At 44.0% G+C, this 105859-nt stretch overlaps 1 protein-coding gene across 4 annotated transcripts; it reads right to left on the reverse strand.

Annotated features, from left to right (window-relative positions):
* Positions 1-2295: 2295 nt before the first annotated feature.
* On the reverse strand, positions 2296-104130 carry ASPSCR1 (ASPSCR1 tether for SLC2A4, UBX domain containing). Of its 4 annotated transcripts, none has more exons than XM_053294474.1 (16): positions 103626-104130; positions 101905-101960; positions 95998-96112; positions 85098-85198; positions 63381-63438; positions 62330-62403; positions 60339-60762; positions 48952-49091; positions 46035-46116; positions 45156-45222; positions 42851-42913; positions 42202-42254; positions 6166-6217; positions 4622-4691; positions 3840-4030; positions 2296-2468 (listed from the first exon to the last, which is right to left on the reverse strand). In XM_053294474.1, the coding sequence occupies exons 1-16, from the start codon at positions 103725-103727 to the stop codon at positions 2455-2457; spliced, it is 1662 nt and encodes a 553-aa protein (XP_053150449.1). In that variant the 5' UTR covers positions 103728-104130; the 3' UTR covers positions 2296-2454. The 4 variants fall into 4 exon arrangements, with proteins under 4 accessions (XP_053150449.1, XP_053150450.1, XP_053150452.1 ...); XM_053294475.1 differs by lacking the exon at positions 103626-104130 and adding an exon at positions 103275-103490; XM_053294477.1 differs by lacking the exon at positions 103626-104130 and adding an exon at positions 102898-103167.
* Positions 104131-105859: the final 1729 nt, after the last annotated feature.

A 105859-nucleotide genomic window follows, 5' to 3' on the forward strand; every position in this document is an offset into this window, starting at 1 on the left:
TCGTGGTGGGTGACATCATCACAAACACCACCACTGGGGCATCCCTATGTGTCCATTCAGCTGTAGCAAATTTGGCTCAAATCGGTTAGACTGTCCACAAGTTAGTGCACGTGCCTCCAAAGTTTACACGTCTACCATCTTGAATTGAGGTGGATGACATCGTCACAATCTTCGCTGTTGAGGTGTCCCTACAGCTGCAGCAAATTTGGTTCAAATCGGTTAAGTGGTTCACAAGTTAGCCCGCTTGTGCCTCAAAAGTTGGTCTGCCATCTTGAATCAGCATGGATGACATCATCACAAGCTATGCCATTGAAGTGTCTGTGTGTGTCACTCACTGGAACTGTACCCAGATTGGTTCAAATAGGTGAGGCAGTCCACAAATCAGCCACTTGCGCCTTAGATGTTCACATGGCCGCCATCTTGAATTGGAGTGAATGACATCATCACACACCATGCCATTTGGGGATCTCTATGTGTACCTATATCTGTAGCAAATTTGGTTCAAATCGGTTAAGCGGTTCACAAGTTAGCCCACTTGCACCTCAAAAGTTTACGTGTCTGCCATCTTGGACCGGGGTGGATGACATAATCACAAACTACACCATTGAGGTGCCCCTATGTGTCCCTACAACTGTACCCAATTTGGTTCATATTGGTCCAGGCATTGCAAAGTTGATGGTGGGGACACACATGGACACACACAGAATGCCGGGTGATCTCATAAGCCTACTAGAAAGTAGGCTAAAAATCATAGATACCCAAATTGAAAATTCAGTGTGGATCTAGTATACAACTTATTGAAAAGATGAGAACTGGAACTTAAGAAACCAGAATATTAACTTAACAAGCCAAGGAAAGTTAGAGTATATCACTTGACCCAGTCAACCTTTTTGAGGATATCCAGCTCAACTGCCTGCCTCCTGAATCAGCTAGAGTTGTCTAATGAAGGGCTGGAGGTATGGAAGGAAGAGGATTTCATTCCAGTTATAGTGGATGCAGACTATAAAAGCAGGTCAGCAAAAATGCAAGCAGAAATATGGCATGTTGATCAGCATACCAAGTGGTCAAACACTGACAAACGTATGGATTCAGAGGATGCCACTGAGACCTATCATGGAGTATGTTAGACAGACTGGCTTTCTGAGGACAGCTCTAGCTGAAGGTCCAAATGGAGGCTCTGAGGAAGGAGATGGGGGAAGAAGAAAAAAACCAACCACCTAGCTTTTCCTACAGTGTTTGGAGGAATATGGTAGATGTTTTAGTTTTATAACCAAAAACGCCATGAAACAAAATGAGCAGTCTGAAGAACTTCAACCTTACTAAATGTTGTTCTGACCTACATGATCTCTCCATTGAGATCTTTCAGCAACTAATAAAAGCAGCAGAAGGTATCTTGCAGCGAGTGATAGTGGTCTATAAAATAATGCATGGTGTGGAGAAAGTGGATAGAGAGAAATTCTTCTCCCTCTCACATAACACTAGAACCAGGGGTCACTCCATGAAATTGATTGCTGGGAAAACTAGGGACAACAAATGGATGTACTTTTCGACACAAAGCATAATCCACTTGTGGAATTCTCTGCCACGAGACGTGATGACAGCCAACAACCTGGATGGCTTTAAGAGGGCTTTGGATAACTTCATGGAGGAGAGGTCTATCGTCGGCTATTAGTTGGACTAAAGGCCACCTCCCGCCTCAAAGGCAGGATGCCTCTGAGTACCAGTTGCAGAGGAGTAACAGCAGGAGAGAGGGCATGCCCTCAACTCCTGCCTGTGGCTTCCAGCGGCATCTGGTAGGCCACTGTGCGAAACAGGATGCTGGACTAGATGGGCCTTGGGCCTGATCCAGCAGGGCTGTTCTTATTACTGGAAAATAAGAGCATTCAGGGCCTGACAGGCATAAGTCAATGGACTACTGAAAGCAAACCTCTAGCACGGGGGATGGTGACAAGTCATACAGCATAGAAGTGAAGATCTGACTACGAAGTATATTTCACAGAGTCAAGTGTGACCAGGGCCTCAACCCAGAGATCATCCCAATGGGTCTTTAAGAACCTCTTCTTTCTGATCAGGGGCATGATACTGAAGCTCCCAGAATCAATACAACAAAAGAAGCAAGTGATTTTCACACCATTTCTGTAATTGCTTCCTTCATATTATCTGAAACTACAAGAAGTCTGGGACTTCTCTCTGTTCTACATACTGCCCAAATACAGTGAGGCATAATGCAACCAGAGCATAATGTTATTAAAAAAGGCTTCTCTTACTCATTCCCAACACAGACCTGGAACAGAAAATTGTGCATTGCAATTTTATTCAAAAAAAAAAAAAATCAAATTTGTAGAGCGCTCTCTCTCTTTGTGTCTGTTCTTAGATGCAGCTCACAGGAAGAAAATGGTGCAATGGAACCTGCTGCCTCTCAGCCAGGCAAAGCTCTGAAGGCAGGCATCGCCTTCATCTTTTCCCACCTGAAATGCAAACATACGGTGAAAATGACAGTCTCTACAACAATCTCTGCTATGCTGGGGCTTCTTACACTAACTTTCATGAGCCTCCTCAATTCTCCATCAATATGTACTCTCAAACCAAAATATACAGTATATTAAAATACTGCAGGTTACTGCTGAGCAACACTCTAAACCAGCATTTCCCAGCCTGGGTTCCTCCAGATGTTCCTGAACTACAGCTCCCGGTATCCCCAGCCACAATAAATTGTAGCTGGGGATGCTGGGAGTTGCAGTTCAGCAACTACTGAAAAAACCCAGGTTGGAAAGCACTGCAAAACAAACCCACATTCCAAAGGGGGACAACATATGTACTATTTCAGAGATGGGCAAGATAAATGGGTTAAGGGTATGGAACAAGGGAAAGCAAAAAGCCTCCAGCCAATCTGCTCTAGTGAAATTCCTTCCCAGCCCTATATAACTATCCTATATAATAAAACCCTAAGGTACCTGCGTCCGTGTCTCTTGCGGGTGTTCTGCGCATGCGTGACGCGCGCGCCGCTCCGCTGGTGAGGAGGCCGCTCGGATCCCTGGTGGCAGGGCTTAAGAGCCCTCCGCCGCCGCTACAGCCCCCAAGAGCAGCCGCTCGGATTGGGCCGCGTCTGTGGCGCCACCCGGAGCAGCCACTCTGGTGGTGGGGAGGCCGCTCGCTGCCCTGGATCCCCGGCGGCAGGGCTTAAGAGCCCTCTGCCGCCACTACAGCCCCCAGGAGCGGCCGCTCGATTATGCCGCGTTCGCGGCGCCACTGAGGGAGGCCGCACCCATGGCCTCTAAGCAGGGGGCCGCCCTTGATTCTCGGCGGGGAGGCTTAAGAGCCCTCCGCTGCCACTACAGCCCCCAGCGCAGCCGCTCCTATTAGGCCTGGCCACATGCTCCTGACCGGCCTAGGAGCTGCTACGGACGTCCTCTCTCCAGTGAGTCAGAAAGAGGACTGAGCCGGCGCAGGTGCGTAGCCGGCTCCCCTGTTCACAACTCTTCTAGTGCCCGTTAATGTAACGGGCTTAATGACTAGTATTCAAATACTGTGTCAAAGCAAAACCCATTCATAGTCTCCAAAGAATTCTCTCTCTTAATTTTTGGTACAACATCCAATTTCCAGTTTCTCTGAGAAAGGGATGAAAAAGTCAACCCACAAAACCTTTAGGAAAAATGTCTTCCTTTATTTATCCCAATGGAGCACATACTGGACAATCATTCCTTACACCTTTCATGTCCTTGCAAAACTGTACTTTGCTCAGAAGCCCACGTGCATAGCACCAGACTGCTATATAGGACCCCTCTTTCCTAGGAAAGGCCCATAAGAGAAGTGTCTTCCAGCAACATTCAAGATTATACCTGGTAGCTTCAGCCACTTTGGCACTTTTCCAGACAGGGTCCTCCTTGCTGGTGACGGTCGTACTTCAGGGGCTGCCGCTGATTCGGACTGCCCCAGGACTACACTCTCAGCCTCATTTGGCTCAGGTGGGGAATCAAGGACAGGTTCAGAACTTGGCTGAGCAGTATAAGTTACTGAGCTGGAGAAAGACCTGAGAGAAAAGAGAAACTATAGTAGATGGTCTTGCTGGTCTCCATATGATATGCTAGGTCCTTCAGAGCTATACCCCATGTTATAAATATGGGGTATAACATATTTATACCCCAACCAGAACTTATGTCTCTGGGCAGTTTACAATAAAACAGCACAAATTAAAATGTTAAAACATTAAAACAATTTAAAATTTAAAACAATATTAAAACTTGAAAGTCTAATTAAAGCCTAGGTGAACTAAGTGGTCTGGTGGGCCACTGTGTGAAACAGAATGCTGGACTAGATGGGCCTTGAGCCTGATCCAGCAGGGCTGTTCTTATATTCTTATATTCTTAAATGTGTCTTAACTGCTCTATTTGCAGATTTTGAGCTTTATTTAAAAAGATCTAGGGTTTTATGTCAACAAAACACCTTCCAATCCCTTCTGGCTTTGCTAAAATGAGGTTCTCTCCATTCAGATGGGATTTACAAAGGTGTGAGTAAGAGGACATGTACAAGCAAGCTTTGTCAAGGGCTGGCAGACTTTGCTGGATGAGACTACAATCTCCCCCATACCTTCAAAACAGCATGACTCACAAAGTCCACTTACCTGGCTACTAAAAGTTCAGCTTTAGAAAGGGACACTGCAGATTCCAGCAGGTCCAGCCTCAGATAGTGATCTATAACACAAAAAGTTCATGTTAGCTAAACAGAGTTACAACCTTTCTCTTGCAGTATCTACACTACAGAGCTTTAAAGCAATAAACACCCATAATGCACCTCTGTTCTTTTTTACGAGACTAATGATCTCTCAAGCCAGACTAATCTCTCCCAGTCCTCTTCTCCAAACCTGTGAAACACTCATCTAAACTTCTGATACTGCAGATTTTACAACACCCATGTGTCTGCCTCAGAAACTATTTTGTGGACTGGTCAAGTGAGGATGATAACATTAACAAAAACAGAACTGCTAGACAAGCAAAGACGGTGTCTCATTCTGTGGTGTACATGTATTAAGTTACCTTTATCATTTATCTCTTGAGTATATCATGCTATTGGCTGTTTCCTAATAATGTATACCATTAAGATAAACTTCTAAATGTTATCTTCAATCTGCAGCATTGATTTCTCCTGCAGACAAATCCTCTTAAAGCCCACACAATTATGTAGGGCAGTCCTGCTGTATTTAAAAAAAGATAACTGTTACAGAATGTATCACACAAAACTCTTGTCCTCAGCTTGAAGGTAAACCACACCTGGAGAACACAGTGAAGTGTTTACATTGAAATTAATAATGTCTGGTATATAATTTTCAGTATCAAAGATTAAGACAGATGCAAAATAGATATGGTACCAACCTTTATGACCCAATATTCATTTCATCTTAATGTCTACCTCATAAGAGCATATAATTCAAAAGTTTGCATATTCTTACACCAACAGCTGGGTCAGTTAAAGATACCACTTGACCTACTTTGTGTATCCTTGATATTTTCATAGATATTAACGAATGTAAATCTAAACATTACAGGGCCAAAAGTACTCAGTCTAATCACAGTCTTTGTATACTGGAACAAGACTGAGCAAGGCAATGCACATGAGAAATGTCTCTTTACCTAAAAACAGATCTTGCCCTCAATTTTCCTTTCTGTGACCCAGTCATTTAGCTGCAGACAATAGCCAACTAAAGTAAGATTCCTATTCATTTCACCTTAAACCAGGGAGGACATTCCCCTTACAACCATTTTCACACTGGCCAGTCTTTGGGCACATGTCAAGTAGATGGACCACCAAACATAGGAAGCCACCTTACACCGAGCCAGACCTTTAGTACATCTAGCTCACTACTGTCTAAACTGGCTGGCAGTGCTCTCCAAAGTTCCAGATAGGAGTCTTTCCCCAGCCCTACCTGGAAATGCCAGGGACAGAACATGGAACCCTCTGTATGCACAGCAGATGCTCTACCTCTGAGCTACACTCCCATCCCCAAACCAGACTAAACCTATCCAAAAAATCCCAATCAACAGTTCCCTTGTTTCCTATAGTACTCCTAAAAAATGCTAACCTGGGGCTGTGCCAGCTCAAAGGACACAGTTCATCTGGATACACATGCAACAGTGGTGGAGTGAATGAAAACAAGGAAAGGCTACTCACCATTGTGCTTTTCAGATCCAAAGTGTACAACAGCAGCAGGGAAGAGGTTAGCCTACAGTAAGAGAGGAATCCCAGGATTAGAAGGGCCACAAAAAGAGCTGGACTGCCTTTCCACTAGCCAGCCTTGGAAACTACAGGTGGCAGTCTCTTCCTACCTTAGGCTTAGGATGGAAACATCACTATAACTCGTCAACGCTTTGCTTCTCAAGAATATCAAGCTTCCATGGTGGCAAGAAAGCCCCTTTAATTCTCAAAAATGGAACCACAATTTGACATTATATATAACTCAGGGCCTTATTCCTCCACAGATTTCTCTGCTGCACATCCTGCAGCTGGATTTAAAATCATTGAACCGAAAAGCAATTGTGGAGACTGGGCAGGTTTGTGTTGCTCTCTGCCATTGTGGTAAAACAACCGAGGAGCCCAGGTAATACCCAGAGACAGCAGATTTTTCCTGAGACCTTCAGCTTCAAATAAATTGCCTTCCCAATATGGTCTTCCTGACCCATAGCTGTTTTCTGATGTGACATTTTGTACTTTGGTATCTGAAGCAAAGTACAAAATGCACACACATGGCGGCATCAGTTGTGAAGAATGCATATACATATAATTCATGCTTTCATCCAAAATACATGTGAGCTGGGCCCTGATCCTTTAGCATCTGCATGTATTTAAAAAGAAATCGAAAATGATAATGTGTGTGCCTTGCTTTTTAATATCTTTTTATTAGAATAAAATTTCACAATATAATTAGAAACATAAAAGCAGACAGACGTACAGAAAATTCAAAGGTCTTATCACAAGCATTCAGGCAGACACTATTCTACTTTGCATTTATATGTCTATATCTATACCAAACAATCTTTCTATAACTTTAGTTCTTCCTGTTTACATTTCTTTGGGGATTTATTCTGTTCCAGTATTGAATGTAGGGATGCCAACATTCTAGCAAATAAGACCTTTTTTTGTTTTTATTCCATCCCAAATCTTTCTACAGTATGTCACTGTATACAGGAAATGTATACATTCTATGCCACATTTTTCTTCTCCAGTGCTCAGTCATTAGGAAAGCTTACTGTTTCCAGTTTTATGCTATCAAGCGTCATGCTGTGACCAACATATTACCTACCAATTTGAGATTTCTTCCTCCAACAATCTTCAACTTGCCCAAAAGAACCACCAATGGATCCACTGGGAGTTCATAGCTTGTTATATCTTTCATATATACTGTCAAGTCTTTCTAAAAATTACTTGCTATTTTACAGAACAAGATATACATTGGAATTGGTTTGACTATTATTGCATCACCAACAATAATCACAATAAAATAATTTTTTATTGTAATAAAGATACAATAAGCCAAAAAATATTACTATCCAATACTCTGTCGATACTCTACTTTTACTCTGTAAGAAGTAGCATGTAAGAGTCCAATGATATAATGCCTTTAAAAAGTTTCTTTTACCACAGTGTCAAAAAAAGTTACTCTCCTGCCAAGCAAACAAGATTCCATTGTTGCAGAATTCAGAGCACGTTAGTCATAACTAAGTCACTGGAATTAATGGGAGTGGAAGAGACCTTAAAAGCCCCAATTTCCATCTCAGAGCAGCAAACTGCTACAGCATTCTTGAAAAAAATGGCCATCTAGCCTCTCTTCGAAAACCTCTAGTGAAGGAGAGTTTTACGACTGTACAAAGCAGACTGTTTCACTGTTGAGCAGCTCTTACAGTTAGGCCAGAATCTACTTTCTTGTAATTTCAACCCAGTGTTTTTAGTCCTCCCCTCAAGGACTAAAAGAAAAAGTCTGCGCCATCTTCTATGTGACAGCCTTTCAGATATTTCAAGACGGCTATCATATCTTCCCTTAGTCATCTCTTCTCCAGGATAAACATTCTGACCTTCTTTAGATTCCAGACCTCACACCATCTTTGTTGCCCTCTTCTGAACCTGTTCCAGTCTTTAAGTGTCCTTCTTAAAATGCAGTGCCCAGAACTGAACACTGTATTCCATCGTGTGACCTTCAGAACTGATGCCATATATCTATATTTGGAACCCAGTATTGGTACCCAAGTATGAAGATGTCATGCAAGCAGTAGCCCTTGTGTTAGCCCAGCAACATGTGCAAAACAGGCATTGGTGGATTAGTGTGATTGGGGAGGTACATTACAAATGATCCATGCTAGAGATAATTAGGAAGGGGATTGAAAATAAAAATGCTAATATTATAATGCCCTTATACAAAACTATGGTGTGGCCACCTTTGGAATACTTTGTACAGTTTTGGTCACCTTATCTTAAAAAGGACATTGTAGAAAAGGTGCAGAAGGCGGCAAACAAGATGATCAAGGGCCTGGAGCACCATCCTTGTGAGAAAAGGCTACAGCATCTGGGCCTTTTTTGTTTGGAAAAGAGGTGATTACGGGGAGCTATGCATGGAGTAGAGAGAGTGGACAGAGAGAATTTTTTTCTCCCTCTCTCACAGCTCTAGAACCAGGGGTCATCCCATGAAACTCATTGCCAGGAAATCTAGGATCGACAAAAGGAAGTACTTTTTCATACAGCCCATAATTAATCTATGGAACTCTCCACCACAGGATGTAGTGATGGCCACTAGCTTAGATGGCTTTTAAAAGGGGCTTAGACAAATTCATGGAGGACAGGTCTATCAATTGTGACTAGTCTGGTGGCTGCAGGCCACCTACAGCCTCAGAGGAGCCTTTAAATACCAGTTGCAGGAGAGCAACAATAAGAGAGAGGACATGCCCTCACCTCGTGCCTCTGGGCTCCTCAGAGGCATCTTGTGGGCCACTGTGGGATGCTGGACTGGATAGACCTTGGGCCTGATCCAGCAGGGCTGTCCTTATGTTCTAACCAAGGGCTGCACAACTCAAATGCCCTGGTGGGCCAGAACCATCCACAACTTGGTGTGCAGAGGCTGAGGCAAATTTTTAGCACATTGTTACATTAAAATTAAAAATATCATTAGTTACTTGTGGATCTATTCCCCCTGTCAATGGATGCATAGTTTTAGCATAGTAGCCAGAGAATAGGTCTGTCCCTGCTCAATCAGTGAGGCTCCTGGAGTGCAAGCCAGCCCCAAACAAAACCAAGTCCTCTCCTCTCCCTAAATTGTTGTTGCTTTCAGGCTGCAATGCTAGGCATGCTTACATGGGAGTAAGCCTCACTGGGCACACCATGGAGCATATTTCTGAGAAAGCATGCGCAGGATGGTGCTATAAGGCAGTATCCAGCTCCTGTGTTGCTACAGGAAACCTGGGGCCCAGTAGAATAGTCACTGTGGGCCACATCTGGCCCCCGGGCCTTATGTTGTGGAGGCCTGTACCTGTGTCAGCATCTGCCCTGTTGCCAGGGCCAACTGTACTTGTCACTTCTCCCATGAGAATATTAAAACACAGATGCAATTTCTTACGATGTAAAAAAGGTCATCTTCCTTCTGGACAGGCTATATAGACAGTGAAGAACCTACTTATCTGAAAGGTAGTGTTTTGCTAATATAATGAACAAAAATTAAATTTTCAGGGTGGCACTACACATTTACCAGCAAACACAAGAGTCACAACCCAACATTTCTGCAGATGTGCAAAACAGTGGCAACTTTTGCAGGAGAGAAGCAGTTGGTGCATGTGTGTGTGTGTGCTTAATCCTTTCCCTTTGGCCACTTTTCCTCTAACTCCTTTGCTCACTTTTGGGGTCACAAAGAACAGTGTCTTGGTGGAATTACTCAAAAAACCAACTAGAGGAGAAGTGACCCTTTACTTAACTCCTGCCTGGTGTCCAGGGTTTTGTTCAAAGTTTAAGTGTTGATGAACTGTTTGTGAAGAGTGACCGCTATGTAATCAAATTCAATGTATAAGCAACTCTAAAAAAATAAAAAGTCTAGTGAAAAGGTTGCTGAAAAATAGAGTCAGAGAGCTCAAATTTCTGTAAAACAACCAGAGGTTGTTGACAGAAGCTCACACAGAACATACACCACGGATTAAGAATGGTAATAAGAAGCCCAAGAGAGTCCAGTGTGACTAACACACACAGTCAAGGAAAGACAGAGAGGTTTCCTTTTAAAAGTCTTGCCCAAATGATGAGGAGCAAATGCTCCTGCAAAATGAACATAAATTGATAAGGCAAGCAAAAAAGCATTCGAGTATTAAATTTCCAAAACTTCTAAGAATTTTTTAACACATGTTCCTTTGAAAACAACAGAATTAGGAAACCAGCCAGGGAGGCACTTGGACTATTAGGCAACAAAGAAGTAAAAGGATTGCTAAAAGAAAACAGACCAATTGCAGAAAAGCTGATTGGATTATGTGTGGCAGTCTTCACAGCTGAAAATATTGGACAGATACCCACACCTGAACTATGTTTTGGGGGGAGGGTGCTGAAAAAGGTAGTAACACAGAGACGATGAGATTAAATTCTAGGGCTATTTAGCCAGTTAAAACAAACACATCACTGGGTTTGTATTATATACATCCAAGAGTTCTTAAATACAAGTGTGAAATTGTGGATCCAAGTTGTCACTAAAATCAGCCTCCTTACTAGAGGACTGAGAAGTAACCAATACCAACTTTTAAAAAGGGATCTGGGGGGAGCCAGGAAATCGCAGGCAAGTTAGCCTAACATGTTCCAGGTAAATAGGTGGAAAGTATTATTAAAGCGGAACAGTAAGTCTTGCTCAGGAAGAGCAAGGCTTTTTCAAACAAGCTGAAGCTGATACTTCACCTGCCACCTACTTAGCACCTTTATAAGCTGGCTTTTTAAAAAAGAGTGGCTGAGTTTTTGCTTTATTTCCATTTTAATTTCATCTTTAAAACAAAAACACTCCACTACTAGGCGGATCCGGGCATTCCAGAAAAAGTTAAGAGAACACCTTGTTCAATGAATTATTCACATGTATAGAAACTTTAACTAACTTTGTGAAAAAGTGATAAGGGCTGCTTATATTTAAAAAGTTTATTTGCGTTGTATTCTAAGGTTTCATTTCTCCAAACCCTTATTATGCAACCCATTGTTTTACAATCACAAGTTTTGCCAAATAAGTAAGTACATACAAACAAAATAAAGTCTCAAATCTATAGATGCTTAAAGCACCTTTTTGTTGCTCTAACACTTTAAGAATATCTAACCATTGTTAAATGCTTTAGGAATATTTTAAATAATTTAAGTATTATTAAGTTACTTTACCATTATTTTACAATATTTGCCTGGGTCAAATGTTCTTTAAAAAACAACAGTCAAATCCCCAACCCTAGTCATGAGATAAGGGGACAGGTCCTCTTATGGATGAGGAACTTGTTAAGCAAAATGGAAGCAGAGAGCAGGAGTAGATGGACAATTCCTGCAATGGAAAGAAGCCAGCAGTGGGCTCCTTAAGGTTCTGTATCAAGCCTGATGCTATTTAATTTCATTTAATCGCAAATTGGACAGTGAGATTGCCAATTCTGTAGATGACAGTAAGTTATTCAGAACAGTGAAAACCTAAGCCGACTGCAAAGAGCCCTAAAAGGATATCTATAAACTAGGTGAATAGACAACAAATGGCAAAAGAGTTTGAATGTGAGCAAATTTTTGCACATGGGAACAAAAATCCCCAAATTCACAGGTTTGAGAATTTCATGTTTGTCACTAAACACAAGTAGGGTTCTTGAAAGGAGCACCTCCGCCTTCTGGTCTAAAGCCTAACTACTAAAGCTGAAGAGGAATGAATGTCCTTTATCCACCAGCAGCACAAGCCTTGTTTCTTTCCTTCTGATGAGTCAGGATCCTTCCAGAATCAGGAGCCTGAGAATAAATCAGTGCAAGAGTAAACACTGTATTTACTGTGAAAAAGAAGTCTCCCTGATCGATTATCAATAAATAGATGTGAAATGGGCATCTGACATGATGGCCCTGCCAAGCACAGAGATGGAGGAGGGGAGGTCAGAATGTACACAACATTCTGCCAGCATCCAGCTCCCAGGAAAAAGAGAGCCCCCTCCCCCTCAACACGAAGATTCACCTCCTTTCTAGTGATCAGGTCTTTCACAGTGCCAACCTGACATCCTAGCAGTAGGAAACAATATTTATTAGGCCCTTTAAACATTTCCTTTCTCAAGAAGCAAGACCCAAGGTTGCCAGCTCCACCAGAAGCCAGTCACAAAGGCGGCTCTCCGTAAACTTTTTAATTAAAAAGTACCAGACACAGTTAAGAAACCCCAGAGAAAACTCTTACAAAAGCTTTGATGTCACCGCTGCCTTCATCTGAAGGGGATCTTACTATTTAGGAAACGGATAACAAAAAGGACCCCCCCTTCCCCAAAAACCTCTTCACATACACACTATCCTTTTCACGCCAGCCACAAAGTTGGAAAATGAGGTTTTTGTAGCGTGTTAGTGTTGGAATTTTTTAATAACCTCCCCTCTCTTCTTTCCTCTCCTGCCCAATTATCGTGATGAATAATTAACATTCTGAAGGAGATAACTAAGCACAGCATCTCAGAGCTCAAAGCCCTTTAGTTCAAAGCCCTGCCCTTTTCTCTTCATTTTTCCCGGTTGCCGCCACTAAAACTTCCTTGTCAATCAAGCTCTGGGCACACACATCAAAGCTTCATGTGGGAATGGCCCCAAGGGGTCAGACAAAATTCATGGCAGGGCCTGTGAGTGAGGCACAAAGAAAGAGGGAGAGACAGAGAGGAGAGGAACACAGTCCAAGAATGAGACAGACAGATACATGCGGCACAGAGAGACACAACCTCTGTGATACACATACACACACACACACACACACAGCATGCTCCAATAAGAGTTGCTACCCTATTTTTACTCACAAGTTGACAAATAAGTCCAGCTTTAGATTTCGAGCTCCTCCTCCCCAACCAATTCCCACCACTGGCAAGACATCAGTCCAAAGCTCTTTTAATTGGAAGAGACTTAGAGGAATGAGACAGAAGCTCGTGAGCACACAAAATGCAGCCGCCTCCTCGTGGCTCATTTTCTGCCCCCTCCCCTGTCCCAGCTCTTGCCCGCCTTTTTTCCTTCCTAGGGTCTGGCCAGAAAATATCCCCCCCCCCTCACATGGAGCTCATCCACAGCTCACTCCTTTTCTTTCAAGCTAGGTATAAACCATGTTAATTTGTGGTTCACTTGTCTAGTTTACTTTGTATCTTTTGTCTATATTTCACTGAAACCCCAAAGATGCAACATGTTTCATGTACATTTTCCATATCAAGGAAAAGAGTTCTTTTCCTCAATATGGATGTTAAATCCTCTAAACCAACATGTACAGTTCATCAAATGAAGATTCATTCATACACTTCAGATTCGTTCATGCACTCAAGATTATTTTTGGCCCTCTCTGGGTAGCTTCCCGCATTCTGCGTTTAACCCATGTCTGGCTTAGGAATGTACAGAGGAAAAACCACCTTTTCACCTCTGCTCTCCTTCCCCAGTTCCCACTGAACTCTGTGCATACCCCTGCTACATGCAACATTGTTTGGTCAGCATCATCATGCAATTTTCTTTCTTATTCCATGGAGCAGAATATTCAGTGAAAACTGACATATGTGAGGCCATTTCTGATTTCTTCACTGGCAGCAACTATTTCCAAGTTGTGACTCACTTGCTGCTAATTCTTTGCTATGGATTCCTTTGGCATTTGAACATTTGGCCCTTCTTTCTCTTTTCTAGGATAATGCATTAGGATCAGGAGTCCTCCAGATCTTCTGGAGATCACATTCTCATCTAGGTTATATTTTCAATTAATGGACTAAAAGCCTCTGGAGCTCATAAAAGATCTAAAAAAACACTGAAACCAAAGCCCAAGTTAGCGGACAAGCAGCCCCACAGCCCATCCAAAGTTAGCTTTCAGAAATAACAGATGGTATATAGTACAGGGACCGGTGTTATTTGACACTTGAGCCATGTCCAGTCCAGTAGTGTGCACCCCAATCCCATTTGTGAAAAGCACATGCCATTCTACAAACAAAGCTGAACCTAACTGGCTTCATTTAAATGTATGTATATGATCTATAAGTCAAAGGGGCTATTGGAGCCCTTCCATAGCAAGCATGCCTATACAGAAAGAGGAGGTGTGAACTGCTTACCAAATTAGGCAGGTAAGGGATGCAGAAGAAATGGAACATCAAATGGATGTTTGAAAGGATTAAATGGATTGCCTTGGTCATAAATGGAGAATGTGACAGATCTGAGCTATCACATCATCTGAGCTTTGGGCCAACATTCTAATCCAAGACCTGGAGGCATCAGCACAAAAGAACTCAAAAGAACAAAATAACTTAAGAATTGCCTTACTGGACCAAACTGAGGGTCCACTGAGTCCAGCTTTCTGTTTCCAACAGCAGCCAGCCAGATGTCCCTGAATGCTCACAGAGCAAGGAATTAGCCAGCATGTTAAAACGCTGATATGGATCTTTCTGAGAATTATGGGGTTTAGGTGACTAGATAGTGCATTTAACCAGCCCAACATGCATGTACAGTTAAGAATTTCAATACAGGTTTTCCTATGTACACGTGTGTCCTTCACAGGGGCAGCCCAAGGTATTGCAGCACCTGCAGTGAGGTGCCCAACACAACCTTATCCCACAGTACTGGTGGAGACCAGTCCCATTTCAGAACAAACCCCTGCAAACTTTGAAAATGTTGTGGGGGGGGGAAAGCAGGGAAGACGGCCAGCAAGGAGCGTGAGGAGAGGTGCTCTCTTGCAGAGCTTGCAAGGGATGGATTGGTCTGGAAGAGCTGCTCCAATGGCAGCAGTGAAGGCCATTTTACTCCTGGTCCCAATAATCCACCACCTGAGGTGGCCACCTCATCAAAGGACTGTATCTGACATTTAAGATTAAGAGCTGTCAGCACCAGTTGTTGAGATTTGAAGATGCATGTCCTGAAAACTCAGGTGATGACATTTCAAAGCACTGTACATCATGCATGGACCATCATGTATGGGTCAACTTTATGCCTTTGTGAGCAGAGAAGCCCCATGCTGCATCAATCCCCTACTCTGTGCCTGTATATGACCTGAGATGTCATCCTAAGAGAGGAAGCAAATACACACTGGGATTCCCTGACACAGCCCCATACTACAGCTACAGTACAGGGGAATCCTTGAAGCATCACTACTGTCCAGAAAGCAAGGCCCCGTCCCTGACTCACTGGGTAGAAGGTAGCAATGCCATGAGACAAAACTAGATGGTCTATCCTACAATTGCAAGGAGAATATCTGCCCATGGTTCCGAGAAATGATCATGTAGCCTGCCTCCAGTTCAAAGCCAGGAAAGAAAACAGATACTTGTGTGCCAGATACCAACAGTTTGGGAAGCACTACTTTGAGAGAGAGAGAGGGAGGGAGTGAGTGAGTGGGTGGGGTGCTACTGTTTGCTTTCTTGGTTTTCAAGCTTTGCTTATGAACAGCAGTCATATGTTGGTGCTGGCAAATACGTAAGCCGCAGAATCTCAGACAATGGAGGCGAGAAATGAGTCTTGTTACTTTATAGCAAGTATCAGGGTTTTAAGAGTTTTCTGAAGTCTGACAATGAAACTTGCAGATTAAAAACAAGAGAAGCCAATCAAACCAAATGCTGCTTATTCTGAAAATAAGAAAACTATTTTGAGAAGGCAAATGGGAAGTGCCCCACAGCTCAGAAAAACAGGTTGCTTACCTGTAACATGATCTGGAGGTGATTCGTTGTCAGTCATGAGAAATGAGTTACTGTGCCTGTGCAGGGACCTTCCGAATGGATTAATTAGCCCCTCTCTGGTGCTCCTCCCTGCTGTGCACGTGTTCAGTGCCTTCCTTTACTCAGCAGTCAGACACCATTTTGATTCAGTTTCTCGCATAGCATGTACAGATGATCCTTGAAGTGTCCAATCATCTGTCCATACAGGTAAGTCATCTGCCAGTGATGCATACAATGCTGCAGCGGGGAGGTATGGGTGGGTCTCATGACTGACAACGGATCACTTCCAGATCATAAGTTAAAAGGTAAGCAACCTATTTATCTGGAAGTGATCCATTATCATCATGAAAAATGGGTGACTAACCAGCTTTCCCCCCACATGGCGGAGGGTGCAGCATTCCACCTGCTACTCTAGAACTCTCTTGAGTACCTCTGCAGCAATCGGCCCATCCCTTACCCTAAAGAGTGAACCAGAAGTGAACCCTGTCCTGTCTGTCAGGCAGTGATCTCTGGGGATCAGCCACTCAGCACACGGTGACCGGGACCTAGAGGGCCCGGTGGCAGGAAGTGAAGGGGGTCTTTGTTCTCAGAAGCAGCCAGGCAGGATATGAGAGAGGTTTGGCAGAAGGCTTAGTGGGGAGCAATGGAGTTTGCTACCTCATGGTCAAAGCTAGTCTGAAGAATTATCTCAGGGAAGGACATCTGCAGATCCTGGAGGCACAGGATTGCAGGAAGCTTGAATACTCTGCCATGGATTTGGTGGGTTCAGGAAAGAAGCCAGGGTTTTGGCTTCAGGGAAAGGTTTAGTCAGGGAACTGTGTGTTAAGCAGCCTGCATGAGATTTATTTGATTTTGTGCATTGCAAGTCCTTACAACTTTTCTATTGTGTTTTATTTTGTAACATAACCTTCTAAGAAAGTCTACCCTGAGCCCTTTTATCCAACTAGGGCTCTGAAGAAGTGTCTGTACTCTGTAAAGGTCCCTTGCAACTGGGGGTGCTTTCTGAATTATCTTTGCAACTGGGTAACCATGATTTTAAAGTGTGCCAGTCCAACTATCAACTGGAGTGCTTTTTGAAATATTCTTGCAAGTACTGAGTGTTTCCGTTACCTGTAACTAAAAGCTGAGAGAGCCTCAGACTGAAGCAGTCTGTAGTAATATGAATAAAGTTTTTCCACTTTTATTCTTTGTAGTTCACCTGTCTCTGAGTGGATTTTTAACTCAGGTTTTTACTCTAATGCAAACACATCTCAATTGCTCAGCAGCTCACACTACTAAGTTTGCTCTTCATGTATAGACTGCATGTGGAAGGTTTTCTGGCATATAGGAGGGTATAGGTTATTGATGCCATGCAGAAACTTTTTGCATCGAGGATGAGAGAAGGTGGTCCTGCCTTGCCAGCCTCCATGCTTAGCTGAAATAGCAGCAAGGTACACCCATAAGGATATATTCGCCAGACCCGATATTTTCAGACTGGTAAGGTACAGTAGAACCTGATCAGCTGAAGCTCTGAATGGGTCAAATCCACGATCCTTAGCCTAGATGGTAAAATGCTTCATTTACAAGCATAACTTCTCCACGAAGAAGGCCTACGGCAGTTTAGCAGGATTCTCTTTAATAACTGACCTTCCATACCATCAGCCTCAGCAGCCACAGAACCGGATGCATTATTCTACCTCCGTTTCTTGTTAGCAAATATGAGTTGAGAGGTAGATGGCAATAATTGTTCCCCATCAATTATTGTAGCGACACAAGCCACGGTTGGCGTGGTCACTAAAATAGCTTTCGCACCATCTTGTAACAGCTTGTCTACAACTCCGTTGGCCAGGGGTAGTGGAGGGAACATATATAGTAGACCCTTGTTCCAGTTGTACTGAAAAGCATCTCCCAGAGACACTCGCCCTATGCCCACTCTGGAACAGAGTTGCAGAAAATATCCTGTTCTCTGTTGCAAACATATCCACTCCATTGAGTAGATACATGTTCGACATCAGCCATTGATACCTACGCACTCTGTATCGGAGTTAGCATCAATGTCGGCAGACATATTAGAGGGCCAGTGGAGAGTAGAGAAGTCTTTGATGTTGAAGGGTTTGGTAACAAAGAATCCATTGATGTCGACGAATCTCAACATTGAAGTGATGTAGGTGAGGGAGTCCTCAATCTCGATGGGCATGGAGTCTCTGATTTATGTTCCTTCAGAGGTAGAGAGTCAGTTTCAGAAGAGACTCAATGCCATTTATGTTTCTTATGTCCGGCATCGGAGCTTCTCAGCTTTTTGAAGATGATCTCTCCCGAGTTACTCATCAGGGTTTTAGAATGTGCACGCATAGACCCTGACTCCAACATCAAAACCATCGATTTTGACTTTGGTGCCGAACCCAATGATGTCTATCTCAACTCCGGTCTCGGTGGATGCAGCATGTCACCATACAAAGCCACTCTGAGGCGCAATTATCGCTTTTTCAAAGTTTGTTTTGAAAACCATTTGCAAATCCTAAAAGCGGCAGGGATATGCTGTTCATCCAAACACAACAGGCACAGGTCATGTTCATCAGTAGAAGGCAATTTCACTCTACACTGAGAGCAACATTTGAAAGTAGTCTTTTTTCTCTCCATTCCCTCCATTCTAATAGCAAAGACAGAGAATTCCGAAGAAGCAAGTCTCATGTCCAGAAACCAAAGAATAGTAAACTCACAGTCCACAGTCAAAAAACACAGTCAAATCCGATCAAATAAAGCTTTATTTTCTAATCACTGAGGAGCAACAACCCAAAGGTCTCGACGACGCATTAGTGGTTGAAAAGAAACTGAATCAAAATGGCGTCCGACTGCCAAGTAAAGGAAGGCACTGAGCATGTGCACAGCAAGGAGGGGCGCCAGAGAGGAGCTAATTAATCTATCCGGAAGGTCCCTGCGCAGGTGGAGTAACTCATTTATCATGAGGACAACTGATCACTTCCAGATCAATTTCCTTATTTGTTTGGATTCTGAGCCTCCTCTGCTCCTGAAAGCTGTGAGGGGGTAAAAATATTTAAAGACAAGCAATCAAAAAAAGTCTTCTGAATATGGACTTCTCCACAGCAATGCACCACCACTGTATGAATCTCATCTCTTTCCAGAGCAAAATTTACAAAATAAAAATCAGGCTATCCCTCCACCTCAAGACCATCTCCACAAATATTAGGCAGGATTAATATTAATAATACTCAGCATCTATGCAGTGTTGTTTTAAGTGGTCCAGGACAGGATGCTATTGGTACTGGACTAATGGCTAGCATAAGGGAAGCATGAAGCTTTCAATTACCTGGAAAGGCTAACTGGGATGACCGTTCCTGAGAACAAGCAAAGTTGGTGACACCAATGAGGAGGGCGTTATCTGTGACGGCACATTCTATACAGAATTCCTTCGCTGGGAAGGCCTGACAGACCCATCGTTAACATTTTTGGAAGGCTGGTAAAAACATTTCTCTGCCAGTAGAGCTTTGGGACTGTGCAGCTGTTGTAGAAAATATGTTTTCTTGACGATTTCTTAAATTATTTATTTATTTGTTTGTTTGATATTTCTAAACCGCCCAAAACTTGCGGTATTTAGTCAGGATGTCAGCCAGTGTAACTTGAAGAACTTATGCTCCTTGCAATATTGGACCAAAGATTACAATGGGATGGAGGATAGCTTTAATCTAATTTTTCTGGTAATAGGCTCAGATGGATGCTCTAATCAGGGCCAGGGCCTAGACAGAGGTATATGCTGCACCAGCTGTTGGTAGTGTGTAATTTTCTGACATGGCTTACATCACACAAGGAAAAGCTGGTGCAGACTCAACCTATGGCACCTGAAGAGAGAGACCTGGAGAGCTGGTCTTGTGGTAGCAAGAATGACTTGTCCCCTTTGCGAAGCAGGGTCTACCCTGATTGCATATGAATGAGGGACTTGATATGTGAGCACTGTAAGATATCCCCCTTAGGGGATGGAGCTGCTCTGGGAAGAGCATCGGCCTGCTTGCATGAAGAAGGTTCATATTTCATAGGTTGAAATGAAAAGACACTGAAAAATAAGACTATGAGAGGCAAAGGATAAGCCCATGCCATGCTAGATAGGCCTTGCATGCAATCCAGTAAGCACCAAGGTCAGAGCGATGTTCTTCAGCAAGACAGACAGTGGCAATTAACTGAAGCAATGTACTTCTATCTAGAGTAGTGTTGCATGTTTCAACATAGACATGCTTCTGCAACAAAAGGCTGCTGCAAAAGCATGCAACTCATGCACTGCCAATTAGCCTACCATGTTTATTCAGAGGCCTTGGGATCAGGCAGAGAGAGGCTGCTGTCTTTTTGTTTTTTTCGAGGTGGGGGGGGGAGCTTGCAGCTGCCAAAAGGGGAAGCATTCTTTCCATTACATGAGCTGAAATGATTAGAGTGCCATAGGTCTGTTAGTTTGATGTTTAAAGATTAATAAGAAAACAAGTGCTTCAAAGAGAATGCACACATGAATGCAGAAATCTAAGCTACCAGCATGAAATACTGCACAGCACACGCACACACCACTTTGCCAAACACTGAAACCAGCACTTGGAACATTCAGTCAGGCAGCCAGCAGATCAAAAGCTTCTCTGACAAGAGGCAGAGAGCCATGGTCAAAAGGGACATCACCTAAATGGACCCTGTTCAAACAAGGAGGGAGCCTGATGCAGCTGGAAAAGAGGGACTCTGAGGGTGCCTTTCTCAAATAGGATCTGAAAGCAGAGCTTTGTATAAAGTGGTCACTAGACAAACTCTACTTAAGATATTCTAAAACCAAGTGCAGATAAGCTTTGACTACTGTGGGCTGACAGTATTGGTACTGAAAGTGATTGGTGTGGATTTCCTGTACCACTTTGACTGGGCATGTGAGGGGTCTGACTCCTCAACTTCTGCTCGAAGATGCAGTCAGTCATCAACCTCAAACCAGATACACCATAGAACAAAACTTTATGATTCATGGCATTTGAAAAGAAAAGTGCCCAAATTATCTGTGCTGAAAATCTCAGAGAGACAAGAAACAGGCTAAAACCTTACAGACTGGAAATGTACAGCAAGCAGAATGACCACAGTACTTGCTATTCCTCTCTTTATTAGTTAGCACATGTGTTCGTTCTCTCTCTCTCTCTCTCTCTCTCTCTCTCACACCCACACCCACCCACCCACACCCCTTTTCAGTAGGGCTGGCAATGGAAGCATATAAATGCCGATTCAAAGTGCAAAGAATATTTTTGCTCCCAAAAAACTCAATTACCAAGTGCAATCCTATATTGCAAGTCCAGCAGCAAACCTCATCCTGTACAGCCCTTGAGAGTCAGCATCAGCTTCACTAACAGCAAAGATGCTGGATACCATGCTTCAAATAGCACCAACAAAGGACATGAAAGCAGAACCGAGCACTAAGAAAAGATGCTGAGCACCAGACTTTTTCTCTTTCCTTGCTGAAAAGGCCAGAGGTAACTTTTTCCAACAGTCAGTGAAATTTTAAGATCCAATTAGGAAAAAAATAAATATTTAGATGGAAGCATGTGGGGCCTCTTCAGTTCCTTTGAAGATGGGACAACAGCTGTCTGCCGCCTTTCCCAGACTCTGGGATGCTTACCTCTGCTCACTGCTTCCCAGCACAAACTTCAGAGTTCTTGAACTGGGCTTCCCTAAGCCCCAAGCTTGAGTCATGCCAGTGTGGGTTACTGGGATGGAATGCAGGGGGAGGGAGAATAGGAAAGGGGTGGGGGGAACATCTCTGAAAAGTCCAGCTAACTTAGAAAAAGCACAATCACAGCTGGAACTCTAGGACCCCTTGGTCACGTACCGCAGCAGAGAAGCCTGCAGTTGATCAGTTCTGCCCTCGAGAATACTTTAAAACAATTCATGGGACATGGGGATAATGCAGCCAGCACAAACAGCAATAACAAAATATCAAAGCAATGCCTTGAAGTCTTTATGGATTCCAAAAACTCCATGTTGCTGCCAGTCTGCAGACTCGCCCTCCTGTAAATACACACACATTGGAGAACGTTTCCTTCAGATGCAGCCCTTTCGTACTTAAGCAGACAAGTTGACAACATTTGTTCTCCCAGCTTTGATCCCACAGTTGAAAGTCTCTCCCCTTTCCCTGTGGCTATCAGGTTTAACAATGGTAGCTCTAGACGCCTTTTCACCCTTGTAAGGGAAAGAAGCATCAGTAGTAGTCCTGTAATTCCCACACTTGTTCACAGAGGCACTTATATTATCTCAGCCCATCACAGTAAGCAGAGCCCACCGGGGAAAACACAACACCCTAAAATGCAATCAATTCCTGACAAAAGACAATCAAGGAGAATCTCATCCTTATACAATAATAGTCACTTATACAAGGGGACCATGTCCTGAAAGTGATACCACCTGCTCTACCCGCCACACACACACGGACCATATGGCCTTCTAGACTCCCCAGATTGATTTAGAGGCTATGCTTCTCACAGATAAAGAAACATACCATCAAGCAGGTACAAAGTGATAAAAGGTGTCATAATAGGTGATGTAAAATTCATCAGCACATCTCTTCAACCATAAGCATGATTTGGGTGGATAACCAACCTTTCAAAATACAAGGAAACCTTATGTGCACATCATTCATAGCAGATTGTCTGACTGATAACCATGCTAACTGAACGAAGAGGCACCTTTTTAAAAGGCAAGCCTCTTCTATTCAGGAAGGAGATAGCAACTGTCCCTATTCAACTCAGCAAACCACCTCTCCCACTGATTGTTGCTGGTGTTTCCCTTGTGTTTCTTTTTATACTACTGTATCTTCTTTCTTCTTTTGCCACTTAAAAAAAAAATTTTCCCGCTCTTCCTCCAAGGAACTCAGAGTGGTATAAATGTTTATGTTTATCCTCACAACAACCCTGTGAGGTAGGTTGGGCTGAGAGATACATGACTGGCCCAGAGACACCCAGTGAGTTTCATGACTGAATGGGAATTTGAACTCAGGTCTCCTCAGTCCTATCCCACTCTAACCACTACACCACACTGGCTCTCATGTAAAGTACTTCAAAGAGTTTTTTAGTTGAAAAGTAGATTATTGTTGTTGTTTCAGCAATAATTTTGTTCTTTTAAGGAAAAAACAAAACAGACTATCCACAATCCAATCAGCAAGGTCTTATAGCAACAATTCCAAACAATATTCAGGCTCAAACTCTGACAGAAGGAGGAAGATCCACAAGTGTTATGATTATTACTGACAATACCCCTCCATCTAGTCTTCCTGTTTGAACTTGGCATATGGATGATAGAGGTAATGGATCAAAGAAAAAGTAGTGACTGAGATATGTCGTGCTCAAGGAATGAAAGGCTTTATTGGTTAAAACCAGGCTCTGAATTGCATCCCAAAAATAATAAACCAGTACTATACTATACCACTGATGTCAAGTACCCATGGTGACTCGCAGCTTCAAGAGGTGAACTGGCCTGTCCAAGCAGTCATCAAGGGCAGCCCTATGTAGATTATTTTACACTAACCTAATCTCAAGATTACAGCGGTACAGATGAGCCCTGATAAAAAATTTATCAGGGTTTCTGAGCCCTGATAAAATAGAAAAAGAGCACCTCTCACAAGACAGAGATGGTGAAAGGTGCATCTGGCTGCTGTTGCAGTAGCTCCACGAGCACTTCAAAATTGTGAGTCCAACGTATCAAGGGTGGCTGAAACACTACCTATAATGGGTGGTGGCATTATAAGATGGTTAACACCACCTTAGAATCCTCCTCATCTAATCCTCATCCAGTCCTAGCAACCATCATTACCTCTGTCCATTCAGAGTCAATCTTAGTCATCTTTCAACAGGCAGACACTGGGGAAGCATGCTGACACTGCAAGGAATGTATCAGATGAAGAGAAGCAGCAGAGCTAGATGTCATCAAAACAACAAAGACCCTGAACTTCAAACCTCTATAGTTATACTTGGCAGCAGGTTGCCGGTTCGAATCCCCGCTGGTATGTTTCCCAGACTATGGGAAACACCTATATTGGGCAGCAGCAATATAGGAAGTGCTGAAAGGCATAATCTCATACCCTGTTTCCCCGAAAGTAAGACCTACCCCGAAAGTAAGACCTAGCAGTAATTTCTGATGTACCGCTAATATGCCCTAGTGCATTTTTTGGGGCTAAAATTAATATAAGACACTGTCTTATTTTCGGGGAAACACGGTACTGCGTGGGAGATGGCAATGGTAAACCCCTCCTGTATTCTACCAAGGACAACCACAAGGCTATGTGGGCGACAGAAGTTGACATTGACTCGACGGGACAATTTACCTTTACCCCCACCCCGTACAGACTTTAAAAAGAGGGTTGCTTGGGAAGAGGCAAAATGCAATCCTGTGGGACTCTATGGGCAGGCAGGGCAGCATCACCTTCCTATCAGAAGCAGCAGAACAATTTAGAGCAGTGTTGTGAATCTCCACAATTCTGCAGTCTGTGAAATGGATGTAAAGCAAGGCAGAGATAAATCAGGTTCACCAGGCCATTCAACACCCTAAAAGCTCTGCTAGACAAAACTTTGCACATGTGATGGCACTGGCAGTTAAGAAGACTGTCTTTGCTTTAGCCACTGTCATGACATAGTCATCAGAAGTGCTGTCTGCGTCAGTGAGAATGGATCAGATGCTGCACTCTGATAGCTCCTTTCCCACTTCATTGTATAGAAAACCCAAATCATGTGAAGCTGCAGGAAAGGAGGCCTAAAAGCCAAGTGCCAATGGCTGAAATTACCGGCTGTTTCACAGCTCACATGATTTTTACAGGGAAGTTATCAAGATTAGTGAGAAAATCTCCTAGAGTGTTCTGGAGCTATTTGGCTCCATCAACATCTGGGCCAGCTGACCACTCTAAAGGAAGCATGGAAGATAGTGATGATAGTGGTCATAACCAAAATACTTAATCCCAGGACTGTACAAAAACAGTAAATATGCATGGGGACAGTTACTATTTGGGATGGGACTTCATGGTCCCCATGGGACTGAATCCGTAGCTCTGAATGGCCCACCTTATTTGTGTATGTTGAATGCAAACACAGTGTTAAATATGCCTGAAAGTTATCTACATAGATGAGACCAAATAGCCTTTAAAATCACAAGTGAAATTCATTTCCTGATGTGTATGGAGTAAAGTTGCCAGTCACCTGGCTGTGAGTACTTTTCTCATTAGGCCACTCCCTTGCTGATCTTTATGTGCGACTCTATGGATTTAAGGAAATGTACAAAATATTTTCAAAAGCTGGGTGTGGAAATGAAGATTAATCACCTTTTAAAACAAAAACAAAAAGCAGCATACATAATGGTCTGAATCAAGATCAAGGCATTCTGAGTCAGTACAATTGCCTTCAGTATTTCAGTAAATGTTAAATGTTTTGTAAAATGCAAATGTGTTCGGGCAAGTGTAACCCAAAACGTAAAAACACACTTTTGTAAGATTGTTACTCCCCCACACCCCTGGTAGGACTCCAGTGAGGTTGAACAAGCAGCCTACATTTAACAAGTATATGGAAATATGTGAAGAAAAGCCTTCCTTACCTGCTCATTTTCTTGGCAGAAGAGCCCTGCCAGGAAAAGGTGCATTTCTAGCCCTTTAATAAAGTGAAAACATGCCTTCTTGAAAAACAGCAGCAAATTATTCAGTCACTTGCTCTGTGTGTGTGTGTGTGTGTGTGCGTGCACATGCACATGCACACACTTTCCTCAGTTTGCTTGATGAAGAACTCTGTGAAACTCTAATGCAAGTATAATCTTATACCTACTTAAGTTGATCAAATGAAAGATTCTATCTACTTCAAACACCTTAACCAAAATAAAAATCTTACACATATTCAATCCACTATTGTGAACACATATGCTTCCTTTTGCTAGACCTAATGGTCTAATTCCTGTAATGGATCCACATAGCAACCTGCCAATAGATTTCCGGACAAAATACAAAGTGCTAGTTATAACTTACAAAGCCCTAAATGGCTTAGGCCCTGAGTACCTAAGAGAGAGTCTTCTTCGTTATGAGCCCCACTGCCCATCGAGGTCATCTGAGGAGGTCCGTCTCCAGTTACCGCCAACTCGTTTGGTGGCTACACAGAGACGGGCCTTTTCGGTTGCTGCCCCAAGATTGTGGAATGTGCTCCCTGCTGAGATACGATCCTCCCCATCTCTGGCAATTTTCAAAAAACACCTGAAAACCCTTCTTTTCACCCAAGCTTTCTCAGCTTCCTAAATTGTGGGGGTTTTAATTTCTGGTCTATTTTAAAATTCAAAACCCGATTTCGGGGTTTTTAATCACTGTAATTGTTTAATTGTTGTTTTAAAATGTTTTTAAAATGTTAATTTTTATATTGTTTTTTAATTTGTTTTAGCTCTTTACTGTTTTAGTGGTGTGTTTTAATTGTAAACCGCCCTGAGCCATTTTGGAAGGTCTACAAATCAAATAAACAAACAAACAAACTAGGGATCCTACTGATGGAGACACTAGTGGCTGATCTTTGAGGAGATCAGCAGGACAGGCAAAGTAGAAAAGAGGAGAGAGTGCGGCTACTTACAAGTATAACAGTGAGGCATTAAGGAACCAGTACTATACTTACAAGTATAACAGTGAGGCATTAAGGAACCTAGTACAGGTTCCTTAATGCCTCACTGTTATACTTGTAAGTAGCCGCACTCTCTCCTCTTTTCTACTTTGCCTGTCCTGCTGATCTCCTCAAAGATCAGAGGGTTTAAGACAGTATGAGAGTAGAGATGAAGCAAAAAACCAAGGTTGCTCACTTGTAACAGTTGATCCTTGAGTGATCTGGGGTATTCACACACAACTGGGATGTGTGCCTGCGCAGTACACCATTCAGGACAATTCTAAAGTTCCGCACAACGCTCTAGCTCCACCAACCGCACAAGCGTGTCTGTTGGAAAAGGAGGTTGGAGCGTCGCTATCCTTGGTTCCTGGATGACCGCTGACTCTTCAGTAATCATCATGAGAGGAACTGGATAAGTTAAGTGAGAAAGCACCTTAAGTGGCGCAGCCGGGAAATGCTTGACTAACAAGCAGAAGGTTGCCGGTTCGAATCCCCACTGGTATGTTTCCCAGACTATGGGAAACACCTATATTGGGCAGCAGCGATATAGGAAGATGCTGAAAGGCATCATCTCATACTGTACAGGAGGAGGCAATGTTAAACCCCTCCTACCAAAGAAAACCACAGGGCTCTATGGGCGCCAGGAATCAAAATCAACTTGATGGCACACTTTACTTTAAAAGTAATGAACCAACAAGTAATCCAAACATTCATCTTCCAAAGAAGTGGGGAGGACAGGTGAGATGTATGAACACTACAGATCACTCAAGGATCATCTGTAACAAGTAAGCAACCTCTTTATCCTTGATGTGATCTCGTATTCACACAGCTGGGCAATTAGCAAACTCACCCTTGGAGATGAGTCTCTTTGGACTTACCTGGCGAGTAAACTATTTTAGAATTTGTTTCAGAGCACCCCTGCCAAAATTAGCATCATGGGAAGACTTTAAATGTTTACCCCGTTTGAGTAGGTGGGCAACTCAGGATATCTATGCCTTGTGCCAGTGCAACACTAGCCTTTGATAGTAATGCCAGAATGTTGCATGGTGGCAACTCTGAAGTTACTGCCAATGACTGAGTGGTAGTAAGAGCTCCCAGGGTCAAAATCTCAGATGTCCTCCAAGGAAGATGGGGGTGGGTACAATACTCAGCCTCGGCAGTGAAATACTAGATACTGTTGATGTCTAAGATGACTTAGCAGTGGTAGACATGGTTGATGTTGAGGATGCAGGGTGATGTTTGGAATGGGTCTTCGTCAATATTGGGTCTTTTGATGCAGAAGCAAACTTCTTACACTTAGAGTCACTCGCAGTTGAGTCAGTGCGATGTCGCTTCTTGTCCTGAGATGACTTCCCTTGTGTAGCTTCTTTTGAGGTCAACAGGATAGCCTTTGAGGGCATATTGTGCTCCTTTGATGTCAAATGCTTTTGCATCAATGGTATAGTGACATCGAGGCTAGGTGTTTTGTCCTTTGGAGGTGACGCTAGTGTAGTGCCCAACCCCCTCAGAGGCTTCTTAGCCAGAGTCCTTTTCGGCTTCAACTGTGATGGTCAAAGCGGAAGCTGGAGTCTACATTGAAGAGCTGGGGTACAACACTAAACTATACTAAGCATCTTTTAAGCGTAACTCTATTCTTTATCATTTGTTTAGAGAATTTTTACAGATTTTACAAAGATTGGTTTTGTGCTCTTCCCCCAAACAAAGGAGGCACAAGTATCTGAGGAGGGGAGAAAAGACTAACACTTCCCACACCTCTTAAAAGTTTTCTTTTCACTCATGAAATAGAAGCGAAAATTAAAGATAGTGACACTCCAACTGCCTTTTCCAATTGACACACTTGTGCGGTGGGCAGAGCTAGAGCATCTCATTAGATTTAGAATCATCCCAGATGGTCAACTGCACAGGCACATATCCCAGTTGTGTGAATACAATGGGATCATGCTTAAAGGCTTGGAAGAAATATAGCAGAGAGGGAGAGGGACCTATAAAGGCAGAAAGACATGGCAAGCAGCAAGAAATACAATCGACTATCATCCCACTACTCTGCCCAAGAGAGGTTCAGAGGTAGAGTGTTTATGGTGTCAGTGTTGGGCACTCAATTGGTAAAAAAAAAAGAAATGGTCAACTGACCAGTCAAATATCTATATTTATAAAAGCCTTAGGTGGTATGTGGCAAGCCACACCCACACAGTGCTTAGCAACCAATCAGCAGTGACACTGGAGGCCCAGAGAAAAAGAAATTAAGAAGAGAGGATGAAATATAATATGGGAAGTGAGAGACAGAGAGCAACAAGAAGGGAGGGACAAAGAGTAAGAAAGAAGAACAGCATTGGTGGTGGTGGGTGGTCCTCAGGTGTGGCTGGAGAACCGGAGGAGCCTGATGGGGCAGCTGAGGAGGAAGATGAGGAGGAACAGGAGGGCAGTGGAGGAGGGACACTAAGATGAGGAGGAGGAGCAGGAGGGCAGCAGAGGAGGGAGGCCAGAGGGGGCAGCAGCGCAGGGAAGGAAAGTAGTGCTGTTGCTGCTGCCATTGCACTGAAGAATGGGGAGGTCTCTGGGGTGAGTGGGCTGTGGCAGGGGTTTGAGGAGAGTAGTGTGTGTGGGTAGGGCTAACGAGGCCAGCAGGCTTCTCTGGCGGTGAAGTCCTTGTGCCGTGTGAGCAGCCAAGGCTATGGCAGTGTGGAAGGGCCTGGCCAACCACTGCTGCTGCTGCCCCTGCTTGAGGCTACCGAGCCCATTGGCTGAGGGAGGCAGGCAGGCGAGCAACAGCCCAGGCCTGTCAGTGGCCTGAGAGGAGTGAGCGGCTATGGCAGCGGCAGGAGCAGTGAGGAAGGGCCCAGTCACCTGTCACGCCTGCTCAGGGCTACCAAGCCCATTGGTGGAGAGAGGCAGGCACGCATGCAAGGGATGGGATTGGCCCAGGCCTGTCAGCAGCCTGAGGGAAGCGAGGGACCATGGCAGTGAGGAAGGGCCCAGTCAACCACTGCTGCTTCTGCTCCTGCTCGGAGCTACTGAGCCCATTGGCGGAGTGAGGCAAGTAGGTGAGAGATGGGATGGGCCCGGGCCTATCAACAGCCTGAAGGGAACAAGTGGCCATGGCAGTGGCAACAGCAAAGAAGGGCCTGGTCAGCCACTACTGTTCCTTCTCAGAGCTACTGAGCCAGTTGGCAGAGGAAGGCAGGCAGGCAAGAGACGCAACGCACCCAGGCCCATCAGTGGCCTGAGGGGAGCAAGTGGCCATGGCAGTGGCAGCAAGGAAGGGCCCAGTCAGCAGCCACTGCTGCTGTGGGGGGTGGGGTGGGGGAGGAAGGAGCATGAAATGAGGCTCAGGTGAAGGGGGGGAGGTCTCTGGGGTTATGGGGCTGCAGCTTGGCCAATCGGCGCCAGCAACTCCACAGCCACAACCAGGAGGGGTGAGGAGGATGGAAACAATGGGATGGAGGAGGAGCCCAGCTCAGGTGAGGGTGCTGGGGGAAGCAATGACAACAGCAGGAATAAGTGGAAGAGAAGCAATGTCATAGAGGCACTGAGGGTGTGCGAGTGAGGAGAGACTGCGTGAGAAGCAGTGATAGCAAAGGGGATGTGGCTGTGGCGCGGGGGCAAAGGGAACAAACAAGTACTAGCGTACAGATGCTCTGTGTGGGTTCAGCTAGATGTTAAATAATTGTCAGATGTTCTGAAAGCATTTGCTTCATTACATCAGGGATACTTAAAATATCAACAGGTTTGATACTTATGCCAATTACAAAAACAAATTTGTTAACAATTCTTGTGAAACAATGAAGGTAACTTTTAAACATGAGGCAAGGTTTCCAAAAGTGTGAAAGATTAATTGAAAGTTTTTCTCTTTGATTTTTATCCATGAATACCAGAATCAGCCTAGTTAAAATAACAGCAAGTATTAAACAACAAAAGAAGGCCTTCAGTTGTCCTCAGGAGGCTGCGGGCCAGTTCTGCAAGCATCATGGCTTTATGGAATATCTGACCATGGTCAAACAGCAAACTGTCAAGGTCGCTCAGCTGACAAGCATGATAACCTCAAATGATAGCCAAGTGCACGTGAACCAGCCCTTTTGGAATGAAGTGTAGAGGCAGAACTGCTCTTCTATTTGCCCTCCAGGACAGTTAATTCAATCCCTTTTAGAAGTTCCATTTTCTCCCTTCTGCCCTTATCAAACCTCTCTCTTTTCTAGCAGGTGAGCTCAGAGACAGTGAGAACAACTGGAAATCTCTTGGGATCTCAACATAAAGGGCTGCACAACAAAAGCTGGAAGAAAACTTTGGGAATCAAGGTGGACAAAAGATCAAGGGGAGACACTACAAAACAGCAAGGGGAAGAAAAAAACATTGCTTGTCAGAGTAGCAGATTCATGGCAATTCCATCTCAGGAGACAGACAAAAGGAAAAGAGAAAGTATAAATGCAATGTGTGCACAAAAATTTTGAGTTGTAAATCAGAGGCTATAGTTGTGTATTTATAAAAATCCAGAAGAGAACCCATATAAATTGTCTGGAATGTGGGAACAGCTTCAGTCAGAGTGACCTCCTTGGTTCACACCAAAGAATCAACACAAGAGAGAATCCATTTAGCTGCTCACACTATGGGAAGCACTTCTGCAATTTAACCAGCCCTATTAAACATTAAAGAATTCACGCAGGGGAGAAAGCGTATGTATGCTTGGAAGTATGGAAAGGGCTTTAGTCAGAAAGCCTTATTTCATATCAGCAATCTACACAGGAGGAAAAGCCACATAAATGAAACAAGTATGGAAACAGCTTCCACTGGTGTTTGTACTGTACGTTAGTTCCCATCAAAATATCCACACAAGGAAGAGAACTTATGAATACGTAGGTTGTAGCAGAAGCTTTTTCTGACCAATCAAGCCTTATTCACTAGCAGAGAATATACATGGAAGAGAAACCCTATAAATGCTCCAAATGTGGCCAATGCTTCAGAACATGCATGGCACATCAGAAAATGTACACACTGAGCAACATTATCAATGCTTTTGAATGTGGGAGAAAAGCTTCAGTTGGGGGTAACATGAGATTTCAGATAATCCTAGTAATTTGTCTGGTTGTCTGTGATGAGCAGAGTTTACCTCCTGGTGACAAGCTGAGTTTCAACTCCCACAAGGATTAGAGCCTCCTGTGCAGCTGTCATCACTACAGAAAGGGTGCCATTATAAATGCTTGAGTTATTTTCAGCCTTCAGCAGAGATGCAAACTGGTAGATGTACAGTATATGCTGCTTTCATTTGCTAACTAGCTATAGGTCTGTCAAGTTTAAGGGGAAGGAAATGTAAAGTTCCAGTTTTCTCCAGCCTAACTTAGTACCACCTCCATACATCATCTTAGCATATCTATTCCCCAAGCAGTGAAACCATCCCGACCCTCCCCTTTGTAGCACAGCAGGAAATCTAGGCTATGGCACTATACACTTCTGGATGACATTTCAAGGAACCATCACCAAGCTTACCAAAGAAGGATATCCAACCAACTTCTGTGGGATCTAGTGGCCCCACCAGACACTGGAATCCATTCCAAATCTTCCCTGGTTTTAGTAGGTTTCCCCCCTCTACAACCATGAGGGCCTGAAATGAAAGCTGCACTTTTCAGGCTGTGTCTCCAATTTCTGCATTCCACAGCAGAAACTAGTGACATTCAAGTTTCCAGAGTCCCTGATGACACAAGCCCACATGTCTGGTCTGGATGTCCACACTATAAAACAGCTGAGACAAACCCCTTGCTCTCCAGAGTATGCCATGGTTCCATGCCTTAGCCTCTTTGAGCCCTCATCATGGAACTGCAGAATTCCAAATGCACAGAAGTCTGATTATTTAAGTTCCAGCTCCAGACATTATCTGAAGATCACATAACTTTGCCTATAAAAACACCTGTTCCAAGAGACCTGCCTTATCACCTGTCTACCCCAGGTGTTTCCATAGATCCAATTAGCTTTTTTTTAAAAAAAATCTCATGTCTCTTGAAAGAGTATAACCTTTTAAAACATATTAAAAGTTACACTCTCTACAATAAAGACGGCTTCATTAACGATTAAATGCATTCCATTCAACAAGGTGTTTCTCTGCACCTACCTCCTCTCTCCATGCATACGAAAAACAAAAAAAGCAAAAGAAATCTGTTCCAATTCCCATGTCACATTTAGTCCTAAAAGCCAAATTCACACAATACACACTCACTCTCAGGTCCATGATTTTACTGCTCAACAAATAATGTTCAAGAAGGCAAACACCAGGGTTCCCCACCTCAGCACTGCCCCACACTGGTGCCGAGACAGGTCCAATAACAAAAACAGAACTCCTCCTCCCAGGAGTGCAGGGGCTTAGTCTACACAGCCCGCTTAATACCAACAACCTATAAGAAGGGCATCCAACAATAACAGAATTGCCTGGAACATGAAAGCCGGAGCAGCTTCCGCACCCACTTCTCTCAAGGAAAGAAAGCCCCCTTCAGCCTCTGCCAAGCTCTCAGTTCTCTGGTGGCAGGGAAAGGCTATCTAAGCAGGAGCCATTACAGCATTGACCCAAGGCAAAAATCCCTAGATGAATGAAGGTTTATACTGGTGACGGGGAACAAAACGTCATCCAAAACCAGCCAATCTAAACTGGGGAAAGGAAGCAGCAGCTTAGGAAGTTATGGCAATGTGATCTCAGGCAAAGAAAGTGAAGTCTTTGAAGGGGAATAAGGAAGGAATCGCTCATTCCTGTTTGATGCTCCTTCTAAATAGCACAGAGGTTTATTCCCGTCCTTACAGAAGATGCCAGTCAGGATCTGCACCAGATTTTCCCCCTGGAAACAGTCTCGGTGGTGCTTACTCTTCTTTTTAAGAAGAGTTGTAAATTTGGGTGCATTCCCAGTACTCTAGTAAAATGCCAGATGGTGCTGGTATTTGCAGTATAAGTGTTGTCCTCAGCACCCAAAATGTATCCATAGACAAGTTTGTCAGCTTGTCACAAGCTAGGTTCCTACTCCTGAGTAGCAATACTGGCAGGCAGCTAGTTCAAATGGAAGGCTGTGGCATTCATGAGATTTGCTCACAGATATCCTTACTTGCAGGTACCTCCATGAATGGATCTCCACACTTGATTGATTGATTATTTATTTATTTATAGATTTATATACCACCTTTAATTAAAATAATCTCAAGGTGGTTTACAATAAATTTAACACACTATACAAAACTATTAAACAGTTAAAACAATACAAATATTAAATTGGAATACACTATAAGAAAAAATACAAATTTATTTGAAACGTTAGCACACAATAAAACCATGAAACATGATATGGCATACTGGGTCACTGTGGACAATTCATCTGTACATGACCCACAACCTCACAGTACAAGAACACTGAAGGGATAAGCGCAGGACAGCCACAACATGCATACAAAAGGGGGCAGGGATGCCACCAAAAATCTTTCTCCTCAGTCTCTTGGAGGTCCGGGACTGGTCTCTGGGCAGGCACAAATCCCATCTGTGTGCTGCACAGAGACCACAAAAAAGAAACATGATATAGCACACTGGGGCACTGTGGGCAATTCACCTATACTTGAACCACAATCTCACAGTACAAGAGATTGCTGGAACAAAGAGGGATATATTGATTATCTTTATGCTGGAAAGAATTGAGAGTTGGCATGGATACCGACTAAAGGCTGTGTGGTCACTGGCCTCTAATAGTATTTTGGTTCCGCAAAACTAATGTAGCCATGCATGGCCCAGCCATGCAATGCCCAGTAGCGTCATTGCGCCAATGCACCGCTGAAACACTCCCACTGTACTCCTATTTGGGGGTGAGGTGGTTCTCTATCCAGGGCCCATTTATGCAGGCCTCCACTCCAATCCTTCCAACACCTGACCCATACCAATTCCCCATAAACCACCTTCTGTAATTTTACACACTGGGAGAACAACTGACAAAACTGTGAATGGACAAAACCCGAGTGCCAAAAATGGCAGAATGTTTCCCGCAACTACCAGTGGTGCTTTTCATTTTATCAGAACACTGGAGAAAACATATCCAAATTCATGGCCCTCCTTAAAAAGCAGCAGGGTTCAAGTTCTAGTGGATGGGAAGAAGAAAACATACACATTCAAATTCATAGAACCTCAAAAACAAATAATTCTGAACATGTAAGAGTGGCCATCAACACCTCAGTTCAAACTGCCCAGTCTATGAACTATCTGCTGTACTCTCACCCTCTCCCAGCTTCTTCCATCAGTCACATTCAAAGCAGAAATTTCCAAAGGAAAGTTTAAGCGAAGTGCGGACAGAATCCTTCCTACTGTTCTGGAGAGGAAGATTTTAAACTTTAAAAAAAACCAACCTCAAACACAAAACTTCTTCAAAACATCCTGGTCAACTCCCTCCCTAACCACCAACTTGTTTTGCCAACTTAAAGGAATGAACAGGGAAGGGGCTGATTTGAAATGAGGTTTGAATATTGAGACCTGCCAGACCGAGCACGTGCACTGAAAAGATGCTCACAATCTTTTGCCAACCCTTGACTCATGTCTCTCTGGGAGGCAGTCAAAGCTCTGGCAGAAAAAAATAAAGGTGGCTGCCTAACCAGCTGTGGGGACAGGAGTGAAAATGGCCAATTTGATTCCAGGAGCTGCTGAAGCGATTCACAGAATTATACTGGAAAAGATGCAAGTGGCCACCATTGGAGGTTGTTGATGCAAAGCATTCTGCAGTGGGTGAATGAAAACATTCAACAGAGGCGCTTCTGTAGCACAAAACAGCTGGACACAAAACAGAAGACCAAGTGGTGAAGCTGTGCAACTATCCAAGAGAACACTAAAACTAAGAGTGCACATTCATGTTGTAGTGGTGGTCCTCTTTCAACTGATATATGCTACTACAGACTTATCAGAACTACCACCTTAGGAAGTATCTTTACCATGTTAGGATGGAATGAAAATTTCACATTAACTTCGTGAGTTGGGTTTTCCAGCACTAGTTCCAAATATCCCAGGGGCACTTGTAGTAAAGCAGACAATGCAAAAGGTTATAGGATGCGTATAACTACTTCTGTTCAAAGAGGACCAAAGTGGATGTTTAGAGCATACATTTGGTTCAGCACATTAGTAGGTTATACTAATTAGGGATGTGCTGAAATGCTATTCAGAAGCCGAATCGTGGCACAATCCCTTTAAAATTGAGAGCTTACCCAGCCCCTTTAATGTGGAGGAGAGCAGGTCCATCCCTGCTCCTCGTCCGCCCACTGCCATTGCCATACTGGTGGCACTTCCCCCAATTACCCAGGCATGCTGGAGGCGCTCTCACCCAGCTGTCCACACGTGGCACCAGCGTATACATGGCTGCCGCGCATGCCATGTCTGCTAAGTACATCCCTAACACTAATCTACACAGTTATGGCCCCCAAACTGCCCCAAAAATGGAAGAAGGGAGGAATAAACTGAGAAACACAGGAGGCAAAACCAGTATAAATGGAGAGGAGTTGTACTAGTTAGAAAATAAACATAATTTATAACTAAAGCAAATATAATCACATGTAGGTAATCACATGTAGGTAATCTCATGACTTCTCTGGGAGGTAAAAAATGGAAATACAAATGCACCCTAATTGAATTTGTGATTCCTTGGGTTTGAAACGGGCTCCAGATTTTAATTCAGCATTCAGACAGCAAGACTTTGAATGCTCATCAGAGAAAGATTACTGTGAACATGACCATGTTTGACAGGAGTACCACTGGAGATATTGTGTTGACCATATTAGGACCTCTGGAAAGAATTCATCACAATAATGAGAGTCTAGACTTCTTTGTTAACCTTTTGCATACTCTCCTCAATAACCTAGGCCAAATTGCTTGGAAAGCAAGTGACAATACCAAAATAATCTGTTACCTAGAATATCTTAAACGCTCGTGGTATCACTCATCTTTTCTGCCTAGCAAAAAAGCTACTTCACATATAATTTAATTTATTACATTTTATATCCAGCTTTTCCTCCAAGGAGCCTAGAGCGGTGTACTACATACTTAAGTTTCTCCTCACAACAAACCTGTGAAGTAGATTAGGCTGAAAGAGAAGTGACTAGCTCAGAGTCACCCAGCAAGTATCATGGCTGAATGGGGATTTGAACTCTGGTCTCCCACTGCCATTGCCTAGTCCGGCACTCTAACCCACTACACCATGCTGGCTAATAACAAAGCTGCTCATATTTGAATACTGAATTCATCAAATTAAATGTCAAAGCAAGCATGGGGTTTGTAACCCAGTGTCAGAGATTAACTAAATTGGGTACTGACTCAAGGCCAACCACCCCAGGACTCATAGGGAAGGAGCCAGGAGGCTGCCACTGCTTTCTCCCACCCACCTCCCCATCTGTAAGGGTAACATCCCTGAGGACACAATGCCATTGTCTCCTCCAACCCTCCCTCTTGGCAAAAAAAACTCCTCCTCAGAATCCCCTCCAATGACTCCAGGACCTCTGAGAGGAAGGCCATTCTACAAGGGGGGGGGAGTAGGAGGAGCCATCTCTGAGAGACTGTGTGTGGCATCTCTTCCCCCAGCATCCCTCACTCACTCTTGGTGAGTGAGGGATAGCAGCAGCTCCTCCTTCTCCCTCTGTTCAAGGACAAGGAGGAGAGAGCGCTACTGCCAGCTCATCCCACCCACTCATTTGCCAATGAGACCCCTTCCCCTTCCAGGTAATTTGTTGGGAGACAGGTCGGAGTGGGGAGGCACCACTGCAGGGTTTTGACCCTGGGTCCTTCACAACTTGGCACTGCCCTCTACTCCATTTCTCCACATTATACAGGATGCCCCAAACAGAAACATATAAAAGGGGAAGGCTCCGACTGTGCCTTGGTTTAATCAATGGGAGAGAAGATGCAATACTAACTTACAGGCTATTGGTAAGCATATTCAGAAAACGTACAGAAAGAAAGTAGGGGAAGTGAAGAAATGGCTAAACAGTTATCAGATATTTGATGACGGAGATGAGAAAGTCTCTGTAAAAAAAGGCTGAGTGCAAAGACAGAGAGACATGTCAAAGTATGCAGAGGTGGACAACTTCTTGGGGACCACCATATTCTCCGGACGGTAGTCCCAGCGCAAACTTGGCCACACAGGTTTACTGTTCTAAGGGTAGTCAGGCCCTATAAGAGAGTCGGCACTACTGGCACCACCTAACAGGAAGGGCTTCACCCTTACAGAACATATGCACTCAGGGATGTTCAAAGTAGCAGACTCAAGGAACACCCAACAAAAATAGTATCATTACAAGGTAGGGCCTCTCGGCCTCTCACACTTCTTGAAAACAAGTTTAAAGTGTTCCTAACTTTCCTCACAAGTGTAAGTGTGGGCAAAGGTTTCACCACATGTCGGTTAACACTTGGAAGGGCCACTGAAAATTGATGTGCAGGCCTGGATGCATTGTGGGTCAGCACCTGGTTACCCTTAGCCTACATAGGGCCAAGCAGTACAGACAAGCTCTCATTTTCAGATATGGATTTTAACCAGTAGTTTAGTCAGAATCCTAACTCATCCCACCCCACCCCCCGGATTTCTCAGGGCTTCAAGAAACCTCTTTCCCCATTTTCCCATCATGACAAGTGCGTATGGGAATCTGAGAGCATGTTGGGTGGCAGCTGTGGGCAAGATGGCACAAAACTAGGGAAGCTGGGAGGAGCTGCTTTCCCAACGAGTGGGAAAGTCGCACAGTTCAAAGGCACAAGGGACCTTTCCACTGGCACTTCTGCTATTAATTAAAATATCTTCAGTGGCTTTGAAGGGGGGGGGAAGAGACACTGAACTCACTGCTCCCCACCAAGATGACACTGTGACTCAGAAACAAAGGCACAGAGCCGTCTGTTCCAGCGCTAAAGGGCTGCAAGAACATCTAAGCAGAGGCTAGTCTCAGGTGTTAAATATTTTTATTCTGCAACCTCCATTTATTGTGCAGCAAACATGTATTTGCTTCTCATTTGCTGTGCACAGTTCTCATGTCCTCCTCCCAACTCCTGCCCAGGTCACATGTATTGCAGAAACATGGCATTTCCCAAGAACTAAAAGTACAACGGCCAGGATCCAGGGAGCCTTTTAGGCTCACACAAAGGGCTTCCACTAGCCCAGTGAAACTGACTTTTCCCCTTCAACCACCCAACCTTCTCTCACACCATACATACATACAAACGTTCCTCGGTTTCAAGAGCAGTTTGCCATGCAGCACTGGGTAGGGTGGAGTGGGGTGTCTGAGGAAAAATGTTCCCCTGCACTCAAAGAACGTAATGGTTCTCTGACCAGTATATTGTGTTTTAGGAATTGGGACTCTTCCCTCAGATAATGCATTAATTGCTTTTGGGATTGCTTGCTATGTGGAATTGACTTCCACAAGTGTTATGGATATCTACTAGATATTTTAAAGAGATGATGTGAGCAAAAACAACTCCTTCACCTGCATCCCATTTTGCTACCTTTTATTCATTTTTAAGAGATTCTTTGGAGGTGACACACATCCCTGGTCTACAGCTTGAATTCAAGAACACATCTTTTTTTAAAATGGAACAGAAACTTAAGTAGAAGTGAGTGTATAGAAACTGAACTCAAGAAGCCAACACAAACAACTTACCACTACCTCTCCTAACCCTATAACAATGCTTTGCCATTTTATGAACATTTCATTGACACTTTAAAAAGTCTCTAAAGGCTAAATGCTCCCCACTCCTGTGCTGGAGCACACAACTAGCCAGATTGTTCTGTTAAAAGCAAGCAGCAGCCCCAACAGTAAGGCAATCTTCCTCCCTGCTCCCACCCTCATTTGTTACATGTCAACAGAGTACAGTGCTACTGGCACTGGAAAGAGATTTGCAAAAGTATTATAAAAGCAGTCAGGAAGACTCTGACAGAAAGGCCCTCATGACAGCAGAAAGTTCAGCTAACCACAGTATCATGCCTGAGCAGTGGAACCACCAGCCACGAACAATAAAAACACACCCATACTGTGAAGAGCAGAGACCCAACATGTTCCCCTGGGTAGGAGAAAGGAGGCCAACATAAGCATTGTGGCAACAAACAGAACTCGATTAGTAAACCATACAGAGACAGAAATGTTTTCAAGGGGGTAACCTAAGCTTCTTGGCAAGAGGGCTTCATTGAGATACACGTATCAGGAAGGGGAGAGGTCTCAAGCCTGAATGCAGGTGGCATGGTATTGGCTCTTTACACATTCAGCTCTGACAGCAACTGCACTTGTGTCTCATCCGCATGGCCTGGCCAGGAAGTTATGGAATTTGGAAAGCTCCATTATAAACAACTTCAGAAGAGTTCTAATCCTTTCCTAATTCAATATGCCGCCTGAGAGGCTCTGACATACACTACGCAAACGGATTCCTGTTACCCTCTGTATGACCCCACAACCTCTAAGTGACCCTTGGTATATCATACCCTACGAATGACAGCTCTAGTCCTGCCTTGCTGTTCTTTGGGCAAGAAAGCCAACACACTTTTTATTGGCTAAGCCCTTTCAGCTCAACCTAATATTTTGCAAAATGAAACACAGAGCACTACAGTTACTTGAGGCAAAAACCTTTTAGTGCCAGGAGTTCTGCCTCACAGTGAGTCTTCCTAAAAATCAAGAGCAAGGGTTTTCTAGTCTCCTGAAACAGCAATATAGGCCGTTCCCTCGGCAAGTTGTACTCTTGTCTAACACCTGGGGGCAAGCAGATCAAAAGAAACAAATGCAGGGAGAGACAGAGCTGCATGGACCCATAACAGAGAGGAACCTTCGAGAAGTTGCAGAATGTCTCCTCAAAAGGGGGAATGAAGGAAGTTCACTTCAGTGATCCTCAGCCTTAAAAACCAACACAAGCTTCTTGGATTGCAAAAAAAAGGAAGGGAGGGATTGATGCCAGGAGCCAAAACTCCAACTCCCAAAGATGCTTGGGCTCCAGGAGTTATTGAGCCACTCACATCTCTCTTAATAACAACCCACACCTTCCAAAAGGGAATGTTGGGGGACGGGGGGACGGGACCTTATCACCATTTTCAGTCAAAATGGCAGCCCAGTTCAGTCAACATACAAAATGCTCTGATTGAATCCTGGTTTTGCACAATGTTCGCTGCCCTCAGGTGCACATGCTCCCTCACTTTCCACACACAAAGGGAGAAACAATTCTATTACTAATTCTAGCTTAAAACATGACATGATCTATTGTGATATCTAACCTGAGCAATCCTGGGATACAATCCAAGCTTCAGATCATAGCTTATTTGTGAACTCTGGCCAGAATAAGCCAAAATCACACGGTCTGCGTTATTCTAAGCCAGGATTGGAAGTGGAATCTTTCCTTCCATAATGTGTGAAGGAGAGGAAAGCGTGTGCACGTGCAAGGTTAGGGGATGTTGCACAAAACCAGGCTGGCATCTTGGCTCTGCATAACTGAACCAGGCCAATGGTTGGAAAAGCATCCAGGAATTCAGTTCACACATGCTGTACTTCAAGTTACACAACAATATGGAGCGTGACCATCATGCTGCAACCACAATATTCAAGTTCGAAGGTGGGTGGGGGTGTTTGAGTTTAAGGGAGGTGGAGGGTGCACTTAACCCTCCCTCCGCTTTCCCCGCACCGGCGCTCCATTTGCAGAGGGACCATTGGGACGGCAGTTTAACTCCATGCTGCCCCATTGCCTCCTCGGTCCCTACGTCACCAGAAGTACCCGACGTGCCTGTGTGTGCGCCCAACAGGTGCAACGAGCACGCGCAGGCACGTCAGATACTTCTGGTGATATAGGGACTGAGTTACACTGCCGCCCCAGTGGTCCCTTTGCAAACGGAGCACCAGTGGGGGGAAAGCAGAGGGAAGGTTAAGTGCACTCTCCCCTGCCCTTAAACTCAAGCCCCACCTGCCTTCGAACCAGCAATCAACTGGTTCTGTGCACATCCCTAGCAGTTTCTCCATGCTCCTTCCATAGGAGCACTAAAACATACTGTGAGCCCATATAGGCCCTGCATCTTTCCTTTTCTCTTGAATGACTTGCTTCTTGGCTAAACACAGCTATCCTATGCACACTTGCCTAGAAGCAAACCCCAGTGTATACAGCAGAACTCATTTCATTCATTCATTCATTCCAGAGTGAATATGAATATACTGTTGGGCAACGTATCCTTGCTTTGTCCTGGTTGTGTTACAGAGGGCTTGAACAGTTGGATAGCCTCATGAAAAACTTCAAGAAACCCTATTTTGCAGCATAAAACTAGCTGAAACTAACTTCTCCTACTTGGTACTGAAAACAGTACCAAGCCCAAACCAAGTATGCATGCTAGATCTGGTCATCTCTTTCAGTAAGTGACTGTTAAATGTTTGTCAGCTCAAACAATTGCTTTATTATGACCAGTGTCCCACTTCCTGTCATGCTGGTGTTATGATCTCCCTTTCCAGCCCAAATTTCTATCCCTTGCAAACACTTTCTTCACAGGAGCATAGTGTTTCACAGCATAGAGCTGCCTGTCAAGGACCTTGTCTTGGCTTTGCCAAAGAGGGGCTTTGCCAGAATTACCTGTGCTCAACAATGGGAAGCCCTCACAATACCTTGGGAAGGGAAACTGCTTAAGCTCTGAAACTCCTGGTGTTACCTTCCCTTGGTTTAACAGAAGCCTACAGCAGCCCTTTAAACACATTCACCCACTCACACAGAGAGTGTTTTTGATAGATAAACCACCAGGAGGGAAAAATATAAACATTACCTGAAAGAGGGTCAAATTGTCATCATTCAAGACATATCGGGGAGGTGCAATAACTAAAGTAAAACACAAAATTCTCATTAGGAAGAGAGAACAAGAAAAATATAATACTGGTTTAGGACAAGACTGGAGTTGGGGGGAGAAGAGAGAAACATGCACACACTACTCCAAGCCTGGTCAGTAGGGATGTGCACGGAACCGGTGACAGCCAGTTTGCCGGCAGCAGGGGGATAGCTTTAAGGCACGGGGAGGGTGCTCCCCTGCCCCATGCACCACATGTGCACAGGCCACTTCCGGTAATACACTGGCCTGGGTAGCAAGGAGGTAGACAGCTGCCCCGCACCAGCCATTTTAATGATAGAAGGGGAGGGGGGAGCACCCACCCTGCACCTTAAAGCTATCCCCCCACACCTTTGAACCGGCTCAAATGCTGGTCTTTTGAACCGGTTTGGCAGTCTGGGAATGGATCACCGAACTGGTTTGTACACATCCCTACTAACCAGGGAATGTGGACTTGCTGGCTATGATGATTTAAGATTTGGGGTTAGTAAATCATACCTGCAATCTAGGTGGTGACAAAAAAAATGGGTAACATGATATCACTCTTCATGGATGTCAGCTGTAAAGTTACAACATATACATCTGAACTTACACAGATAAAATGGTATCTCTGGATCTGCCAACTGGCTTTTCACAAAGGTTCTCAGAGCACCAACTGTAAAATAAAGCAAGAAAATGGTGCTTACAAAACACAAGATATATTTTGAACTCCATCCTTTCTGGGGTCCTAGCCACATAACCTTTATAAACAATACCACTGTAGCCACTGTCCCAAAAGATCCATGGGCAGAAAAGAGCAAGAAGTGATGCCCCGATTGGCTGGCACCTTTTTAGATTCCCAAAAAAGCTGCCCACGGTCACATTACAGCATCAGCCTCTGCTCCCAACACCATTATGCCTGCATACTCTGTCTCTAAAGACAGAAGTCTACTTCCTCCATTCAGTAGAAGACTGACACAGAGACTTTAGCCTACTTTTGTGAAATTTTTTTATCCTCCTAACCAAAGCCACCACCTGATTTCTCAAAGACATACAGGAGCCTCACTGTATGCTCAAGTCCTTCTGCTCAGGGACAGATGAAGAAGTCGCTTCACATGGCATCCATCATCTATCAACTGAATGCCTCAAACATCCCTCAGCAAACAGCTCACAAGAATGTGTTTCTCTGAAGGGAGAAGCTGAGGAGGCTTGCAATTTACTGTTAGAGGCTCTTACAAACAGCTTTTCCTGGTACTGAAATATAGTTAAGCAAAGTACATGGCAGTTTCTATATGGAAGTAACAGTCAAACCAGATTAACAAAAAGCAGAGTGTCAGCAACACAACAGTGGCAATTCTAATCCTACCTTTTTTCTCTTTCTTTCTACACTTTAAGTCAAGCTATGTAACACATAGTTTGGCCCCACATGCTTTTAAAAATGGAAATAGCAGTTGTGGAGGGAGGAGGATAAGGACTGAGACAATAGCATTAAGGAGGGGGGCTTTGGCCCCCAAGATCCCGACCACCTCATCTCCCCAGCTACAACCCTATTTGCCCCAGGCTGGAAACTCTCATTGGCACAAATGTGGGCTTCTCCCCCTAGGCAAATAGCAGCTGTGGGGCATATGTGGGCAAAGTGTTAAAGCACCACTCCTCCCTTGCCATCAGGCCAAACTACACATTTAATAAAAGATGTGATTTGGTCCTTAAATATGCAGCTTCTTCCTTTAAAAGACACAGGCTGCAACTCTGCAAACAAATGAAAATTCCACTGCAGATAAACAAAGACGATGGACTCCTATACCAATTATTTTGCTAAGTTTACAATCAAGTATGTGTGCAGTATCACTTCAGGTTCTCCACCACTGCATGTTTCACTTACTCCAACCCAGCACCCTGGAAATATGAACACCTCACATCAAAAACAACAACAACAAAAAACACAGATGCTCTTGAATCCTATCCTAGACAAGCCTGGAAGAAGAAGCAGATATGTACATAGGAACATAGGAAACTGCCATATACTGAGTCAGACCATTGGTCTATCTAGCTCAGTATTGTCTTCACAGACTGGCAGCGGCTTCTCCAAGGTTGCAGGCAGGAATCTCTCTCAGCCCTATCTTGGAGAAGCCAGGGAGGGAACTTGAAACCTTCTGCTCTTCCCAGAGCGGCTTCATCCCCTGAGGATGAAGTGCTCACACATCTTGCATTGCTCACACATCAAGTCTCCCATTCATATGCAACCAGGGCAGACCCTGCTTAGCTATGGGGACAAGTCATGCTTGCTACCACAAGACCAGCTCTTCTCCTCTTATCATCCTAGAGCTCTGAATCACAACTCTCAGAGCTGAGGAGGAGTAGGCATTCATTGGAAGAAGTAGACATTTAGTTTCCTAGAAGGGGAAAGCCAAGAGCTGATCGCACAGTTGGGTGTATGCCCTGTCATGAAGCAGGAAGTTCTAGCCTTTTGCTATTTAGAGGTGCAGGAAGCCTGGTTTTGCTTTTGGCCCCTGGACATTGAAGAAGAGTGGCTTATTCAAATTCTCTCCAGTGCTTCCAACTCTTTTTTTGGGCTTTGGTTGGAACTACACTGGACCAACACCCTGTTGTTCAATGGCCTCATCTAGGCATGACTAATGCCGCGGTAAACAGCCTGGAAAAGAAGCCACCAAGCAGTTGTCAGAAGCACATCCTGTTTAGAGAAGAATCTCAGCCCTCCTCCATACAGCTCACTGTGCACAAGCTGCAGTGGATCCTTTTAAAGCATCACCCAAACAAAACAACTAGAAACACTTAAGTGCAACTGCCTGCATTAAAAACACAGATACCATGCCCGAGAGCAAGGAGTTATTGCTCTGTTTCACTGTACTCACTAAGACGAGACAGCAGCTGAGAAACAGAGGCAGAAATGTTCTTACCTGTTTCACTGGGCTGGAAGAAGCCCTGTAGAATATGACGGTCTGGGAAGTAAACTCTCAGTACCACCTAGTCGAAAGACAAAGAGCAAGAGCCTACTCAGGTTAACCTAAACCATGACCGGACTCCCCTTTGTCTCTGGGCAAGGCCAATTTGTTCTCAAGAAGCCACACCTTGCCATGAATGGGCAATTACACATTCCTAAAGCTGCATATGTGACTTTAAAGAGTATGACTGAAAGGATCATCTTAGACACCCATTCAGGAGGACATGGGTCTCTGGCCAGGACCAGTCAGAAACAACAATGGACAGCTGAGGCAGCAGACTGACTGAGCTATGAGTCAGGAAGTCCTTGGTTCAAACCTTACCTCTGCCACAGACTCACCAGGTGGCCACGCTCCCATCTGCAGTATGGGGATACGGACATTTTCCAGAAATTATAACAAGATAATGTATGTGAAGTGCTTTCAACACTCTGCAAGGGCTACTGCATATACATGTGAAGTATCTGTGTTGGATTTCACCTCTGTAGCAAGAGGGCTGCTGCGTCTCATAGCACAGGGGAGAAAGGACAACGAACAAGGGAAGCAGAAGAGGCAAGATCCGAGTCACACACCGAGCCTCAAGCATCCTACTATGGTGATATGCAGCACTGACCAGTCAGTCCCATCTGACATTCATCATCTATCCCAACTAATTCATCTGAGAGGCTAAATGACACATATAGTGAAGAAGAAAAATTAAATGGCAGAGCAGTAGCAGAAGCCGAAAGACTTTGCTTTGGGTATTAACTATAAGTATTAATCACCTATGCATCCCCCTTCAACATATCTACCTCTTCAGTGCTTACATACAAATGAATAAAGAGAAAAAAGTGTTACCTTTGAATAACGCTCCAACTTCTCCTTCATTTGAGCTTCTCGCTGTGCCTGTGTCATCAAGGGGGCTTCTTCCAAACGCTTCCTAGGAAGAGAGGAAGTTTAGCAAGCAGTGCAATCAGAGACCCACACAATCCGCTGCTGCCACTCCACACAATCCAGTAATTATGCCACCACCTTAAGTTCTGTATCATTTTTGGCATGCCCTCTTCCCTACCATGCATTCCTAGCTAGCAGTATACACTCAGGTACCTCTGCACACTCCTAAAAAACTGCACACTCCTAAAAAATGCGACTGCAAAAGCAGACACAATTCAAAAAGATCTTAGAAACTCTCTGATCAGAGTTGTCCACTATCAAATTTCAAACCTATCTTTGGCTATATCCAATTGTGCTTGCAAATTTCTGGTTTGCGTTAACGCACAATGCATCTTCACAACAAAATTTACTTCTGTAATTGTCCATTGTACAATTTGTTCTTGGTTGAGAGCAAAAGTACACTGATAACAGCTTTGTATGCATTCTTGCCACATTTCCCCCTTGTGGTGTAGAAAAGAAGTTGTAGACAAGCATATCTTTTTGAAACCATGTAGTATGCAGAGCTACATTCTGGGATCTTCTTGCATGGGTGCCCAGCGGCCTGTACCACTTGCTTTGTTCACAAAGGGCAGGGTAATTTTCAACATAAGTGTAAAGGGATCCAAACTTACTGGTCCTTAAAAAACTGTAAACAGAAAGCTTCCTTCAGCTTACCTATGGTGCAACAAATGCCATACCACAATACCAAAGCAATGATTGGAAGTTTAAAAAGGGAAGGTTTGATTCATTTGACATTAAACTCAAGAGTGCTGATTCACCAAGTTGATGAGAGGTAAAGGATTTATTGTAACCAGAAAACTTACAAAAAACAAACCACCCTGCAAATACAAACACAGAGACATTCTTATACTGACATCTGTTTAGCAAGCTCAAAGTTTAATTTCATCTCCTTCAATAATACAGCATTCTTCACTAGAATAACTCAATTGCCTATCATCAACAATTCAATACATTCAATATTTTACTGTTTTTAACTTGGTGTTGCAACATTTCTTTAAAATTCTCATCATTTATCCTGACATTTATCACAGTTCCAACAACCTTCTCTTATGTTAGCATTATTGGTCTATTTTATCATTTTCACAATGTTGCATGCCTTTAAACACCAATTTGTTGGGAGGTACAGTATTGTGGTAATTTCCAGTATATGGCCATCTGATCATTGCAACGGTCAGTAAGGTTATAACTACTTCCTCTTCTTTGTTCCTTCAAGAAGGATGCCAGAGCATTCAATGGCAGCCTATAATTTATAAAGTTTTCCAAAGCTTTAGTATCAATTATACATTAACAGGGGGCTGAAGGGGGGTTTCTCTGGTGCAAACACGTCTCCTCAGGCATTCAGCAGCTATCAGTTTTCTCACCACGTGCAGGCATACACGTGGAAGGTTTTCGTACTTATCTAATAGCAGAATAAAGAGAGTTTTCCCTGGGATTCCACCCCATGACCAGGGAGGGTCAAGCTCTGTTGAAAAGCGGGGGTGGGGGTGGGGAGTGGCAGCCATTTTTGAACCTACCAAAAATAAAGAAGAGTTTTAGCAGAAGCCTAGTCATGCAGCTCAGCAGGGATGATTCAGCATTTCTTTCCCTCACGTGAGCTTGCTCTGAGATAAAGGCTTTATTTCACTACAGAGATGTTGGCTACAGAAAACAAAAATCTGAGCTCCAAGAGCTGTAGCTGGCATAGGGTCATCCCTTCTCTTTGTTGCATTGTCCCCGATCTGCGGTTGTCTTAACTCTCAACATTTCCTCCTATCTTCCCTTTGTATAAACCCATGTCAGAGGCATAGTTTCTCACCTGCAGATGAAGATTCCAGTTTTCAGCTGGATAATATCACTACTCAGTGCAAAAATGAGGGGATATAGAATCTGACTTAAAAGCAGAGGGGATTTGTTTTTTGGCTCAGCACCTGACCAGACTTGCACTGCGATCAAAGGGAACCAAATGGGATTGCCAATATATAAACAAAGAAACTATGAGCTTTGTTGTCCATTCATCTATCTTAATGTTTTCTTTCCAGTGTTTATAACAGAGGCATCTAAGCAGATGACAGACAGTGCCAAAAGAATTTCCAAGGAACTTGTGACCTAGATGCGCTAGCTGAAGTTCTTGGAAACCAATAGGACATATGGACCTAAAAGCCAAGTAGGAAAATACCACCTTAAAGAATAAACATTCAGAAGGAATTTCTCCTCCTACTGTATTTGTGAGCCCTTTGGCAACAAAAATGTGTTTGTTTAAAAAAACAGTTGTAACCTGCTCTGAGCACATACAATAGTGCAGCTACACATTTAATTTTTTTAAAGGCATTTTTTTCCACACAAGAGACATGTTTTCCATGCCTGCATTTGGAGCACAAAGCCTCTACAGTTTATATTTCAATAAACATGTCCCTTCCACTTCTTTGTCCACATTAAGGATGAAACCCCTATGCACACTTACTTGGGAGTTCAAATCCCACTGAACTCAGAGAACCTTATTTCTGAGTAAGGTATGCTTCAGATCGTGCTGCACCCATATCACATATTGAACTATATTCCCCAGCTCTTAGGGAAAGGTAGTGACATTCTAGCCTGGGCAGGTAAACCTACTTGCTTAGGTGGAGAACAATAAAAAGAGACACAAAATTTCTAAAAACATGGACATTATGCACACCTGGGAGGCAAAAGGTCCTCAATATAGGGAGTTCAAAAGATTTCTTCAGAAACCAGGGCAACAGACCAAATCTGCATTATCCTTTATAGCAGCAAGGTTGTGAAAGGTCCTACAGGTGGAGTGACTTAACCACAAATAATACAACCCACCCACCCCAAACCCCCTTACCTTTCATTCTGGAGCTGGGCCAAACGTTTCCTCACATCATCTACTGTGACCTCAAAGAACTCATCAGGAAGATCATGGGAGCCAGAGACCAGAGGTTCTTTCAAATCCGGATGGCACACAACTGGCTCTCGCTCTAAATGCTGCAGAGGGAACACAAAATTGCATGAAGATGATTGAATCCAAACAGACATGGAACCAGAACAGGACAGAGAACCAGGCATTTGCACCTGCAAATTAGTGTCTTCTTCTTGTGTCCAGAGAATCCTGAACAAAAAGATCTGTTCATTCAACTATGCAGACTATAATTGACTTGTAACTTTATCATTCCCCATGAGTCCTGCTGCCCTGATCCACATGTGCTCTTATAAGAATATAAATGAAATTGTATTGCCTCAGAATTCAGGTTTACATGTACTATGTCAAAATCTCCTTGGGTGGAGATTGCTACCATATCAGAGATTAGACTTCCAGCCTAGGTTTCTCACTGATGTGGTAGCTTTGCATTTGCAGGGAGAGTCGGAGGGTGGGGACACGTTTAATTTCAATTTTTATTAATCAGTTTTACACATCCTTTTAAATAAAAGAAAAATACACTAACAAGGCAGTTTCACAAACATCAAGTAGCAATAATGCAGCAAGATGTAAACATCAAAAAGAATATCTAGAGAGGGAACACTTTTGAACAAGCTATCCAGCTATGCACGTATCTGAGAGGATACAAAACATCCCTTGCTGCATTTTGAGTCAGTTCTGTAACTAGACACCCCTCTGCACTTTACAGCCTGAAATCTGCAGGCCACCTCCCCACTGCCCACAACAAAGGTGTTGCCCCTAAACTTGGAACCATTTGGAAGTGCTACGAAAAGTCTCAATGCAATTCAAAGAAAACTTGGAAATTATCACACAGAAGTGACAAGCTGCAACAACAGGGTGTATCAGTCATGTCCTGCACTGTCAAGTTAGGGCAGGTAGAGAAAGGAGACTTTGTGGCAGAGCAGCATCCAGGCCATGCACTTAGTTATGTTCAAAGCAACCATCCATTTAATAGGATCTGGTTGCTGACAGAAGGTGGTCTTATACATGAACTTAAAGTCCTTTTGTCAGCAACTAGGCCTTGTTAGTTCTGACAGGCTAGAGAAGCTGCTGTACAGAAAAGTGTTCACTGACACACTGTGAATCCAGAGCTAAAAAGTGAAGGCACCACTTGGTCTGAATGCTTAATAGGCTCCTTTGAAGACCAGCGTCCTTGACCATCAATGATCTGCCTGGCCCCAGACTCCATAAACTTGGATATAAAAGTTCCTATTTATATCTCCCATAACCCCCACACCCTGATGTCTCCAGCACGTCCCTGTCTGTGCCCTCTTTCCCACCCACTCATCCCTGACCATCTACTGTCCTGTCCTATCTTATTCTCACTTCTCCCTAGAATCACCACCCCCCTCCCACCCTGAACAAGCCCTCTGGGAATAGAAGGAGTCTCTCTCAATTGTCAGTAGAGACAACACAAATTACAAGGCAAGATTTCCTCTATTTGTGGGCACCAGAGGGTAATTTGGGAAGTTAAAAGAGTGAGGTTGTGTGGGTGGGACCCTCAGCTACTTTTAGAAAGTCAAAGAGAGTTGGGTCTAACTAGAGGGTGAAGGAGCCTGATTGTAGCTTTCCTTGGGCAGAAAGCACAAGGAGTACCCGCGAGCTGCCAATCTGTTCTCTTGCAAAGACTACTGTCGCCTGACTTTGGCTGTTTAGAGACTGGCAGAAGCAGCACGGGATGGGCGACTGTCTTGTACGGACAGGCTAGAAGTCTAGAACTCCTACTCCTACCCCGCTAGAAGAGAGCTACCAATCTCACAAAAATCAGGGCACTTTGCCATCTTCCTACTAAGTTACACAGTAGATAAGGGTATTGATAGATTATTTTCAGTTTTCATATGGAAGCTGCTGCCAATACAAGAAACCAGTATTTCAGGACAACTGTCCTACAATGTGATGTGAAGGGGCCACCTGTCACCTCACCTACTAACTGCTATCCCATTTCCTCTCCTCCAATTTGCACGTCAATAAGCTCCAGCTGAAATTGCTGTGCGTGCACACTGACCTTTGGTCCTGGGGTCAAGAGTCCAGAACAGCTACCTGTTTTATCAGAGGCTGGAGAAACAGACAAGTCCTATGCCCATATCTTGACAATCCCCAATTTCAAACCAAGGAGATAATCCAAAACTGAAAGCCATCAATTAATGCCCTGCTAACAGTTGCTTATTTTTTCTAAGAGCTGCAAACTAAAACACCTGAAACCAGATTGGATAAAATATCATCATCATCATTTTTTAAATTAAAAATCAGCATTTTACAAAAATGTAAATAAAATACAAAATTTACAATTTTCATCTAAAAAAACCACTATATCATCTAAATAAAATAAAAATTTTAAAATATATATATCTCATAACAAACATGCTACACCAATGAATTAATGACTCTCTCACACACATACACCCACAGAGTTACCTACCAATTTATACATTCGTTTCAGTTTTCTCTCATGAAAATGGCTCTAATTTGCCCAGCAGTGTCCAGCAACTAGCAGCTCTTGCTTTGGACGTTTCTGGACTTTCAGTTTCTGTTTCTAAGCCTATTTTTCATGTGCAAAGCCACAGGCTGGATGTTTTGTGTTCATGGTTGGGCCACACCAGAGGATTTAAGACAGAAACACAATTTAAGAAAGGAGGTGGAACAGAAGAACAGTGGAGGAAGAAGGGATGGCATTGTTCAGTATACAGCTCCCTGTACTGCCCCAGATTTTGACACTGAAATACTGTCATAGCTTCTGGGTCTAAGAAACACTATCTGGGAATATTCTAAAAAAATGCCTTCCTTAGGTAAAAAGGAACACTGACTTACCATGAAAGGTTATTTTTCCCTGTGTCTGGAGCTCATCAAATAGAATTGTGTACTGAGCATGCTCAAGACTGGACTGGGTCACATGTGGCTAATTTCCTGCCACTGGAGGCGCCCTACCCCAGTTCCTGGACTGTTGTGAAGTGTGTGGTATGTTGTAGGAAAAAACTGAGAAATCTGAAGTCAGGAGGAAACTAACAGAAAGGGTTAGGGAAGAAACAGCCTAGATATAAGAAAGAGCAGGATGAACGAACAACCTAATAGACACTGAAAATCCTGAGAGCTGCTTCACCCATGAAAACATGCAATACCTTCCCACTAACTAGAGAAATGGATGCCAGGTTGGATTCTGCCCAGTTGAGGTTAGACTCCATCAGGAACTTGGACTGAGTGCTGCCCTGCCTGTTTATGTGGGCTCTGGCAGTGATGTTGCCTGTCCGGAGTAAGACATGTCTGCCCCAAAGGACATGATAAAACTGGAAAAGGGCAAGTCGGGTGGCTGGAAGTTCCAACCAGTTTATGTTTTTCTTTGCTTTGACCGGGAACCACCAAGCCTGAGCTAGGTGCCCTAAGCAGTGGGCTCCCCAACCCTGGAAGCTGGCATCTGTGATGACCACGATCTTGGAAGGCTTGGAGAGGGGAAGGTCCTTGAGAAGAGCCGGGGAGAGCCACCTCCAGAAGGACTGCCGGACCGTGATAGGGAGGGGGATGTGCTTGTGAACGGATGCTATTATCAGGTCCCGGTATGGGAGGAGCAATCACTGAAGGGGACAAGAGTGCCACCTGGACCACAGTGTACACTCCATGCACGCTATCATGGAGCCCAGCGCCTCAGACAGGAGCATGAGATCCGCTGAGTGACGGTGAAGGTGTGGACTTAATTGAGCTGACATCTTGTCCCTCCTTTCTTGAGGAAGGGAGATGGAGTCCCATGCTGTGTTGAAGAAGGCTCCTAGGTGTTGAAGGGGTTGAGGTGACACTTCTCTTGGTTCACTACAAATCCATGGTACCTGAGGTCCTGCAGGGAGTGCTGGACATCCTCCTGAGCCTGATAGAGTGATGGTGCCCTGATGAGCAAGTCTACTGATAGGTGAATGTGCACCCCCTTCAGGCGCAAGTTAAGGATGTGCAAGGAACCACGGCCGGGCGATCTGGAAGTGGCAGGCTTGGCACTTTAAGGGGCGGGAGGAGGATGCACTTATCCCTCCCACAGCATTTCCCCCGCCAGCGTCGTTTATTTCCAAAAACCTTTGGGGCAGCAGCATACCTCCCTGCCACCCCGTTGCCCTCATCGGCTGGAAGTACCAGGCGCGCATGCGCCGATGAGGGTAACAGGGCAGCAGGGAGGTACGCTGCCACCCCGAAGGTTTTTGGAAATAAACAATGCCAGCGGGGGAAATGCGGCGGGAGGGATAAGTGCACGCTCTCCCCACCCTTAAAGTGCCAAGCTCGGGACCTTCGAACCGGCTCCAGCTTTTGAACTGGTTTGGAGGCCTCTAAAATGGCCTCTGAACTGGTTTGTGCACATCCCTAGAGCAAGTGAGCTATGACTACCACCATGACTTTCATAAAAACCCGGGGGGCTAAGAAAAGACTGAATGGTAGGGCCCGGTATTGGAAGTGTGTGGTGTTGTAGGCAAAGCAGAGAAAACATCTGTGTTCCTGTCAGATGGGCACATGGAGGTAGTCTTCCAAGAGGTCCACCGATGCCAGGTAGTCATTTGGCTGGATGGTCTCCTTGATGGTGTGGAGAGATTCCACCCTGAACTTTTTCTTTTGGATGAAGCAATTCAGGTGTTTTAGATCTAGCACTATCCTCCAGGTGCCATCCTTCTTCGGAATGAGGAATAGGAGTGAGTATATGCCTAGACATTATTGCACAGATGGAACCTGTTTGATCACTTGGATTTGAAGAAGATGATGAATGGCTTGGGCTATGCAAAGACGTTTGACCAGATTGTTGGAACGAGGCAAGATGAGAAAGTGGTGAGGGGTACGGATGTGAGATCGAGAGAATAACCATTGGAGATGGTGTCAAGAACCCACTTGTCCTGTGAGGTAGACATCCAGGTTGTAACCAACTCAAGCAGTCTGCTGCCCACTGGTACTGAGTCACTGTTTCCGCATGTTGGAGAAATCAGGAGCGAAGGGTCTGGATCCAATTCCTCTGGTATTGCCACAATATTGCTGACACGACTGGGGTCTGCCAAAACCTCTAGACTTAGGGGGTCGCTGGTCCCTAAAGTGTGATGAGGGAGCTCCTTGGAATTGCCAGTTGGTACAAAAGGAGTGTGTAGGGGTATGAAAAGCATACCCTACGGTTTGAAGGCATGGCTTTTTTCTTGTCCCTCGTTTCAACTAGAATAGGATCAAGAGAGGAACCGAATAGGTCAGTGCCTGAAAAAAGGAGAAGAGGTTAAGGAAAGTTTTGATTTTGTGTCCATATTCTAGCTCTTTAGTCAGAGAGACCTGCAAACAGCCACTCCTGCCACCATGGCTTTGGATACCTGCTGGATGTAATCCAGGCTGGAATCCACCATGAGGTCCGCTGCCTTGGCCATCTTATTAATACCTTTGCGGATTTTGGTGTTTTCAGGGGGGACTAGGGCAGCAAGTTCCTTGGCTAGAGGACTGACATGTGAGAGAAGATGGAGGTCATGGTGGCAGCCCTAATGACAGTGGCTGAGGCTTTGTGTGCCTTTTTAAAAAGTAGGTTGCACTTCCTGTCCTCCTGAATTGTTAACTGCTCTTGTCCTTCAGTGTTGACAATGGAGCCAGATATCATTTGTAACACAAGGGGTGTCTTACTTGGGTCACTGCTAGCATATTCATAACATCTTAAGAATGTAATGTTTCCTAGGCAGGTTACCAATTGGCTTGGAATATGCTAGGCATTGCCATTCAGCACACATAACCTTACAGAAAAGAGAGGGGAAGGGAACAGTAGCAGAAGTGGAAGAGACGGAAGGAAAGACATTTTGGTCCAGGGCAGGAGTAGAGTCAGACTCAGAGGGGGTGACATCATTAATGGCCCTCTTAGCTTTGGAAAGGACATCAAAGTTGGCTGAGGAAAAGAGTCTGGAAGAGATAGGAATGTGAGGTGAAAGCTCTTCCTCAGATAACTCCCCTTCCTCCTTGTTGGAATCCACCGGATCAATAGGGTTTCCCGAACCTGACTGAGTGGAATATGAATCACACTCTGGCAGAATGGGAGGGGGGAATGGGAAGAGTGCGGGGAGGGGGGGAAGGAGGTAAGAGTGGAGACACAACAGGGTTAGCAGCGGGGAGTGGAACGGCTGGAGGCAGTGCCAGGGCAGCAGGTGGAGGTGCAGCTGGAGAAGGCTGTGGTAGAATTGACAAGGCAGGTGTGGGACGAGGTGCAGGTGGGTGCAAGGAAAGGTTAGGCAGGGAGTGAGGGAACCTAGGACGTTTAGGCCATGGTGAATCCTCTGTCAAGGAGGAATGGCGTGCCTGCCTCTTGTGCCTGGAGGCCAGGATCCTAGGAGGAAAACGACCCTGTTCAGATAAGGGGATCGCCTGCCTGCGCAGGCCGGAGTCGGGAGATGAGGAGGAGAGACACCCTCCACCACGTCTGGCCACCGGTCTAGGAGACCTTGGTGGTAAAAGTGGGGCCTGGGCCCGGTTCTGGGGCAAGGGGTGGCTGGGCTGGGGCCAGGACTGGAGCTGCTGGTAGAATGGTTTCTTTTGGCACCAGGCATTCACGCCTAAAAAATTATTTGAACCAGGCCACAAACTCAGGATTAAATGGCGGAGGTGGGGCGATGAGGGGCTGTTCTGCAGGACTTACTGGGATCGGCAGCACCGGTGGTCCTGATGGTTGTGGCTCCAATTGAGGTCCAGTTGGCTGGGCAGGATTGTAAGGTGCAGGGCGTGCTGGAGTCAGGATGATGAGAACTGGAGTTTCGGTCGACAGTGTGGAGGGAATGTGCGGATGAGCCACTTCTCCCTCAAACGCTGGCCCCACTGGTGGGGATAGCAAGGATGCCAAGGGATCGCCCTAAGGGCGTTGGTCGTCTGCTGTTTTCAATGTTTTAAGCTTTGGTGCAACGTCGCAAGTCTCTGAGTGCTTGCAAACATCTTTGATGAGGAGTCGCTGACTTAATCGGACCGAACTCTCCCCTTTTGAGGCTGGGGATGATATGCATTTATTTTATGGCTGCGCTGAGTCTCCGCAATGTTTAGACTTGTGGGAAGCCTTCTTAAAGGGTTTAATTAAGTGCCTCGGCTGGGATTTGATCTAAAATGGCGGGCATGGCAGCAGTCTGTGTGGAAGATGCCAACCTGGCCCGCTCAGAGAAAGCTGTCAGGTCCTGTTGTACAGGGTTAGGTTCTCGCACCTGTTGGGAGCCCTCTGAAAGGGAGCCCCTAAGGAGCTCTTCGGCATGTGCCAGCTCCATCAGAGGAGCAAGAGAAAACACAGAAGCGAAAAGAATTTAGATAAGCCAATTAGGTCAAATTAGAAAGGAAAAGAGATATTTGGAATTAAAGATTTTGTATCGAAAATAGAGTAGCTCCCTTTTCCCACCCTCGCACAATCTAGAGAGAGAGAGAGAGGTGAAGGGAGGAAAAACAAGTCAGAAATCGAAAATTAGCCAGAATAGTCTAAAAATGGAAGAGCTCTTTCACAGGCCTGCAAGCTTGAGCAAGACAGGACTGGAACTGGGGCTATGGTGCCTCCAGTGGCAGGAAATTAGCCTAACATGATCCAGCCCTGTCTCAAGCATACTTAGTACACAACCCTATCTGATGAGCTCCAGCACAGGGGAAAATGTGTCAATTGTAAACAGTGCAACAAGGAGATGCTGCTGCAGGAGATGGCATGAAATAAGGAGATGCTTGACACCAGTTATAAAGGTATCCACTACATAAAAAACCAGCTATTATATACCATTTCCTAAATTAGTAAAGATCACGTTATAGTATCTAAAAAAGTACACAAAGTATACCCTTTTGGATGTTGTAATTTAACAAGTTTTAGTGATCAAATCTGCACAACAATTTAAGAAATATATGAAGTATCAGTTGGAAACTTGATTTACAATCAATTATTTAAACTGAGGTTTTCTCTTGGTGTTTTAAATCAATTATCTAAACTGCATTGGTTTAAATCAATCCACCTGGTCTGGAACTATTGCATCCATAGCTGGATCCCAAATAGAGAAGCAAACAGAGCTCAAAACATATAGGAATGTACAGTTTAAAGGCTTAAGTCAATGCTCATTATGGAGAACACAATCAGAAAGTAAAGTAACATTCCACCAGCAATTCCTGTGACCACAGTTCATATTTATTCTTTTGAATATGCAGTTGGTTTGGGCTTTTATACGCTACATCTCCACCTAAATTACAAGAGCTCTAAACCTAGACACTGGGTTCTTCATCACCCCAAAGTTACTCTCCGGTGGCCCAAACTATAGACTTCCTGAGACAGATAAATTCTAGGACCTTAAGATGTTTACCATCCAATTGTGCAACTGGTTTGGAATGAAATACTTAGAGCTGTCAGCATTCAGCTTGTCTCTCAACATCACTGACTGCTGAATAACTGAAGCAAATCCCAGAAGGGCTATGTCTAGAAACAAGTAATTGACTTGAGGACAGAAACAATGCAACACATTCCTTTCCTCCGCCTGTTAAACTCAGGACACTGGCAACTTCCAGTGTGGCTAGGGATGGCAGCCAAACACTGAGACAAAGGAAACTGGACCCCTTGCATACCAAGCCTTTCCAGTATGACCCCCCAATACGTCATTATTTACTAAGAGCTCTCAGAGTTCTGGACGTGGAGCTGCAACTGATGGGTTGGTGGAGCAGCACCTTACGTTATCGCAGCTCCTACCAACATTCAGTCATAACAGCCAAAGGAAAGCCCTTCTGGATCAAACCAAAGGCCTATCTATTCCAGCACCCTGTTTCCCATAGTGATGTGCCAGAGGCTTCTGGGAAGCCCACAAGCACGTCATACAGGTGACAGTCCTCTTGCCGTTGCTCCTCAGCACTGGTATTCAGCGGCATCATGCTTTTGAACCTGGAATAACCATCATTATGACTCACAGCCACTGACAGACCCATCTTCCATGATCTGTCTAATCTGTTCTTGAATCCATCTAAGCGAGTGGATATTTACTATATCTTGTTGGAGTGAATTCCACACACTGTTTATGCACTGTGTAAATAAGTACTTCCTTTTGTCTGTCCTGAATCTTTTACCGACCCATTTCATCTCTAGAAGGGCCCTATGATCCAATAATCATTAGTAAAGGATGATGAGAACCAACGACAATGCATACACATGAAGTTTGCATGACGGAGTACTTATGTGGCCATTTTGAATCATACAGTTCTTCCATTCTGAGAACCACTGCGAAAGCACTTAAGGGAAAGATAAATGTGCAACTAAAAGTCCCCTCCCTTCAGTTTTGATGCCCAAAATGAATCTTGGAGATCTTTCATCAGCAGGATTATTATAGGCCATCTGCGAGCCCAGTGCTGTGGGTCTGCAACTCCAAGATACCTATTAGGCTCCTAAGTATCACTGTGATTCACAGTCAAGGATGGCAGTGCATGCTGCAACTTTAAAGCAAGATGCTGGGCAGAACCAGTTCCTCTCTCCCACTGCAGAATTCTCCGATCTCTATGAGAATTTGGAGTACAGCTACCTTCTAATAATTAATGTTTTGACATCAAAGTCAAAGCATGGCTGGTCTGTAAACCATCTCCAGCACAGAAGTGGAGGGACGCCGGCACAGATTTTATCCAGCCTCTTCCATCAAATCCAAAAAACCACACACAGGCACAACATTAATGGGAAGATTCTTTTGCTAAAATGGACCTTTGATGTTTAAAAATAATTTGTTTTGTTTGGGGTTTTTTCCTCTTCCCCCTCTGGACTGAAAAGGGACAAAAAGCAGATGCCATGTGGCCAACCCCATTCTAGGGCTGCTGATGAGAGCAAGGCGAGGGAATAGAAGGAATGGAGGAGGGAGTGCAATGTAATCAATCAGCAGCAAAAGCACACGAGATCAAAGGGCCTGAGAGCAGCAGTCAGAGTCACACACTGTTTAACATGAAGGAGGGAAACCTTCAACAGAACCTGCAGCTGCTCCCAAGACAGCTCTCCACCAATCCTGGGAAGGTGGGCTTCAGGGGCATCTCTTAAGTAAGCTAAGTTTTTGGCAGAGTAACAACCCCATCACGGTTGTAGAACAACAGGTTTCCATAACTACAGGCAAAACAATGCAAGAAGAGTTAGAACTGGCTTAAATCCAAGTATCACAGCTCAATAAAGCCATTTTCCTAAGGTGAAGTGAAGGTCTCTTTCCACTTCCTACTACAACCAGAAAGGGTAGCACCCACAATAAAGTGCATTATATCTGGGCAGGTAACATGCTCAAAAGGGGTTAGGAATAGGATGGGAAGAATGCTATGAAACTCCAGGGATCTCGAAGGACCAGCCAGTTCTGAGCACTCATGAATATGTATCACTTGGCTAAGAAAATATTTGCTTTTGGCATCAGGAGCTATTTAGGATAAAAGATCAAGGCCTAATTACACTCCTAAGCAGAAATGAGGAGCAATCACAAAGATGTCTCAGGGTGGGGGAAAGAACTGCTTCAACAGATTGGTCTGATTCTCCCAAATTCCATGTTTTTTTCTTGCTGCTCCTGTTTGTTTTTGTTTTAATTCATCTTTCTTCACTAGCCCAATCCCAAGGGCAGCAAGAGAGACTCAAGTTTCAGGAACTCAACAGCAGAACAGTTTCAAAAAGGACAAGGAAGCAAAGCTTACTAAACTAAAGACAGGACTTACTCCAAGAATAGTAGTGGCAACTGAACTTCAACCCTAATTTCTAGATGACAGGCCTCAGTGCCCCCATCTTCTTCTTGACACAATTGCATACTGTGATGTTTTTCAGCAACAGAACTCCTGCTGAGTCAAGGAAGTTAGAGAACACCTTTCCAGAACCTGAGAAAGTTCTGATAAATCAAACTCCATTTCAGCTTCAGCAGAAGCATGCAATCAGTGTTTTAATGCTCTGCCCCAGTCACAAAGGTAGAGTTCAGTCACTGTGCTTAGTCCTGCAATCTGTACAGAAAACCCAACAAATCTGAGTGCTGTACTTTTGACTCAGCCCTGTCACTATCACCTAACATCACCAACTCAGAACATTTTAGGTTTCAAAATGCATTAGGAGAGAGGGTTATAAACTCCCACTTCCCAAACATCCTGTTCCACTTTGATTCTAATACATCAAGTCAAGCAGGCCAAAGATCAAACTCTGCCCAATCTACCTCATCTTCATGAATGTCAGAGGCAGAAGGCCAGCAGTTTAGCTGTAGGATGATATGACTGGAAACTCCAAATACTAACAAGTCGCCTTCATCTCTTCAAAACCTGGTATTAAAGCAGGATCAGCAGAGAGAAAAATCCGTCTACCCCAGAATGTTGTAAGCAAGCCAAACCATTACCTCTTTTTGCTCCTTTCGTTTTTCTTGGCTGTTCTTTAACTTCTTTGGCTTGGAAGGCCCTCCAGGGCTGGCCAGAGATATTGGTAGGTTTGACACTGGCACGTCTGATACTGGAGAAGAGCCACTGCCCAGACGCTGCCCACTGCCTACGAAAGGGACAAATGAAGAAGGCACAGGCTCCAAGGAAAGATGGCGCTCTCCTGAGCTGCCTTGAGATTCTTTGCTCCAGTCCTGCTTATCCATGCATCTGTTGGCAGAGACAGCCTCATCACTGCAGACTGAACTGGTTGAGGGGGGGCTTCTGTGAGGCAGAGATGAACCCGCTGGCTCCTCCTTAGCAGACGGCTTTGCTGCTAGTTCCTTAAGAGATCCGCTGCTCCCAGCTTCTGCATGGCCAGAAGTGGTGGGCATCTTTGTGGCCACCCTGGGGAGGCGAGGAGCGGGGAAGAGACATAAAAAGGGGGAGGAGTGAAATTGCTACCAATATTGAAAAATAGATAACTAAATCCCTATTGCAAGATACCATGGGTAGCATTCAGACCTTTGGTAGAGTCGTGTACAGTACTGTTGGTGGTAGTTCCGCCTTCCGTAAGCAGGAGGTGAGTTCCACTCATGCAAGGGCATCTTGTGCATGAAGAAGGTTCTAGCATGAGTACAACTCTTCTTCGACTTGCAGAAAAAGGTACTGTTCACAGCACACCACTCTACTAAAAGTCTGGCTGCCACCCAACAAGTAAAACAAAATTCATCATATATTTCAGATTATTACAATAATTCAGATTATGACAGAGGACAGAAAGAAGGCTAAGAGAGACATTTCCCCCCATGTAGGTTTCTTCTGGCCTTCTTTCTGTCCAGACATCATAGAAAATGTGTGGTCAACACACTTTAGGGAAGCACGAGTCAGACAGTTTTTTCCATATAATGTGTGAAGCAGCTCTCAGAGCTATCACAAAAAGGCACAACATATAACTAAATGGTCTGAGGGGAGATGTTCCAGGGTAAGGAGCATGTGAATATTTGGGGCACCTAATCAGGGGCTTGGACAAAAAGTCTGAAGATATATTTATTTCAGTATTTAAATGGCTCAAGTCACTTTTATTGCACGTAATCTTTGGCCATTGCAACCAATACTTATATGCTACATCATCTGGCCAAAGGACACCTGAAGCAGCACACAACAGGCCAAATATGCAAAAATCATAGAACAGATTTTGTGTTGATAAATTGTTAAGAGTTAACAGCAAAAACTAAATGTCAGCAGAAGTCAAAACAAACATCAAATCCAAGTGAAAAAGTACAGCATGCATCAATGAGATGGAAATTTTTTAACTGCCAGCAAAAAGGACAGAAATGAGGGAAACAGTGAAACTCGTATGGAAACACACTCCACCATGTGGGTATGGTGCTACTACAAGAAAAGCCCTGATTCACAACCTTATCAACTCTGAATGCTTGAGCTGAAAGGCAGGATATACCTTCTTATACTGTATAACGCTAATAAAATCCACACCTCGCTAAAGAGTGGAATGTCAAGCAAGGGCTTCACCTGCTGATAGTAATGTATGGAACCTACAGGAGAAGGCATTTCCTAATATATGCAGGACCCAGCAAAAATAACCTATCCCAGCCAACCAGCAATGCTGCACAGTGCACAACATGGACAGCTGTTCTGCTAGAAGCAGACTGTGTAGTAGTAGGTTCTGGACAGTATTCTCTGTGCGTCCCTCTTAAGTGAAGCAAACAATCTCTCTCTCTCTCCTCTTCCAGTAGCATTGACGGTTCAGTGTAGCATCTGCAGCAACTACACGTGAGCAGCACACTCAGATAAACAGACAGTTACAATGATTAAGTACCAGTCTGTGGGTGTTCCCTTAATTACCCTCCCCCCGCCCAAAAAAAACATGAAACAAAATGATTTATCCTTTATGAGAAAAACAGAGACAGAAGCAACATTTACTAATAAGGGAAAATATGTGGTGCTTCCCAACCTGATGATGGCATTGCCTCCAGTCAAGCCAAGCGACTTCAGACTTGTCTTCTCCAGAGCAGATTTCCCAGTTACCTGAAACAGAGACGGGGGCAGATACTCTATGCATCAGTTCTGCACAGGTGGTGCTTGGACACCAAGGAGTAATTCTGGAGCTAACCCTCTTGTACTTTGCCTACCATACTTTCAAACTGCTTTATGTTCTGTTCAGTGTCTCATCCATGAAGTCAGAGAAGGTCACAGTTCAGTGGCAGAGCGCATGATTTGCATATAGACAAGGTCCCAAGTTCAATTTTTGGCATCTCCAGTTGCAGAATCTCATGTAGCTGGTGGGAATTGGTTTTTGCTCAAGACCTTAGAGAACAGCTGCTAGTCTCCGAGTGAACATTATTGGGCTAGATGGATCAATGGTATGACCAGGTGTAACACAGCTTCCTTTTCTTCATATGCTCATTCAGATTTGCCTAGCTGCCTTTGTTTATAGGGGGACAATTTCTACCCCACCAGCAGAGCTGAACTGCCCAGCACCCTAGTTGTGAGGTTGCCAAATCAGTGATGGCCAGCACACAGTCTCAGCATAAGGGTGGTCAGTGTAGAGCCCGGCAGAAAATACAGGGGAAGGCGGGCATATGTTGGGAGCAGGGGGACAAACTCCAAAATGCTGGCATATAAAGTATTAAACAAAAACATAAATGCTGCAGAGATCAAAACATGGAAAAAGCAAATATTTCTTAAAATGAAACCACTGTTGTGACTCTTGGGCTTTAGAAGAACTTGAAAAAACACACAAACAAGTCATTGAGAATGTTTTATGGCCTTAGAGGCTTGAGCTGAGCGACCCATGATTATGTTCCAGCAGAGGGGGTTTTTTCCTCTCCCCCACACAAACACATCTAGCTTTGAAGAGACCAAAGCTCTTCCATTTCCCTTCTCCAGCTAGCCCAGAGAAGGAACTCATTTTCCAGGTTGGAAAGCTGTGCTGGGTATATCGTGTTATTTTCATAGCAGATGAAGGGGGGTGGCTGACTGAGAAGACGGGTTTGTTGACTTACCTCATCTCGCATGTAAATACAGACAGGGGAGATTTCACAGTACTGTTCCACGTATTCCCTGAAAGGGAAAAGAAAAATCAAGCATGTCCTGTCAAAGAGCCCTGTGCTAGCTTTAAGTTCACTGAAAAAGCAACCAGCCTGACCCAAGCCCAATCTATTAGCCCACATTCTTCACAGCCTTATGAGGGAGGAGCAAGAGCTCTGCCCTTGCAGGGAGCGGGGTAAACTAGCTGCACAACCCTCAGAGACATATTCCTGGTAGTAAACAAGGCTTTTGCAGGGAGGGGTAAGAAGCAAAAATTACTTTCCAATCCCCCTCCTTGTGCGTTGCAAGACAAGCTTGCAGCACAGCTAGTCTACCAGCTCCCTGTGAGGGCAGAACCCTTACCCTGCCCTCATAAATCTGTGGAGAATGTGGGCCATTATCTTCTGTGAGGTTTTCCAAGCCTGGCCCAATCCAAATAGCCACAGGTCTGCACCTACCAGTAAGTATTAAATACTCAATGGGCAAGTTACTATTTTCTCTCCCAGCCCAAGAATGCTGCCATACATTTCCATTATTTTGCTTCAGAAAAACAACAACTGTTAATCAAATACATTATATGGCATCAAGGAAACAGATTTAGAGCATATGATTCAAATACACAGGCCATGTCCCAAAGGCCACAAAATCTGCATGTATTGTAAGCAAAACCAAGCTGGTCTTCAGGATGGACCAAATGAGATTAAGTTTTCCAATGCAGTAACTTCATCTCTCCAAAGAGGGACAGCACTATACTGTGGACAGAGACACAGTGGCTGACAAGCAGACTAACATCACATTGATGGAAGAGTGTTTCCCATCATGCACAGGGACAAGGGCAACTTATGCTGATCCCCACTTCCCTCTGCAACCACCTGCAGCGAGAAGGCAGCTGCAGGGACACATTTTGGAAGGCACAGGCAAAGGAGGGGGGCACTGCAGAAGTAAGGGGGCAACTGCCCCATAAATGACAAAAAATGCTCCCCACCAGCATGGCATTAGTCTGGATGCCAGACACTAAATGAAGACAATGCCTCTTTTGTCTTCATTAAGGCAAACTATATATGTATACAATACATGTGTAGGAACACGCTATAGACTCCCTGAGTTGGATCCAGAGCACTGCAAACAGAATACCACTTGTGGAATGGGGCTTTCCCCCTTGTGCTGTTGCAGTCTCACAAACCCTCCTTTGGATCCAACTCACTGCTTCTTTAGCCCAACAGTTTTGGCAAGCATGCCACAAGTTGTCCCACAGACAAAGTGATAGCATTCCACAACGTAGAACAGTAAATATTTACTAAAAAAACTCCTCCCACAGAAGCTGTCTCTGCTCCCTTCTCCCCCTACAGCCCCCTGTGGCCTATCCCACCCTCTTCTGGAAGATACCTCACCCTCAGGAGATACTTTTCAGGAGATGCAGAGGGCTGCTCCGCAGAGAAGGGAAACTACCTTCTGCAAGCTTCCTGTCTCCCATCCCCACACGGGTTTATTTTGTTCATTCATTCATTCATTTTATAAAAAACATCTTTTGGACCTCATTGATTTCCTTTAGCTCAGGGATCCTCAACGTTGGGCCCCCAGATGTTCTTGGACTTCAACTCCCATAATCCCCAGGCCCAGTGGCCTTTGGCTGGGGATTATGGGAGTTGAAGTCCAAGAACATCTGGGGGCTCAACGTTGAGGATCCCTGCTTAGCTCATTTGAATGTGACATGTGTGGCTCTTTAATAGTTCTCTGTTGTGCACAGAGGCATATCTAGGGAAAATAGCGCCTACGGCAAGCACTGAAATTGCGCCCCCTGTCCAAACATCTGACATCAGTCTTTCAGATAACTTTACCATAATATCAGCTCAAAAATACAAGTCAAACTCATTAATCTTTTAATATTTCAAAAACTATTTAGCAGTGGACGTAGCCAGACCAAAAAATGCTGGAAAACTACATATTTCAGTGTGCTGGGGCTCATGAAATACCCAAATACTATGTGGAGGTATACCTAGAAAACTAAACAGAAGTGCCTGTCTAATTCTCTACTATGCATTGTAGCATCATTATTATATAAGTTTAAAAAATAAATGGAGAATTTGACTTTTCCCAGATACTCTGAAAATAATGAAAGGATATGCAGAATAAATTGTGTCACTGCTTGGAATATATTCTAGTCTTTCAGAAAGACAGTTAAAATGAGAGAAAGAGAGCAAGAAACTCCCAGTGGGCCTTAATACTAAGGATTTCACACTGATTCAAAGACAAACTCACTGTTAATAGCCATATTATTAAGACATCACATTTAACTCACTTAGCACAAGAAGCAAAGTAAGAGCAAATGAATCCAATTCTAGCTCATAAGCTTCAGCTCAGTATTCACAAGCCCTGATTCTCTGTACATAGTGCTAAACTGAATATGTGTACAGTGAATTATATTATATTAATTAAAAAAATTTTTTTTTACCTGTAGTCCCTTTGGGGGGCTTCCTAAAGTATGTTGGGGTGGGGTGTCTGCAAAGGTAACCCCTCCCCCCGCTGGCCTCTAGGGCCTCACAGAGGCCATTTGAGCATGCATGGTGGTTATTTTGTTTTCGGCAGCCATTTTTTAATTTTTTTAAATGGTGCCCCCCTTCAAGTGGCGCCCAGGGCACGTGCCCTGCCTGCCCCACCCTAGATACGCACCTGGCTGTGCAATACTGATGCTGAAGGACTCCTCTGTCAGACTTCTTGGTTATAGTGGAACAGAAACCACCCCTTTCAAAAGGTGTCCTCCTAGCTACAGTTTTTGAAAAGGCTGTCTAGCAGCCCAGTTCTCAAGTGGAGAAAACAAGCACTTTCCTATTTGACCAACAAGCATTTGGTCAAACAGAAGCAGCAGCACACCAATGTTCAGGATTGAATGACATTTGACTAATATTTTGAATTAAACACATCTTTAGTAAGCACATAAATGAAGCTGTGCCCTTGCAGGAGGACCAACTTGAAAGAGCATCCTACCAATGACATACTTGCGAGCACCAAAAAGGTAGGATTCCCAATACCTTGTTTAAGAACATGACACATAGGCAATAATAACAGTACGCTGATAACACCCAAATCTATTTCTCCTTATCATCCTCCTCAGGAAACTGCATTCACTCCCTCAATGCCTGCCTACGGGTGTAATGGGCTGGATGAAGGATAACAAATTGAAGCTGAATTCAAGCAAGATGGAGGTGTTCATTGTGGGGGATCTGAATTTAAGGGATGAGTTATATTCCTGTGCTGGATGGGGTTACACTCCCCCAGAAGGAACAGGTACGCAGCTTGGGTGGAGGCTATGGCCGGGAGTGCTTTCTATCAACTTCGGTTGATTCAACAGCTGCATCCATTCCTTGAAGAGAACGATCTCAAAATAGTGGTGCATCAGCCAGTAACCTCCAGGCTCGTCTACTGCAATGCGCTCTACATGGGGCTGCCTTTGTACGTAGTCCGGAAACTACAATTGGTACAGAATGCGGCAGCCAGATTGGTCTTTGGGGTAACCCAGAGAGACCATATTATGCCTGTCTTAAAACAGTTGCACTGGCTGCCGATATGTTTCCAGGAGAAATACAAAGTGCTGGTTATTACTTTTAAAGCTCTGAACAGCTTGGGTCCGGGCTACATTAGAGAGTACCTTCTCCGGTATGATCCCCATTGCTCATTGAGGTCATCTGGAGAGGTCCGTCTCCAGTTAGCACCGGTATGTCTGGTGGAGACTCGGAACCGGGCCTTTTCTGTAGCTGATCCTGGCCTATGGAATGCACTCCTGGTAGATATCTGCAGTTTAGGCTCACTGTTGGCCTATAAGAGAGCCCTAAAAATGTACTTGTTTGGCCTGGCCTTCCAAGGTTTGTTAATGGTTTTTTAAAGCATTTTAATTAGTTTTAAATGGTTTTTAATTGTTTTTATATTGTTTTTAGCACTGTGTTTTAAATGGTGTGTGTTTTTATGTCTTTTAAAATTTGTTGTACACCGCCCAGAGCCTTTGGATGCAGTGGTTTATAAATGTAATAAAATAATCAACTAGCGAACCCGCACAGAGCATCTGTGCGCTCTTTGGGGGCGTGCTGTTCCCCCACTCCAGCCGCACTCTCTCTTCCCTTTCACCCCTGCCCCACTCTTGCCCCCTCTGCCCCACTCTCTCTTGCTCCCGCCCCTCCCTCCTGCCCCACTCTCTCTTGTCCCGCCCCTCCCTCCTGCCCCACTCTCTTTCCCCTGCCCCTCCCCCACTCCACTCTCTTGCCCCTCCCCCTTCCCCACCACACTCTCTCTTGCCCCCTCCCTCTTGCCCCACTCTCTTGCCCCCCTCCCCATCCCTCATGCCCCACTCTCTTTGCCCCCTCCCCCTGCCCCACTCTCTTTGCCCCTCCCCCTCCCTCTGGTCCCCTCCCCCACTCTCTTCTTACCTGGGCGGCAGGCCGAAAAGTTTCCCTCTCATCCCGGCCTCTGATGCCTCCTGCCTTCGGCGGCTCTTCCATACCTGGGACGGCCAGGTCAGGCCGTCCTGCCGTCTCTCGCTTGGTTGGGCTGCCGCTGCCACCACCACTCATACTTGGGATGGCCTGGCCAGGCCATCCCGCTCCCTCTGCCTCCTGCTCGGTCACGCCGCTGCTGCCGCCACCACCAACTCTCATACTTGGGACTCCTGCTAACTCCGCCTCCCGCTTGGTCACGCCGCCGCCTCTCATACCTGGGACGGCCTGGCCTGAACAGGCCAGGCTATCCCGCCGCCGCCGCCTCCCAGCAGTCAGCAGAGCCAAAGCCACCTCCTCTGGCCGTTTTGCAGCCCGCTCACACCGCCACCATTTTTTCTTCCCCCTCTCAACTCTCGCAGCTGGGCGGGCCCAGGAACGCTAGCAATGTGTTGCGAGAGTTCCGCCGCCAAATTCCTCAGGACACGCACCAGCTAAGAGAATTAATATAATAGATATGCAACATCCAGACTAGGTAGCCATGACTAAGCACCATCAAAATCAATGCGGGAAGTCAGTCAATATAAAAATTAAGATCCATTAATTTCAATTGGACAGTCATAACTAACTTAGTCTGGAAGTTGCCCACTGACACTCCAACTTTCTGCATGTCAGGAAGGTAAACTATGACTGGCAGTCATAAGTCTGTATAGCAGGGGTGTGTCTTCTCAGAATGCTTCCACTATCTTAACCCTAGTGGAACTCTTAGAGCTGTTCATGTCACTGCAGCCTATTTCACTGATTAGTCAAGGGGAGTTCTAGCAAGACTAACCTGTAGCCTGCTGGGTACCTCCTTGCTTTCAGCATAGCAGGTGTCCAGCTCTCTCATCTATGGGTTGATACTCCCCTTGCTTTTCTCCCCCCCTCCCCCAGCAGAGGAAGCATACTTTCCTTTCACGTTGCCTCACTGCTACCCCCATTTCCTATTATTTTGCTCTTACACTGCTAGCACCCACAGTGCCAGGTTCCCCTTTTAATATTTGGGGAATATACAAGGCATGGTGTATATTCCAGGCGGTTTGGGAGGAAACTCCAAGTGGTTTTGGAGGAAACTGATTATCTAGACCAGTGATTCTCAAACTTGGGTCCTCAGGTGTTATTAGACTTCAACTCCCATAATCCCCAACCAAAGGCCACTGAGGCTGGGGATTATGGGAGTTGAAGTCCAATAACACCTGAGGACCCAAGTTTGAGAATCCCTGATCTAGACCAATTTCAAACTGACTTTAGAGTGGGCTATGGGGTTGAGTCAGCCTTGGTCAGCCTGATGGATGACCTATACTGGGGAATCAACAGAGGGAATGTGACTCTGTTGGTCCTCTTGGATCTCTCTGCAGCGTTTGATACCATCGACCATGGTATCCTTCGAGGCACGGCTTTGCAGTGGTTCCGCTCCTATCTCTTGGGCAGATCCCAGATGGTGGAGCTTGGTGACAGTTGCTCTTTTAAACAAGAGCTGCTATATGGAGTCCCTCAGGGTTCCATTCGGTCACCAATGCTTTTCAATATCTACATGAAACTGCTGGCTGAGATCATCAGGAGATTTGGTGCTGGGAGTTATCAGTATGCTGACGACACCCAGATCTACTTCTCTCTTCCATCTGCTTCATCAGGAAATGGCATTCATTCCTTAAATGCCTGCCTACAGGCAGTAATGGGCTGGATGAGGGATAACAAATTGAAGCTGAATCCAAGCAAGACGGAGGTGCTCATTGTAGGGGCTCAGAATCTGAGGGATGAGTTAGCGCTCCCTGTGCTGGATGGGGTTACACTCCCCCAGAAGGAGCAGGTACGCAGCTTGGGGGTACTCCTGGATCCAGGCCTCACCCTGGTATCTCAGGTGGAGGCTGACCTCAGAACAGTGGTGCACCAGCTGCTAACCTCCATGCTTGACTACTGTAATGCGCTCTACGGTTGCCTTTGTACAAAGTTCAGAAACATCAGTTAGTTAAAAATGCGGCAGCCAGGCTGGTCTCCGGGGCAACTCGGAGAGACCATATTATGCCTGTTTTGAAACAGCTGCATTGGCTGCCGATATGTTTCCGGGCAAAATACAAAGTGCTGGTTATTACCTTTAAAGCCCTGAATGGCTTAGGTCCAGGTTACCTTAGAGAGCGCCTTCTTCGGTCTGACCCCCACCACACGCTAAGATCATCTGAGGAGGTCCGGCTACAGTTGCCAACGGCTCGTCTGGTGGCGACCCAGAGGTGGGCCTTCTCTGTAGCCACTCCTAGATTGTGGAATGTGCTCCCTGCAGAAATCCATAATCTGAATTCTTTATTGGCATTTAGGAGAGCCCTAAAGACCTACCTGTTCGGCCTGGCCTTCCAGGGTTTTTAAATTGTTTTAAAGGGTTTTCAGTGTGTCGGGTTTTTATAAGGTTTTGAATTGTTTTATTTTTTAGCTGCTTTATTGTATTTTAAAATTTTCATTCCCGATCACTGATTGATTTTAACTGTTTTATGATATTTGTGAACCGCCCTGAGCTATTCTGTAAGGGCGGTCTAGAAACTGAACAAACAAACAAACAATCAAACAAACAAACAAGTAGTAGGAATTTTCACAAACTCACACTAAAAAGCTACAAGAGCAACATGGAGTAAAGATAACTGGCAGTTCTTTGTAAATGTCAGGATTGCATGCAGGACTGTTTATAATGGATGGCTATCTATACGAACGTCACAGGATCTGACAGACAGGCTACGAAAAAGAAGAAAAGGACCTTCTTTCTAAATCTGGATACCCCAGGCATTAAACACCAAGACTATGTCTCCCTGGATCAAGCCTCTGCAAAAGATGACACATACAAAGATCCCCAAGAGATGACTGCATATAACGGTTAGAAGCCAGAAGGCCCCTCCTCCAGCTGCTGCTAATCCATTACGTGCATTCTCTGAGGCAAGCAGACACATCAAACAGGCTGCCATTGCTTTGATGTGCTGTTCTTCAGAAGGGGAACAGCAGGCAGATTAGATTCCCTCATGTAGGGATCTGACAGGGCCTGTAAACATCTTGTGTAAGGACTAGAGCATGCCGAGGAGGAGGAGCAGCAGCAGCAGCTCGCAATAGCTTCCAGACCTCCTTCAGACCCAATTAGAAGAAATGGACACTAGGGACCTGGGGGAAAATTCCAGTGGGTTTACCAAACTTATCCCCATGTGCTCCAAGGAGAGTTACAGAACTTCAAGAAAACTCTCCAGATGGGACTGCTAAATGATGCAGCTAGTGCCTGCCTACCAAGATCCACACTGAAGTAGCTACTAAGGCACATGGTTACAAAATGCAACAGCACCCCATCTTATACAATGGGAAAATACAGCCAGGAGATCCTCAGTTCTGATTGCTACCGTACTCAACCAGATCACATATGGCTTTTTAGTGTTCCTAGAATTAATGAGGAGTCATCCAAATGGCTGCTCTCCCATCCCAGAGGACAGGAAATCCCAGCTGTGTCTCATGGACAGTTTAGTAATACTGTAATTAGCACTTTGGTTGCACTTCTCATCTTCAAAAGAGATGTTTTGTTAGCACTGTTATACCTTAAAACCAAGTCAAACCAAAATGCCTTCACAACAAAGATGTTGCTTTTTAAACAAGCCAAAAGCGAGGGGCGGGGGGGAGAGGTATCAGCATGCAGCAGCAGATACTCTTAGGTGGACATATGAATCTGTCTTTACCAAGGCACACCACTGGTCTATTAGCCCAGTATTGTCTACTCTGACTGGCAGCAGGCCTTCAAGATTTCAGGCTGTGGTCTCTCTTAGCCCTGGTATCAGAGATCCTTCTTGGCTTTTTTTTTTTAACTGAACATGCCAGGGATTGGACATGGAAGTGTTTACAAAATGCACACTATCACTGAACTTCGGCACTTCTCCTAGGTGAGCCCCAGTTCTTTATTCCTTAAAGTAATACCATTAGTTCTGCCCTCTCTCACAACTCTAATAGTTTCCATGTGCGACTGAAGCCAACATCATCAACTAAACAAAATTATATGTCCTCCAAATAAAAAATAAAAAGAACAAAACTTCTCCCCACTTCAGCAAATGCTTAAAGTTTGCTTAAAAGAGAGGGAAGAAGAAGAAGAAGAAGAAGAAATAATGAAAAGCTAAAAATGTTTCCTGCCTACTTTGTGAGAGCAAGGTGTGCAATGAATCCTCCCAAGTATGCATGCAGATTCCCAACTTTGCAGAAAAGAAAAAAAATAAACCTATGCTTAGAGGGTAAAGACGGGGGTGGGGGGTGGGGAGGAGGCTGAATTCAAGTAAACAGGTGCATCCAAAGGGGGAAAAACTACGTAGTGCTGTACAGCAACAACATGTAACACCAACAGTGTTATTAGAGTATGCTACTTTGTGATCAGAAATTGTTCATATTAGATTTTGAAAAACAAGCTAGTCAAAAAGAAACTGATTCATGTTTGCAGCCCTATGAAAAACATTTGTAGGGCTGCAAACATGAAAAAAGCAACATCAAATTCCCTCCTGGGTGTCCTGGAATCAATGTGGAACACAGAATTCAAAGCTAGGAGGGACCCCAAAAATAATCTAGCTCAAGAATTCACACTGAAGCTGAATTTTCCATAAACAAAACCCTTCAAAGAAATTAGCTCATGTAATGAGACTACAGCATGTCACTAACTGACAGTAGAAGGCAGTCTATTCAATGAAGCCCTTCTTGGCATATAGAGTTCATATATGTCTGTCAGTTCATCAGGTCTATGGTGCTATAAAGGATTTAATGTTTTGAAATATATTCCTTTCAGAGTTTGTGACATATAAGAAACTCATTTTGGAGTAACAGTCTAATTAATTTCTTATATGCCACAGAACTCTGAAAGAAATAGATTGCAAAACATGAAATGCTTTATAGCACCAAGACAGATGAACGGAAGGATGGCTATGAAGTGCACTAACAGAGTAATTAAAAGCTGTAGAGCAAAAGATGAAAACCCTGAGAACTGGTACAGGTAAATACATATCCCAACTATGAGAGAGGGAAAGAAGGGGGAGAAAACCTTCCATCAGCACAAACACTACTAAGGTATATAATGGAATACAGATGCTGCAACGTCACCTAGTAGGTAAAATAAGGTGAAGAGTGAAACATCCTCTAACAAACACATCCTGGCTAAGCCTAAGAGACAGGTTTTGTGTGTGATTAAAATATCTTTGAGGTCATTCACACAATCAAAAACTGTGTTCTATCTGGGCTTGGGAGCTGTGTGTGCTCCCAATTTTCAGTTGTGTGGAAGCAAGGTAGGAGGAAAAGCTACCCAGGTTGTCTTTCTACCTTGCTTCCACACAATCACTTCTACCCAGGTCTTCATCTTACCTTGCTTCCACACAACCGAAAACTGGGAGCACTCACATCTCCCAAACCTGGGTAGCACACACAGTTTTTGATTCTGTGAATGATCTCTTTGTTTTACTATGAGAGTTAAGATTCTTATTTTCATTCATACTCTAAAGAGCATGGCAAGTGCAAGTTAAGGTGGTCATCTTAACCAGTACCATGTATACAGTAGAGACTTTGAACAGTCTCATGTATTATACTGGCTTTGCAATTTAGAGCATGTACCCACACTGTGTCTTGGACTTTCAGTTCAACACTGAGCAGGAGAAGGATACAGTCAGGCAGAAATTCAACAGATGCAAAAGAAACACTCAGTGCATTCTGTCTAACACATCTCTCTATAAGGCACAGTGGTTCCCCAAAGCATGGGAGTTCATCCACTATAATAAATGTCCAGGCAGAAGTTCAACAAGTGCTGCTTCCCCAATTACTTGCTAAGCATACACCTGATCCATTTCTGCCTGAAGCACTCTGACATTAGACATGGCATCCCATAAATGAACTGTTAAAAGAATATGTCATCCATACCAAGCAGTAAATCTACATTCCAACAGCATCCAACTGTGGTCCTCAGATAATCTGCCCTGGATTCTAGATGTACTTTCAACCCTATAAAGTTTTCTACTTTGACATCAATGGCTTGCACCTCAGATAAAATTTTGTATCAAAAGTTGGAGGAATTGAAGAAAGCTGAATTATATCTTTGATTTCAAGCATTTAAGAGGAACCTGATCTTTGTCCTGGATCCATCCACAGTGGATGTCGTGAATCAGGGGCTGGAGACTGTGATGGGTTGGATGTGGGCTAATAAACTGAGACTGAATCCAGACAAGACGGAGGTAATGTTGGTCAGTAGAAAATTTTCCCGGTTCTGGATGGGCTTGCTCCCTTGAAGGAGCAAGTACGCAGCTTGGGGGTATTACTGGACCCGGCTCTGTTTTTGGAAGCTCAGGTGGAGGCGGTGGCCAGGGGTGCCTTTGCATGGCTTCGGCTAGTGTGCCAGCTGTGTCCCTTTCTCGAGAAAGTTTTTATGTTTGTATTTTAATTCTTTTTAATCAGATTTGTTTTATATTTTAGCTTAATATTTTAATTGTGTCTTTTTTTATAGTCTTGTTTTTAATTTTTGTGTAAACCGCCTTGGGATTGTTTTAATGAAAGGCGGTATATAAATTTAACAAAAAAATACATTTAACAATAAAAATAAAACCTCTTTCAGACCTGATCAATCACAAATGAACAGTATGCCTACAAACAGAAGAGATTCCGTAGTCATAAGCATTCCCAATGGATCTGTGGAACCCAATTACACTGGTTACAGTAGTGACATATCTTTTGATTACATTCAAGAACAAAGCAATTTTTACCACCCAAAGACTTTGGATAGGGCGGTACAGAAATGAAATTAATTAAATCAATCAATCAATTAATGTGGAATTTCTGAGTGAAAGTGGAGGGATAGAAGGGACACAGAGCAACAAAGGCAGCAGAAACCAGCGACCCCACTTAGTGCCACTGTTTCCTCTAAGGCGTGCACATGTGCATGCACTCACACATTTTTTTTATGTCCGCTCAGTTAATTTTAGATCCCGCTCAGATTGAATCAGGAAGGCCCCACTCTGAATGCAGGGGCGCACACACTGCCTTGATACTGCCGCCCAGAACAAAACTCTTTTTGCATACAGACGAAAAAAATTAGAGAGAACACTGCTTAGCGCTAAGCCAAACAAGAAAAATTCAGGGTGTTTTGGGGATGGACTTGTGAAACATGCTCCACACACACACACTGTGGGGGAGGGAATGTAGCAGCATGTGTTCAAGCCAACCAGGAAGTGCTTGTTCTGCACTGGCAGGCAAGGAAATGCGTAAGAACATATGAACAGCCCTGCTGGATCAGGCCCAAGGCCCATCTAGTCCAGCATCCTGTTCCACACAGTGGCCCACCAGATGCCTCTGGGGAGCCCACAGGCAAGAAGTATGTGCATGCCCTCTCTCCTGCTGTTGCTCCCCTGCAACAGGTATTGAGTGGCACTGTGCCTCTGGGGTTGGAGATGGCCCACAGCCACCAGGCTAGTAGCCATTGATAGACCTGTCCACCATGAATCTGTCTAAGCCCCTTTTAAAGCCATCCAAGCTGGTAGTCATCATCACATCCCATGGAAAAGAATTCAATAGATTAATTATGCACTGTGTGAAAAAGTACTTCCTCTTGTCGGTCCTAAATTTCCCGATCTTCAGTTTCATGGGGTGACCCCTGGTTCTAGTGTTGTGAAAGAGGTAGAAAAATTTATCTCTGTCTACCCTCTCCACTCCATGCATAATTTTATACACTTCGATCATGTCTCCCCTTAGTCACCTCTTTTCCAAGGTAAAGAGCCCCAGATGCTGTACCCTCTCCTCATAAGGAAGGTGCTCCAGGCCCCTGATCATTTTGGTTGCCCTCTTCTGCACCTTTTCCAGTTCTACAATATCCTTCTAAAGATATGGTGCAATGAAATATTATAAATGCAATGACACATTATAAATGCAGTGAAACATAAGCAACAAAAGTAGGAAGAATTACAACTTGCCGATCCTTCCTACTTTCTCCATTGAGAGGGAGGGCTTTCTTAAGCCCTTGCACTGCCATCGGTATGAAGGGATGGACAGAGAAAGGTGCAGATCACTGGTCTTGTGGTAAGTAAAGTGTGCCGTCAAGTCTATTTCGAATCCTGGTGCCCACAGAGCCCTATGGTTTTCTTTGGTAGAATAAAGGAGGGTTTTACCATTGTCTCCTCCCAAGCAGTCTGAGATTATGCCTTTCAGCATCTTCCTATAGCGCTGCTGCCTGATATAGTACCAGCAGGGATTCGAACTGACAACCTTCTGCTTGTTGGTCAAGCATTTCCCCCTGCGCCACTTAAGGTCACTCATGGTAGCAAGCATATCCTGGTTTGCATTTGAATGAGAGACCACATGTGAGCACTGTAAGATATTCCCCACAGGGGATGGGGCCGCTCTGGGAAGAGCAGAAGATTCCAAGTTCCCTCCCTGGCAGCATCTCCAAGATAGGACAAGATTTATTTATTTTTTTAAAATAGGACAAGATTTTTTTATTGAATCAACAAACTACCAAAGCATACAGTAAGTTGCCAAAGCACAATTATATACGAAGTGGTTGTTTGTACATGATATATCTACAAAGATTTACACACAATGATCTGGAAACCCACAAGTTTATGAAGTATATGCAGGTAGTACTGTAACTCGGGGGGGGGGATTTCAAGGCACATCAGGTAATCGGGGGGGGGGGTTACATCCGACGTCCATTTCCACAATTTGTCCCATTGCTGTTTAGAAGAAATACTCTTGTCTTTTTGCACATAACCATACAAACTTTTCCAGAAGAGATTTACTGTCTCGTCTGCGTGAACCTCTTGGTCGCGTCTTCCATCCCTATTCCTATGCAGGAGCATTGCATAAATGACATACAGGTTTACTAACCTGATTACGAGGAGGGGAACATTCCAATTGCCTAGTATGAGGGCACCCGTTCTGTCCCGTTTCCTTGAAGGTTTCTTTCTGGGACCTCGAAAAGAGGTTCTATCGCTCAAACTCGATGTTAGTTCTTCCCAAGTCTGTTTTTCCAAATCAGGCCACTCTAACAGCTTGCTTACTCCCTGCCACACTCTTTTGGCTACCACACACTCTTTTAAGAAATGTGAGTGGGTTTTCCTGAATGTTTTACCTAGCTCACTAGCTTTCTGTTTGCAGGTGATTTTAGGGCACACTTGCTGGTCCTCTGGGAGCCATGGCTTAGCCGCATTAAGTGGTAGTACTTGATGGTATAAGCACCACCTTGTTTCCCATAAATGGAAATGGAGTTTTTTCTCTTTAAAGAGAGTGATAGGGTGATTGGGTTGCAACAAGTACTGTGAAGTGCAGTGTTTGTAGAGTTTACGTTCTAAATCAGGTTTTAAGAAACCCACTTCTAGAATCTCTCCATAAATTGTTTTCCTTAGCTGCTTAACTGAGGAGGATCCTTTAAATAGATCCGGTTCAACCTTCCATTTTTTAAGTGTGAAAAACAAATCTCTCAAGTAGTCTGGGTGTTCTCTTTTTAATACTTGTGTGATATTACCATTAAAAGATCCTTTCCCCCACCATGCTATGCCCCATGCTGACTTGCGCCAATGCAGAGCGAAAAGTGAGACCCAGGTTTTTTGCAGGAGGTTGGACATATTAGGGACATTCACGAAAATCCAGTTTCCAAAATTGTAGGACATGAATTCAGTTACAAAATAGGGTTGCAGGGCAGGTAGGGCTAGGCCTCCCCGCTCAACCTCCTTAAATGCTACCGCATGGGCCAAAGGGAAGGACGCTGTGTGCCATACTAGACAGAAGATCTGGCTTTCAACTCTCCGAAGGAGATCGACCGGGGGAGGATAGACTACCGCCAGGTTATGCACCAGGGGTATCAGGTAAGTCTGGATGTAAACCGCTTTCTGGTACATGGCAAGGCTCCATTTTTCCACATGGTGATTTTAAGCATTACTTTTTCTTCCCAATCTGTCCAATTTCCCCCCCAGACTTTTTCCTTAATTCAATCCCCAAAATGTTTACTGTATCTACCCACTTCAGTTTGGACTCTGGGGCCCCTTCGCTTTTACATTCAGAGATGGGTAGGCATGAGAGTTGCTGGCGTCCGGGGTCCATTTTAACAAATACACTTTTGTCAGCATTTAATTCTGAGCCCGAGATCTTGCCATATTCCCAGAAGAGGTCTAGTATTACAGAGATTTCATTTTCATTCGATAACAGTAATGTAACATCATCGGCATGAGCTACAAATTTTACCCTAAACTCAGAGTGTGGTTCTGAGTGGACAGGTGGTTCGACTATCCCCTCACTCTCCCTCCCGGGAAGATCTCGCAGGGTGGAGTGATAGAGACCGAGAGTCCTTGCAGATGGGGATCTCTCTGAATCCTGATCAGGATCGGATCCAGGGCAAAAACATAAAGTAATGGGCTCAGTGGGCATCCTTGGCGGACACCCAAATGCAAAATGATCGGGTTGACCCGCCATCCATTAATCTGTGGTGTCACCTTTGCATTCGTATAGAGCAGCTGTATCCAAGTCACGAATAGGGGTGGTATACCTTTAGCTTTCAACAATGTCCACAGATAATTGTGGTTCACTTTGTCAAAGGCCTTAACTTGATCCAAAAAGAGGAGGTGACCTTTCCAACTTTCATTCTGTATAGAGTAAAAAGGTTCTCTCAGCAGACACAACGAATCTGTCATCTTTCTTCCCGAGATAACGCTTGTCTGCAAGCTGTGGACCAATTTAGGAGCCACTTTAGCCAATCTATTATTTAGGATTTTGGCAAAGATTCTGTAATTGATATTTGTGAGGGTTATCGGTCTCCAGTTTTGTGGTAAAGTGGTGTCACCTTTCTTGGGGGGGAAATTAAGAGGCCGTCCCCAAAGGACCTATTTAAATGCCCATTGTCTAGGACAAAATTAAATAATTTTACTAAAACTGGTAGTAGCTGGTCTGCGTAAATCTTATAGAAAGGCCATGTCAGACCATCAGGCCCCGGGGTTGATGTGTTCTTTCTCGCTGAGATAACTGCTCTGACCTCTATCGTTACAGGATGGGTCAAAGAGCTTTTTTCCCCCTCAGTGAGGGAATAGCCGAGACCATATTCATTCAGACTGCAGAACCTATCTAGATAGGATTGAATGTCCTTTACAGAAATATCCTTCAATGCATACAAGTTTGTATAAAACTGGGCCATGATCTTTATCATGGGGGTCAGCCATTAGTGGGCTACTTCCATCTGATCGCAGGCCTTGGAATGTCAAACTAGATGCATGCATCTTGTCCTTTGCCCACTCCCCTTTTTCAACTACAGACCCTTTGAAGCGATACCGCTTATTTTCTAAACGCCTGTGCCGCAGCTCATTTTGAAATGTCCTGATTGTCTCTTTGTAGCAGCGGCATGATTCCACGTCGAAGGCTTCTCCCCTGTTCATCTTATCAACAATCCTCAGATGTTGGGTGATCGCTTTCTGATAATTTTTGACCCCTCTCTTATATGTCCGGCTGGTCACTGCCCTAGTACGGCAGCCCACCCTCTTTTTAAGTGTCTCCCAGGTTCCCAAAAGATCATCTTCTGCCTCTAATAGCCGAGGGATCTGTCGCCTCAGTTCTGATAAAAGGACACCTTTGAGATATTAATCACTTAACATTTTTGGGTGTAATCACCACAAGGGCTTACCATGTGGAATTACCTCAGAGAGATTACAAATAAATCCCACAGCCGCATGGTCTGACCATGGGGTAAGTACTAGATAGGTACTATCTCCAAGATAGGGCTGAGAGAGACTCCTGCCTGTAACCCTGGAGAAGCCACTGCCAGTCTGTGTATGCAATATTGAGCTAGATGGACCAATGGCAGCTTTTTATGTCCCTGAGTGACACTATTGCATGGAACTGCCATGTTCAGAGGCAGAATACTTCTCATTGTCCAATTCTGGGGACATACAATGGGAAGAGTATTGTAATACTCCTGCAGGTATTCTGCTCTGTTCTCGCAATTTTGCAAATGGGTGCTCAGTGTAAATGTAAAGTAAAAAAGTGACACAGACCCAGTGGGGATGAGTGCATAAATAAGAACTGGCCATGCTCAGAGGAGCTCAACCATGTCCTGTGCTTTTGCATGAGTTGCTGATCAGTGCATGCTTCAGATAATTTTGCTGTGTCTTTGCATCAGGGGCAACTGAACTACCAGATTGCACTCAATGCAAAGGCACAGAAAAATGACCCATTACCAACAGAGGCTGATTGCCAAAACACTAGAGCAGCAATTCATTCATTCATGCCTATTTCTATACCACCCAAAACGAAAGTTCTCTGGCCGGTTTACAGGACAATAAAAACAACCAATAAAGAGATTAACATATTTCAACAATTAAAATTTTAAAAGTTAAAACTATTAAAACACAATTAAAACAATATCTAATTAAAAGCCTGAGTGAACAAAGGCGTCTGGACTGCCCTTTTAAAAGTTGTAAAAGATGGGGAGGCTCTTATTTCAGCAGGAAGCCTGTTCCAAAGCCTTGGGACAGCAGAGGAGAAGGCCCGTCCTCGAGTAGCCACCAGATGAGCTGATGGCAACTGCAGACAGATCCTCCAGATGATCTCAATGGGCAGTGCGATTCATAGCAAAGAAAACATTCTCTTAAATAACAAGGGCCCAAGCTGTTTAGGGCTTTATAGGTTATAACCAAAACCTTGTACTTTGCCCGGATACTTATTGGCAGCCAGTGCAGATCTTTTAAGATAGGAGTGATATGGTCTCTCCGAGATGACCCAGAGACCAACCTAGCTGCCTTATTCTGGACTAACTGAAGTTTCCGGACTACATACAAAGGTAGCCCCACAAAGAGCGCACTGCAGTAGTCAACTCCGGAGGTGACCAGCAGATGTACTACTGTTCTGAGGTCATTTATCTCAAGAAATGGACGCAGCCGGCATATCAGCCGAAGCTGATAAAAGGCACCACTGGCCACTGCCTCAACCTGGGACACCAGGGAGAGTTTTGTGTCCAGAAGCACCCACAGACTGCGTACCTGTTCCTTCTGGGGAAGTATGACCCCATCCAGAACAGGCAGATCAAAATCGTCTCCCGAGTTCTGACCCCACATAATAAGTACCTCCATCTTATCTGGATTCAGCCTCAGTTTGTTGCCTCTCATCCAGCCCATCACTGCCTCCAGACAGGCAGGTATTTAGGGAGGTTATGCCTTCTCCCAATGATGTTGACATGGAGAAATAGATCTGGGTGTCGTCAGAATACTGATAACACCCTGCACCAAATCTCCTGATGATCTCTCCCAGCGGTTTCATGTAGATGTTAAACAACATCGGAGACTATACGGAGCCCTGAGGGACACCATACCGAAGTTCAGTTTTTGAAGAACAACTATCCCCGAGAGACACCATCTGGAATCTGCCTGAGAGGTAAGAGTGGAACCACTGCAAAGCAGTGCCTCCCACCCCCAACCCCTCAGACGTTCCAGAAGAATACTATGGTCAATAGTATCGAAAGCTGCCAAGAGGTCCAAAAGGACCAACAGAGTCACACTTCCTCTGTTAATTCCCAATTGGAGATCATCCATCAGGCTGACCAAGGCAGTCTCCACCCCACAGCCCACCCGAAAGCCAGTCTGAAATGGGTCTAGATAATCAGTTTCGTCCAAGACTGCCTGGAGTTGGGAGGTCTCCACCCTCTCAATTACCTTGCCCAGCCACGGAAGGTTGGAGACAAGGCTATAGTTGCTCAGCTCTGAGGGATCCAAGGTAGGCTTCTTCAGAAGTGGTCTAATAATTGCCTCCTAAAGACAAGGAGGCATCCTGCCCTCCCTCAGAGAAGCATTTATGATCTCTACCAGGCCTTCTACAACAACCTCCCAGCCAGATAGTATTAGCCACATCGGGCAAGGGTCAAGAGAACAGGTGGTAGGCCGCATTGCTCCAGGCAGCTTGTCCACATCCTCACCAGTCACAAACTGAAAATGATCCAGGGTCTTCACATAAGAGGACCTGCTGGACAGACCGGCAAGACTGGCTGAGCTTGGAACAGCCTCACCTAGCAGAGACACTAAAGCACTAGATAGTTGCTCAACATGTCCACTGCAAATTATAGGATCATTTAAGCTAGAAATGATATGAGAACCAGCAAAATAAGAGTGAAGTCCCACATAAAGGAATTATAGAAAATGTGTATATGGCAATGAACTGAACAATATTTGCACTATCAGTCTGTTTAAGCATGATGAGAGCTGAATTACAGAAAACTGCTAAACTGACACAAACAGACAATCTCCTAGTTAGAAGTGCATGATGAGTGCAGCGTAACACTGTGTATAACTAAGCCAATATACAGGCAAGGATACACAGGCCAATATATAGGCAAGGAGATAATAGGTACCTATTCTGCTAGTGTCTGAAATTAAGAGGTCCCTGCAGCAGTCACTCAATGTTGCAGTCTGACATAAACAGTATTACTAGTGAGGTTAATGTCTGAAATGTGTCGGGCGGGGGGAGACACAGAAACTGTAAATCTACGGGTTGGCAAAAAAAGAACCCTCATCTGCATGTTGTTATTCATACAAATGTCCAGGCTGGCCCACCCACTCCTTTCCTGGTAGTTCTGTCAGTTCAGTGTTGGAAGCCCTAGTATGACAGTAGTTCAATGACTTCTTTAGATGATTATTGGAATGGTTTCTGAGCCTGAAAGAAATAGCTGCCAATTACACAATCCTACACCACCACACGTGGACTATGGAAAAAAAAGGCCCTCAACTAGAACAGGAGCCAAAAAAAGTCCTGTTTGATCACAGAGACAGCACAGAGCAAAAATTCAAGAAGTGGGGATGACAGAAACTGTACTAGGCAGACAGCCCCTTCCCAAGTGTTAGGGAAGCTCTGCTAGCAGAGGGTGGGTGGGAGCAGGCAGTTAAAGACTCTCCCGCTGAATTTGTAGCAATTGTCTGTGATTTATGAAGCTCAGCCTTCTCAGCCACAAAAGAAGCAGAGTTAAGTAACAAAATTGTCTTGGGGAGTACAAATGATTAGTTTGACAATTGTTTGTAAAGAGCAGCCATTGTTCTTTGAATCTACTTTAGACAGAAAGCAGCACTAAATGTGGACTGCAGCAAGAGGGAGGCAAACCATCACAGAAGCTTTCTAATCCATAGAAATTACATGTGAAATGCAGACTGCTCCTGAGGTAGAGCAAGACGGCAAGTTAACAAGAAAGCCCTTCTCCTTTAAAGAAATATCTGAACAAATGCTTGAGAGAGCCCATTCCGTCAATACTAAGAGCAGCCAGCTTGCTTGGAGCCTTACTTCACGATCAGTCAAAGTATGCCCAACCAAATTTTAGCCGGCTCTCCTCCTGCACATCCTCTGTCAATTATTCCATCAGCACATTAAAAGGTTATACAAAATATGTCCTTTCTTAAATATATAAATCTGGCTCTCTCTGTGCTCAAGCCTAGGAGAGGGGGACCACAGAGCCACAAAAACATAAGAAATACAAGTAAAATAAACTATTCACAACATTGCTTCAGACAGTGTCCAGCCTTACTGAGGCCAACCTTTTCTTTAAAGATGAGTTTCCCTGCGCTGAAGTGTACTTCAGTAAAGTAAACCTCTTAGAGACTTCGGTAATGGGTGGTATACAAATATGTTAAATAAATAAATAAAATAAGTTCAAAACCCTCACAAAAGAATGACACCCATGTTCGCTGTAACAGAGATTCCCAGATGTTGTTGACCACAACTCTCATTTATCAGCTCCCATCATCAGCAGTAGATTATGGGAGCTGTAGTCAACATCTGGGAATTCCTGTTAGAGGAACTATTACATGGCACAGCTGCTTTTTTCAGTCACCTCACACAATAACTCATGATACTGTGTGGAACCCCGCTCCACACAATAGCAACTAAAGTATACACTCTGCTGGAAGAATCACATTTTCTTCAGTTTAAAATGTTGTGTTTTGAGCGACATTACAATTTCTCCTGCGACAGACGTTTCAGCACCGAGGGAGACGTACTCAGACATGTTGACACATGAGAAGCAAATGCATATTTGCTGTGCAATAAACTGATCGTGAGGGAAGGCCCTGGAGTCTATGGGCCAAACTACAAGTTACACACAAACACACGCACTGCAGCTTTATGAGACCTTTTCTGTGTGTATTAAAAGCTGCTCTGGAAGACAATTCTTTTCTTGACTACCATTTTCCATCTCCAGCAGTTTCCCCTCCCAAAATGTAATTTACATGGGTTTGGGCAAAATGTATTTCAGACCCCTTGGGTAGCATCCAAACTAGCCTTGCACTAGCATAAATGCTGTTGTGCTAACGTAAAAGCATAGCACATGGTCGCTGAACAAGGACTTCACCTCTCTTTCAGACTCATTATTGCACTAGTGCAACATGTTGCAAATGTTACATAACCTCTTGCACACACTTATATATGTGCAAATGGTGGACACTTCATACAACATGCATCGGGGTTGTTCCTCATCCACTAGTGGTGGCACAACTGTGCAGCACTGTAACTGCAAAAAACCCTTCCTCCAGCACCACTGTGGATGCTACCTCATGTGAGAGGGAAAGCTGCTTGGGGTTAATCTGAAGCAGGGAATCAGTGGAGAAGGAAAGTGTTAAACACCCCTCTCCCTCCTGCTGCGTGTCTGTTATTAACTGTGCCCTCCTGAATTAAGTTCTAAGCACAATAAAGGCGACTGAGCTACAGTTGCATGTATGTCTATATAAGGTGTAGTTTAGCCCAAAGAGTGGATCTTCCTTTTAGTACAGCTGTTGCATAAACAGAGGCAGTGAAGAGGAGAAAGTCCTTGTTCTTCATTCAATGCCAGCATTCTTCTCTCTATGTGCAGATGACAACGGAGCAATCAGAACTCATTTTGGGCTACCAACTACTTCAGAACTGGTTTTAAGCAGTGATACCCTTAAAGAAACTGGCTGGAAACTGGCATACTGACCTTGAACAGATCATCCTTCTAAAAATGTACTGCAAGATGGACATACTGTATTTGCAGGATAACCTCTTCAAAGTAGTGGCCATTAACTTACTACACATGTTGAATGAAAATAGGGTTAAAGAGTAAGAGAAGAACAGGCTGAAATACACTCAGTCTTATTTATCTCAAAGTAACAAGGGGTGAGATCTTATAGAATTAGCAGCACAGCATCTATTTATTTGCATCCTGATTGTCTACATTTTGTATCCCTGGCTTTCTTAAATATTTTTCCCTCCTTGTTTTCTCTTTGCACTCACCTGGTCTGTGCAAAATGACCAAGAATCTCCCACAAGGTCTGGCTGGAGCAAAAGGTGTCTTGGAGCCTAGAACCATCATCCAACTGCAATGCAATCCGCACCTAGGAGACAGAACCCAGTGAATTAGATCAAGAGTAAATGACCCCCAATAACTAGTGATACAGCTATGCTTGGCGAGTTGCTCAAGGTCACATCTGGCAAGCCAGTCTAGGCTTACATCTGGCAAACAGAATCCTGGCCCGCTATCCTGGGGCCCCTCATTGACTAATGCTTCAGACCAGCAGACATCTGTCATTTAACACTTACAAACAGCAATCCAAATAAACAAACAACTGACAATATAGATCAGCTTTAATTCTGTCTCTCTAGAGACAAAGCTATAACACACAGTTCTTTGAGTCCATCATGGACTGTACCATTTCAGGCTCCAAGCGAGGAATCATAACAGTATTGCTCCTACAGTGAAAAAATAAAAAAGAAAGTTCTAGCACACCCAGAAGAATCAGCAAGAAAAACATGCTGTTCTGTGCATCACTTCTTTCACAGCAATCAGACTTTAGAAAAACAAGAGCTTGATTACTCAATTGGGGTACCTGCCGCAATAGATCAACCTGCTCATCAACAAGGGTACACACATCCTATCAGATTTGGGTTCTGGGATCCTTTTTCTTCACCTGGCCTTAGATGTCTTATTTCTTGTGCAGGGCCAGCCCACTAATATGTTCAGTTTATTGTGGTCAATGGATGCGATGCGAAGAGAAATGATGGCCAATGGACTAAAATTGACTAATGAGGTGTGCCGAGGCAACTTCCTGGAGGTGGTGGCAGGGGGCGCACTACACCCACCACCTCACTACTCCTGGAAGTTCCACACATTTTCTGCTGCTCCTTTTGAAAAGGTAAGACAGGACAAGCAGCAGCTGCCGCCGCCACCACCACTAGATAAGGGGAGATGGGGGTTAACACTGAGGAAAGGGAATTGGCATGCAAGATGTTCTGCACATACAGTGGTTCACCTCAGGTGCGAGGGGGCCATGGGACAGGTCTGTTTTTTGTGTGTGCTTCAACACTAATTTTCTGGACGTTCTATCTGGAATTAATTCTGAGAATCCTCCCAGAATAATAAAATTCAGAACTCTTGGGCAAGCAATAATTTTGAGATCAAGTCTTCCTAGCAATCCTTTCACAATAGGTCCTGTCTTGTCTCACCTTGACCCCACTTCTAAAGCCTGACCTTAGGCCCTTTATCTTTCCTATCTTGATATCCTATCCTCAGACTCCATGCCCTTGTCTCAGACCTTCTTGTCCAGCTTTGACCTTTAGTTCCAGTCTTGTCAACAAATCTTTATTACCGTCAATGACTAGTGACCACCAGTGTTGGGTGCTGCGCCCTATAGCAGAGTAATTCACCTGTGTCCCACTTGGTTCAGTAAGAACGCTCCACACACAGGTAAAAGTGCAACAAAGGAATATATTGAAGTTGAGAACACTCACATGATGTATTGTCTCAGTAAGGTCCGGTTACACATTTACATACATAAGACACATAGATAAGCACATAGATACAGCATATACAACATCAGCCGGGTGGACCACAGTGGTGCAGCATTTACCACTGTGGACAAGTTGCTCTGGTTTGAGCTTTACCCTTATACTGGTAGTGACCAATCACCACAGGCCATTACTCAGGGCCTTACCACTTGTTAACAGGCTTCACCTGTGGCCAGTTACACCACCTGCTGTAACACGGTGACTTGCACTTTGTATTTAAAGCTGTACACACCACCTCACAGTTAATATATACCGACAACCAGTAACCAGAAAAAAATACAATACATAACACACATACTTCATTACATTAAGTCAAACAATAAACACCTGACTATCATTCTAAGAATTGTTGTCATTGGCATTAAGGTCTTGCCAAATTTTACACAGTGCCACATAAAATTTGGCAACATTATATGTAATATTAGAATTCTTTCAGATAGCAAAAGGGAGACATAGAATGGATGAGAGCACCCTGGCAACTTAGCTAAAAAAAGGAGTAATAAGGGCATTATGAATATTGTTATAAAATCTGTGATATAGCAAGACATGCCCTGTTGTCTCAACAGCATCCACATTGCAAGAACATTTACACTCTGAAAGTAATGGAACCTTCCTTCCATTACTGCCAGTGGTAGTACATTACAACAGGCCAGTGTAAAAGCCCTCCTATACCTGGGGACCACTAGCTGTGTAAAATAATTAACACGTGTTACGCCAATCTCCAAGGAATAAAGAAATTTAGCACCACCCCTAGGTCTATGTGGCACTCTACATCAAAAATTTGCTGCCTGAGGGATGTCTTGACTCCATCACGGCCTAAGTTTAACAAAAAGTTGGGAGAAAACCCGTAAAATAAAAGTTTTGTCACCTGGCCTTGCTTCCAAACAGGCTGAAAGTCATCAAGTAATGTTATAGGGACTAAGCCAGTCAGGAAAAATGATAGCTTTAGCCAGTAGTTAAAGAGTGATAACCAAACTATGGCCTCTACTTTGATCAAACCAGCCTCTAATCTTAGAATAATGTTTGGGATACATCTGGCTACCTGGAATATTAAAGGTCAGACAGTGCCCACAGGACTCAAACCACCAGCAGCCTGAGATTAGAGCCTATAACTGTAGGAGTGTGAAGGAACCACTGGGCTAAGTTGGCCCACTAATCTTGCTAAGAGTTCCCATTCCTGATACTAGCCTCCAAAGTGTTCTTGGTCCTATACAGCCTGCTTGCAATGTCTGAGATTCTCTGTTCTGCATTTCCTTGAGTTCTGGTCCTGAAGGACTTGTAGTTGGAACTACTGAAGGGAAGGTCTTATGATTTCTGGCTTTTACTCCAGTATCAACCTTAGTGTATGGGATCAACCATGGTCTTCAAACAGTAACTGAAGTATGACACATTCAAATGATAAACAATGATTATATATGTTATGATATTCCCTACTACACAGAAAGTTGAAAAAACCTAAAAAGATGAAATTAGAGGGCTGGTTCAGACTATACCCAGACCATGTAATTAAAGAGGAGACGTGCCATAGTGACATCTTCCACTGGTCATCTGAATGGTAGCTCTACACGTGCTCCAAATACTAGTTTAAACTAGTATTTAAACTAGTTAGTGTGTCATGATGGGCGCATACTTCGCACATCCCTTTTAATCATGTGAACTGGAGAAGTATCATTTGAATTGGCCCACAATATGAATACAATGAATATTTATATACCACTTTTCAACAAAAGTTCCCAAAGTGGTTTACATATATATAAATAATAAATCAATAAAATTAGGGTTCCGTAAAGGTAAAGTGTGCCATCAAGTCGATTTCAACTCCTGGCGCCCACAGAGCCCTGTGGTTTTCTTTGGTAGAATACAGGAGGGGTTTACCATTGCCTCCTCCCACACAATATGAGATGATGCCTTTCAGCATCTTCCTATATCACTGCTGCCCCCCATATAGTACCCTGTTTTCCCGAAAGTAAGACCTACCCCGAAAGTAAGACCTAGCAGTAATTTCTGATGTACCGCTAATTGCCCTAGTGCATTTTTTGGGGCTAAAATTAATATAAGACACTGCCTTATTTTCAGGGAAACACGGTACCAGCAGGGATTCAAACAGGCAACATTCTGCTTGTTAGTCAAGCATTTCCCCGCTGCACCACTTAAGGAGGTTAGAGTTCCTTACAGCAGCTAAATAAAATATCAATATAACAACAACAACAACTATTTATATACTGCTTTTCAACAAAAGTTTCCAAAGCGATTTACATAGAGAAATAATAAATAAAGATGGATCTCTGTCCCCAAAGGGCTCAGAGTCTAAAAAGAACCCATAAGATAGACACCAGCAACAGTCACTGGAAGTACTGTGCTGGGGTGGATAGGGCCAGTTACTCTCCCCCTGCTAAATAAAGAGAATCACCATGTTTAAAAAGTGCCTCTTTGCCCAGTTAGGATAAAACATTGAATAAACTCCTGGCTTTTGATTCTGAGTCTCTAGAGGGCTGCACTTTCCAGCTTTTCATCATAACTGGGAATGCTAAAAACTCTCTTTTTAAAGAGCGAAAGCAAAGATTCTTTGAGAAAACACCAATGAAACCTCCAGAGTTGGCAATGCTGCAAGAGTACTGAACCGCTGCTGTTATCCCCATCTAGCTCATGCCACACAGAACCCTCATCACTGAAACATCCAAGGGTCTGGAGAAAGAGACAGACACAACAACATCTTTCCAACATTTGAATGAGATTTCCCCCCACAAACCAGAGTATACACTCAACACCACAAGACCTAACATGCACCAGTGCTTTCACGGGCAGGGCATGTTTGCTATCACTCTGGCAGAATGGACAAGGGATGTGAGCTGCTAGCAGCATGTCCACAGGAAGTAATGTATCTTGCCAGCCACCAGCCACAACAGCTAAAGTAGTTTCATCCCATCATTGACATGGCTTTCCCAATTTCTTCACTGCCCAAGTCCAACCTTCAGATTATCCTTGGCTGCACAACAGTGTTGACAGCTGACATCACCAGGCTATAAGACTCTTGCCCAGAAATCCACTCTGCCAATTACATCAGATTTTTAGGCAACAGTTCAAAGCCAAGCATGTCACGAAAGTCATATTCAGGCAATTAAAAAAAACTTCACAGAAATCCCAAGCTACATATAAAAATTGATCTTTTATCCCGCAGACACACATGCCAATTAGTTTCTAAGTTTACAAACATGCAAGTACAAGACTGATTAATGGCTGAATTGCTGTTAGTTCTTTGTAACAGTGCCCTTCCTCTGACCACAATCTTCATTATCCCAACCAACCGTCTAAAATAGTAAGTCCTAGGCATTATCCTACCCAGAATAACTGTGCACAAGTACAATATCTACCCCAATACTTAAAAGCTGAAAATACCAACATAAGATTCCTGGGAGAGGTTGGAGCTTGATCCCTCCAGTGGCTGTTGCTGGTGTCTTTCTTTCTTTTTCAACTGTGAGCCCCTTAGGGCTATACCAGCCCAATACAACATGTGGCCCACAGGCTAGATCCAGCCCGTGAGGCCTTTTTTCTTGGTACGCGGGACCATTTCCCTCTCCTGCTGCCGGCTGAACCAGCAAATATAGTATGTGGGTGGCCAGACAGGCTGCGGTGAGGGAGAGCACTGGCTCCACCCACCTTATCTCCATGTGTTTACTCCGCTACTTCTGAGTGGCCAGTGGATGCAAGGCGAGCTGATGCTCTCTCTCTCTCTCTGGCACATGCCTAGGGTGGCTGCTGCCTGCTGAATCGGCAAAGAGAGCACGTAGACAGCCAGATGGGCTGCGGCAAGGGAGAGTGTCAGCTTCCTCACCTGCCTGCCAGCTCACCTTGCTTCCACTGGCCACTCAGAAGAAGCTGAGCAAGCACATGGAGGTGAAGTTGGTAGGCGAAGAAGAGTGCCAGCACTCTCTCTCGCTGCGGGAGGTACCACTCGCCTCCCCCATGCCCCCGAGTCCCTCTGCCCTTCTGTCAGGGCCGAGAGCTTCCTGGGACTGATGGCATGCATGCACCCTGAATCTCAATCAGGGCACACATGCACCCTCATTCCCAGGAGGCTCCTGGCTCCAATGGAAGCTAGGGGTTTGGGAGCCCAGGTGGTGGGAGCAGTGGCAAGGCAGCACACGGCTCGCCTGCCCTGGGGCTCACCCTCATTTTCAGAAAGCTCCCAGTCCCAACAGAAAGGCAGAGGGGCTTGGGAGCTGGGAAGCAGCGAACAGGGCTCACTGCCGCAGCAGCACACTGCCTCTCTGCTGCCACCCATGGGAGGTGGCAGTCGTGGCTTGGGGTCCAGGGCTTGGTGAGCAGCGCCTCCGCAGTAGCATGCTGTGGAGCGGCTCCCCGACAACTGCAGCCACGCAGCAGCCCCTGACAGAAGCAGAAGGGCTTGGGAGCCAGGGCAAGGATCTCTTGAGCACTCAGGCAAAAGGAAATTCTTGTGCAGCCTTGTTGTTACACTATATTTCTGGGAGCTAAAACAATTACTGAGTTAAAAACCGAGAGTGAAATATTTATTAGGATTCTTGTAGAAGCAGTTTTAAATCCATTCCTAAATTTCAACTGGATTGAGGAATGAATGATTCTGCTTGGATTTCCACACTATCTCAAACCACCCCCGCTCCCTCCCCTCCAAACAAATAGCTGCAAAAAAATCAAATTTGAAGTTATCCAAATATGGGTTTGGTTGCCATAATGGTTATGAATTCTAGAGTTGTTCAGCCAATACAAGCAGAAAATTTAAGAAATTCCAAAAACAACTTTTAAAACTAAAAATCAGAACTAGGTATTGGAACTGGGGTGGGGGAACAGTTTAAAATGTTGTTTCTCAAAGAGCTTCACTTTTTTTAAAAAAAATCAGAAGTGGCTAACAAATATTACAGAGCAATTAGGATGACCACCCTGGTACAAATTCAGCATAAGAATCATGCTGCATGAAAAACCGTATAGGTGTATGCAAGGCCTGGTGCTGATGCTTATTCTTGGAGGTTAAGTACACTTTTATGGCAAGATGAGCATACTTCTGACAAAATTACCAAACAACTATATATTAATCTAAAACCTCATATAAGCAACCTATATTGATAATTTCAGGCATATATGTCAGAAGCATGAAGTCTTTTTTAAATTTTTCATTTGAGGTTTATTTTCTCTTGAATTACAAACATATTGACAGCAGTGTTCCTTCTAAGGCATGCGCACGTACATTCGCTCACAAGTTTTTTGATGTCCACTCAATTTTAGTTGTCACTCAGGTTGAATCAGAAAGGCTCCATTCTGAATGCACATGCACACACACTGCCTTGATACTTCCACTCAGAACAAAACCCATTTTGCGCACAAGATGAAAAAGATCAGAGGGAACACTGATTGACATTCCTATAATTTAAGAATACTAAATTATTCCAGAGTAGTCCTATTGAAATTAAGTCGTCCTTTAGACTAGTCTCCGAGTATTACTGTGGAAGAAACTACTCCCTGAAAAGTTTCATGGAGGAAAAGTCTATCGTGGCTACTAGTTTTGATGGCCATAGGCTACCTCCAGGTTCAGACACAGGATACCTCTAAATATCATCATCATCCTTTATTTACAGTCTTGGACCAAAAAAGAAATAAAAATCTTTACATAGTTAAAAGGAAAAACATTAATAGAAAGTCAGTTACACATAAATGGCTAGCAGCTTTTGATTAATAATAATTACACGTAAAAATAAAATAATGGCATTGGTAAGGCGTAAGTGTATAGGCATAATTTAAAATTAACAGTAAGGAACCCAAAGCTGTATTCTATTCTTTTGAAGTTCTTAATCTGGTGACCACATAACAGAATTTAGCCACAACGTATGAAATAGTTGCATCTTTATCTGCTAATAAATATGCGACAACAAGATCCTCAGGTTGTTCCCTCATATCATTTAACAGTGGGCTGATTAATATTAGTTGTAGGAAATATTAATATTAATATAATTAATATTAGTTGTAGGAAAGCAACAGCGGGGTGGGGGGGGTATGCCTGCTTGTGGACTGTCCAGAGGCATCTGATGGTCCATGGTAAGGAACAGGATGGTGGACTAGATAGGCCTTGGGCCTGATCTAGCAGGGCTGTTCTTATGCACATTAGTGTGGACATCAGCCACTTTCTCTGACAGATAACTGGTGCCTAAGCTTGTTGAATTAATCCCATTCTTTCAATTTTTTTTCCAGTTGATCTTCTAGGAGATTTGTCCTAGTTAATTTTGGTTTGTTTTTCATTATACCATGAATCAGATAATTTTTCATTAGGCAATCCAGTTTTAAATGCAACACGCTCTCCAGTAGCTAGCACTGACAACTACAGAACACCTATCTCTATGTACAGGGTATAGATTTCCAATGCTGCATCATAAAACACTTTGATACTTGTCTGAAGAACTAAGCAGAGCCTTCCTCTCAAAGAGAAATTTTTCTCCTTCTCTCACAACACTACAACCAGGGGTCATCCCATGAAACTGAAGGCCAGGAAATTTAGGACCAAAAAAAGGAAGTACTTTTTCACACTGCACATAATTAATCTATGGAATTCTCTGCCATGGGATGTGGTAGCTTTAAAAGGGACTTAGACCCATCCTCAATTAATCTATCAATGGTTACTAGTCTGGTGGCTACAGGCCACCTCCAGCCTCAGAGGCCAGATGCCTCTAAATACCAGCTGCAGGGGAGCAGCAGTAGGAGAGGGGGCATGCCCTCACCTCCTGCCTGTGTGCTTCCCAATGGCATCTGGTGGGCCACTGTGTAAAGCAAGATGCTGGACTAGATAGGCCTTTGGTCTGATCCAGCAGGGTGCTCTGTGTGTGTGTGTGTGTGTGTGTGTGTGTGTGTGTGTGTGTGTGTGTGTGAGAGAGAGAGAGAGAGAGAGAAAGAGAGAGAGAGAGAGAGAGAGAGAGAAATTAAAAAAATTATCAAAGTAGTTTAAGTCAAATACAGTCATTTCATAGTAAAGCTTACTTAATACTTCTTACAATAATTAAAGCTGTTGGAATTCACCCTCTGGACTCCCTGTCTAAGACAAACAACATATCCCCTTTCCCAACCAATTTTCCCATAACCATCACTCTTGTCCAGGATTAGCATGCAATACGTTAATCACAAATGTAGGAATTAAACTATAATGGATTGCCTCCCAGCCCCTCCCCCACAACTTTTCTTTTTGTTAGTAGGTGAAATCAGCTTCTCTGATAAATGCATCTAACAGTCAACAAGACATCTAACTGCATATTAACAAACCCTCTACAGCTCCATTTCAGGTATCTCATTTAGGAGATCCAGTTTGCACCTTAAAAAAACCTGAGCTATTAAAAATGCAGTACTTCCTCAGAAAAGAAATCCAAACTTTCTTCTTCATCTTGGTAACCTTAGTCTGTCCATACTCATTCTAGTGCATTTCTTATCATGCTATAGATACAAAAAATGCCACTTTGGAATTAGACTGAGGATTAGGCATAGCAGTTCATTTTAATCATACTGCCCTTGCCTCCAACTTGCTTAACATAAAAGGATGACAACTTCCACTGGTACTGCTGGTCATGTAGATCTACCCCATCTCCTTTAATGTAGAACCCCTCCTTCCCATGTCAGCCAAGCCCCTCTACGTACCTCTGAGAATGTAGTGTGTCTTTCCATTGTAACTGAGAAAAATGTAGCCTCTCCTCATACACTTAGAATTAAGGAGGAAGGAAACCTGCAGGGCCCTCATACAATTCTGAAAATAATGATGTATTGGTATAGAAATAAAGCACTGCCCCATCCAGCCTGCTCTTGACAGCATCCTAGAAACACAATCCAACATATTATTCGAAACTTATTTTATGAAAGTCCTCTGTGCCTGACTGTATCAATTCACCTTCACCAGTACATATGCATCCTTATTTAAGTTCCTTTTTTTGTCATTGTAGAAATCTAGCAACTGCAAAACATATTAGCTGGATGAATGTAATGGGAGGATCTCTGATTTATTTCAAGTGCGTAATCAAGGATGACATTGTTGTAAGCAATTTTTATCTTAATTAGAACCACTGAGAATTTTACAAGAAATGTAACTGAAACAAGAAAATACATTTGAAGCAAAAATAGCTCTTCCCCCCCCAACACAAAAATGGATTTAAAAGATACTCAGCAGCATCCAGACTAAGCTGCACTGAAATTAATAGGAGTTCAGTCATGATTAACTTGTCGCATTGATTTCAATGGTAATGTGCTGCCCACTGCCTAGATACAGAATAATCTTTTGCCTTGCAAAAAGCAGAGCAAGACAGAATTACCCATCACCTTGGGAAGCAAAATCAGAACAAAAACAAAAAAGATTCAGATATGGGGAAATAAAGTGATAAACAATCATGGTTATATGATAAATTGCATTAGTTTCACTGACCATCAAGCAAAAATATCTCAGTCTTCCTTAGTGATACACCTATGCCACAAATTATGGAGGCTGGGGAAGAAGTATTAAACGCACCAAAACCTTCAAGAAATAACTAATGTAGTTCGCTAAAGAGGAATAAATAAGCAGATTTAGATACCTTCACAGCAGAATATCAAGGAAATGTTTTTCTCCTCCCCTACCTAAACAGCAACAGAAGACTAGACCTATACCTGGCTGGAGACAAAAGGCTTCCAAGGCCATGTTAAAGCATATGTTATAGAGCAGCTATCCAGCAACATTCCTCCGGCACAAAATCAGCCATGAAATAAGTTATGCAACTCACATGCCAGAAAATCTCTCATTCAACAGCTAATTTAGGCTACATTCTGGCAATACCCAAGTGCCATAAGTGGATTTCAAGTACTTCACGTACTGTTGATTGCCAAGAACCTAGTATTGATGGCCTGGACATCAGTCTCCCGTTATGAACAAATGGCAGCAAGGCATGCTCAATCCAGCCCTCCCTGAGAAAGCAATGTACCAAAGATGAGAGTTCCCAAATATTTAAGACACAACTGGAGAGTAACATATGCCTGTTCATGAAGCGTCCTTAGATGACTCCATCTTTCTTTTCCTCCATTCCATTTAATATTGTAAAATTATGACTTGAAGGGGAAATGTAAGGGGAGCAGAGGTGGAGAGACAAGAGAAAGGGCTGCTCATAGCCTTCAGGAAGGAAGGTAGAAAGCTCCATTGCACACCCTTTTCAAGTTGTGAACCACTCCGAGCAGTAGTGTGCTGGAGGGATGGGGTATAAATATTTTAAATAAATAAATAAATAAATGCCTTGATCCAGTTTCTCTAGAGGTCTCTATGACCCATACAAATCTTGGCTGGGATATGAACTATAAATCATATCAAGTGGAAAGGACATACCGTGGTTTCAATTCCTGCTCTATTACGAGAGATTGGCACCATTTCCAGTTTGGCATTGTTGGGTAAGTTGGCAAATCTCCATTGCAGAGAAAGATCCAGCACAGTCCTCTGAAACCTGCAATATGAACAAGTCCAATAATGACCTTTTGAACTCAGACTGTACCAGATAATTTTATTAACATATTGTTTCCAGCATGAAAAGAATAGTTACTAGCATGATACCAGATTAACAGAAACAAATCTGAAATAATGGGAATTAATATCCCAAACTCTACAAAACAGGATATTGATGAATTGAAGTATGCAAGATGGAAAGAGAAGGAGGTTAGATACTTAGGAACTAAATTTTCTAAGAACACTAAATACCTAATTAAGAAAAATATAGATCCTTAAATTAACATGTTGCAAGTGAAAATGGGAAAGTGGAATAAATAAAATCTATCTTGGATGGGGAGAATGGCAGCTATTAAAATGAATATTCTTCCAACATTTATATATTATTTTCTAAATCTGCCCAGGAGGATTCCACTGAAAAGGTTAACACAAAAATGTACATCTCAATTTATAGCAAACTGAGATACAAAGCAAGTCTCATTCCAGGACAATCCATTATTGCATCATTTTTTAGATCACAAGGATTTTGCTGTGGCCAAACAAGTATCTGACTTTTCTAACTGGAAACAAGCAGAATATGTTACATATGAAAAACTCTGTGGAGTAGAGGAGGATACTTGGGCTTACTTCAGTTGAGCAAAGTAGCCCCCCAGCTAAAGGTAACTTTAAAGCCCTGAACGGCTTGGGTCCAAGATATCTTAGAGAGCGCCTTCTTTTACATGATCCCCACCGCACGTTAAGGTCATCTGGGGAGGTCCGTCTCCAGTTGTCACCGGTTCGTTTGGTGACGACTCAGAGGCAGGCCTTCTCTGTAGCTGCTCCTGGACTGCACTCCCGGCGGAAATTCGTAATCTTGATTCTTTACTGTCCTTCAAGAGAGCCCTTAAAACCTATCTGTTTGGCCTGGCCTTTCAGGGTTTTTAATTAGTTTTAATTGTTTTAATACCTGGTTTTCAGGGTTTTAATTGTTTTGATAGTTTAATTGTTTTTTAAGTTGTTTTAAATTGGTATTTATATTTGTATCTCTGTTTTAATTGTTTTTAATGTTTCCTGTTTTAATTGTAAACCGCCCTGAGCCATTTCGGAAGGGCGGTATATAAATCAAATAAATAAATAAATAAATAAATAAATAAAATAAACTTGGTTTCAGTACCTGCAAGTATGAAACCCTTTTTTAAGAGTGGCACAGAGAACTGATTTAGGTCACAGTAAATCCAAATTAGAACCATTATTAATATCTGGGAACATATGCAGAGGGGTTTTATTAAAAAAATGTATGAATTATTAAAAGAGGATACTAAAGAATCTGATGTATACAGATGAAAATGGGAAGCAGAACTTAATGAAACACTTCCAATAGACCAATGGAAACATATGTGCCAATTTGGTACCAAGATTTTTTTAAAAAATTGCTATTAAAGTAAACTACTTCAAAATGTTGCTTCGGTGGTATTATATACCAATTAGAATAAATGTTATGTACCAGACAGCATTGACACCAACTTGATGGCACACTTTACCTTTACCAGACAGCAACAGATGTCATCCCTCCTAAGTGAGCAAAAAGGCACCTTTTTAAAGTGGTGATTCTCTTTATTTAGCAGGGAGAGAGCAAATGGCCCTATCCATCCCCAGCATAGCATCCCTCCAGTGGCTGTTGCTGGTGTCTATCTCATGTTTCTTTTTCAGATTGTGAGCCTTTTGGGGACAGGGAGCCATTTATGTACGTATATATTTCTAGGTCAACCACTTTGGGAATTCTTGTTGTAAAGCGGTATATAAATCTTCTTCTTCTTCTTCGTTTGTTGGAGATGCCAATCACATTGGGCAGGATTTCCTCATATATGGTAGGGACTTCAAGGCAGTCAAAAATATTGGCTAAGTGTAATACAAAGTATATCTGAAATCACAGGAGATTGTTTCGACTGTAAACCCCAATGTTTCCTTTAAAGGATTTGAGAAGCTTAGTTTTTTTAAAAAGGAAATAGAAGGATGGTGGGTAAAAAAGCCACTGATAGTCAAATATTGGAAATCAATTAGATTGACAAGCCTTGAGGAGTGGCAAAGGAAGATATGGTGGGTTACGCTTATGGAGAAAATAAGTGCACTCATTACAATTAAGAACAAATGGGAAAGTTAAATCTATGATTACATTTGAAAGTGAGTGTAATAAGTGTAGGTGGTTTTGGAATAATAAGTACAGTCAAGAAAATTTTAACAAAACTTAAGCATAAGAAATATTTATATGGTTACTTTAAAGATGGTCACTTCAGCTAGTCAAGAGAAAATGAAAACCAAGTAGGCCAAATAGTCCTACCCACTATGTCACCTCTCTTGTTTCCTTTTTCTGTATGGAAGCTTGGTTGGTACATTCTTTTTTAATTTCATATTGTATGCATATTTTACACATCGGGAGCTATATGGTCTTGTAGTGTTATGAATTCTAAGATGTATTTCAATTTATATTTTGTCTTGATCAAAAAGAATATTTTTTTAAAGGGATTCTGCACTAAAAGTAGAATGCCTAGCTGTTATTTGGGGAAGTAAAGCATTAGAATTGATGTTTTCTGTGTATATTTCTCAGCTAGGCTAGGCAAGACCTCTGACTGAGGCCTCTGAAGCTGCTATCAGCCCAAGTAGCCAAAACTAGACTAGACAGACCAGTAATCTGACTCAGGATAGGAAGCTTCAAGAGGTATATTCACAGTTCAATGTGAATCTGAGAGCACATGTTTAGCTTGGTATTATGTCAGTGAAATGAAAGACTGATCTCTGCTTATGGAGATCATAGACTTAAAATGTTTGAGAGACTTTTGGCATAATGTGCCTAACTATATTTTAAAAGCGGTACTATATCCTTCACAAAGATCCACAAATGTGTTCACCAGTGACCACACCTCCCCTTCATGCAAGAGTCCCTTCTCTCATCTCTGATTTCATGCTGCACTTCAAAGGCACTCAGAACCTCCAGAATGTACCATGGATTCAAAGATCAACCACACCTTTCTTCTGAACCTGGAATTCAGGCAACAGGCACAATACATATAAAGCACAGCATAGAGAGCAATCCCACTTCTCCTCTAACCTGGAATTGGGCAAGAGGCAGGGCATTTGCTCTAGAGGCATTCAGAGTGGTTCTGAAGCATAGTGGAGTCAGATCCTTCCTAATAAAAGTCAGATTTCAACTTTAAAAGCATTCTAGTTGAGATCTGCTTTCAATGTCACAGCAGCACCATGGCACCTGTTTTTCTGCAGATTCATCCCACAGCATTGCAGCAATGTTTAAAGACCCACAATCATATGGGTCCATAACAAAGAATCCACACCCTCTGTCCTGACCAGGCAAAACATGTCCATGTCAAGAACCAATGCAACTGCCCCATCCATGTGGGAGTATGGAAAAGCAGCTCTCACAACACTGCAGTTAACTATTAGAAGATACTCCTACAATCTCATCATCTGTTATAGCACTACATACCTTTCTAAGGGCTCACAAATTTCATCAACCTGCCTCAATACCTTGACTTCAGGTTACAATTTCATCTGTCAGAAGACAGAAGGAAGAACAAGAGGGTCTGCTATCCTGCACTTAACCCTAACCAATAGGGGAGAACTGGTTGTGTCAGGGACCCCCTCGACTGAGGCCCTAAGTTCTCAGAGGAGGTGCAAACCACCAACTGCTCCCTTAATCGAGCCACAGATCCATCTGCTGCTCAGCCCATCCTTCACAGCCCCATGGAATACCTTGGTGAGGTTCCTCCCAAGAAGGATTGTATCCCAGGGACCCAAGACCTAGTCCTCATGGAGGAACCAGTGGGATCACCCCAGGATCCCTGTCACTATCAAGCCTGGGCTCTGTTGCAGCAGCAACAGAAGAGAACTCAGCTGGCAGCTTATCAACTATCGTTTGAAAGGTCTCTTCATGAGGCAGAGGTGTCACTTCAGGAAGAGGAGAGAGAACCAAGCACTGAGCTGTGGGGGATGAGCTCAGTGATACCAGGAGGTAGATGATGACTTCAAGGTTCTTATTTAAGCACCACAGCCACCAGTGGTTGGTGCAACAGTTCTATGGAACTGTGCTCACCCAGCTGCCTGCTGTGACCTGTTTTCATACAAGGGGGTTCAGACAGGTTGATGAATTGAAAGTGGTGGGAACCTTTGGGGAAACCAACTTCCTCATCTTAAAATTCATGCTATCAAGCAGAAGAAAAAAACTGAGGGTAGTCAGATGTGTATTCTGGATTTTAGAAATGTTTGTGCACCTTTAGGAAGGTATGTAGTGATTACTAGGAGCCAGCATGGATTTGTCAAGGTCACAGGTTCAATTCCTGCTTTGTCCAGTTAGTGATAACTAGGAGCCAACATGAATTCTCACGAACAAGTCATGCCAAACCAATCTTTTCTCTCTCTCTTTTTGATAGCTACTTGTTCAATAGACCATTAGAATGCCATGGATATAGTGTATCTTGACTTCAGCAAAGCATTTGACAATACTTTCCATGATATACTGTATACAGTATGGTAAAATGAGGGCTAGATGATGTTATTGTCAAGTGGATCCACAGTTGATTGAACAGTCATACCCCACTGCTCATTAATAGCTCCACATCAACCTAGAAGGATTGAGTTGAGTGCTACAAAATTTTTATAAATGACTTGAATGAGAGGAGAGAGAAAATTATCCACTTCCCCCTCCCTTCTTGTAGATTGCAGGCAGTCCCTTGTGGCCTTCGTTTAAGCTGAAGGCAGGGAAGTTACTTCATCTCTCCCATCATCCTTGAACAGCTCTCTTGGCTATCTCAAGGAGTCATAGAGCATGACTCCATCCTCCTCCTTCTGACTGGCCTTATCATCGGCCAGGCTAGCTCAAACTGGGCCTCAAAAGGGGAACACATCCATGCAGGAATGGGATTCCCATTTCGCAGGATAGTTTCCCATCTCTCTTCAGTATTCTTAAAGCACTACCATTCATTTCAGGTTTGTGCAGGATAACTTCTGTGCGGATTGTGCCCCAAGTAAATTAGTTAAGTGTGGGGAAGGATATGCTATTTGGATTTTCTACCTCAGACACTCAAATATATTGAGCTGGCCTATCTGACAACTTCAAAAGTCAAATTGTTGACTATACCAGCAACTTTACTGTATGAAAGACAATCAAATGCAACCATTAGAGCATAGTAAGAGCTAGCATGATTGCCAAGTATTTTAATTTGGAAGCCATGTATTCCCACAGAAGTGGATGGAACTACATAAGGTTACAAAGACCTTACTACTTAAAGAATCAATGATTGCATTTGCACATCAGAGAAGCAGACCATCTAGTCCAGTATTCTAACAGCCAAAACCAAGTGGTTTAGGGAAAAAAAATCTAAGCAGCAGCGGATAGACATGGAGTAGCCCATCAATGACATTCAATTCAAAGCTTCTAGCAACCAAAGAACGGGGGACCCACCTTAGAGGTAAGGTTTTGTTCTTATCCTGGCTGTGATTGATGGTCCTATCCTGCTAATATTTATCTAATTTATTTTAAGCAGAGGAAGAGAGGAGAATACTGAGCTCCCTTGACTAAAGGAGGTCAATTTGACAAATTAAGATGTGAGACTGAATGAGACTAAAGTCTGTCCCCATCAAGAATCAATCTGAAATAAGTCATGCCTGATTCAGGATCAAAGCCCTCAAAGAAGAATAGCTCTGAACTGTCAGTGCGAGCTCCATATTAGGAGTCTCTTCCAATAATTAATGGCAAAGAAAGAGTAGTAGACTAAGCTATAAACAAGTGATCAAAGAACTCACTTCAGATCATATTCATTGGGACTGAAATTCTGCTTTCTACAAACTTCTTCCAGAACCTGCAGAAAGAATACACACGTTAATCTGGAATGCAAATGTGTCTCTTATTCTGAAGAATGACATTCTCAAGACATTCGACACATATTAATTATTCTTTTCTTTTAGCCTTCATCATGTACTCACTTTTCTACCCTTTCTATACATGCTTATGAGCCAAGTGAGGACTGGGAGGGAAGAAGGATGATTTCAAATAATTTAGACCAGCAGTCTGTTAATTAGCAGAAGGGAATTACATTTATTCTGGGAACTATAAGATACCCCAGGGTGTTTATATAATAATGCTTCTGGTAGAAAGTGAAAAGATTTTAAGTTCTGTTATTTCCACATGGAATGCCCATACTGATTCATAGGGACATGGACAAGCAGAGGGGATAGGACCATAGCTCAGTAGTAGAGTATCTGCCTTGCATGCATAAGGCCCCAGATTCATTCCTGGAATCTCCAGGCAAGGCTGGGAAAGACTCCTGCCTGAAACTTTGGAGAGCCACTGCTAGTCAGTTTTGACAATAGTTAGCTAGATGGACTAATGGTCCAGCTGGGTATAAGGCAGCTTCCTATGCTCCTGTGTCTATGACTATGTTCATATTATTTTTAGATAATCCATTGATCCCATGCAGGATATTAGAGAGGACAGTTGTTTAAGTGAGTAAGTATAAGGGAGCCTTGTAGTACACCATGCTACAGCAGGCACTGTAGACTTCAGTCTTGTAGGTTCTACTTTGTTTTTTTACTAGAATCCTGAGATCCATCAACTGAAACCAAGCCATGAGCAAAATAGTAGCCAGTTGCAGAATGTCAGCTCTGGGGCAAAAGTAGTTACTTCCTGCACATACAGTGGGACAATCTGCATATACAAGTACTAATCTTCAGTCTAAATCTGAGTTACTACAGAGCAGGATTCTACTACTACTACTACAAAGTCATCCACCAACCTACCTATAGATCCCTCTCATCTCCATTCCTGTGCATCATATCTTACAAGCCCTTTGGTCAAGCAGCCACAGAACCAGATCAAAAAATGAAAGTAATAAACTGCATATGACAGAAGCTTAATTCATATTCATGTAGATCAGATAAAAAACATGGTGGTGAGGGATGATAAATTATATGGAAGTTTGACCCACAGAAGAGTATACAACTAAAGAACTTTCAACATCACACTCAAAAGGATTCTCTCTTACATCTTCCACTATTAGAAGGCATTTGTTTTTGTCTGTTTGGGAGGGGGGTTGGGGGGGGGGCGTACAGGAAATCCCCCTTCATTTCCTTTCTTTATAAACAAAAAACAGCTTTCTCAGTGTAATGCCACTCACTTTATTTTCCTCATCGAGGACAAAAAGGGAATATTTATAAAACCACCCCTACGGCAATCCACTCTTTGACGCCTAGTAAAAATTATTCGCCCCGTTTTTGTCAGCAAGGTTTCTGTCTAAACCAACACTGAAGCTTAGACCATTTCCCCAACAAGTCTGCCTCGCAGGCACAGGAAGAGAAGGCTATTATGCCCACCATGGGCCCGAAAGAAAACCAGGGCCACTACGTGCCCTCTGATCCAATCAGATCGAACTTATCGGGGACCCCCCCCGCCTCGTTTCCTGCCCAGGGCCAATCAGAGCGGGCTTGGAGGCGCAGAGTCTCTCCCCTTCTTTCTGGGCCAGACCCACCTGGAGCAACGCCATGCTTGGGCCTACTCGCACCGTCACTCGCCTCCCGTTCGGGGCCAACACAAAGACAGAGGACGCGCCCCCGCCGCCAGCGGCCGACATCTTCCCTCTCTCCTCCTCCTCCCCACGCAGCCCAGCGGCCCTCCAACGCAGCAGCCGCCCCTTTGGAACCGGCTCCTTCGGTAGCTGAGCGGAATGGCCCCGGCAAGGGGGCGCGGCTACAATTCAGTCCGCTCCGCCTCACGCTTTCTCTTCGCTCGCGGCATAGAAGATTCCTTCTGTCTTCTGCGGAGGTTTATCGTCCCTCGCCGATGAAACCTCTTCGTAAATGTAGCGAGCAGTGACCCTTTGCCTTCCGTTTCTTTTCAGGGCAGAGGTTTCCTTCCCAGCCTTATCATACGCGTAATAAATGGTGTTCCTGCTTCGTGAAACGTTCTTTTCCGCGCAAGTGCACGCACGTAGCCGCCCAAGGATTGCCGCCCTTTTTGTGGGGCTTTTCCAAGCTCCGCATCTCCATGCAGTTATCTCACACAGCAGCTAAGAAGACGGGAGCCTTGACATGAAAAACGTGTTAACCAGGGCTGGCCCTACGCCTCGCAAGCGAGGAGCATCTTCGGTGCCCTCCTACCTTATTTTTATTCTACCTGTAGCCTTTTAACGACTGCAGTGCAGGATCTGCCTGCATTATATATCCCTGTCACATAAGATGATACATTCACACCTATGAATCTTTTAATCCTATTCCGGCCGATTTAGATTCAAACTCCACAATTGTTACACAGTCTGATGCTGAAGTGTCCAGCAGCTCCTCTTATGTGATAACCTGTCCCTGGATCAGTATCAGTTTGTGACTCCTCAGGATGTGGACAAGTTGCTTGGAATGGTACAGCCTACCACCTGTCCTCTTGATCCTTGCCCGACATGGCTTATACTATCTGGCAGGGAGGCTGTTGTAGAGGACCTGTTAGAGATTATAAATGCTTCTCTGAGGGAAGGCAGGATGCCTCCTTGTCTTAAGGGGGCAATCATTAGACCTCTTCTCAAGAAGCCTGCCTTGGATCCTTCAGAGTTAAGCAATTACAGGCCTGTTTCCAACCTTCTGTGGCTGGGCAAGGTGATTGAGAAGCCCCATACACATAGCCCCATAGAACACATAGTCCCTCGTTAGCCCCAGCAAACACATTGCCGTACTGGGGCTATGTGAACACATTGCCGTACTGGGGCTAAACATAGCTTCAGCTAAACATAGCCCCTCTGTGTTCGCTGGGAATAAACATAGCCTCAGCGAACACACAGTCCCAGAACCTGGGTTGAGGGCTTGCTTGAGCGCTTAAACCTGGCTAAGAGCCAGGTTTCAAAGTGGGGCTAAGCAGCGCTGTCCCCCCCGCCCCATCAGGCCTGATCCCGGAGGTTCTCACATGCAGCCGAACCCAGGCTGGGTTTCCCTAGCCTGAGTTAGGCTGCACATGAGAACAGCCTAAGCATGTGCTTATAGTAATATCTTGTTTAACCCAAATTAATATGAACAGTTCCTGTATTTTTATTTGGTAAACCATCTGGAGATGTAAGTTTAGGACAGTCTATAAATGTGCAAAACAATACAAATAAGTTAAATTTTAAACATATAGTTTTTATATGGAACCTTTGTGTGAACCCTACTGTGATTTAGGCACAGTATTTTAGTGTTAAAATAGAATGAATACAAATTTTAATGACTGTCATCATGTGAATCACATATTAATTATAAAAATGGAAGAACTTTGGGGGTTGTAATTTCTTTAGAGAAGGTACGGTGCTTTGAAATTCACCATACTATGCATCTATATATATATAATTCTCCTGGGTGTGCCTTTCGAACGTGCGTCCCGGCAGTCCAGCTGATTGGCTGGGCTGTGGGGGCACCTGATTGGGTAAGGCGCACCCAGGAGAACGGCGGCGGCGGCCATGGCCGCTGGCGAGCCGGTCTGGCAGCGACGGGGAGGACAGGCCGAGGAGTGAGGAGGCGGCAGCGCGGCGGGCCCAATACTGGGGTGGGGGTTGGCAGGCCCGACAGATGGCGGCGGCGGCTCTCAGCGGCCCCCACTCGCAGTGGCGGCGGCTCTCAGCCCGGCGGTGCGCCCACCCGTGGCGGCATGCCGTCGGAGACTGGGGTGGGGAGAGAGAGGCGGCGGGTCTGGCCCGGCCACGGAGGCGAGGCAGCGGCGGGCCGAGCTGTGGCACTCGGCCCAGCCAGA

Source organism: Hemicordylus capensis, chromosome 2, assembly GCF_027244095.1.
Source record: "Hemicordylus capensis ecotype Gifberg chromosome 2, rHemCap1.1.pri, whole genome shotgun sequence".
NCBI lineage: Eukaryota > Metazoa > Chordata > Lepidosauria > Squamata > Cordylidae > Hemicordylus > Hemicordylus capensis.

What these genes read in the sequence shown, in the direction of transcription:
- ASPSCR1 (XM_053294474.1), bottom strand. Translation starts at nt 103,727, where the DNA reads ATGTCGGCCGCTGGCGGCGGGGGCGCGTCCTCTGTCTTTGTGTTGGCC. An exon ending in GCCCAGCTCCAGAATGAAAG is followed by an intron (nt 46,117 to 48,951) that starts GTAAGGGGGTTT and finishes CTCTCTTCCTAG; the next exon opens with GAAGCGTTTGGAAGAAGCCC. An exon ending in ACAATTTGACCCTCTTTCAG is followed by an intron (nt 6,218 to 42,201) that starts GTAATGTTTATA and finishes CTCTTACTGTAG; the next exon opens with GCTAACCTCTTCCCTGCTGC.